This window comes from Emydura macquarii, unplaced genomic scaffold (genome assembly GCF_026122565.2).
Source record: "Emydura macquarii macquarii isolate MOO-44397 ecotype Brisbane River unplaced genomic scaffold, CSIRO-AGI_Emac_v2 contig_2897, whole genome shotgun sequence".
NCBI lineage: Eukaryota > Metazoa > Chordata > Testudines > Chelidae > Emydura > Emydura macquarii.
The window spans coordinates 28,031,903-28,176,081 of record NW_027133034.1 but is presented as its reverse complement, the minus strand read 5'-3'; the positions used below and the strand labels follow the sequence as shown (position 1 = coordinate 28,176,081).

Below are 144,179 nucleotides of genomic sequence, written 5' to 3'. Positions count from 1 at the left end.
TGGTGGTTTACCTTGGTCAGTAGGTCCTTGTCTCCCCCTCCCCTCCCCCCTCCAAAAAACCATTCCTACTGTTACCCCAGTACAGCTCTACTAACACAACAATACAGACAGGGCACGTGCCTCCACCAGCTTGTTCACCAATGTGTCTTCTAAGGCTGCGTCAAGCAGCCAGTCGACGCAAGTGCTCCCATCGCTGCTCTGACTGGTGGAGTTGTGCTGGTTGGGGGACACTGGGCAGAGCAGCAAGAGCGCACACAGCAATGGCAGCTGTAGTATATATTACAGAAGCAGCAAAATCAGGGAAAGGGATCCCTAGTTGTGGCCATTAACTTTCTCCTTCAGGGATTTTACCTTTTTATTATGACTTTCTATTAGTTCATTCTTGTGACTGTTCAGAGGATGTATGCTGTTTGAATATCACTGCAATATGTGTACATTGCATACTCGGTGTAATGAAAGTCTATCGCGGTGGGGGTCTTACATTAGAAGGCACAGCATTGGGCATACAGACTTGTTTAGTCTAGCCAGGGTGAGGGGGATACTCCCACATACAGAATACTTCACCATCTTTCAACACACAATTCCTCAGCTAATCTTGGCCACTGTATACTTGAATTTTGTCTACTCACAAATTAAATGGATTTTAGTTGAACTGGTACAAACATCACTGTTAGAACAAGGCGAATCCCTGGGTGAACATTCTTGGGATTGTACCAGTTTAACTAAATGGCTTTTATCATACATCTGAATGGAGTTAACACAAATGAAATATGTACTGGTGGTGCACCACAGTAATTAAATTGATTTAAGTTTAGTGTGTGTGTGTGTGTGTGTGTGTGTGTGGGGGGGGGGGGGGGGGGGGGGGGAGACACACCAGCTCCTACCAAAATAAGGAGTTAAACTTTAGTGTACAGAGCAGGCCCTAGCTTTATTCATATCTGTTCCTTCAGCTTATATCAATACGTGCAATACAGGTGGGTTGAAAATAGCCCTCTTGCACAAAGCTTGTGATGGGGAATTCACCCTTCATCCCATTGTCATTGCCCCACCCCAACTCAGGCTTGAATATCAGCTGCTGCCACCCTGAAATTCCCTCAAGGGGGTTTAGGACCACTGAGTCAATATACTTCCAGATCACACAGATTCCCTTTCTGGTCCATCCGCCCCATGTGCCACTATGCCTTCTTTTGGGCCCCCGACCCCTGTTGATACGGCCTTCCTCAACAGCCCTTCCCTAATGCTTCAGTGATGCAAAGGGTCTTGTGTGGACATTTCATCCTTGCCTTGCAGTTAAGGTCTTATTTTTGCAGCTAGCAAGCAAAGTCCTGAGAGAGTTGAAAGGCTAGCTACTCTCTGGCCTACTGCTTCTTGGTTTTGCTTTCTTTCCAGTTCACATATCATTCTTTCCAGAGCAAAGAAATTGAGGCTGCTTGTGCCACAAAACTGATATGCTCCAATGTACTTGGAAAATTAGGGTACTAGTCTAGGCCTGTCAAATCCAAAATGAATAGCGCAGCTGCAATTAACTGCAAATATCCACCTGTTAATCTCCTTTTTGGCAAGGGTCACTTGCTACTCAGCCATAATAGTAGCCATTGTACTCTCAGAACCAAGCAAGGGGAGAAAACTAGAGCAACTTTAGACTATTGAGTGACTTCCGCACCCTCTCTGGCTGCTGGATCATTACTGGCATTGCCTCAGAGTTGTTGTAGCTATAACTTTTGTAATGTCTGAGAGAACAGAAAACCCTGTTGGGATAGACATATCGAGCAGGCTGCTAACAACACTGCAGCCTCATTACTATGAGTGTGTATCATCAGGTTGGTTAATGCTTGAGAGGTGCGTTCGTCTTGTATATGCCCGTACATCATCAAAACAATCTTGAACTCTAGTGCTTAAGTGTTGCCGTTCTGCACGGCCCTGAAGGATAGGAATTGGTTACTAGCCCTTTAAATAGTTTGATTCTTCCTGTGGCCCTCACTCTGCTGTGTTTTAGATGCCATCAGAACCTTACCAGAGCAGCTGTGTATATGTAGGTAGGCCTTACATGTTGTATATTTGGACCCTCCTGTGTCCACGGGATGCCTTCATATTACCTGTCTTTTGTAAAGAGCAAAAGACACAAGACTGGCCCATCTGTGGGCCACACATGGTTGGGGAGATAGCCCTGTATGCTCTTCCTATGCCATGCTACACCTCCATGCCCCACACAAGGTTGGGGGGACAGCCCTATATGCTCTTCTCATGCCATGCTACAACTCCATGCCCCACACAAGGGCCAGGCAGAATCTTGCCATACAAACACATGAGAACCTGTAATATGTAGCAGTGAAATTCTTGACTAGTGTACTGTCATTCAGACCCGCAGTGAAGTTTCCGAGTGTGAATGCATTATTTCATCAGCACTATTTTCGAATTAATTGGTTCAATCACTAAGGATTATGTACTTATGAAAACATGGAATCAATTCCTCTGATGCAGACAATCTGTGTTATGCAGCTCCAACATTGTGTCAAATATACTGTAGCCATCATAGGCATGACTAAGTTCATATTACTTCAGAAGGAAGGAGAGTGCACCTTTTTATTATTTCACTTAGAATGTGGAGAAACATATTCTGAAGAGAAATTTCTGTGCCCACCTCAAATAGTCTTTGGCTATATCTCCTATTTGCTGCATTTCTTAGTATGGTCTGGGGCTTAAGGTTTGCTGGCACAGACAGGAAAAAGCATATTATTCTATTAGGTAAGAAGAACACAAATCAAAAAGTGATATTTTCCTAAAAGCAATTTCTCAGTTATTGCACATTGTTCTCTAAGTGTTTTCACAAGATAACTTTAAAATTTTTCTTCATGTTCCGGTTATGGAGAATGTGAGGGAATTTTCCAATGCATATTCTGAAATGTAGAGGCCAAGATTTTTTTTTTTTTAAATTCCCTATTTAGCACCTAAAAATAAGTGGCCTGATTTTCAGAAGTGCAGATAACCATCTCACTGTACATAATCTAATGTTCACTCAACATACAAAATGGTGTACTTTTCTTGGGAGTCACACTTGTGCATCACATTCACATTAATTGGTATTATGCACATGAATTGAAGGGTAGGATGGGGTGTCCAAACTTCTCAATGGGCCTGGGCAGTGAGGGGTTAATTCAGGGTGTATCAGTATCAGTGAGAGACAACTCAGGCCCCTTCATTTGTGCCTCTGTTATGAAGCCAGGAGAAGGGGTGTCCTTTGTTTTCTCCTGACCCTGGGACATCTTGGTCCCTGAGGGCGCATAGTAGCAGCCAGAGATCCGAGTTTTCAGGTTGCCTCAGCTATGCCTTTTTTCCTGGACCATGACAGCAGAGGCATTAGAGCCACCATTGCAGCTCTGTGGTCCCTGAGGATTCCCCTACACAAGGAGAATTCTTCAGCAACTTTCCCCTACAGCAAGAGAATCCTGCTGAGTTAAGCCAGGTTTAGATGTTTTGCATCTTAGGGCACCCTATGGCTCAGGTTAGGGCCTCACAGGCCCCCTGCCCACCTCCTCTTCTCCAGTGTGGATCTGCTTCTGAAGAGACATTGTTTGGCCTACATTATTCAAGCTTTATACAGTGAGTCCCGATGATAAAATAAATCCTTTAAGATGGTTAAATTCTCATTTAAAATGTACAAGTCGGTTTTAGTGCTTGTTTACTCAATAGCAAAAAGGCATCTTAGAGGACACAGAAGTTTATTGTACCTTTCAGAAACCAGACTGGAGAAGAACTGTGTGAATGAAAATAATACATCCCACAAAATGGTAGTTCCTCGGAGCTCAGCCTTGCACTTTTTTTAGAATTTGTTAATGCACAATCAGATTACAAAAGCTAAATTACAGCATTTCAGAAATTCATCAAAAGACTGTGAACCCAATTCTGATCTTGCACGGGTTTTGTCAGTCCCCTGAGTCACTTCTGAGTTACAATGGTGTGAGATCAAAATCACTATGGTTCAAACACCACTGTCTTTCGGACCTTTAACAAAAGATTACAGGGTCCAGGGACTCTTTCCAATATTAAATGTGAAATAGGGTAAAAACTCAGAATCACAGGAAATGAGGATCAAATAGATCCACTAAATCATCTAGCCCATCTCTCCTGCAAGTGTGAGCTCAAACACCATTTGCTGTTTGCCATAAACTGGGAATGGCTGACTGGATGGATCACTTGATATTTATCTGTTCTGTTCATTTCCTAAAGCACTTGGCATTGGCCACTGTTGGAAGACAGGATACTGGGCTAGATGGACCATTGGTCTGACCCAGTATGGCCATTCTTATGTTCTAATGCTTTGTCCAGTCTAGTTTTAAATGAGTGACTTGACAGCATCTCTATCACTACCCTTTGGAAGACTTTTCTGCAGCCTTTGCAAATAGAATATGTTTTACATTTGTATGTGAACAAATAAACCTTCTTGATTTTTGTGTATGTTTTCTGTGATTTGGACATTTTGTGCCAGACAGGTGCTGTAAATCCTGAAAGTACTTGGTGCCTGCATCTGAGAGTCTTGCCATGCACTGGTCTATAAGTATCTCTGAGGAGTATAGCTGTTTACAAAGTAATGGATAGCTAGGCAGCCTTTGAAGTAGCTTGGACCTACCCTGTGCGGTGTCTTATAAATGAGAACTGTTGCTGTTATTTAACATTTACATGGTTGTAGCACCTAACAGCCACGACAAAGGGTTCTCTGTTGTGCTAGGCACTGCACAAACATATTTTAAATGATGGTCCCTGCCCCAGATAACTTAGGATATTAAATTTAATCAAGAAAAAGTATGGGCAGTTAATGAAGCGCACGCTATTGGTGTGATTAGATTGCACGTGCTTTCATGATCTAGTATGGCAGTTTACATGAGCCGCTTCCTTGTTCATTGGCAGAGTGAGTTGTGGCAAATGTAATCAATGTGACTCTGTGTCCCTTATGGGTTCCAATAAAGAGAATTCTACTAGATTGCTAGGATTACTGCATTTCAATATGCAGATCACTATGTGGCTGTAGCTGGGGGGAAAACACTTTTCCCATCCTGTAAGAATTTTAAACTATTCACCATGGGAATGAAAAGTGGAAAGCTTAAATTGTTGTGAAACAAACTTTTTTGGATCGGATCAATCCAATGTTTTATTTCCATAATTTTCAAACATTGTCTTTACTTCACTTTACTTGTGTGTGTTTGTGTTTTGTTTTTTTTACTATAAATTAACTTAAATTTCAAAACAAAATAAAAACTTAAATAGAACCTTTTTCACTTAGACAATGTCAAAACGCCTGGTTGGGCCATTTCAAAACTTTTTTTTTGAAAATGTTTTGAAATAGGAATTTTATTGAAACCAATCCTTTTCTGCAAATAGTTTATCTCAGCAAATCAGCATTTTCCAGTGAAAAGTTTGGCTGAAAAATTCCCAACCAGGTCTACATGTATGCACCTACAACTTTTCTTTCTCACTCTGCTGATAGATGTGTAGTTTTAAATAGTAACAATTGTGCATAAGCACTTCCTGCTATGCTAGGCAAACATTCCAGAAACTAACAACCATTTCCTGCTACCATAGTAACTTGCACTTTAAGATAACTTACTGGTGTTTACTTACAACTGCAGTGGTCACACTGTTTGACCACCTTAAGAAAAAAAGCCCTATAGAAATCATACTCTGCAGTGTTGCAGACCTGCACATGCAACTGGGCGATTCAAGAGTTTGTCAGATTTGAAAAGAGAGCAAATGGAATATAAAGTGCTGAAAGGATACAAGTGGCTTGAGAGTGAGGGTAGATTTAGGTTTGTGCAGGATATGTACATGCCTGCTGAGATTCTCAATAGACTAGACTCTGCCTATGACTCACAAACTCCATTGTGTGAATTTACCTTCAAGCAAACAGTAGTAAGAGAACAGTGAAAAGCCAAAGTGACTCAAAAGGAAATGAACCCTCTTGGGTAAAGTCTGCTTTGCCAGCTTGCTAACAAACTCAGCTCTAGCACCAGTTGCACAGCTGTCAGCACAGTCACTGATGTGGCTAATTACATAACTGGTGGAAAGTAAATTCAGAATATAGCTAGTATAAACCCAGTGGCAATGCTGGAATTGCAGTCCTAAAACTTAACAAACTGCAGATCTGATTGGCCAATAATATTGTAGAAATGTGACAGAGTCATAGCAACAGCAAGATCCAGGGTCTAAACTGTTGTAATTCAAGAGAATTCAAAATTATTAATGTAATTGCACTTCTGTGTTGCATTTAAGTAGCGGGAATTTCACAGCTGTACTGGGAGGATGATGAAGGGGATGACTGTGTACCTTGTATTTGGGCTGCTCTCTTAAAGAGAATCCATTTGAGATATTCTCCCTTTGGATAAAACATCTGCTGTTTGGTGACATCTCTTCCTCTCAGATCAACAGTAGGAGAAGAGACAATGAGTCACAAGTCAAGAGAAGTTTGCATAGTAGCATGTACAGTGAGACAATTGTTCTCAGGCACCTCCGACTTTGGGGAGAAAAGACCAAATTACAGTCTATAGAAAAAGGGTCAAGGTGCCATGGCTCATGATGTAAGTTACAAGTTGATAAGGGAGTTTCAGTTGTCATTTATATGCTGAGGGGCCAAAAGAAGTAAATTGTAAGTTAATGGACAGGTGTGGAGAGTAGAGATATTCCTGTCTTTCATGCTATACCCCCCTCGGCTCCTTAGCATGTAACTGGCATCTGTTTTACATCACTTACTGACCCCAACCTAAATAACACTTCTATATTTGATCTACTGACTCTCTAGATCAGGGGTTTTTCAGCCTTTTTTAGAAACTGTGCCCCTACCTTTTCAAGGTGTCACCTGAAGTATCCCTTCATGGCTTTCATTCTACCTGATGTTACCACGGTTGCAATAAAAGGCATAATGACCTATAATTAACACATTTTTCTTCGTGTATTTAATACATAATTTACATCACAACAGAACTGACTATTACATTAGGACTGAATTCCAAATAGTAGTTCTTAAAGCTTTTATTTACAACTTGGGATGCACATATATTCTGCACTGTACTGGCTGGTTTCATAGTCTCTGATTAGTACTAAACTTGGACTACTCAATCTTACTTTAGGTAAGGAAGTCCAAGAGTAGAGCGAATCAGGGTCTGTGAAACCAGCTGTAAATGTTTATCACATTACTTTATGTCCACCTAAATTAAGAGTGCTCTTTAACAACATCAAAAACATTAACCATAAGATAATCACAGAATGCTTAAATCTGGTATATTTTGATATATTTAGTTAAAACTTACCATTTCAAGGCAGGTGAACATAATTGTTATTCCCATTCTCACTTGTTCATTACAGTGTTCTGCTTTTGCCGTAAATCCTTGGATTTTTTATCACAGAGATCTAGTACGTTTGTCTCAGGTCCCTGCATACTTGTGTCAAAGCTGTTTAGTTCATCAACTACATCTGCCAGGTATGCACGTTTTGCATTCCATTTGGGATCCATGAAATAATCAAGCAAATAAGAATTCTGGTCCAACAAAAATTGAGTTCTCAGCGCGTAAGTCAAACACTCTTCGCAACACAGATCCATGGGAAAGCCAGTGAACTTCAGAATGAAGAAGAAGCCTTCGATAGTCTGCACGCATTTCATTGCACAGAGCAGTAAAAATGCAGGAGTTCAGAGGTCTGGCCTTGATGAAATTCACACGTTTTACAGCAGAAAGTAAAATGTCATTCAAGTCTGGGCTCAGTTCTTTCGATGCCAATGCTTCTCTGTGTAAAATACGAGTTGAAACTGTGTTCAGTGCTACCTGCTTTAGTCTCGCTATCATACCACTCTTATTGCCAGTCATAGCCCCTGCTTCGTCTGTGCACATACTGATACAGCTGTCCCATGAAAGGCCTTTCAAAAGGCCTGGTTAAGTAAGTATTTCAAAAATATCTGCTCCTGTTGTTCGTTTTGGCAGTGTAAGACAACAACAAAAATCTTCAACCAACTTCTTTTCCCAAACATAACGAATAAATACTAACAACTGAGCTTGATTTCCCATGTCTGTGGATTCATCAACCTGGAGTGCATATGCAGAAACTGTCTTCAATCTCTCTATTACCTGCGTCTTTATGTCAAGTGCCATTTCAGAAATTCATCTAGAAACAGTGTTATCTGAAACCAGTATCTTTTGGACTTGACTTGCTAGCTCACTGCCAAACACTACTTTACAGCTGTCCACTGCAGCAGGGATAATCAAAGATTCACCGATCATATGTGCTTCCTTGCATTTGGCAGTCTGGTGCGATATCAGATACGAGGCCTTCAGAGCACTCTCACTAACTGTTAAGGTATGAGGTATGAGCTTCCTTTTGTCATTTGAAATTTGCAAGCCTCGGTCTCCAGCACCCAGTGGCCAAGCCTGCATTTGGGACCCCCAGGCCTCACGCGCTCCCTCCATGCAAGGCAGGAGAGGTCCCCGGCTCCCACAAGATGGTGCCCCCCCCAGCTGTCTGGGGGAGGTCTGTACCTGTGAAGGAGAGGGGTAACATGCTGCTTACCTCCTCCTGCGTGGGGTGGCAGAGCCTGACTCTGGCTAGGTTCTGTCACCCCTTCTGTACTTACCCACCACCCTCGCCCACCCCCCGGACTTACCTGCTGCTCGGCACGTGGCTCTCCCACTCCAGTCTCACAGCCCAGTGCCAGCTCGGACAGAGTAGCCTCAGCCCCCCGGCCTGGGGTGTGGGGGGGGGGGGGGGTGACTGGCCAGCCCTTCATGACGTGCAGCGGGGATGGTGGCGTACAGGAGGCTCCCAGCTGCAGCTACCTGCCTCCTGCCTAGTTCTTCCTTCCAGCCAGGAGGTGGGCTGCAGCTGCCCGATCCTGTTGTGTACCCTCTGGGGTATGTGTACCCCCTCCCCCCCAGTTGAAAACCTCTGATATAAATAATATATAAATAAATTACAAAATTGTTCAGCTAACCAGAACCAGTGGGTACTTGGTATGCTCTTAGCTGCTCAGGCTACTGTTTTAAGGCATCTAAGTGCCACTGGAGTACCCGAATGCAGAGTAGGGCACTCTGGTTTCAAGTAGGTGCCAGAGTTTGAGAATGGTGCTCGCTGCAGTATGTCTGCTCTGCTTTATCACGTCTATTGGCTAAATTCTGAGACTGGAGAAACAGAGCCATTGTGTGTGTGTTGGCATAGTATATTCATACCACAGGGACTGTTCCCTGCTAGCAGCCCCTAGGGCACAACCTACTAGAGCAGAGATGAGGCAAGGCCTTGCTCGCCTCTTCTGCATCAGCCAGTGGAGCCAGCCTGCTAGAAAAGGGAATGCATTGCTGCATCCTTCTAACTGTGGTGCAATGACATAGTCCTCTTGCTGGCCAGTGTCATGCATATCCCTATCACAGGGCACTATCTAACTACTGCTCTCTGGCTTTGAGTCTCAATGTTCCTTTTCTTGTGGTGAGTAGCTAGGAGTTTAGGGGAAGAGCCCTCCAAAAAAACTGTTCCACACAAAGTGGAGTGTAACACTTCAGTGTAACTTGTTGTGACACCAAACTTTGCTTCTCTTAGGCCCTGAGTCAGGAAGACCCTTAAGCATATCTAGTTTTAAGCATACAAATAGTTCTGTTGAATTCCATGGGATTATTACTCATGTTCTACTCTACAAGTACCTCTCTTCTCTGCCCCCATTAATCTCTGGTTTGTTTCTCCACACTGTCTTCCTTTCACTTCTATCACCTCTCCCTTTCCCCCAAAACCCTCTCACTGTTCTTCTCCATATCTCCTTTGTCCTTCTCCAAATTACCTAATTCCTCCCTGTACCCCCAGTGCCCCAAACCTTCTTACTCTTCCCCACTCTCTTCTCCCTGATCTAAGCATCATTCTATCTTACTTTCCACAAAACCCTCACTTTGTGCTTCCTCTCCCATCAAAATCCTTTCACTCCTCCCGGTCCCCCTTCTTTCTCTCAAAACATCCTAAAATCTTTCTTTTCCCAGTCTCTCCTTTCTGTCTATCTAGTCCCTCACTCCCCTAGAGCCTTCCAATAACTGCTTCACTCTCTCCTTCCTACTTCATCTTACCTACCTCTCTTCAAACACACACCCTTTTCCTCATTACCTTTTACCCTCTTCTTCAGTCCCCGCCCCCCAAAGTCTCTTTTCTCTCCCTTCCTCATTCCAAATTTCCATTCTCTCCTCCATCTCCCCAAGTTGAAACAGTACAGTAGCCTCCCTTGAAAAGATCATTTCAGTCCTACAGATAATTGCTGATTGTGGCAGTGTCCCTCATTTTAACTCTACTGAATATTTCTGAAATCTTTATTACATCTATAACTAGAATGAACTTGTTTTGGATCCCAATCTATATAGCTATTACTTGAACATGTAATTAGTGTTTATTTTTAACAAAATTATTGTCCGTAAACTGAGCTGAAGAGTTGATTGAAACAGTAGGAAAATTATTTTTTGTCAAACTCACCATGTTCCAAGGAAAAATGATCTTTTGACACAACGTTTCAACTTTCCAACTGGAAAACTGAAAAGTTTTATTTCCAATTGTCATTTTATATTGACTTTTGGAAACCAAAACATTTTGGTTTTCCATTTTCAATTTTGTTCTTTTCTCCCCTTTCCGCCCTTCTTTTCCAGTTGGAAAACATTTCTAAAGTTCTTTCTGAAGTTTTCACACACTATCACTTTCTCCAAAATGGAGCAAAAGCTGAAATAACCCTGCAAATTTAGTAAGGAAAGCGCCAAAAAAAAAACCAAAAAAAAAAAACCCCCAAAACTTTCATTTGTTTTTTTTTTTTAAATTGAAACATTTTATGGGGAAACAAAATTAAAATGTTACTAAATTTAGCTGATTGTTCTACTGAATAAGCTGATGAAAATAAAAAGCTATTTTAACCTAATTCCTATTGATTTCTTCTGTAATAAAACTCTATGATCTGAAGAGTAATGTTGTATTCACTTACCACCTTATTAATTGGCTCAAGCTATGCTCATGTTGCTTTTCTGTAGTGAATAACTTAACTTGAATTTCTTACCAAATGCAGTTTTGATTTAGTTGTTTAAATTTTTAATGCAAAATTAGTAACAAATTAGCATTTATGTAGTGCTTGTCCCCTCCTATATATAAAATGCTTTGATAAAAATGGTAAGTATGAGAGCTGCTAGGGAATTTTTTGACAACCATTTTTGTCAGAACTCTTTTTTTTTTTTTTTTTTTTCCAGAAATGTAGCAGATTTGATTAAATGTTGGTTGGGAAGGTTTCAGCTCAAAACAAAAGAGACCCCTAACAGGAATTGGCAGTAGCTTAGGGGTTAGGGCACTCACCTAAACTTGAGTCTCCCAACTCAGTATCTCTCAAGCCCAATTAATATTTAATTATTAATGCTAAGTGGAACAGCTCCAATGAGAGATTGGGCCCGACCTAATCATTGGGCCCTGGTCTACACTTACCGGGTGATTCGCCGGCAGTCGATGGGAGTTATGCAAGCCACACAGAGTAGCTTGCGTAACTCCCGTCGACTGCGACTTCTGCATGGCGTCTTCATTGCACTGTGCTGACAGGACCCACATTCCTGTCGATGCAGTACTACGCCACTTGCGGTGATGGTTTTATTGCAGCGACTGCTAGATCAACTGAGAGGGTCTTCACTGACCACTCAGTCAATCCAGACAGGTCGATCTGACGGCAGCAACTTTGCCACCATCAGTGTAGACGTACCCTGGGTTATGGCTATTCTGAGGTGGAGCCCCAAACTTCCTCATCAGTCCACTTGACCATAATGCCACTCTGAAACTGTTCAATAGAAAAGCTAGTAAGACAGACATGTATTACTCGTGTACTTCTGAGAACCTGTTTTATTGTATATTACTGTGTCAACACATGATGGATTGCACGCTTCATGGTTTTTCAATAATTTTCTCATCTAAAATACTTTCCTTAGAATGTCAGTGCTAATTACATTTTTTTCAGCAACAGCCAATAGGGCACTTAAATTTCTTTCTGAAATCTTACAAAATTGATGTTGGGATATTTTAAACATTGCAGTTCACCTTTAATGTTTCGGGGGTGGGGAGAGAACTACCTCCATCAAAAGCGAAGTGTGTGCAATTTGCCAAACCTTACTTCAAGTCTCTAATACAGTAAGATATTAAATAGCCATGTGTGTGAGAGAAAAACAGGCCTTTTATATATATATATGTATTGACATAAATAATAGGTGCTCTTGTGGGCACCTGTTCTATTGTCTTGCAGACTGGTTGAAAAATATAATCCACAGATGCTTCATTTTTATAACAAAGATTCTTGACATGATAGCCTTTAGTGCTGCTCTTACTATCAGGTGAGTCTTGCAGAGGCCACCCACACACACTAAATCAATCATCCTTTTAACATTTATGAAAAACCACCAAGCACTCCATGTAGTCCCTTTTTAAAATAGAATAGGACAACTTCATCCCAAACCCACTGCAGTCCATTGACTTCAACCCAGTTAGCTCTCTTGGGTGAATGTGGACCAATAACTGTATAGGTGTGTGTGGGTGGGTGAGTGGATGGAGTGGGGTGTTTTTTTATACAACGGCCAAAGACACTGAGCCAAATTAATCTTTGGCGTCATTCCAACAAAGGGGAACAACAAACTATACTGAATGGAATGACACCAGGGATGAATTTGGCTCAGTGACTAGAAAATATCAAGTGACAGATCCTCCACTTGTATAAGTAAGTGTAGCTCCATTTTTTTTTAAATTCATCTGTTCCTGAGTTCAGTGCTAAAATCATCTGAAGCTAATACACTTTATTTAGTATCTATAACTGAAAATTACTTTTCCCCCAACTGCTAGTAAAGAAGAAACTTTATATCAAGAATTGGATCCAGTGATTTTCATAAACCCAAGGAGAGTGGCACCTGAATTAGGAGCCCCAGTCATGGAAAGGACCCATTGTGCTAGGTGCTGTACAAAGACAGTACCTGTCCCAAAAAGCTTGCAATCTAAATAGAGTGGGGAAAGGGGTCTAACACACAAGCAGAGTGTCCAGTGTGATGACAGCAAATGGCATGTTAGTTCCATGTTTTTTGGGAGGGTTTTTAGTTAGGTGGGGATAAGCTGAAGGGAAGGGGGTAAGGGGACTAGGAAGCAGAAGAAGAGGAGTGACACTGAGGCAAAGAGACTGAGGGATGGGGAGTGTTGGAGCAAATAGCCAACCAGCACAGGGCAGAGAAAGTCCAGTCAAAACTTGAGAATGTTTTCTATTTTTATTCAGCAATATCTCTGTTCAGTAACTGTAATGACTTCTAGTGATGTGAAATAATCATACAGTGCTTGCTGTGCATGAGCCCATGTGATAAGTCTTTACAGATTATAGTTTCTAGTTTTTGTTAAAAATGACACCCAGAATCCCCTCACCCAATCTGTCACGAATCGTTCTCTTAAAGAAGTATAGTGCCACAATTATCCAAAGCATGGCACATACACCCTCTGTAATATGATACAGTAATATAATATAAACGAGGTTGAATGTTTCATTTCCAGTAATAGTCAATATGTGACCTAAAAGAGAATAGTATATTCTACTTCAGGTTAACCTAAAGGTTTGTTCAAGACTGTGAATGAAAACTAACATTTATGGTTTTTAAATCAATACAAATTTTGTTGCTCTGTCTACGCATTTGCCCGTGTAATGTACTAAGCTAAACAAGTGGTGCTGAGAAGCTTATATTAGGCATTTCCCATCTGTTATATTGTATAATAATAATCACTGTTTAGCAGACAACAGTTCTAATGGAATTGTCACATCTCTAGAAATTTTTTAAATAAGCTGTATTACTGCCACAAAAATCACTTAGACTGGTACAGAAAACAATGTAGTTCTCCCCTTATGGTAAGGAAACACAGACAACATAGTTACCCTTAGAGCTTGCATATTTATTGAGCAAATCCTACTAAAATAGCTAAAATACATTGGGTACTTGCAGTGCATTATTATAGATCACACTGTTACAAAAGCCTGCATTTCCAACAGTACAGAACTGCAACTATACATAAATGCCACAATTGCTGAGTACTGTTTCTTGCTCTATATACAGCACAATTGACGCATCTAATCTATCAGAAAAGAAAACTTACAAGAAAGAGGGTATGGGGGCTGGGGTGGGGAACCTAAGCAGTGTAGTCATGCATTGGTATTTAACAGTCAAAAGGTAAAACAGTTCAGAACAAGGCCTGCCCTGTAAAAGGAAGAGCTAAAAGACAGAGTTATATAAAAAAATTAAGGTGGGCTTTCAGACTGTGTCTAACACAACAACATTCCATGAGTAGATGGTACTGGGGTTTTTTCTTTTGTTTTTTCTTAATTCCCTGGGAGCAAGAACAAAAATGTAAAATCTACATTTTGAGGATACTGAAATACACTCTTTGCCTTTTATAAGAGTGCCTCCTTTTGAAGTTTTAGGGAAAACATCACTCTTTCATCCCTACCACATCATCTAGTTTATGAGGATTTTTAAAACTTGCCCCTTTTTTCAAAAAAGCCTTCTCTCTCCCTCTCTGCCCCCCTCAAAAAGCCAAGACTTCTAAAGACTATTGGAAAATTATTGCTCATCTTTCTGTGTGAGGTGGACAGGATACAGAAAGCAGATTTAAGTAAATTACACTTTTGTGATTGCTCCCACTATAGTTGCATGTTTGTGAGTGTACCCTGATCTGGAATCAGTCCCTCACTGTTACTCTATTAGTAGTTACTCACCCAACCACACTGAATAAGAAAGCCACACTGAAGACACAAGGAAACAAGTCAGTCCCATCTAAAGAACAACATTCAGGAAAACAAAGTACCAACACCTTCTCAGAACATGGAAATAAAAAATAACTCCATCAGAGCTACCTTTCCAAGGAGCATGTTTAAAGTCCAAAATAGCACCATTCATCAGTGTCTCAAATCCCGTGGCAGCATCTCAGTCACTTACCACAAGGAAACCATGAGTTTCATACTACTTCTATACATCAAAAGAGTACATGGATAAAATATAGAGATATACAGACAATTGATGAAAATAAACTACTAGGCTTGTTACATCTAAATGGGGAGGAAAGGGGGACTCTCAGCCTCTGCAAGAAGCAGTTAGGAAGGGCGGAAATGGAGAGGCAGCAGTTTACCGGTTGCATGTCAGCAGTGGAGTTTGAGTAGTGGAGACGTTGTGGCAGAACCAGGCCTGAAGGCCCACCTGTAATGTTGATAAACATGGATTCACAGTGTGAAATTCTGAGGGCTTTAACTTGAGTCAGAATGTTAAAAACTGTTTGTATGAAACATTTATCCACTGTAATTCTCTAAAGCAAGGCTCAGAGTCCCATAGTTTCTTCTTATATTTGATGATTTACACAGAAACAATTCCCGATATATGACACCATGACCTCATCAACACCCATATACCATATGTAATACAAATGGAGAAATTACGATTAAAAAGAGTAGAGGTAATTGATTTCAGTGAAATGATATCCATAGCCACTTGCTGGAGTCAGGAATGCAGCTTCAGCCTCATTGTTCTTTTTGCGATTAACTTCCTTTGGGATAGTAAGAGTTCCCTGCAAGGGAGGGGGGAAAAAGTTAACTGTGCTTCTACAAAAGCTGTTAAATGCATTTTCTCTCCTCCCTTCTTCCCCCATCTCCTTGGACTTTAATAGCCTTGTAAATGTGGTTTACATATTAAACAGTCTACTCGTACATAAATATCAGTTCCATAGAGGGAAAAAGATTGTTTAAACAACTCCAGAAGTCTTGAAGCTTCTGGTTGGAATTTTTGTGTCTTTGTTTTATTTTTAGCTGGGCCAGTGTGTCCTGCAGACTCATAAGACTAAGTTTACAAAAAACACCTCTCAAGGCCAGGTGGTGGAATTCAGTCCTTGGCCCACAGAGGTTGGAGACAATGCAGAATCAACCCAGACAAGGAGGAGCTTGGGGAGGGGTTGTGCATTAGGAGCCATAATCCTTCCTTCAGCTCCTCACAATGCCCAGGAAGTAGACACACTGAATATACTGTCCCTCAAAATGTGCAATATGCTCCCTGACCCCCAAAACACCCAGCTAATTCTGTGGGCCGATTGCACAGAGGGTCTGTCTCCTCCCTATCCATCTCTGCTCTCTCTGGGACAGTGTTTGGCTCTGGTGGCATACCTAAGGAGAACTCCCTTTGCTTTCCCAACTGCAGACTGCAAACCTGCCTTGTGCAGGTAGGTATAAGGAGATGGGAAGATGAGTCTGCACATGCACCTTTGCAAAAGCCAAGGGCAGTCTTGCCCTAAATCTCCATGTGTACATCTTGCACATGCTGTTTGGCACACAAACAGACATTTGCATAATTAAATATGGTTGCCAAATTGCTAATTACCTGATTTTTTTTTGCTCTCACACACACACCCAAATGCTGGCTGTGTGCACAAACAATGATGCATGTGAAACCTGTGGGCATAAATGTACAGACTGGATTGAGGCTACTGTGAAAATCTAACTCATAATGTTGACACCAAATCATATCTGGTAGACTGCTTCTTGACACCACTGGCAGATGCTTGTTGAAACCCATAAGGTGGGAGCACAGAAAATTAACATTAATGAGTTTGTCTACCAATTTTTTAACTCAAGACTCCATTTTAATGCTACATGTGGTTTGGTGAACAGAAAACAGGTCTGAATTATAAAAGATCACCTTGTTAGTGTAATGTACCTTTTAGCGCTTCGTACTCTTACCTTTTTAAATGGGTTATTTCTTTAAACAGCTGGGACTCACTAATGAATGCTTTCCCTGTAATACTTTACTGAAAAGAACATTTAGCCTTCTCTCACAGCCCCAGGGAATGGCAATGTACCATACTGACACTGAGTCCACACTACCACCATGGTGCAGTATTAGTGAACTATCTAGGCTGATTTTCATTATCCATATCCCAAATATTTAAACATCCCAATAATTAGGTCCCAAATCACTGAAGGATTTAAGCATGTGCTTAAAGTTAAGCAAGTATTTTGCTGAATAGTGATGGACTGCCAAAAGAGGCCTTAAAATGTAAATCCTGTAAAATTAGTAACATGACAGCTTTATTTTTGGGAAGAATGTTAATGATTGATATAAATGACTATTAAAAAAAAAACCAAAGCAAAACATACTTTTAAAGAGAACTGAAGTGAAAGGATGATTGAGCCATATCAATTAGAAGGACACTGATCAGTTTAAAAAAAAATAAAATTTAAAAAAAGCAAAAGATTACATTATTTCCTTGAAAGTTTAATTAAGAAATCTGAGTCCCTTTCTAATATACTGACTTCTCTCAGTTCACTCTTTTTGACAATAAAGTTGTAAACTCCAGAATTAAGACATAACTCCAGGAACTGAATATATACACACAAGTCTGATTTATCAAAAAATAAGAGGATTTTTTTTGGCTTCAAAGCCAGTAAAGCCATAATTTATACCAGGTTTTTCATATTAAATGTATCTAGCTGTGCTGAATTCAGTTACTCTGTGATGTTCTTACTGTCTCTGTCCAGAATGACCTAGCTATATGCTAAATTCTGCTTTCAGGTACATGCAGCTCCCATTGGCCTCTATGCATACATATCCAAGACCAGTATTCAGTCTTATAATCATAATCTTTGAAATCCTTACTCGGGCAAATATGGTTCTCTGTTCTATGGGGAGAACAACGGGAACTGGCTGTAGGAAATGCCATTATTTGAGAAATCCTTGCTCAGCAACAGCACCATCTGCATGCCATTGAGCTCATCTCCATGGGGTGGGGAGAGAAAAGGGGGATTGGGAAGTGGATATAACTTGGTGTAAGGGGGGGATTACACTGAGCAGAGACTTTTGTTAGGGCATGTGGTGGGAGTAGCAATGCAGTATGGGGGACTGGAGATACTCCTGTTTCCCCCCTCCCCAAGGAACAATCTCTGACCCAAGACTACCTGGGCTTGGTGGAGAAAGGAAAATTTTACCCTGACCTTCCTGAAACAGAAATGGGAATTTTGCCAGGGAGAGAACTTCAGAATTAAGCATAGCTTGTTGATTTCCAGTGACTACACAGGCATTCTGGTCCACTTAACAGAAACCCCAACTGCTCTAATGTTTCTGATTTTTTTGTTAACTAATTTGTTACTTATGTATCATCACAAGATATGGGAAGAAAACTAGAAACTTACACATGCAAACACACACACACAGAGACCAAAGATCTGGGCATGTTTCCAAAAGCTTTGTGCTGGGCAGTTCCTTTTCAGCTGTGAAAACAATCTCAGTCCTGAAATTCTGCCATATAATCATAAAATAGAAAACCCCATGTGAACCTTTCTGGGTCTGGAAATACATCTTCTCTACTTAATATGGCCCTGTATACTTGCTTGTGCTACGAGAAAGATAAGTCTTTTTATCTGTAATTATGAGTTCAAAAATCTGTTCACTTTATTATTATTTTTTCATTATTTCAAGCTTCTTGGGATTAGTAAAGAGTTCATATCATAAAGCTGTTAAATTGAAGATGACTGGGGAAAGGTGCTCAGTCCTTCACCACTTTTCTCTGACTAACTTTATAAATCTGATGCAAGAATTAAGATTCCAAACACACACTATTTCTGTTGAATCTCATAGGGTGCAGGAAGACAGGCTGTAAATATCAATATTTACTTTAGTTTTGAGACATTAGCAAAACAAACTTGGAGATAGTTCTAAATACTGATCCTCCCAAGCATACAAAAATATCTTTGAAGCTGTAGATAAAGCTAGTGCAAATGCACCCAAGTGGAAAAGCAGGAACACAATAGAGTTAAGCCGAAAATAAAATTTAATAGTTCTGGCTATCTCAAAAACCTTAAGCAATTTTGATAACTATTTTAGAGCTAGGCCAAATGTTTCCAGATTGCACACACTGAATAAGAACTCCAGTTATTCACAAGTGCAGGGGCAATGAAAGGATTGTTCTTTCATTTATTTAGTCATAGCTTCTACTTTATGCTGCAGGACCAACTTGTATAAATGTGAATGAAGGTTCAGGACAATAATGTTCACAACAAAGATTGCCAACTAGAACACTATGAGTACAATGTTGTGTGATCTGCAACTGCTTGCTATTAAGAGATATATGAAACTAGCAAATTCATTTAATAGAAAGACAAGGTAGGTGAGGTAATATCTTTTATAGGACAAACTTCTGTTGATGAGAGAGACAAGCTGTCAAGCTTAGAGAGATATTATTTCACCCACCTTGTGTCTCTAATATCCTGGGACCGGCTACAACACTGCATAAATTCATTTCATGTAAACATGGCTAAGCGATGAAAAAGTAGCCCTTCAGGTATCAATTCCACCTTAACCTAGCATTGCTATTGGCCTACTTGTTGAACCTTTGGCAGTATTTTGAGTGCCAATAAATGGTAATGTGTGCCAGCTCACTGCCCCATAAAAAGATGCAAACTCACACAAAGACAGTTTGCAAATCTCTTAAGTGGAAGGGAAGTCTAATGAATGTTATACTTTCCTTAAAGAAGCCTGGATATTGTGCTATTATCCAGATGGGACAGCAGAGTTTTGTTCACAGGAATTCTTAGTCTAGATAGTAATAGAAACATAATCTAAACAGTTTTCCATTTTTTCCTCTACTTTGCTTACTTGCCAACTTTGCTGCCAGATTTTGAGTCATTAGCAAACAAGGATATGGGAATGAAACAAATATGTTCTCTGGTTTTTGAATAACTGTTTCATTTTGCTACTCAAATTTCTTATCCAATTTTGGGTTTACCACACCGGTTAAAATAATTTAAATCCTGCCAGATATACCACTTTCTGTATTTGTGTTAACATACTTACCAATTCTCAAACACAACTGAAAATTTACCTTTAGTCAAACTGTACAACTTTCATTTAAGGCAAGTAAGACATGAATGCAAAACCTTGAGAGAAGGGGAAAGAAGTTTTTTCCTTTTTATTATAGTTTATAACCATTTCAGGTCACTGAATCTTTCTTTTAACAGGCTGCTATTCCAGTATTAACAACAAGCATTAAAAAAAAACCCTCATGAGACTTAAAAAACATGAAGCTTTAATAAATTTTCAATTATTTTTATTTGCCTTCTAATTTTCAGGCTTCTCTCTGCAACCATGAGGGTTAAAAACTTTTTTTTATTTTTAAATGAAAGCTGAGTTTCTCACGTATTACCTGACTCAAAGAGTTGGGGTTTTAAGAAAAACACCAAGTATCATGACTTACAATAAAACTGTAACAGTTGGCAAGAACTTAAGCAGAATTTCTCATCCTTTTATGAATCAGACCCCACACCTTCGCATTATTTTTTTTACATGGTGTCCCACCTCCTCCAATAGCAAGGCGGCCAAATTTGAGAGGTGTTGCGACCCTGTGGCACAGGTTGCAATGCCACTCACTCAAATTTGGCTTGGATGTTCTTCTGTCATGATGGAGGGTCAGTTGGGCCAAATCTAAGTGAGTGGCATTACAACCAGGCATTTGCCCTCCCCCTTGCAATTTTATTATAACTACTGAATTATCAGAATCCTAGAATTATTTTGCATGCTACCTCCTCCTCCCCCCAAGTTGAAAACCTCTGGCTTAAATAACCATAAAATAAACCTAATTAATTTCACAACCATTTATTTGTATAGAACTTGCAAGCTCAGTAAATTGTCTATCTTTATAAGAGAGAAAAATAGTTAAGGATGTTTATGGAAATAACCTTACCTTAGGAAATCCTCCATCCCCTTGGCTAGTTGGGAAGAGTTCCTGGCAGACCCAAATTGTTAACCTTGGCTGATACACCTGTAGGAACATAAATGCATACATTTTTTTTGTATTAAGGAGAGAAGTTCACCATGGCATCACATGGTATTCATGTGACAGATTTCATCAGTACAACTCTGAAATTGGACTTTTGGGAATCTTGCTCCAGATCTAGAGCCAAATTCTGTTCTCACAGTTACACCACCGTAAATCCAAGGAACTCCACTGGAATAAGTGTGAAAGCAGAATCTGCCCCTAGACTACCTTACAATATATTGTATGTATCAGTTTGTGTAGAAGGTGGTGTTCCATTAGTCACGCCAACAGTGTTCTTTTGTGTGGGGAGGGGAGAAACAGCGAGAGAAAGGAGACACCAAAGGACATGACAGCCATAACAGTAATATGGCTTTACTGGCATTTGGATAAAGCAACTGTGTCCATGAATTTCCTGCAAATGAAAAGCTATGGCATCTTTCATCACTTGCTGTCTGGAGCACCTCTCTTCCTCCTAGCCACATGGGCATGGGAAAGAAAGAAAAATTCCAGGGAGGAGCCAGCCCTGGGCTCCAGAGAGTCTCCAGCTGACAGGTGCAAACAGCAAGATGCAATCTCAGCAGCTATTGCTAATAATGTCAGACTACTTTTTACAGTTTTTACTCCTGTCCTGTCCTGTCCTGATTGGCCATTTGATAAACCCCTTTAGCCCCTTCTCAGTTGTCCACAAATATTACTGTAATGCATGTAAGAATAATCAGGATCACATCCTGATCTAAGTCACCTCTCAGGATTTATAGCGTGTTCTCCTGCTGAGCTCTCACCTTGTGGGAAAGTTCTATAGAATTTAAAAGAATGAAACTGTTAGGGTTCTGTAGTCAGTTATTAAATAAGATACAGGTTTTTAAAGAACTGATATCTCTTTGGTAATGCTTTAGGGACTATTCCAGAGAAGGTAAATAACTCTGCACAAAATTCTGTAAGACAGTTGGTGACTGAGGGGTAAAGAAAAACCACAGAAAGTTATCAGTTTCTCTTAAACTGTACAGCACTTCTCTATGTGATCCCAAAGGTGCCAATGTGTATCTGTGCCCCATATATACACCATCCCTACTTCTCTCTCACTTCACATGTTACGCCCTTTCACAAGGTCACTGGCAGAGGTCTGGCAGAGTGGTCTCCCCAGGACGTACTGAAGGAGAAGGAATTAGAATGACTAACTCCCATACTGCGCTCCTGCTCATTTTCTGATGTATGCATCAACATCTAGACTTTGGTCCTGTAACAGCCATAAATTATTCCAGAAAGACTATTTAAAGAAGATTATTTCTTGGTGACTGATGACAGGTCATGGAAATGCACCTTCAGTAATTCTTTGAAAAAGCACTGCTGATTGTGACTTACTGCTTTTAAGGCTACCTGACCAAGGAATGGGTAGAATTCAATGTCAGCAAGGGAAATTTTAGAGACTAAAGGAAGTCTGACTTAACAAGAGAACATACAATAAATTAGGGGATGGGGACTAAGGCTGATTTAGCTTACTTTCTCCTGTTAGTTACTTTTTCGTGTTACATTCTCCTACTGCTCCTTTGACATATAAATGACTCACTCAGCATACAGACTGTCAAATAATTTCAAAGATAACTATTTTATCACCTATGTGCATTTATACCCGTTTGGTAAAAAGAAAAAACAACACTCAAACTGTAACTTAACATCATCATGTAAGTCATAGGTGAATTTGGCCCTATTCACCCATTCAACATCATATGCATATTTAAACCAGAATAGTAGTATTTTGTGAGGTCACATATTTAAGATTATTACAGAAACAGTGGAATTAGATACACCTTAATGAAATTATCAAATAATTCTTTAAAAAAAAACTCCTATAGAAAATTCTGAACTTTTTTGCAAAGTGGGGGGAGAGGAGAGAGAAGGAAAGGTGTTTAGGCACAAATCCTAAAGCAGTTCCTGCTCTGATAAAACTCCCTCTGATTTCAGAGCAATACAATGTTGTTTACCGATTAAAGCATCAGACCAAGTTCTGAGATCTAGGTTCTAGTCTAAGATTTGGTTCACTGTATGGACATTGGGCACGTTACTTAATATCTCTATGCATCTGTAAAACGACAGTAATTAATGTACATCACACTGGTACTGTAATCGATTCATGTTCATGTTGGTGCTTTGAGATCTTCAGATAGGAGGCACCAGGTAAGCACCAACTGCTAGTATTATTATTTACTCTCACTGATTATTTTGTTTGACAACTGTGTAGTTTTTGGAGATCTGACAAAACTGTATTGATTTCAAAATACACATTATGACCTAAATTATTATGGCATCTTCCACTGAAAAATCTTAAAATGCTTTATAAACATTAGGGTGAAGACCTGTCCAGACACCCCTATGGAACTTGAGGTTTTGAGGGCCTTCGGCACAGCAGTGAATTTCACCTATTGGTGAATCAATCTCACAGCATCCCGGTGAAGCTAGGGTATATGGTACCTTACTATTTGTGACTGTCTCATGAGCTCATTCTTTATATGGGTTTTGAGTGTCAACCCCAAGACAAATGTATGCAGTGAGGAGTACAAAGGAGACAATCAGGGATGAGTTATCATTAAGCAGCCAAAATTGAAGAAAGAACTCTTAATCCCCAGTACTATGACATTGCAAAAGGAGAGGAAGATCCTAAGATTTGTTGTTGCTGTTGTCATTTTGCAAGCAGTTATTAAAGTGGAAAAAAAGTGGGAATCTCCTTTTAATTTTTTTGTATGACTTGATAGTTGTGTATGATATAATCCCCTGAAACATACCTTTATTACAGAAACATCCATAAAGACTCCACCAAAATCAGATTGGCAAACAGTATTGTCATAATACTCTTGGTAAGATATGTTGTATACAATACATCCCACTGCCTCCTTCGGTTTACCGCATGATAATCATTGTCAGGCCATGTCCTACATCTCTGTTCTGAGTCTATCCTTCTTTGCAGCAGTATATAATGAAGAGGACTGGTAACTAATAACAGAGCAATCTGGACCTGTTGGTAAACTGGGCACAAGGCAAATAATGTTTCTTAATATGGTTAAATGTATACATCTAGTAACTAAGAATGTAGGTCATATTTACAAGATGGGAGATTCTATCGTGGGAAGCAATGACTCTGAAAATGGTTTTGGGGTCATGGTGGATAATCATGATATTCCAGGACAACACTGTGGCCAACAGGGCTAATGCAATCCTGGAATACATATACAGAGGAATCTTGAGTAGGAGCTTAGAGGTTATTTTACCTCTGTGTTTGGCACCAGTGTGACCGCTGCTGAAATACTGTATCCAGTTCTGATGTCCACAATTCAAAAAGAATGTTGATAAATTGGAGAAGGTTCAGAGAAGAGCCAAGAGGATGACTAAAGAATTAGAAAACATGTCTTATGGTGATAGAGTCAAGGAATACAAGCTATTTAACTTAACACAGAGGGTTAACCAGAGAATTGACGATTACAGTCAATAAGTACCGCCTGGGGAACAAATATTTGATTTAGCAGAGAAAAGTACAGCACGATCCAATGGCTGGAAGTTGAAGCTTAACAAATTCAGACTGGAAATAAGGTTCAATTTTTATTTTTTTTAACAGAGAGGGTAATTAATCATTGGAACAATTTACCAAGGGTCATAGTAGATTCTCCATCATGGGCAATTTTTAAAATAATTGAATATTGTTTTAAAAGATCTGCTCTAGGAATTATTTTGGGGAAATTCTATAGTGTGTGTGTTGTACAGGAGATCTGACTAGCTGTTCACAATGGTCCCTTCTTGCCTTGGAATCTATGAATCTGTGTTCTTGCCTTCCAGCTTTATTAGCCAATTGCCACTTAACTTTTCAGTTTCCAAAAATGCCTTTCAACTTGGATTTGTTCTCCTACTTTTGGTTTTTTGTATTGTGTGTTCACAACATTGAGCATTCCAGTCTTTAATGTCCAACTTATAGTTTTAAATCCCATCTTTTTGATGAGTTCCCATATTCATTCCATATGTCACAGCTGGCAATACTCAGGCTGATTGCTTTTCAACATACTTGTCAGTTTCCCAAAGCAGTTTTTTGACTCTTCACTTTATTTTTCTGGTTGGCTGAAGAAGACATATTAGTTGTTGATTTCTTCCATTTCAGCGTTCTGTGCTTATGCAACACATGAAGATAAATAGCATAAAGTGGCTCATTTATTATAATCAGTATATTGCAGGTTCCTTCTGTCTTTATTAAAAAATCTGTGGATAGCCTCAACTATGCATCTGAAGATGCAAAGCAAAGGTGAGATAAGACAAGTTCAAATAGTTTGCCACACTATATTCAGCAATGAACAGCAGTGTCTTTCAATTCACAAAGAAAAACACACACTTTCTTTAAAAGTAAAATTTCATAATTTGCTTCTGCTGAAAGAATGATGTAACCAACAGCTTCCCCTAAAACAGTGCTTCTCATCTTTATTTAAGATTTAACATTATGTCATGTCCACCAAACATATGACACAGAAACTCACAGTAACGGTCTTGATCTAACCAGACAAGGCAGTTTGGAATTTTAAACAACCGTATGATGGAACAAAATAGAATACTGGGGAAAACTCCTCAGAGAGAGATTCTCATGCTTTGGTCTTCAGATAACTTGTTGATTGTCATCATAGAGCCACCAGTAACTGGTCAGTGGATGCTGGATCATCCTCATTTCCACCTGCTTCTGCAAACATCCAAGCTCTTCGCTACAGAGGAGACTGAAAGACTAGAACCATTGGCATAGTAAATGGCATAGAACCATTGGCATAGTAAATGAGTCTTTCAGGGATCACAGTCATAGAATCACAGAGGTTAAGGCCAAATGGGACCACCAGATCATCTAGGCTGACTTCCTGTTTTATCACAGACCACCACCATCACCCAGCCACCAGCATGCTAAATCCAACAACTGAACTATTACAACCTACAGAAAACTAAATTGTGATGTGCCACAGGCAGAGAACAGGAGGGACCGAGGTGTACTAATGACCAAGGCTTCTGCAGTGGCAAAGGATTAATTGAGATATACCCAGATAATCCTGGCAAATGATCCTCACTCCATGATGCAGAGGCAAACAAAAAAAAACCAAAGTCACTGCTACTCTGATTGGGGGAAAATTCCTTCCTGACACCTGATATGGCAATTCCTATGTTATTCTCAATGCTGGGTTCATGAACAAGTGTTGGGGGAGGTGGCAGGGGGGTCATGACAACCCTTTCTTTCCCATATTGAATGGGAAAGAAGTCATGGCTACAGCCCAATTAGACAGGAAAGCAGAGCCTGGTATGGAAAAGGTTGAGATCCATGACTCAAGACCAATTAAAATCCAGGGAAAACTGCATACCTTATATTTACTGTGCATTCAGAGATTAATAGGGTATTGTAAATACACAAGAGAACTTGCAGTCAGTATACACCCTCAGCTTAGTGTTTCAGGAACAGATATACAAAGATAAAAAAGAAAAAAAGAAATGTTCCAGCTCAGAGTAAAATAAAAGGTTTACAGCAGTCCAGCTGTTAACATGAAGCAAATACTGAAGATAAAGGCTTTCCACAGCAACCCTGGTCCACATTATAATATTTTCATTTCTTGGCACATGTTTTTGTGGTTATTGTGTGTGTGAAGGCTTGACTTGAGCAACAAGAAAAATCAGAGTTAAAAATGCCAGGATTACTGAAGAACAAGTTGGACAAAAGCTAAAGTTTCCTGCAAGTCTAATATAGTGTATAACCACAGTATGTTTTCCATATTCTATTTGACTTAAGACTGCAAGTTTCAGTGTTTAATAACTGATGGTAAAGACAACCATCTAGCAAACATGAGCCCCAAACCCCTAAGCCACATGAGTGGACCACTCCTAAACATTTTCCTGGGCATCTTAGTTAACTTCCTCATACTCCTAGATTTTATTGTTTTAAGCATAATCGTGTGAAACGCAAAGCAGCCCACCTAAAGTCTTGGTAAATCAGAAAAATGAAGCTATCGATCCAAGAACTTAAGTATAAAGTCAGTTGACCGAGTCAATACTCCATCTTGCCTGGAAGTTGGCCTCAGTTGTAATGGGGAGGTTATTATTAATTTAAAACACAGAAACTAAGTTTAAACCTACAACTTCAACTTTAAAAAAAAGCTTTCAAATTATTTTGCAATAAAAATCAGAACGAAGGCAATAATATCAGAACAAAGCAAGGGCTGAGAAGAGCTGAGCATCATTGCATAAACAGGGGTACAAAGTTATTTACTTCTACCCCTTTTCACAGCAGAGGGATTTAGCTAATAGTTCAAAGAAACGTTTTTCCTCATTCACATCAAGATATATGTAAACTGAGACTCCTCATAGGAATACGTATAACCAATGTGTCAGAACCCGAAAACTGTCACCACCTATCTCTTCACTCTAATGTATCTTTCCCCTTATATAACTCCCTCATCTTTATAAGCAACAACTACTGAGGACACTATGTTCTGCCTTCCTTCTATAACATTTGCAAGACATTTATAACAGAGCTGGAAGAGAGCTACATAATCAGCCACAAAGAAGTGATAAAGTGAAACAGTTGCTCCCCACTCCCGATTCCTATGGCCTGAGAGCAGCACTTTTCAAATGCTGCCCAGATCTTGCCTTCAGTCTAGATGTCTCTCACACACATATTGTACCCAGTTATCAGACAACTTCAGTACGCACATTCTTGTTAACCTGCTTATCTGGCTTTTTCCAGGCCTCTTAATAAAAAAGAAAGCATAAAAAGTTATTACTTTCTTTCTATCGTTCCCTGAACCATGGATGAAAAAATCCTAATCTCCTGGAAACACACAAAAGTTCACATACTACTGCGCAGTCTGGAATTCTTGGGTCCAAGCAGCAGTGCCAGATTTTTTTTTCCTCCCGTGATAAAGATCACCAACTGCTCTGAATACAAAGGACTCCAGCTTTTGATGAGTTGCAGGTCATTTCATAGTATTTCACCCAAGATGTGGGATAAAGGAGTGCTGAAAGAATCTACCACTGCTCCAGAAATCTTCATTCCATAGAGAAGCTCATCAACCCTAAAATTAACTCTTCTTTGAAGCACTGAAAACCTACCCACTACCTTGAAAGACTTGCTATGCAGGATAAGCATTTTTTTTATTAGACAGATAAGTATCACAACAGCAGGCAGAAAGGGTCATATGCTTCCCTCCACTGTGAGAGGAAAGAAGAGGAAAGTGGGCCTTCCACTCTTTAAAAGAAGAAAATAGCAACCTTCCACACAGAGAATAAACCTACTCCACCATCTTCCTTTGTGGCATATTTTCCCACTCTGCAGAAACCTGTGAAAAACCCACAATTGCAACTCTGTAAATTAAGGGCTCCACAGCTCTGTGGCACAGGTCTATTCCAAGATGGGTGGGTAGCAACTGTTCTCTATAGCATGGTCCTCTGGGAATCTAGCATGTAACCAGCCAGTGAAGGGCACAGAGGATAATACTGCACCTTGCATTGCTAACTTCCATGCCTGCATCCTCTTGGAGATTCTTTGTGTGGTTTGGGGTTTTTTGTCCAACGCATGCAGCGCTGACAAAAGAGTCAATGGCATCACGGCTCCTAAAAGGAAGTTGTGAATTTTTTTTTTTCCTTCTTCTGTCTCAGCTCCACTGAAGTTGTTTGACAGCTTCTCTTCCACAGTTAATGGTTGTTTTCTGATGCCCTTTCTTTCAGGAAAAAAATATTATAGGCACAGTAGCTTGCTTGGCAGGAACAGTGAGCAACGAGGATTTCCTAAGGAGATGCTTCCTACTATGCAGTGTCTGCGGTTTCTCAGTTTTCATTCAGCTGTGACAACTTTTCCCAATTCCAATTACATTGAGATATACTGTGCCATCCATTTTTAAGCTGAAATCCCCACTGACTTCAATGGAAAGTTCTGTTTAAAATCAATGGCCCATTATCAACATCCAGCTAGATCTTCTAAAAGAGACTCGTTACTATCTTGTAGCACTGCTATCTGAATGTGAGGTTAATCATTCTTTTTTAACTCATCCAAGGAAAAATCAGAAGGCATGTTTGTGTTCCCCTGAATCTTGAAAGCAATATGGAGTCTTGCCATTGACTTCAATGGAAGAAGAGCACAGTCAATGCTCAGAACTTTTGAAAATCCCACCTGTAGTATTCTGTATTTACTACAAAGATGGGCACCTTATAATGAATGCCCAATAAATTGCTAAACTGCTGCTTAACAGGATGTGGCTTCCTAAAGTTTAGCTGCATGTGAGTCTGCTGTCAATTCTTCTTCTAAATCTCCTGGAAAGGGAAACTCCAGTGTAACCTACGATATTCTGAAGTCTACATATCATTTCACAGAAGAGTAAATCACTGAAGATTGTGATGAAAGTGTCTTAAACACACTAAAAAAGAATAATTCACAAGCAAGTGGGAATCTGCCATTTTGACAGGCTGATGCAGAAATGGACTCAGGGAAGCAGCCCCTATATAAAACGATGAGAAATCAGAAATTTTCCAAGTTGTTGAAATTCTCCCCCATTGAGGAGCTCCTATCAGCAGAAGCTATGCACTGACCATACTCAGCTCAGCCTGCCCACATGTCCTCCTGAGCAATGCTGCTCTGGCCACATACAGAGCCCTTGGGCAGAAGAGATGTTGGGGCCACTTTGGCCCAGATCCTCAATGGCATTTAGGTGCCTGATTTCAATCCCCATTGAATATGGAATACGGAAGCTTTAAGAAGGTAGGAGATGTTGCCAAATAAGACTGATTTATAAGGGAGGGTTTATATTTGAAACATAAGGAAATCAATTCCAATGGGTTGCCACATGTCCTGGGGCAGGTGGAGGAGCAGATGACATCCTGCCCTCTGAAACTGACAAATTGAAAAAGTGGTGAAGAATTACAGCAAAAGAAATTAATGAATTGCCTTGCTAGTTCATTTCTCGAGCAGAGAGAGGAATGTGAGAAAGATGGTGAATGAAATGAAAAGCCTGTTTGTCTCATTTAGGCTTTTTCATCTTGTAACAGTTGGGAGTTTGAGTCTTCGGATGGGGAGGAATAAAGAACAGCCGTAGTATGATGGCAGATGAAATGCAGAGCCAGAGAAGCATAATGACATGTAATGGAAACCAAAGGGAAATCCATAAGGTGCAACAAGGCTTTATCAATGCACTCCCCCTCCCTGACCCTCCTTTATTCCAGAAATCACCAGCCACACAATGTGCTTTGATTACTACTATATGGTAGATAAACAGCCAAAAAACATTGGCATGATTTCAGTGAGGAAAACTACCACAGTATAGTTGCTTGTCCATCACACCTATCAATCACACATACATATACTAGATGTATGAAAGTAATTACATTGTAAATGATTATTTCACTAATACCTTAGAAAAGGTTAACTGGGAGGAATGGAAATGAAGTCTGTCTCCCCCTCTGCCTCCTTTTTCTTAGCAGGACAACATGATGTTTAAATGTAAGAAACTGCTTTGTGCAACTAACATTCATGTCACTTACTGAGCAGTAAAACAGCAGTCATTAGAAAGACCTGTCACATTATCAATACCACATCACTTTGAATGGTTGTAGTGTTTTAAGATGTGTTTTTGATACTCCCCAGCAGGAGGCTTGTACTGATGATGCAGAGTCGTGCAAAGGAGATCAGATCCACAATCTGTATATTTAGAAAATTAGAGACTTAAAGGTAGATTCTATTTTTTGTTATTATTTTGGTTACTTGCACATCTACTAAAACAACTGTTCCACTATATTTTAAATGCTTAATTGAATTTGCCTTACAACTAGCATGTTAAGTTGTCTTCCCCCAACATAAACATCTGAAGGAGAGAGATTGTGGAAACATATGCTCTCCTACAGGGATAAATCCTCCATATGCCATTGAAATACAGTGGAATTTTCTGGCACAGTGAGGTCAGTAATACTTAGTCCTGCCTTCAATGCAAAGGACTGGACTAAAAGACCCCTTGAGGTCCCTTCCAGGCCTATAATTCTATGAAGCAGATATAACAGGTCTGATTACTAAAAGTAGTGTCTAATTTTGCAGGTACAACCACTTGTGGGCTCAAATACAGAGGAGTAACTACCTGATTTGAAAGCACAGTCAGGTAGTTAGATGGCTAAACGTTAATATTAACACATGCAATTAAAGGCAACTTTAAAATTAGATGCAGGGCTGAGGCCCCTTACAAAATTGGACCAATATGTCCTCAGCATAGCTAGTGTCTGTGTAACTCAGTTGGCAGTACTCTTGCTTCAGGGCCATTTGAATTAGCCTGACACCTGAAATTTACATCCTTTTCCTCATTAAAAAAAGTAAAAATAAACAGAATCCATAATAATGGTCCAAATACAATTTACAGCAGGGTTACTGTAGTGTTTGGGACCATTATTGTAGCATACCATCTAAAAGCAAACAAACAAAAAAACCTACTTTCAAATGACTCATATATATTTATATATAAAATACATGTATTTATAAATAAAATACATGGAAAGGAAAGTTACCATAAAATGGTATTCCTCATCCAGGGGCAAGGTACAATTCTCTGAAGAATGCCTGACTTACCATATGTCTACACAGCAAAGGAAAACCCAAACCTGGCCCATGCCAGCCGACTCAGGACCTTCCCACTTTGCAGAGTCCTACAGCTTGGGATCCAGCCCAAGCCCGGAAGTCTACAGAGCAACAAAACAGCCCTGCAGCCTGAGCCCCACGAGATCAAGTTGGCTGGCACAGGCCAACCGTGGGTTTTTCTTTGCTGTGTAGACATACCCTTAGAGCTCAGGACAGAAAGTTGGATCCCACATGGGGCACACTCTCCTTCTGTCACTTCTATCTTTGGCAGATATTAAAGATCCAAAGGCACTTTTATAAAAGGGTAAGAAAACTCCAACTGTCCTGACCAGCCATTTCCTCTCTCAGTGAAACAGGTTGTAATATCTATGGCTTTGTGCAACATTATGATAAGTACTCAAAAGTTTGTCTTGTCACATTTGCCTGCAAAATCACTGCACTACCAATACCATTATTACTGTGTATATCACTTTCAGTTGCCCAAAGTAAATACATATAATGTTAAACTAAACTGTGGTCTTGTCATATATGCTGTAAATAACATAATACATAGTCTGAGTTCTAGTTAACCAGAAAGCGAAATATATCAATGAAAATAATTTGCCTGGCAAGCACTGTTTTTTGTGGTGGTGGTGGTGTTGTGGTTTTATTTAATTCCTAGTTGACAACCAGCGTGGATTGATTTAAATCAAGGCAATTTAAATCACCAAGAGAAAATTACTGATTTAAATCAAGTTTCCCACTGATACTTCTTCACGTATTTCTTAAACAATGGTGCAAATCTTATCACTAAAACATGCTAATTTACAACTCAATACAGCATTTTACAACTTCTAGTGTATTTTCTGTAATTTTTTAGATAACTTGATTTTTATTAATTTAGGAAATAGTACATAACACTCATTATCTGTGTCAAGTTGCAGATGCAACAATACATTAGGAATAGTAAGAACTAAATCACACACACAAACACAATAGCACTTATATTTTATTAAACTAAATCTTAAATGTTACATAAATGTTTCACATTTGCAATTGCAGCAGTCTCTTTTTTAATTTTCAAATTTTATTAACTCTGACAGGCACGTCATCACAACACAAAACGTACCTTGTCCTTAAAACTTCTACAACTAGCTTTCATCTTCCCCACTCCCACTGTCATTTTTATTCATAGACTAACAAATACAAGTTTTCCTGCTTTTTCAACTCCCAGTTGATTTCTTAGCTTTAAGTGAATAATACCAAACGATGAAAATATTCTCTCTGTGCCTGCAGAGGAAGCTATGAAAAGTTGGCTTGGCAACTGAAGGAACTCTGTTTCAAGGTGCCTGGCTAATGATTTCCACCAATTCACGGGAGTGACTTTGTTCAAATCATCATCAGTAAACATGTCCTGTTTAAATGGTTCTGCTCCAGCCCTGAAATTTATTATGACTGGCATAACTGAGGAGTGATTCTGAGGTGCCCGTGTCATGGCAGCAGCATCATCTTCAGAAGTTAGGCATCTACCTTTATATCTGGGGTCGAGAATGTTCGCAAGAAAATGAGATGGAGTTAGTGCTTGATCCATTCGCTTCTTTATTGCCTGCAGTTAAGCTTTCTGGTGAGGTATTTCTTTCTTCAATGTCTCTTGAAGTGCCTTCCAAATTTCGACAGCATCGGCAATGCAGCAACAATTTTTCTGAAGTTTAAGGCTATGGATATAGGCTTCAGTATACTGAGCATATCCTCTACATTCCTCTTTAATCCAATGTTAGATACTTTGGATGAGATACTTCCATCTATTTTATCACGGTTTTCTTCACCAAGTTTTATGAGAATAGGTCAGTTCTTAATAAATTGTTCAAAGCAATCAACCACAGAATTCCATCGAACATCTTGAGGGAGAATTAGTTTGGATCCTCCCGCGCTCTTCAGTGAAGCTGAAGCAAAATGGCTGTTATGGAAGTATTTTGCGACTTCAACATTTTATTTTATTCCTGGAGAAGTTGTACTTAAGTCTTCAGCTAAAAGATGCATTAAATGGGCACTGCAGCCATATGTTATTAAGGAGCATCCTTCCATTTCTTCTTCTAAGTATCTTCTCATCTTTGCCACATTTGCAGCATTGTCTGTGACAAAACTGTGCATGTGACAGTTGAATCTTTGTTCAGTTTGTTACAGCTTTCACTGCCACTTCTTTTAAATATTCTGTTGTGTGGGCATTTCCCGATGTATCTATTGTTTCTGAAAGATATGCAACCCCACCTTCTGTTGTCACACAGGCACATATTACTGGATTACTGTGTACATTGCTCCACCCATCAATGCTTAAACTGGCAAATTTCCCCCTCAGTATTTCTTGCACACTGTTCAAGTTCCTTCTCATACACTGTATCTAGCAACATTCCACCAATGTCTGCTCTACCAGGTGGAGTGTAGCCTGGCCATAAGGACTCAACCATGTCAATGAAGCATTTATTGTTAACAATGCGAAAAGAAGAATGTGTTGCATAATTGAACCGAGCAATCTTTTCATCTATGGTGTCTTACTGGTATTTGCTGGTCCTTACTACAAACCCATCCATGGTGGTGGTTTTACTGGATGATTGAAATCTTTTGCTTGCTACTGATACTTTGTTGTCTGAAATACATTTAGTGGCAGCACTGTTGTTAAAAATACCAACGGATGACTCTGAAGTTCTAGCAACATCCAACATAGCAAACAGCTTGGGAATTTACTTGTTAAATCACACTTATACTAAAAGGCATAAAGAGAGTCTTGAAGAATGATGCATTACGAAGTGAATTATTTAAGTTACTAAACAGTTGATCCACTGTTCTTCAGACATATCCACATCTTCATCTCCCAAAAAGCTGTTTTCATTATGATGTTTCATTCTTGCAGCTAGGTCCTGCATCTCCTTCTCGCACTACTTACACTTGACATGTTTTCCTTTTTTATCCAGGGAAGGAATTTCTTCAAAATATTCCCAGATAGGGTCTCTCTTACGCCTAGAAGCCATGACACCTTTTCTGTGGCAAAAGTGTGGGGGAATATAGGAAGCTGTGTGTGTACTGAATAATGTCTTCCCTTTTTTCTTTCCAGTCCACTCCACTGTTCCTTTCTACTCTGCCTCTGTCCTTTGTCTCTCTGTCTTTAAGACACTGTCTTAACTAACTCCTCTGTCTTGCTTGGCCCAGGTCCACCACCACAGAAGCACAGAACAACAATCCTATCCAGCCTGTGTCTTTCTTTGCACGTGACTTTAGTCTGCTGAGAAACAGAAACTGAAAGCCCAGAACTTTCAAGAAGCAAGAGCTGGTAGTTAGTCTGGACATTAATTCATTTTTATGAGACTAAGTAAGTGATAAGATTTAATTGTAACTGTTATTTTTTAAATGAGAGAGAAATTTAGTATTTTACTGATGATTTAAAATAAAAATAAAAAATCTGATTTAAATTAAAAAATCCAATTTTTTGGATTTTTTTTTTTAAATCATTGATTTTTTCCCACCCTGCAGACAATTTAAGTGTAAAAGAAATTGCCAACGTTATTTCACTTCCAAATTTTTGTAGGATTTCTTTCTGGTAACCACGCATTACACCCATCCACTACTCCTATACCGGAGAATTTATACCAGATACATTCAGATCAACATAAAGAAAAACTTAATCTCTGAGCAGCTGTCTGATGGCATAAAATAGGCAATACATGCTTTTGAACATTACAATATTAAGAATTCAATAATACTTTTTAGAGGAATAATGTACATATTAAGTAAAGATTTCTAATAATTTTAATACGAATATCCAAACATCATTATGCTGCTTGTTTTTAAAAATGTCCATAATGTATGCTACGTGAATATATAGGAATTAGTTTTGTTTTAAAAAATTACTCTAATTGTATCTATTTTCCGGTAAGAAAAAATGAATACATGGTTATATATTTTGAGATTTTAAAAAGTGTAGTGTTTAGAGACGGAAACAACAGTAGCCATCAAAGGAACTTCTACACAGGCACTCATTCAGTAATACTACAGTGAATTTGCCAATCTAGCAGCCTAAGCTGTATTTTCTGCCAGACTAAAATTATTTAATATCATTCCATTTTAAACATTTGAAGAGAACATTTTTGAACCTTTCCAACTTTTCTCCCCACCTGGTAAGGTTTAATGAGGTATCAGAGTGATGAATAAATCTTTGTTCAATACAACCTACATTTTCAAGTGTCTTTTTATTTCAATATTTTGTCCCAGTCTATGTTGTCTACCTCTGTGAATTATTTTTATGCAGTCCTTCTGGGGATAATTATAGTTCTCTCTCCCTCCCTCTAGTCACACTCACAAAATAGTCCAATCTTCGTCAGAGCTCAGTGTAGGACAGTGGAATTGAAATGGAAATAACTTTCTATTGATGGAATGTTTTTCTGAACCCTACTTTCTGATGGTGAAATATCATGACTGTTATATTACATACTGTGTATGAATTTTTAATTTTTCATTTTTAAACTTTTTTGAGCAAAGTCCACTAAAGAGCTGTCTGGAACAAAGAGGAAAAAGTATTTAAACTTCCACTTCAGTGTCCTCACTGTACAGCTTGGACACTCGTCAACTGAACTGTTCCATCCCTTAGTTTATTTTGTTTTTCTGAAGTAGTGAGCAGCTAAACTTGAAAAAGTTCTAGGCAGAGGAAATTTTTGTTCATTTCTGATTATTTGTTTGAATTGCAAAATAAGCCTTAAATCTCAAGTCTTCAGTAATCAAGTGCAGTACATGAAACCATAAAAAAGGTTTCCTGTGTACAATATATAAGCACATTTTAAAAAACACCCACCCACACACAGGCATGCTCTCATGCTGATAAAATTTCACAACTTATTGTTCTTTCTATCTCTATGTGCCACATTCTACACTTAGCTAAATCTGTGCAACACCACTGACTTCAGAATGTGATCCTACTTAGGGACTACTCTGACCTACCAGGCAGGAGACCTCAATTCTAGCTCCAGGCTCAGTACTCAACAAGTTATGAGCGCAAGCTCCTGGGGTTTGTCTGATGCTTAGGGTCCGCTTTATCATGCATGAAACCCTGGTTATACTTGGCCTGTGTGTGTCTGCTAATAACCTGAGTTCAGTGCCCAATTCTAGTCCCTCATTCTCTTTATATTCATCAGGATATGTCTGAAATATGTACCGAAGCCTCTCTACCAGACCAAGCATGACCAATGATTTTCACAGAATACAGTAAGACTGTCAATAGTTGTCCCAACTAAACTTAGATAAATACTGTATAATTTTAGCAATCATAAATTGTACTAACTATGTGCAGGGACTCATGAGGACCTGTTTTCAATAGGTTAAACCAGGATGAGGTTTTTAATATAAAATGTAAAGGTATCTCATACATTTCTTCATATTACTTGAATAGTGATATTATCCATTTCCTTTGGAGCTTCTAGATGGTCATTTCTTCCCCCTGCATTTAAATGCAGATTTGCTGTCTCCCTTTCTTGATGATGAGAACTGCCTTCCTCCCATGGATGGCATAGTATTAATCAGAGGGGGTTTTTACAACCCCCTCTGATAAATACTTACCTAAGTTTAGTTGTGACAACTATTGACAGTCTTACATATTCTGTGAAAATCATTGATCCTGGTTGGTCTGGCAGAGAGGCATCTGTACATATTTCAAACATATCCTGATGAATATAAAGAGAATGAGGGACTAGGATTGGGCACTGAACCCAAATATAACCAAGGTTTCATGCAGGATAAAGCTGGACCCTAAGCATCAGACAAGCCTCAGGAGCTAGCACTCATATCGTGCTGAGTCTGGGGCTGTCATGACTCATTTCAGTTTTCAATATTACACAAGCAAAATTCAAACATTCAATTATATAAAAACAACAATAATGCAGAGTTGTAGGCTTGAAGCATTAAGCTATCAGATTCATGCAGAGTTACGGACTACCAGTCCAGATCCATTTGGCCATGCAGCATTCTGAAGCAGAATACCAAATATGATGCAGTGGATAAACCGAGCCTATTTCTCAGTTTTGAATGGATGTATCCAAAGCTTGAAAAGATGTGTTCTATGTTTGCTGGACACTGATGCAATTGCTGTTCTATGAAGTCAGATGGAATATTAGCATACTTCAGATTCTTCAACCATGTTACAGGGGAAATTTTCTTCCATGTTAGCGAATGAAAACATTGATTTTGGATACAGAGCATCTTTTACTTTACATGCAAATAAATATGCAAGCTGGGATTTTTGCTGAGCAAGCATTGCCTTGTAATTTCTTCTTATTCGGTTGACAATTTCTTTCCTGCATATTTTGGATAAAGGAGGTTGGCCAACATACATGCAGAAGAAATTGCCTCATGAAATCTCTTTTGTACTTCTGCTTTGTATGGTGCAAGATCTTCATTTATCAGTAGATCCAACCACACTTCTCATGCAACAGCAATTGTTGATGTGTCCCTTTGCAATGTGTCAAATGCTACAGCAACTTGATTGATCAAGTTCTCTGCTTCCAGTAAATTCCTTGATGATTAATTATACTGATAACTCTATCTTCAAGTTCTGCCTCATGATCACTTGCAACCCTTAGATAATGAGGCCAGTTTTTAACATATGTTTCCAGGCATGTTATATGATTGTTCCATCATGTGTCACCATGGATTTGGGGTTTTACAGATCTTTGACATTCTTTTAACCAGGCTTTAGGCTGATGGGGATTATGAAAATATTTCTGTAAATCTACATGTTTCATCAAAGTCCTCTGGAATAAGGCCTTGTTCAAGTAGAGTTAGCCAAAGTGTTGTCATCTTGTTCCAAATCACTTTCCCAGACTTAGCATCTTTTTCTCATTGTCTTAAGGTAGGACTTAACAACACACAACACTACAGTTCATTTGCTAATGCTTTAACCTCTCTTTCTTTCTAGTGTAGCGCAGTACTTTCCAGTCATCAGTGGGTGATGCTTACAGTATCACAAGGGATACATAAACTACAGTTTTCCCTGTCTGCACATAGTTAACTATCACTGGGTCATTGTGCACATTATGCTAGCCATCTTGTATTAATATTGTTTTTCCATGTAATTTGTTGCATGTTTCCACCCACAAGCCCTCAGTAACTGCATCTAACATTTCACCTCCTTTCGATTGGATGCTTTGTAACCTGGCCTTTGGCAGCTGATTATTGCTTGAAAAGCTGGATGCTCAGTAACCGAAAAAAGGAATAAAACAGCTGTTAAAAAAAAAAAAAAAATGCAATTTTCAACTCTATCTTTGTTTCAATTCTGGAATTGTTTTTGTTACAAACATATCCATTTGTTGTGGAAAAATTTGATACTTCCTCCTCATTGTCTTTGGACAACCTTGATCTGGCTTTCTTTTGATGAAGTTGGCAATACAGTATTATCAGTACCTTCATCTTCCCAGTCTGATTTTGGATATTTTCATACAGTTAGCCAAAGTCAGTGGTTCTGGTGTCACTTTGTTCTTTCTTTTTGCAAAATGCAGTAATGTTTCCTCATACAGTCTGCCTTCCCACTCACTTATTCTTTGCAATTTCTGTATCTAAGACTCTTTGTCATCTTCACAATCTTTCTCAAAATACCCAGGAATTGAGGCAAGAAGTCTTCCGCCTTTGCTCATATTGAAATATACTGACCTGAGTCACTGAATTCAGTTGCATACCAGACAGCCAACCAGATCAAGAGACTGAGTAATGGACTGGACAGTTAACTTGGCAGATTACCTCAAACAGAAACATCTGAATCTGGGAATTCCCCTTCTTTGTTTACTAAACAAACATATAATTTTCACTGTTAAATGAAGAAGGGGAATTCCTTGATTCAGAAACTTCAATTTCTGTTTGAGATAGCCACGGCAATAGTATGCAGTTTTAGGGTGATGCTTTTCTGTTTTCTTTAGTTAAAATTAAACCAATCATATTACTGCAAAACTATTATCAAGTTGCAAGATATTCTTCTGTAATTTTCATTAATATAGTCTAATAATTTGTTTCCCCAATATCCCGGTTTAAACCAGAATTTAGCAGCACCTTGTCCTAAACTAGTTTTTTCCCCCAGGAAATTACCAACCCTGTTTCCTCCATTGTTTTTCTCTCCAATATGTCACCTTCACATTGTCCTTCATCCACATGAAGAGCGTAAGATGCTGAGAATCAGCTAGGAGCAGATGCTTCATCAGCAGTGAATCTAACACCTTTGCCCTGGGGTCCATCACTGCCACAATGCACCTAAATTAATTTTTAATACCAGGACAATTCACAAAGCTCTCAAATTTTTTTTTCCCCACATGGCAGCAAAGCCTGAAGTCAATGAAGTCACTGGTAATAAGATCTCTATGAATGCATCTCCTTGCTGAAGATACAGATGCTGCTGTAAGAGGTGGTAACTGATCTAATCCTCCCAAGAACACATTCCTGGAAATGCTCAGTTTCAACTGATCCCACTTTTTTTTGGAGGGGGGGTGGGGGGGAGGGTCTCATTCTGGGTTAATGTACCCATACTGCACTGTACTGAATCCCTGTGCCCCCGCAGCAGTATTGATTTAAAAGAATGCTAGGATACAGTGATAGGTCATGGTGAAATTAATGGCCTGTCCTGAAATTCAACATTTTTATAGTCTTAATTTTTCCCTCATGTAGATCAGATTTGAATTCTAAAGGATCTATTTGGTCACTGACACACAAATCATAACTCCCATTGAGGTTACTGGGAATTGATTACTCCTGTGAACCCACCCTGTAGCACCATATTTTGCAAGTTCTCTCTACAATGAACTCCTGTTTAAAGATGATTTGCAAAGGGGGGGAAATAGAAGGGCAGGCTTTGTGTCTTTTCTTGCTTCTTTGTGAGCTTTCTTGCTTCTTTGCAAAAGGCCTGCATAAAGTGCATAGTCTTTCCCCTCTTTCCCCTCCCCCAGACTGTTCACTTTTACCTTCAAAACAACAAGTCTTGTATTTTCTGGTTTTGCTGCATGTCTTCTTGGAGGACCCAGAAATGTGGACTGGGAGACTTCCTAGTCTTTAATTGAATGGTCAGGGCATTGAATCTTGGACAAACATCTTTTCTTCCAACTGTTGGGCATACGAGTTACATAGATTTTAACAAAAACAAATGAAAAACAAAAAAGGTTTTATAAAAAAACAGTTTGAATAAAAATCTCTTCCCTTTTCAGTTAGCAGTGAAACCTGATTATCTATGTTGTCCAGGAAAAAAGTACACCATGACCTGAAATTCTACTGTTAAAAGGAGTGGGAGGGGGGAAGGAAGAAGAAAAGCCCAACTCAGGCCTCTATATATCATAAAGTAGTTTTTTGTTGGTTTTTTTTTTTTTTTTTTTTTTGGGGGGGGGGGGGGGGAGTCCTTTTTTACTTCACAGTGAATAAAGTGAATTAAAGAAACAAAAGCTAAGGACTGATCCTTTAAACTTAGTTAGTTTCAAACTATGCCACGTGCATGAAGTGTCTCCAAAAATCCACAAGTTAAGATTAACGGAAGAAAACTATGTACATAGTTTTCTTTTTTTCAACCCTGTTTTAAACTATTATTGGTGTTAATATTACAGAATGTAGGGAAAGATTCCTTAACCTGGTACTAGCAAATCATAAGTGTAAATCCAGAAAAAGACACCTGTATTAAGCAGAGTAAATATTGAAAATTGAAACTCTAAGGGGTTTCAAATTATACACACTGTAAAACACATTTAATAGGGGGAAAAAAAAGTACATTCAGAAACTCCTAGAGAAGTGAACAGTCTTCAAGGGAGTTAGGCAAAGGATGAATTTATGCCACTTAACAAGCCTCTTCTAGCCACTATTTTAATTTTACTGTAGATTTAACCAAATAAATAATACATCTTCACTTTGGTAAAAGATTAAACGGTTAAAAGAAATGGGCCTAAAACTGTTCCCACTGAAGTCCAACACCAGAACTCTTATTGACTTCAGTAAAAGCAGGACTGAGCCTTTACTTCTGCAGCAATACCAAAGGTAGGTAAAAGTACTTAATAATTGCACAGAAGCAGCGTGTGCAGTCCAATATTCTATACTAAAACATGCAAAGAAATTATTATTTGTAACATTTAAACAGAAGGAATTGTCCTGCCTATTGGAACTGTAAAAAAGATTCTTGGAATAAATGACTATACTATGTCAATGGCAAATATGTCCATTTTAGTAATAAAAGACGTATGTCAGTGGTCTGATTTCATTAGTCAGTGGTATTGTGCCAAAAAAAGGGGGCGGGGAGGAGGAGGGCAGAAGAGTGGGGAAGGCAAATCCTGCCAAGATTTATACTCATGAAACCTTGCACAAGGTGCAAGCCAGGGTGGAATCTGGTCTCTCTCATGCTGAAATCTTGATGGAAAAAAAAAATCACAAAAATTTGTGGAACTTGGCTTATCACAAAAAGTTTTCCAAGACCAACCAACAGAAATTTCAATTTAGGTTGCACTACAGAGTTAACAATGGAAAAACTTTAGGGTAATTATGTTTGGGGTTTTTTTTCTGCATTTGGATAGTTCTCACTTATATTTTAGGTTTTGGCATGCATACTGGTTTGATTTATAGAACCATTTGCTGGCAAAATCAATGGCCACTTTTTGCCTAAATTAGGAAAATAGTGGTCAAATTCATATCACATATAACAGACTGCCTGCTATCTCAAGACTTATATTAATCTTTACAAAACATGAGCAGTTTGTCCTCCTTGGTGTTGGAAAAATGATGGTCTACATCCTATCAGAAACCCCACAACTGTGCAAATTGAAAGTGTTAATATGATTTCTATTCATAGTTTATTTTCCCTTTCATTTCCCTATCCCAAGCTATTAATTTTTATGAAGAGAAGTTGAATATTTCCATGAAAGTAGACTCCAGGAAAAATAGGTATTTGTATGACTTGTTTGAAGATACAAATGATGAAGTTTCAGGAGGCAACTATGGAAAGTGGCCTTTCATAATAGACTTCATATTTATTTAATTTAATTGCATCTGATTCATTTTTTCCTCCATGCAAACTTAAATCAAGACAGTTCCAAACAAAAGAATCAGACAAATATAATTTATCCTAATTAATTTAATTCTATCTTTAAGCAAATATTGTACTTGCATGCCTAACATTTCAGGCCAAATTCTGTGCTAATGTGCACCCTAAGTAATTCCACTTCAGAGACTGGGATTGCACCTGTGTAAATTAGCACAGAATTTTGCCCTGTGAGTATTAATGAACTCTTCTAAGTTAGAGAGTGTGAATGGGAGTGTGAGAGTCAGCAAGAGACCATTGATTTTTACCATACACACAAACCGACAAAAAATATTTCCATCAATAATAACTGAAGTTCACAGATAGGGAAAGTAAGAAAAATGGTGCTTGAGAACTTTCTTACACTTTGATGTAAGGCTATTTACTTTGTGTGTTTTGACATGGGCTGTTGACAGTTTGTGTTTTAACTACTACAAAGCATTAACTTTTTTAATCTCAATGTCATTAAATAATTGACAGACACCGCCCTACACACACAATTTTGCACAACTGTCAACATTTAAATTGATAATAAAAAAATACTTAAAAATTAACATCGATATTCTCTGCCATTTATACAAAAAATAAAAATAAAAACTGAATTCTACCAAGCCTATTTATGTAGCAGCCAAGGTGTATCAATTTTATATCAGTGCATGGATTCCCAACTTTTTCAAGTAACAGGCATCTTTTCAATAAAAAGTTTTACCGGGACAAGTAGTATACAATTTTACTCAGTTTGCTTTAACAGATCCTATAGTAGTAATAAAAAAACTAAAGACTCCTTTCCTCAGTATTTGTCCTACTGATTGTCTGAGGCCCATCACCTCCTAAGTTGGAAGCCCCTGTGTCAGAAGAGTCTATATTTATATATAGAAGTTACCATGTTTGACCTCTAAGATTAGTTACGTATCATATTTGATAGTATAAGGAATAGATAAATATAAAAATGTAGTGAAAACTACTAAAAGATGGAGATTTAAATGATTCAATTGTTGTAATGCTGCTCAACAACTACATTCAACATACAGGGTTATGAGTTCAGCTAGGCTGAGACTTACTTTTCCTTTTTGGGGAGCAATTTGTTCCCCAAAAGAGGTTTTCCTGTTGAAAATTTACCCATAAAAAGCAAATTTGTTTTTGCACTTTAGGTATTTGCTCTACAGAATAACACTGTTACATTTGCTATGTGCAATGAGCCAACTCTTTTTTTGTTGTCTTTTGTAATGGACCTGGTAGCATCCTACTTTGTCTGTGTATTCACATGGATGCAAGTTATGATTTTTTTTTATAATACAGTAAACATTTTCTCTTGTTCTGATTAAATAAACCTTATTGCATGAAGACAGATTTCAGGTTTTTGTTCAAAATGTCTTAAAAATGAAAGATCCAACTCACAAAGGCTTTTAGAGTGCATTAATCATTGTATGGCAAATCCCCAGACTCCCAAAGGATGTCTTTAAAGGTCATATTTCTGAATGTGTTGAGGGTGGGGGAAGGAAGTTAATTTTGATATTTGATAGCATGGGAAATCTTTGCTAAAACAACTAATTCTTACCATTTTTAGACTCTTAAGTCTTGGGACTGCAGTTTTTCTCCGATAACACAAAGAGAACAATCTACAAATGATCAAAAAAATCATATCACATAATTGTCACAAAATTCAAACAGTTTTGGCTCATTTGCTATTATGCAGGCTAAACATATGCTTCAGTGGCTAAGATCAAAAGACATACAAATTATTCTAACCAAAAGTGCATTTATATAGCATAGTTCTCTGCACTTCAGTGGTCTATAGGCTTAAATATAGGACAAAGGAGTCTCTGGCACCTGGATTTGCAAAGCCCTGTGCTATTCTTAGCACTCTGCACATCTTTGAAGTTTACCATACCTAATGGTTAACCCACTAGACAAGAGGACAAAAATAGATCATTCTATACTGAATGTAAAGGTTGGTCATTGTTCCCAGATTTACTACCAGCTATATTTTTTTTCAATCAAGACAGCAAAAATAAGTCACACTTTCATAAAATGTTATGGTCCAGAGGGGATATTTTTTAAAATAGCATTGCATTATGTAACCCCCTTTCTCTCTCTCAAGTATACACACACACACCTTTTCCCACCCCTAATTCTTAATAGGAAAATTCTGAGGAATATCTAGCATTATGCCACTTCATCTAAATGCTACATTTAATTACTACAATGCAATCCCCACTTTATTTACTATATACACAGCAGAGGTCTGTTCCTCTATCAAGTCTCATCAAGGATGGCAAAATTAGTATGTATGGAATTAAATTTCTTATACTAATATTGATTATACAGAGTGTATACATATAAGATTTAATTAGATATAACTCATTTACACAAATACATTTATACACACACAAATACTAGATACAAGACTGCAAGTTCATATGTAGATACACTAACTATATATGTATCTAGGTTGCAAATACATATATGTGTATATACACACGTTTGCTAAAAAGCAGATCACTAATTCTGCATAAAAATACACTTAAAGATTGGCTGGTATTTTTTTAATTGCTGCACATGCAAAAATGCAGAAGGTTGCTGCAAGAAGAATGCTTTCTAAAAATATACCCCGGCAGCCTGAGAGGAATCCACTGCCAGGGCGGCGAAAAGGGAGATTCGTTTTATAAGGGGGAGAAATCCCACCCAAGAGCTGTGCATGCATGCTAAGAAATCGAAGTGCTGTCGATTTAAAAATGCATTTTTGTGGTTATGATGTAAAAATGGGGGGGGGGGGGAGAGAACCACAGCCTCAGAAAAAACCCTGCATATTTTCCCCATTAGTGCATAAAAATCCCAAACTCAAAAATCCACCCTTAAAACAGGAAGAGTTAAGCAAATATCTATCCTGCATGTTTCTCCTCTTCTTTAAGAAAAGCCTATTTTGAAATGTGCAGCCGGGGGGGGAAGCAAGTGAATTTGCTGCAGCAGCGTCCAGCCAAGGGCAAAAAGAAATGAAAAGAAACAAAGAAAGAGGGGAGGGGATGCAGATCTCTCCGAGCTGTGGATTGGAATTCCATATACTTACAGACAAAAGCCCCTGCTCCCTGTCCTTTCTACATGATCTGAAACACAAATGTGGATTAAAAAGGGGGCAGCGTGCTCCAAAAGGGAATTTATAGTTGGGGGAGTGGGTAGGGGGTGTGGGGAAAAATGACTGCACCTCTTCCAAAGTGCAGCAGCCTTGGAGGAAGAGAAGCGGGGTGGGGGCGGCTGGGAGAAAGTCTCTCTCCCAGGCTGGGTTTTGGTTGCCTGTGCTAGTTCTATTGAACAATGAGCTAATTCTGATGGGGGCTGGCTGGCTGCCAGCTCTCCCCCTCCTCCCCTCGTTACACACACACACCCACCCTTCCCCCCACCCCTCCCCTGCGCTTTGCTGCTGCCGCTGCTGCTGCAGAGCCAGACTGCTTAGTCTGCAATAATCCCCAACTCAAAAAGCCCTCCCGCTGTCTAGCAGCCAGAGAAGCAGCCGACCAATCGCGGGGCGCGGTCTGCGGTCTGCTGAGCCGGGGGAGCGCTGGCAACCAGGCGCCAGGCTCGGCTCGGCTCGCCCCGCCTTCCTCCGGCGCGCTGCGGCTGGCGGCCCTGCGCGGCCCGGGCCTGAGGAGCGCCCGGCTGGGGCGCAGCGCGAGCCGCCATTGGCGCGCGCGACCGTCGCTCAGCCCGCCCCCCCCCATCGAACGGCGGCAGCGGCGGTTTATTCCAGACAAATAATCCGGAGCGGAGGGGGAGGGCGGGAGCCGCGCTGGTGGGGTGCCAGGCGGAGAGGCTGGCCAAGGCGCTGCACAGCCGCGGCGCCCTGCCAGGCCCAACGCGCGGGAGCGAGCGAGCGGCCCCGCGCTGTAATAATAAACCTGCAGCGGTAGCAGAGGGCATCTGAGGAGAAGAGGGAGGGAGCCGCCGCCGCCGCCGCCGCCTCGCCTCGCCTCTGCTCCGTGCCTGGCTGTGAGCGGGGAGAGAAAATGGTGCGCGGGGAGAGGAGGAGACACAGCTCAGGCAGGGACACGCACGCACCCACGTGCAGCAGCAGCGCCCCGCAGGCCGGGGAGCCCCAGGCAACGCTCCCAGCCCAGGGGGAAACACCAGGACAGACGGCACGCGCCCCCCGGGAGACGCAGCGTCAGCGGGCGCAGAGGCAGCGCGGTGCCGCACAGGGACAAAGACCCAGACTCGACACAGGAAGGGAGAGCAGGGGTGGGGCGAGCCCCGCTCCGCTCCTCTCTCAGGCAGGGCGAGCGGTGATCTGGCACGCTGACGGCTCGCCGGTGCTCAGAGGGGGAAGATGGGCGCGCCCCACTCCTATTTCAACCTGCTCTAATTGCTGGAGAGAGTGTTTCGGGGCCAGGACGCAAAGGACAGCCATCCCACAAACACAGTCACACAGGTAGCACAGCAACATCAGACACAGTGTCGTGACACACACACACTGCCCCACAGAGGAAGGACAGCTGCGCACGGAAATAACAGGCACAGAAACACAGTGACATACAAATACAGAGCACGGGCACAAACGCACCAGCGAGATGGCATTGTGGCACAAAGAAGAGGCATAGCACAGCGATGCAGCATGCTGACCTTTGTTCTGTATTTGTGCAGCACCTAGTGCGACGGTTGTCCTGATCCACGTTTAGGGCTCCAAGCCACTGCTGCTGTATAAATAATAATATTTTTTAAAAGTGGCAGAAATACACAGCAGCATGGCATACAGTGACACAAAGACAGCAGCGTGCCATGCAACATGGACACAAAAGACAGACGCGCACCACCCGGACACACACACAACACAAAAGCACAGACAAGGCACGTTGAAATACAGACATGGTTCACCCCCACACGCTGACACAGAGAGATGCATAGCACAATCATGGACAGACACACTACAACAGTATAAAGAAACAAATGCTACAGGTCTGATTCTCTATTGCCGTACAGCAGGTGTAGTCATTTACATTAGTGCAAAGTAGATGTAAATCAGAAAGTAGCATTCTCCACTTACTTTGAGTGAAGTAAATGACTACACATGGTGCAGGACAACAGATATTGGACACTCACTAGCTGGCACTTAGGCTCTGTCTATTCACAAAATGTACACCCGTTTAACTAAAATCACTTTTTTTCAAATCCAATTTACTTTAAATCAACATAAACTAAAGTATAAAATGATTTGTGTGTGTCCACACAGGGATTTGCATTGATTTAAGAAGCCAAGCAAAGCGAAGTTATACACTGAGTTTGATGGCATTTCTCTTGTCGTCTATTTCTGATCAACTGCAAAAATTCAGGGAATGTCTGGGCATCAGTGGGGTCAAACCTTATTGATTTTGGTGAAAACTGGAAGGGGAAAAACAGGAGCAATTTAGATCTGGTTTGCAAAGCCAACAGGTTGTCACCTTTGTCATTGTCTCTAGATCAAACAACCAGTTGGTTACAGCCACTAACACCTTCCAGCATAATAACATCCCCCATCTTGCTCTGCTCTTCCTCTCAATATGCTTTTAAAATGTTGAGGCCCTGAATGTTTTATCTCCTAAACAGAAAGGAAAGAAACAAGATGTGGGGGAGGCGAAGCAGAGGAAATGGAACCTGAGGGGGACACATAGAGCCCCCTGGCAAGTGGGGAAAGAATGGAGAATGATGGTAAGGGTGGAGGAGAACATGGGGGGACGGACGGACACGGAGCATCTGCTATATGGTGGAGGGAAATGGGAGGCACACAGAGCCCCTGTCATAGGAGTTAACATTTGAACGGGGGACACAGGGCCCCTGGCATGAGTGGGGGTTGCAGGCAGTCCCTGAAATAGCGGGAAATAGGAGGGTGGCACATAGGGATCTTGTAGCGGGAGGGGAAATGGCGTGTGCAATATACTCGGCCTACAGAAGCAACAAAGTGTGTGACCCTCTTGGTGCATCAATTTAAAAAACAACTTTTGTTAAACCTTTGCAACTTTTGTATATAGATTAGGAATGATATGTCCCTTGTTACTATAGTATTTGCACACACACACATACCATACACCCACAGCACACCAACAAAAATACGCCACACTTGTGCGAAGACACACACACACAGCACAGTGACAGATTTACTGTCCCCTTTGCAGATTCTTCTGCCTCTTATATAAAGAGAAATTACTTCAAAGCTGAAGGTGGATTTTTTTTCTTTTCCAACTACCAAAAGTAAATGCAGTGCTCTGTTTAAAAATTTTAATGGATTTTCATGGCAGTAAAGAGGATCAACTAGCTGTGTTACCAGAAACAATGTCATGTTATTACAACTAAAATGAAACTTGAACGAAGATTATCCCTTACTTAAGTGGCTTTGAGAAGACTCAAACTATAGTTCCATTTTTAAAATTTGTCTCCTGTCTTTAAAAACAATTTTAGCTCCAAATTAATGGAAAAATATTTTTGTCATTTATTTAAATTACTGAATAGAATGAGCAGTGCATAAATAATTCAGGGCACTGAGTTATCTGGCAGCTTTACTACTAAGATTCTTTTGTAGTTAAATAAAAAAAAATGATTTAACATTGGAATCCCAACAAATAATAGTATTGAATGTAACAAACTGCATGTCAAGTCACAGACTGTTCACAAACTAAGGAAACATAGGAAACTAAGCAAACTAAGAAACATAGGAATTCCCAGACCAGAGGGTCCATCTACTCCAGTATCCTGTCTCTAATAAAGGCTTACACTGGGTACTTAAAAGGAAGATGTAAAACCTATATATATAATTGTACAGTACTCTAAGAGGGCATTTTTTCCTGACCAGCTGGTAAACAGTTGAAGAGTGAGGCTTTGCAACACTTGTAATATTAACCTGACTAGTCTAAAGACAGATGCTATTGTTATTCAAATTTGGTTGTAAAGATTAAAACAATACTCAGATTTTGAATGCATTATGAGACAGACACTATGAATGTAAAATAAGGCCTCAGTCCTGCTCACATATGTCAGTGTAAAAACTTGCATTGATGTCAGTGGTGCAGGACTGGGCCTTACAGTTGTAAATTGTGCTGTAAAAATTGTGCCTTGGAGGTCACTGAGAAATTCAGATGTGCAAGTATAGGAGCCAATCTAGTTTCTACATAAATTTAGAGGGGAAGGGAATAAGGTGGGCTAAAGAGTGAATCATTAACTTTTCCACAGACACTAAGGGCCATATTTTTCACTAGCAAAAACAAATACAATTCCATCAGCTTCAGTTAAATGCACCTGCTAATACCATTCATGAGTTTGGCTCTGCAAGGGCATGGTTCAAGTCTCAAAATAGCATTTACAGGAAGGTTTTTTAAGGTGGCTATATTATGTTAATCAGAACAATAGTACTTTAAAAACATGCTTTTGGAGAGGAAGGGAGAGACTTAAATCCTGATCCTGCAAACACACACGTTTAACCTTAACCTTTGACTTCAGTATAACTGCTTACATGCCACAGTTAAGTACAAGCTTAAGGGTGAAATTCTGGCTCCATTGAAGTCAATGGGAGTTTTGCCACTGACTTCAGTAAAGCCACCATTTGATAATGTTTGCAGTATCAAGGCTTTATTTTGTATCTGAGACAAGTTCTGTAATAGAAGCATGAGGCATGCCGAATCAAGAACTGATTTTAACACAGCTATACTAAGGTGCCACATACAGGAAAGGGATGTGCATTTGCTGCAATCGGCCACTGATTGTCAGTGTGAAAGTATCAACAAGAATACTTTTGAACCAGACAAGGGACTCCTCCTCCACTGTCATATATTAAAAGTTGTCAGTACCATCTTAGCTAAAAAGTTGCTTCTATAGACCCAAGTTGTGGAAAGGCATGGTCCAAGACATACCAACAAAGTGCAGGACACCTGGATGTGGCACTGACTCAATTATAACCCTACTGTGGTGGATGATGATCATTATTAGCACTAGTGGACAGTGACAACGTGCCTGCACCCTCGAAGTAACAGCCAAAATGTTAGGATTTTATCTGTTCAAAATTTGCTTAATTTAGACATGTAACAGAGTGTATAAGTATTAATCGGGGATAATATAAATATTAATCGGGGTATAAATACAGAACAAACAATAATGCAGCCTTTGTGAACAGTTGTGTATGTACTTGGCTATAATAGGAAATAAAAAAATCCTGAAATTGTCAGCTGATTCCTGCTACCCTTCCGGAATATGATTTATTTCTGCCATTTGAAATGCAATTGGTATCAAACAATCTTTTTTCCTTTAAAATATCAGGAAAATATAACCGCACCTTTAAGTGAATTTGGAAAATGTATAGGTCAAGAATTTAACAACTGTCTTTCATGCATGTTCCCAAACTACACAGTAAACATAAGAATTGCTATAATGGATCAGACTGGTGGCTCATTTGGCTCAGTATCTTGTCACTTACAGTGGTCAGTACCAGCTGCTTCATAGGAAGGTACACAATAACCTTTTCCCAAGGAAAGTTTTATTCCTGGCCTCCCTATTAGTTGTAAATTGGCTTAAGCCTTAAAGCATTTATACCCTTCCTAAACTCTGGCTTGTTTGTTGTTTAAGTATTTATAACTCTGGATTTTCTGATTATCCATATAGATGGAAAATCCCTTTTTGAATCCTGATAAATTCTTGGCTGCAATGGTACTTTGTGGCAATGAGTGCCATAGGATAATCATACATTGTGTGATGAAGGTATTTTCTTTTATCCATTTTAAATTTGCCATTTTTCAGTTTCATTGAGTCTCCCCTGATCCTTGTATTATGAGACATGGTGAATAGAAGTTCCTGATCTACCTCTATACCATTCACTATTTTGTATATTTTTGTCATGTCCCCTCTTTTTTGTCTCCCGTGTAGGGTAAATAATCTCAATTTTTTCAATCTCATTGTAATTATTATTGTCACCCATTTTCTAATTCTGAAATATCTTTTTTCGATATTTGTAACCACAACTGTACACCGTAGACTAGAAAGATCAATTTCTACTGTTATTTTATTATTGTAACAACCTCTCTCTCTCATTTTCAATATATTAATAACAGATGAATGAGATAAATATATCAGAATTCCTTACCAGCCATCTGCCTAGTTGTTATCCATTGGTACTTTACTATAGGCATTGCCCCTGAGAGAGAGCCTTGAAGAGGGATTTGAAAATATGGTAAAGGAGTTGTTTTATGGACTAGTTCAGAGGGGGTGTTCTATGCATAAGGGATGACACTGAAAAAAGCATGAAGGGGGGAGAAGCAGGCAAATGGGTGAGGAAGGCTCACATCACTTGTGGAATAGAGAGGGCAGGTGACAAGATAGTAAGATTAGATAGTAGTAGCCCAGATAGATAGGGTGGGGCAAAGTTATATATGGCCTGCCTTAAAGATAAGGATAGGAGCTTTTTCTTGATGCAGTGGATGAGGGGGACTCAGAGAGTGGAGTGACATGATCAGAGTGACAGACCAGGAAGATGATTTTTAGCTGCAACAATTTCAATGGATTTGAGAGGGTCAAGGTGAATGTGAAGAATGCTAAAGGTTGCAGTAGTTCAAAAGGAAAGTGATAAGAGCCTAGACAAAGATTTTAGCTGTGTAGACCAAACAAAAAGGTCAACTCTTGAGAATGGTATGGAAGAAGTAGTGGCAGGATTTGGACATGGCCTGCATGTGTGGGTCTAGATTAGAGGGAGGACAAAATTGAAAATGATATCTGGCTTTAAGGTCTAAGCGACTGGCAAATAGTGGAGCTAGTGGAAAGGTGACAGCAAATGGGAAAAGAGGTGGGTTTGGAAGGCAAGATAAGGAGCCTGGTTTTGACCATGATAAGTTCATTTAATGGCATGCCTATGGCTGCAGTGATTGCACTCATGTACCTGTGACACCCACAGCTGTGGTGCCACCAACTTTCTGAGATTTTGAAAACCATCTTGACAGCCACTCAGCTGGCCCAAAGCAGCAGGAAACCCAGCTTAGATGCCTGTCTTGGGTTTCCCTTTGTGTAATGCTCGAGTGCTGAAGAGTCAGAGGAGCAGCTCTATGCCACTCCTTTCTTCTGGCCCCCAATGCAGGGGGCATTCCCAAGAAAAGGGGGCTGCTGAAGCCAGGTGCCTTTATGCTTCATTTATTCCCAGCATCCACACTGGAGTCATGTGCAGGCAAGTGTAAATTAGAGCAGGTTTCAGGCTAACTCTTATAATTAATGAGGCAAAGTTTCAATTGATTAAAGATTCACAAAACTCCAAATCTAATTTCAGCCTCACAGCTTCAGTTGTACTGGGAAAAGGTGTGCAAAGATTAACAGGAAAACTTCTATGAGCAAGCAATTCACAAAGAGGGCACACAGAGTTCAGAATCTGTTATCCTGGATTCAAAACTGCCACTGACTTCAGTAGCAGTTTTGGTTAATGCAGGATCAAGCCCTGAAATATGTAAATTGACAGCATTTTGATTATTCATCAGTATAAGAAAGCTCAGAACCCATTCTGACATTGACTTCAGTGTAAGTATGAGCAGACATAACTCATCTGTATTAAAAGTTACATTTTATAGCATACACATTTTATTTCTGGCATTCCTTGGTCATTTGTTGTTTGTTTCACACACAACAAATATTTATATCAGGGATTTAAACCTAGACAGATCAAAAGATATTCTCCTTACCAATTAACTCTGTTTTTAAAAAGCCTGGTTTTTACATTGTTACCAAGAGTTGCATAGCTAAACACTGAAAACTTGGCTTAGATTTGAACTTGTGCAGTGCTGTAAAATTGATAAGTGTCTTACTTGTACAATTTGCCAGAACATTCCAGGAATTATCTGCATGCTGAGGAAGTGGAATCTGTACAATTCAACATAAAAAGCTTGTATGTGCTCACTCTGAATCACCTGGATTGATCTGTCACTGAAGGAAAGAAGCATTGCTTTTTATCACGTGGTATGTTACAAATGCACCTTTAATTGACGCTATATAGCAGGGGTGGCCAAACTATGGCTTGCAAGCCACATGCAGCTCTTTTACAGTTAAATTGCGGCTCATGGAGTCCCCATGCCTCCCCCATTCTCCATCTACCAGACTAGAGTGGGGAGCTTGGCACTTCTGTCCTGTGGCAGGGTGGTGGGGCTAAAGGATTCTATCCAGTAGGGAGGGGAGGTCTCAGAGAGTTAGTAAGTTTGCCACCCCTGATATATAGAGTACATCACCAACAGGATTCTAGGTATTTAATTTAATCCAATAGTTACATTTCCCTCAATACCATGGTTCCAACTATTTCTTTCAAGAAAATGTTGATAAATAACTGTAATCGGGCGGTAGGTTCAAGGAACTTGCATAGGAATGCAGGACTTCTTTCTTGACTCATCCTAGACTCATGTGCTAGAATCTTGCACAAAGATGCTGAGTACTTAATGTGGACTTAGACTGACAGATGGATCTTGATAGCTCCAGTCAGGATAAAGAGGATTGGGAGTGTCCCTTTTGGGCAGAGGGAACTAGGGGTTGGGAGAAAAGAGAGCTTGCAGGGAAAATCCTAAAAATAGTTAAAATTATGGGGAGAAAATGTAAGATGAGATTTATGGGGTTTTGTTATTAAGTTACCAGTGAAGTAAAACCCCCAGGGAAAATATATGATGTGTATCGGTTTAGAGCAGGGTGAAATCTTTATTTGCTTACAATGACATTTTGTGAACTCAGTATTAGCATAGATATTGGTACATTTAAATTTTATTGTAGTTACATTTTTTATCAAAGAAGATGAGTTTGGGTCCAGTTCTACAACCTTTATTCATGCTGAGTAGCATTTACTCACACTAGTACTCAAAGGGCTGCTCAAAGCTGTTCCAGAACTGGACCTTCCTATTCAAGTCAATTCAATTTATTTAATGTGCTTCTTTAAAATACATGAGAAGTCATTTCATTACAATTGCAAACTACAGTTTTGCTCTGTAGCTGTGTTAAATTGTTCTTAACAACTTTGTCAGTTAGAACCTGCTGAATTAGTTTTGTTAACTCTTATACAAGGCAGACCCAAGCTAGTTTTAGCTATAAAGCTGTATTTAAGCTGATTTCAGCTTGTGTGATTCTGGCTATGCAAGAACAGAGAATGAATCGTTGCCAGTTCACCACTTCTGGACAAGCATGATTAGGAGACACTAGTTTGATCTGAATCAGTTCTGTCAGTTTGTTTTCAAATGTCTGAATTTTGAATTTTCCTTGCTACAGTGGAAGCAAATACATTCAGTTTAGGAAACTGAATTCTAGATTAAGTACAAAAGTCTTCAAGATCACATTGCCCATTGTGTTGACAGTTTCTCTGATCTGCACATACTATATTGTGACAACAGCATTTCTATTACATTAGAAAACAATTAAAATGTCCCCTACATTTCTGCTGCCATTTGTGGACAGCAGAGTCTGAAAACATGTAGTGGTGCATGGATGTGCAGTTTGTTAGAAATATGCATTGATGTTTTGGGAATATATACATGGAAAATATGAGTCAAAACACAGGAGCCTACTAAAATAATAGAGTGAGATTTCCACAGCCTGGAGCCAGTATTTCAGCTATCATTATAGGCAGTGAGCCCTCCCCCACACAAATGTTTTAAGCGTGGTGTAAAATAAATCTGTTGTTGTGAAAGCAGTGTATAGATATGAAGTTAATTCATATGTGGCTAATTGGCTGGCCTAAAAATGAAATTTTCTCTTTAGCGATAGTGAAAGTTGTGATTTGCTCATTGAAAAAACAGATGATCACACTTCAGGTGCACCATGATTCTGCTCCTCCTCTGCGTTTGATGTTGCACCAGTCTGCTTTTCCATCAAGAGTTTGATAGTTGTACAATTTTTAGTGTTTCAAGTGTCATGAGAGTAGTTCTGAGCCTAAATGAGCTGTAGTTTTATGCATAACTATAAAATGGGGAATAACTGGCTTGGTGACAGTACTGCTGAAAAGGATCTGGAGGTAACAGTGGATCACAAATTGCATATGTCACTAATGTGAAGCAGTTGCAAAAGAGGCTAACATCATTCTGGGGTGCATTAACAGGAGTGTCATATGTAAGATGCAGGAGGTAATTGTTCTGCTCTACTTGGCACTGGGAAGGCCTAAACTGGAATATTGTGTCCAGTTCTGGACACCACACTTTAGGAAAAATAAACTGGACATAGTCCAGAGCAGAGCAACAAAAATGTAAAGGTTTAGAAATACTGACCTATGAGAAAAGGTTAAAAAAACTGGGCCTATTTAGTCTTGAGAAAAGAAGATTGGGGTGGAGATGATAATCTTCAAATATGTTAAAGGGAGTTATAAAGAGAATTGGGATCAATTATTCTCCATGTCCACTGAAGATAGGACAAGAAGTAAGGGGTTTAATCTGTAGTAAGGGAGATTTATTTAGATATTAGGAAAAACTTTCTAAGTCTAAAGGTATTAAGTTCTGCAATAGGCTTCTGAGAGAAGTTGTAGAATTCCCATCACTGGAGGTTTTTTAAGAAAAATCTGGTCAAACATCTGTCGGTTGATTTAGGTTCACTTGGTTGTGCCTCAGTGCAGGGGGTTGGATATGATGACATTTTGATGTCTCTTTTAACCCTATATTTATATGATTCTATGGACAAGGACCCTGATTCTGTTCCTATTGAAGCCATTGCCAAGACTCACATTCAATTCACAAGGGTCAGGCTCAAGTCTAGTATCAGTCATCTAATGATTTCCTCTGTTTTGTGCATGTATTCAGAGTGTCTATAGAATCTTTTCCTTGAACTTCCAGGAATCACCACAATTTTTTATGAGAGAGAGACAAGGTGGGTGAGGTAATATCTTTTACTGGAATAACATCTGTTGGTGAGAGAGACAAGCTGTCCCAGGACAGAACTATCCAGAAATAGTGGAAGTTTGTTCACAGTAGAAGGCCCAAGTCACTGGAACTCATATCTGACAACTGGCCAGCACTCTAGCTTGGTGTCCTTCAGAACATGGTGTGAAGCACATCTACTTAATTAAGCATTTTGTTGACCTGGCAGGGATAAGAAGTGTGTTTGCTGGTCGCTATAACATGAGCTTAATTCATAGCACTGAAATTGGCTCATTTTGGCTATCCAATTGGGTAGTTTATTTATTTGCTTGATTTTATGAAGCCATAAGGCATCAGGGCATTGGAAAAAACTGAGTATGGATAAATGACATAAGTATTGTCAGAGCCATAACTTCCTTGCAGTGGTGGGAGGGATTCTCTTGCTGCTGTCACCTGGTAAATAAAAAAGATATTTTGACAAGCAGTATTACAGCATTTTATTCATTTTACAATTCAGAGCTTCATCATATTGTGACAATGGAAGAATGTGTGAACTTTATGCTTCTGAAGCATTTAAAAGTTTATTATTTTATTGGCTCAACTTTAGTATATTCCAATATCTACTGTTGTCACAGCTTTGAGTTCAACAAAAAATTCAGAGTAAATATTTTATGGGCTAGATGAGCAGTTCTCAAATTGTGGATTGGGACCCCAAAGTGGGTCACAACCCTGTTTTAATGGGGTCGGTAGGGCTGGCATTGGGCTTTAGCTTCAGCCCCAGACCCCAGCAAGTCCGAGTCCCACCACTCAAGGCTGAAGCTGAAGCCTGTGGGCTTCAGCCTGGGGCAGTGGTGCTCAGGTTACATCCCCCCTTCCAGGGGCCATGTAATAATTTATGTTGTCAGAAGGGGGGTCGCGGTGCAGTGAAGTTTGAGAACTGCTGGGCTAGATAGAGGATAGACTCTGGGCAAAAAGGAAGCAAGTACTTTTTGGAGTCCTCCCCCTCCCCTAGTGCAGGCTCATAATCACAGTCATTGCCCTCTTGTGAATGCAAGGGCTGCTTCTGACTAGAGCAGCTAGTACTAGCCAGCCCCAAAATGGACACGGAGGAGGAGGCGGCAAAACATATCCAGAGATGGGGGTCTATGGATCAGTTAGGCACTGAGAAAAAAAGCCCATTGGTGTGACTGAAATGAGTAATTTCTAATGGGATGCCTCACCTGCAGTTTGAGCACAGAACTGAGAGCAAGGCTCAGTAAGGAGAGACTCTGCAACAGCCTAATGGAGTGTGGTGCAGAATCCTGGCATTTTGGTTCCAGTGTGAACAGACACCCAGAGCTTGCCTGCATGTGCGATCTATAATTTCTGAAAAGGCAAAATGCTATTTGGGGAAGAGGTAGCTGGAAACATGCCAAGAGTAAGCCCAGTTTATCTGTATATTCCTTGTTTTTAATGCTATGATGTTTATCAAGACATTAATAAAAAGAATGATTATTTCTGTACTTCCTCTCCTGACTGTCAACAACTGAGTAGAGATAGTTAAGGAGTTGTGATGAAGGATACAAGAGAGAGTGGAGGAAGTGTAGATCCTGTAAAAATGGAGAGGGAGAGAAAGAGAGAGTCTTAATTCTGAGGCATCCATTATTATTTATACTGGCTTGATACCAAAAATAAAATGGATACTTTTGCAGTGGATCTCTCTTTATTTTTCTCTCTCTCTTTGAGTCATGCAGTACAGCAATAAGCAAAAATAAGGGGAAAAGCCTGTGCAGAATGGAATTGTGAAACCAAGAGACAGGCAGCGGTGAACTAAAGGTGAGGCACTCCCAAATATTCTCCAGAGTAGAATGGGAGACAATATGTTGAATATTGAATTTTGCAAAAAGACAGTGTAAAAGTAGAGAGACAAGGTGGGTAAGAATATCTTTCATTGGACCAACTTCTGTTGGTGAGAGAGAGACAAGGTTTCAGTTCCACAGAACTCTTTTTCAGATAATAATAAAAGATATTACCTCACCCACCTTGTCTCTCTTGTGTCCTGGGACCAACACGGCTACAACACTGCAAACAAAAGTGTAAAAGTAGGTAAGGGACTTGGTTGCAAATGAGTTATCCACAGTTACGAGGCATGCAGCGTAGTCACCACCAGAAGTATTAGATGACATAAAGCTACAACACATTTTTGTGGGTGTCCATCTCTGCTAACTTTATGTTTTCCTAAGGTGATATGCTGTTTCTTTTCCCTTTCTGTGAAAACCAAACAATGCTACCTGAAGCAGCCTAGTAGAGCTACCAGTAAAAGAAGGCACCCATGCACCCTTACTTTTATGCTAGAGCTTGACCCTAACCCATAGGCCACCTGGGAAGGTGCAACCTTAGATAAAACATCAGCGTTGATTGCTTTCCTCTAAATAAAGTTTACTGAAATTTAGTTTAATGAGCACAGCTGTTAAAAAGCAACTGCTAACAATGCACAAGAGTGGCACATCAGAACTAAAGAATCAAAACAGGAGAAAATCAGCAGTCACAAATTGTGGTCTGCCTGCTCAAGATGTGAGACTGCTAATTTGAGAACATTTTGATACTGAATATTCGAGAGAGCAATTATTTTCTATTTATGACTGAAAGATAAATAATCTTTCTACATCAGTGGAACCTTCAAAATATAGCCTCATAAAATGTGAAGTTCACGTTAATGCAAAATCTACATGAATACGGCTTAGACCAGGGAGAGATTCACTTACCAGTGATCTTTGAAAGGGAGATGTTTTTTCTCTTCATGAGCCAATTACTGGTGTTTTATGGTGTAATCATAAAAGAAAGTAGTTGTACAAGAACTAGGCTATGCAGAAACCTCTACAGTCTTATTAGGCAAGAGCAACCAAAATTTAAGCTGCAATTTTCATTATGTCTCTGTCAACAGGGCACTCAATACAATATTGAAAGATCAAACAATAATGATGTCGCATCTGAACGCTTTAAAGCCAAAGGGGAGGATAACTTAAATGACTTTACAAATGGTACAAAAGATAAGTTAAATACATTTTAAACAATCCAAATGTTCTTCAAATATTCCTTTATCAAAATGCTTTTGAATTTATTAACATGCAAGGGAAAGGGGGAAATGCATAATTTACTAGCAAGCTATGAGCATATGGGGAATTCTTAAAATAGGTCATAGATTGAGTCCATACAACTGATATTGCTTTACAAGGAAAGCAAGTTGGACTAGGTAGACTTGAAAATATCTCCAAAAATCATTCAGTGACATATGGGGCCTTGAAAGTGAGCATTTGGTGAGTAGTGAAAATACATTGCTCAGGAACCCCTATCCTGTTTATTTTTGGTGATAATTTAGGGTTAGGCAGCCATTCTACAGGGGACTTACTAGAAATATTGGCAATAGTACTATGCAGATTTTGCAGTATTAAGAGAGTTGATTTTCTTGCTGAGAAGATACATGCTTCAGCTTACTCTCTAGTAACAAATATAATATATAATGATGTCCTGGTTTATATAACAACTCCATATATTGTGGAGTTATTATATATACCAGGCCATTTAGAATCCAGTAGGACTTATTCCAACCATTTAGTTAATAAATTATATAGTAAAATACGAAGGGGAGCATACCTTGATTTAATGAGTGCGAAGAGTTAAAATATGACAGTAACATAGCTGGGTGATACTGTTTATGTTGAGACCTCTCTGTAAATATCTGCCACTAAGGCATGGTCCACACTAGAAAGTTTTACCAGCATAGCTATGTTGATTGGTTATGAAACATCACACACCCGACCCACCTAGCTATGCCAGCAAAAGCCCTAGTGCAGTCGCAGTTATACTTGCAAAAAAGCCCTTTTGCCAATATAGCTTACGTTGTTCTGTTCAGAGAACTGGTATAAACTACGCTAGCAAAAAAGTTCTTTTGCCAGGATGAGCTGCATCTCCACTAAGGGGGTTGCCGGATAGCTCTGCCAGCAAACCCTTTTAAGTGTAGACAAAGACTAAGTTACTTTTGGCCTGGCACAAAAGTTAACATGAATAGTCAGCGGGGATGGAGTGATCTATAATGCTGTGTATACCTCAACAATATCCAACCATTAAAGCTATTCCCAGATTTTTTTTTGAAACCTCAAAGTTTCACATGAAGGGAAAATTGCTTCCTGGCCAGCTCTAATAAACTGTGAAATTAAAGCCCTACAATTTTAAAAGGTAGAAGTCAAAGCAGCATAGAATAATATAAAGTTACTCATTCTTTTACACTGTAAAAGTAAAAACAACTCTATCAAATCTGTTGATTCCTTTTTGCACTAAATGGTGATTTTTTAGTACACCTTTTTGGAGCTGTAATCTTACAATGCAAAAAATGCAGACTGTTTTACTATGAAATATTAAAGTAAAATATTAAATATTAAATCTTTTACTGTCTATACTGTTTTGTATTAATGATTCTACTGGTAATGGTCAACACTGGGCTGGGGAAAAGTTGCCATTTCTCTTACTGTAAATTCACTCTGACATCTCTAACATTGCAAAGAATATTTGGTTTTTAGCTGCAAGACCATATTTGTTCATCACCATGGCAACTGCTGCCCCAGCCCTCCTAGTAGGGTACTTGTCTAGACAGAAACAAATGTATCTGCACTTACTTTTATATATGACTGGTTTTAACAGACAGGTGTGTGTAAGCTGGGATTAAAGCAAGGAAATGCTTCCAGGACAGGAAGATCGTGTACATGAAAGAGCATTTATGAGCTCCTCATGGTTTATCCCACAGAGTATCTAAATCAATCAAAATCAAGTCTTATTGTTGATTTCCAATTTTAAAAATTTGTTTACCATACAGGATCTGCAGTATCTGAAATATATGAAAGAATTTTGTACTAATTCAGAACTTTATGACCTGCCTTGAATAAGGCGCACAACATAGTTAGCAGTCCCAGGGGCAGAGCAAGGAACAAAGTGTGACTCTCAGAAACACAATTCCCCTTGCTTGGAGGGGTTAGGGTGGCAGTAATCTGTTGCTGGCCAAGCAGGGCCAACTATAAGGCCAGCAGCAGATTACTGTGACGCTCAATGATCACTTGGCACATAAGGCGCTTGAAAAATACTGTTTTATTCTGTGCCGGGTTCCAACTGGCTGTGCAGAGCAACAAGAGTTTCACAGAGCTTGTCCAGCCTTTCTTTCAGGGAAGCTCAGCCCTTAAAGGCACCGTCCCCAGTAAAGCAATTACATCCCTCTCTGTACTGGTTCAGGTCTGCTGGCAAGCACATTGGGAGAGTAGAGTGAAGGCTCAGCTCATTACCCACCCTTGCTGACACACTCCCTACCCTTCTTCAGGGGGCAACAGCAAGAATTGCAGTCCGCGGGTGCCTATTCTTTCCTGCACGGTGACCAGTGAAGCCATAGTCTGTGCAGATGAGCAAGAGGGACTCGTTCCCCTGTGTGGGTGCGAGAGACTCTTGTCCTAAATATGTAGTTAGTACTGTTACTGTACATGTCCTTTCATAATGAGCACACCGAACATCAGAAGTATGGGGATGCAGGCTTAATAGTAAAATCATAACTGGACATAATAGTAATTACCACAAGCAGTAGTACTCACAGCAGATTAAGCATATGTCCAGGAGGAAGTGTTTGTAGGATTAGACCGTCAATTTTTAATTAGCTCCTGCTTATGTGTTTTAAAGTGTCCTAATTAAAGGTCAGAGACAGCAGAACACAACTTATATATTAGACCATTGCACAGATCATGTGCAGTAGCCACCATTCCTGAGTCAGTATTTGCAGCACATACCTCACAATGCAATCTCAGATACCTCAGCTTCTCTCTTTATTCAAAATAGGAAATAGCTGTAGTAAGGGTATGGTATACATTGGTAAATGTTGACTTTTTATTGGAGACCACACCCTTTTATATATAAATAGGGGCTAGATACAGTTTAGGGCCTATGCCAGCTGGCAGAGGCACCCAGAAGTAGAAAATCTGGGGATAGGAATTGCAGCAGTCCATCTTGCTGTGATGAAGTGTACAAAACCCCACACGGGGCAGGAAGGGGTTAAGGAGCTACTGTAGGCTCAAGTAGCCCTGCAGCTCATGGGAGGCCTGGAAGAAGGGTCTGAAAACAGAGTAGCTCAGTCTGCAGCACCCTGGCGCCCCACCAACTCACCTGACTGTTGTCTGGCTGAGTTTCTTGAAAGGAAGGTGGACCAGACCCTGAATGGCTGCTTTAGCTGAGGTTAGTCTTGCTTTGAGCAGGGGGTGGACTAGATGACCTCCTGAGGTCCCTTCCAACTCTAATATTCTATGATTCTACACGTTTATGACTGATGATAAACCTGTGATAGTTTTTGGGGTACCCAGGACTGTGAGTCACCTTGTTACTCCCTGCCTCCAGCATGAGGGAGTCTTGCTTGTGCCTAGCTGAGTGCATAGCTCCATAACATCTCCAGCCTGAGAGCCACTCAAGCACTCTCCTCTGGGCTCTGACAGTCCTTATTTTGCCTTGCAGGTCAGCAATGGGTGCACCCCAGTCCCTGAGTACCTTTGAAGCATTCCGCTGTGATATCCAACCCCTGTCACTGGGTGCTCACAGAAATACCAGGACTCCTGTCCTTACGCACCAGTTTGCAAGACTCAGTTCAGAACCAGCACGTTGCTTAATAACCCAGTACTTTGATACTTTCATAGTTAGAAGAAGAAGTTTATCATCAAAGATTCTAGAGACAGTGAGTAAGGATATTGGAAACAAAACTTTACATATAAAACAAAATAATGACACACTTTCTAGAGACTACATTTAACTAACAGATTAACCTCCTAATTAAAGAAATTTATGTCACCCAAATCTCTTGCAGCTTTTCAACCAACCTTGGTTGAAATCCCATTTTCATGAAAGAAATGAGAGTAAAGCTATGGTGGACAGTGGATGCACTTCTTCAGAACAGGATCTAGGGCAGCGGTTCTCAAACTGTGGATCATGACTCTGTTTTAAATGGGTCGCCAGGTCTGGTGTTAGACTTGCTGTGGCCCGGGGCTAGTGCCAAAGCCCGAGTCCCATCACCTGAAGCTGAAGCCTGAGGGCTTCAGCCCCAGGCTGTGGGGTTCAGGCTTTGGCTTCAGCCCTGTGTGGTGGGGCTCAGGTTACAGCCTCCCCACCGAGGGCGGCTAGGCTCAGGGGGAGTGGGGCTCGAGTTTTGGCTTTGGCTCCCCCACCCAGGGTGGTGAGGCTCAGGTTACAGCCACCCTTCCCAGAGTCATGTAATAATTTTTGTTGTCAGAAGGGGGTCGCAGTGCAGTGACGTTTGAGAATTGCTGGTCTAGGGCCTGCTGTTGAGCCTATGTTAGCGACTGAAGCTAGACCCCTCCAATGGAAACACCCAGCTGCACTCCCCAAGGATTGAATCCTCCTGCAGATGCAGTTTGTATCGGGAAAACAGATCAGACTACAAGGGCCAACTTTTCAGAAAGTAGAGGCTTAATTCCACATAAAAGTACACCTTCATGATTGCCTATCCAGTTACTCATTCAGGGTGACCTTCATGGCTCACTTGTAACAGCCTCTTATGAGTAATGTAGCAATCTCAAACTCATGCTAATAAAATATGTATCCCTTAGCACACCAGCATGTGTTCTGTATTTGGTACATGCCAGATCCCCAACTTGACTTGTGTGGAGCTATGCCAACTGACAGCAGCTGAGGATCTGCCCTTTTGCATTTATAAATCAGCATAGTTCATATTTAACTGTCTGAGCATTTCATACCACTGGAGTTTTTGTAATGTACACTTCATTGTGCCATACATATAGTGGAATTGTTTTTGAGGAGGATTCATTATAATATTGTTCAAAAATATTACTCTACATTTTATTTTGCTAAGTCTACTATTTTGAAAAATAAGTGAGAATGTATTTACTGTACACATTTTTATGGTTATATTTTATGGCTATATTTTACTTTAGAGTAATAAATCTTACCATTATCAATACTGATGCACATAATTACTCCTGCACTGTAGCAGTTTTTCTTGCCCACAAGCTCTTGTGGGCAGGATGTCTCTCTCAGCACTATTCCTGCATGGTAGCAGCACACGTGCACTGCGCTCGTCAGCCTATGCATCAGACTAGCTTAGGCATTAATCATGAATCTATCATTTGTTTGTCATACAGTATCAATACATCTAGTATGTTTAGCTGACATTTCAGCAGAATGTCATCCAAATGTCAGAGCCTTTAAATAATAAGAAGGTTTACCAGATACAAATCATTCTAGCTCAGCCATTGTAACCACTCTTACGTGTCTGGAAATGACTGAATTTCTCTGAACCCTAAGAGATAACCTGTTGATATTACTGTACTTTGAAGGTGTAGTTAAATCAGTGACAGGGCCAGTGAGAGCAGTAGCATAAAACATACATGTTGCTAAGCATCCATGTGCAGTGTCCTATCAACATTCTAGCAGTTCCCACAGGGAATTGGCACAAAACCTTGTGTGTAAATATTTTTGTGTTGCCTCTGTTTAAACAGTCTTGGGAGAATGAAACAGTTTTGGGAGAAGACACGTGCCTGTAGCATTATATGTAACAGCTTATTATTCTCTGCCAATCAATGCCATCTGATGTAGTGTACAAGGAATTTTATATGGGCGAGTGTGACACATAAGGGTTCATTCATACTAGTAAGGGGCTCTGTCACTGCATGCTCTGTAACCCCAAGCCTTAATATTATGCTGCTGTGGCTCAGAGCTCTGGCACCAGTAGCCGGCCTACAAGCATGAAGGTTTCACCCTGGCTTCCACAAGCCTACTTACTTCTTGACCCCCGTCAGGCCTTCTAGTCCTGAGTCTCCCTGAATCCATCTACCCTGAGTTCTTACTTACCAGACACTTGGACTTTTCCCCAAAGGCGTGAAACCTGCCCCCAGTGATCTGTTCACTTTGGCACACACACTCCACACAATTTTCACAACAGAGACCTGCTTGGAATAAAATAAACAAAAGGTTTATTTAATGGGGGGGAAAAAAATCACAGATTCAAAGATGAAATAGCGAGGAAAAGCAAATGCATACAAGTTACACAGAAAATAAACATAAAGATGCAACTTCACACTTCTGTATTAGACTAATTCTCTTTTCAAATATAAGTTACCTATTGCCTCTGAAGAGTTTCCTCGTAGGCCCTCTGTCATAAAAGGAATCTAGTGTTTCACAGACAGCACCCCACCTAAATGCTGGCCCTCAGTTCCTGGATGAACTTTACTTTGAAGCCCCTACTCTTTTAAAAAGTTGCAGGTTTTTTTCTCTCTCAGTCTCAGAGGATGGTGATTCATGGTGGGGGAAATTCCCTCCTTTTTAGTTTTTCAAGACTGGGGTTTTCTTTTGAGTTTCAAGTTGATTCAGTGTTTTTCCATTAACTCTAATGGTCCACTATAGTCTTTTCCTGGCCCGACAATGGATGAGTACCTGAAGTTAGATTAGTGTAAACAATTGGTTTGTAAGGTGTACTTGAAATTGTAGTACTGGTATACTGTTCTGTATACGTAAATACATATGTATACATACTGTGGTTATAAACCTATCTCATTACGATCATCAAGCTCAGAGCATTACAAACGTCCATAAAATACTTTACTTGACATATTTTTATACACAACAACATTGTATACAATCAGTTGATTCAATTGGTTATTCTTTAGTGCTCAGACACCATCCCCTTGTGGTGTCTGGATCCTGATCGTCACACTTTCAGGTAAGTGGTAGTATTGTCCTTTCACATAGTGCAGCTTTGTTTATCAGAGGATATAATTCAGTAATAGATTGTAATATTTCCATGAACAAGAGCCTATGTTTAATACCCTACACCTCCAGCAATTCTTGAGATAGGATGATCAATATATTTTTCATACAATAAGAAAATAAAGCTGAATTGTCCCATTCAGATTAAACATTATCTCTAGAATGTTAATAATATGTAATAGTGAGCTGGATCCATGAAAAAGATGAATATATCTTTTTAATTTTAAATGAATAAATGTCTTTCCTATTTGCTATAAATTGAAAGGAATGGTGTTAGTGATAGATAATCATAGCTATCTACAATGAGCCACAGTGTTCCCTCCAGTGTAATGTAAACGTTTTTACACATTCTTTAAATATCAAGGGTTTTAAATATACTGAAAAGGAATAATCATCAAGAACCAGAATTGAAGATCTTGATAGTTTGATTACATTAGGTAGGGCACGTCTACACTGCAGTCATGTGGTGTGATTGCTGTTTGTGTAAAGATACATGAGCTAGCTTTAATCTAGCTAGCTTGGGTACTGGGGCAGTGAAGCGGCAGCACCACTAGATTCAACGTGGGCTAGCCCAGCGAGTAATTACCCAGGGAGGCTCACAAGGAATCTGCTGAGGCTTCACTGCCTCGGTACCAAATCTAGCCAAATAAAGCTGGCTTAGGTTTGTCTATACAAACAGCAGTCGCACCCTTTGATTGCAGTGTAGACCTACGCTAGGATTGACAGGATTTTCCATTTTATTAGAAGCCCTGGAAACTAGAACGTTTCAAAATTGTAATGCAGATTCTATAATTTAGTTTTTAACTGTGTTTGCTTCTTTGATATCTGTTAAAACTGTCAAATTAACCAACTTTTTCAAACTAGAATTTACCTGACAAGTTTGAAACGGTCTTAAAATCCACGTTTTTCCTATAAAAAAGGTTATGATTTTCGAGCACAGCTCTTCAAACTCTTACTCACATCAGCAGTCCTTACTCAAGGGAATAGTTTGCTGTCTTCAGTAGGACTAGGTTTGCGAGTAAGGTTTTGAAAACATAGGCAACATCAAATTGTCAAGATGCAGCTCCTTGTTTGCTTGTCAACTGTTCTTCTTTAATGTTGTATATGTACTACTTTTTAGTTTGTGGTACATTTATTACTTCTTTTATCCTCCTGGGATGTTCCATTAAAATGACAGCCCCACAGAAGAGAACAGCCTCATGCATAGAGGGGCAATACTGTTAAAGGGACAGGTATGCTAAACCTTGTACTGAATTCCTTTTGTGATGATATATATATATATCATCTTATGTGGTAAATATTTATTTAGCTATTTTAGGGTCCAATCCTGATTCCATGGAGGGTAATGGGAGTTGACTTCAATTGCAGCAGGTTTTATAACTAACTATCTCAATGGTGTTTTTATTTAAGCTCACTGTTATTCACACTGAGAAACAGGAAATGAAGTTCAGCATTTAGCCAGAAGGCCTTGTCACAAGGCAGGGCTTCTCCCCAGCTTGCTAAGAACTCCCTGCCATGGCCAGTCTTTAGGCAGTTTTATTGTCCACATTGAAACAAGTAAACAAACAGTTCCTCAGCTCACCTCTCACAGCTCAAGCTTTCCCTGCCTCCTCTCCCAGGAGACTCTGCCTCCTGCTCCTGCTCCTTAGCTCTCTCTCTCTCTAGTTTTTTTCCCTCTGGGTCTCTCTCTGACCCTTTATAGCACCAGGTGCAGCCCCCTTAATTAGCCCAATTGGAAGCAACTGTTCTGGCACAGGGGCACTGGACCTACATTAGTTGGAAGGGCAAGCCACCTTGTAACATTTCACAAGCAGGTTTTTTCCTGACCTGTAAGGCCCCAGCTGGACTGCTCACACCCCTAAACAAAACATAAAAAGCTCCATATAATCTCATACACATCATTATTCCCCACAGTTCTTAAAGCCAGTTTTACAATCCATGCCCTTCCCCGGGCACCATCCACATAATCTCATCTCCTCCTTCAACCTTTACCAGCCTGGCTTTCAGTCTGTAGTTGGTTCAGCTCTCCGTTTCAGCAGGAGAATTTCTAAAAGCATCTCATCTCTCCCCTGGAGCTGCTTTTGCATGTCCTCGATCTGTGTTTCAGATCCCACTCTCTCTTCCTCCAGGAGCTCAGTCTGGACCTTCAGCTCTTCCTTTTCTTCTAACAACTCCACTGGCCTTGCTGCCTGCCCTCTTCAAGTGCAGCAAGGTCCCCCCAGTGCATTTCTGCCAATGAAAGCTGTCCTCTCACATCCTCTCCTCACTGCTGCTGTATTTGTGGCTTTAGCAGCTATAAATGGTGCTGCCATCACTGCAGCATGCACTTTTTCTGCAACCTCCATACTTGTACTGTTTTCATATACTGCTCCTCTGAGGTTCTCTGGGTCCCTGCTTCACACTGATCAGCCTGAAACCCTGTCTGGGTCCTCACTATAAAATGTTTCACATCTGCCATGAGCTTCTGCTCCTTTTACCCTTCTCTGCCTTGGCGCCTCCATCTGAGAGATTACTTCCCTGCTCTGCAAGGCTCTCACACCCTCCAACAGACACCATTTTTTCCTAGTTCCTTCTTCAAGTGGCCATACTGCCTGATGTGTCCCATTTTCCCATACCTCAAACATTCAGGGCATCACCTACCGCTCCTGGTCTGAACCTCCTAGTAATCACATTGCCAGCTGGGGCACCCAAATCTTAAGACTTCCAGGTTTCTGACAGTCTGCATTCTTAGAGGGGCAATACCTTCTAATGTGCCTCATCCCCCATGACAAAAATATACAGTCCCTGAGAACTCCCCTACCCTTGCCCCTTCTTGAGCTGTAATGATAGGCAGGGTTCCACCCAGAGTCTCCCCCATTTCTTTTGTGCTCAATGCAGCTGATCCAGTCTTATAAGCACACTTTACATGGGGCAAATGCTTCCTATATGCCCAAATCTTCTACTGGCAAAACATTCCCTCATGCCTTTTGGTCCTTGAACCTTCTTTCCTGCTTTATACCTGTGCCCATTGATCCTTTCCCTCTGCAGGAGGTTCTGCTGCTGCTCCTCTAGCATGGTAGCAGTTCCCATAAATTCAGTTCTACCTCCTGCTGCTTCTTGTCTGGCTGCCTGCGGAAAAAGGATCAGGAACTCCTGCAGTTGCTGCCGTTCCACCATGCACCAACTTGGGACCTTCCGTCCACAAAGCAGGCTTCCTCATACTTCAGCTCCATCAATTCCCGGACACCCAAACTACCATCCCCTTAATTAGTCCAATTTAATAAGACCTTTTCTGATACAGGGGAGCTGGGCCTACTTCACTCTATCCTCTGACAGGCCCATATCAAATTTCAGCATACTATTTGAATATAATTGTTTATGGAGAATAGCTGGCTCATGCGGTGATGAGTTAGGAACTTTTTCTTCTAGATCACTGGTTAAGGTTGGCTCTGGTTAGTAGTGACCAAAAATCATTACCAGCTGAGGACTGCTTTGTGATTTTAGTAAATGAATTGGTTGTACCCATTCTGTTCCTACTGGATAGTGCTCACACCCAAACCCACGGTCACACTTCGTAGTCTCATGGAGACGAGAAGTCGTTCCCCACGATTGAAGCACCGTATCAGTACAGTGTACAAAACCTTGCACAGCTGCTGCTGCTACCTGTGCAGTAATTGTTCTTTGAATAAATAAAAGAGAAAATCCAACACAGGGCCAAATCCTGAAGTATTTACTCAGGTGAAAATCTCATTAAAGCCAATGGCAGTAAGTAACAGACTGAGTAAGGACTTCAGGTTTTGGTCTTTCCTTCCTTCCTCTGTATAAGAAATATATGTAAGTGTTTTCCCACCTATGAATGTAGGCCACAAGTGGGAGACTGTTGATTGGCATTCAGTAACAGACGTATTACCCCTATTGGCCAGGTGAATATATATGCTGATGTCTAGCCCAATTTTCAGTGACCAAGATACATTGCATTATTACCTGCTTTCTGTGTATGCACTTTCACACCTTCACTGTGACTAAATCTGAAAACGCAGTTCTCCATTGGAAGTGTGAACTGTGAATCAGCAAATGTTACACATGTGCCTGCTGAAGGAGTAAAACACTAATTGGGGCCTCTGGGTGCTACCGGAATATAAATAATTACTAACTCAGCATGTTGCCACAAGGGCAATTTCTGATGTAAAGAATAGAGCTGCAAATCTCCCAGAGTGTCCTCAATTAGGGTCAAGTTCTGATTCCAGTTACACACAGGTAACTTTCGTTGAAGACAATGGGTATTCTGCAAGTGTAAATGAAGGCAGAAAAAGTTTTAGCTAGTTACTCAGTTATTGCTGTCACCTCTAGTTAGTTGTAGGTTTCTACTGTGAGCCTGATCTTCAGCAAATTGTATGAGAACATGTATACCTTTCATAGGCCTGGAAAATCAGCCACTTTTCTATTGTCACCTATCTGTGCTCAGTGCATCAGCTCCCAGAGTCTGACAAAAAACATGTTCAAATTGCCATGGATACTGTGGGTTTGACTCTCTTGAACTGAATGAACAATGTTTAGTTTATATCTTTTGTCAAACCTTTTACCAGCCTAATTATATAGAATAAAATACACAAAACTGCAAAAACTCCCAGACAGAAGTAAATATTCCCCTGTAGGCCCAAGGCAGCATAAGCCACCTGCATTCTTATATCTGCTGGGGTATCCATTGCCAGTACAGCCCACAAAATAGGCAGGATTAAGTTGGCTATTGTTCATTCACTGTCTTAGCCAAGCAGCTTGTGAGAAGATGCTCCCACAGCAGAATCCTTGGGCTGAATGTCCCTTCTGACGTACTGCCTGTGATGGCAGATCACACTCACAGGGTTGAATGTGGTTTATAATTCCATTTTGACTTCACTAGCAACATTAACAAGCCACGCAAGCATGCCATAATGACAGTTCTATGACAGCCTTATTATTCAATGTAGTTTGGTGTACATTATTCCTCAATTTATATATACTAGGGAAACAAAATCATACTGCAATTCAGGATCTGGTTATTTATCTCAGTCTGACATAGAAGCATTAGGGCTATATGTAGACAGCTTATTCTATACTGGTCTTAATACAGGAAAATCAATGTATTTTTTATACTACAGTTCTATCACACTGTATTTCAAGCCCTATATAATTGTTCGAGTTTGCCCAGGCAGTTTCAGGGCAGGTAGTCTGGTTCTTCAGCATCTTCTCTTGAAAAAAATGAAAAATGCTATTGAAACCTGAGGATGGGTGGAGTGAAAACCAAGGCCTGATCTACACTAGAAATGTACATCTGGATAGCTACATCTCTACACCCGAGAGACGTAACTATACTGACGTAATCCCCAGTGTAGACAGGGCTAGAATTCTTCTGTCAACCTAGCTACTGCCTCTCAGGGAGGTGGATTAGCTACCCCGATGTGAGAAGGACTCCCAGCAGCATAGATAGTGTCTACACTGATGCGCTACAGCAGCACAACTGCGGCTATGCTGTTGTAGCATTGTAAGTGTAAACATACCCTGAGTAAAGACCTCAGGACGTGGCTGTATCTTGATACAGCTTTTTAGAAATGAAACCTTAAGCTTTCCCTGTTTTCCTTAGTCTCCTCAGGGCTCAGTTGGGATGAGCACCCTCAACTCTCATTGTCTTCAGTGTGAACTGATGGTGCTCGTCCCCTCTCAGGAGGCTTGTAAGACTGAGCCCTTAGTTCTAAGCAGCCACTGAAGAAGTAGGCGTGAAGATGATGTTAAAATCTTTTATAATGAATATTGAAAGCAAGGGTGATGAAAGAACATATATGAGGAGTATATGGGATAGTCAGTAGAGAGATACAGACCAGCAACTAACTAACATGAAATTGGCTTTGTCTTTAATATAAAAATATTTTTTACTCTTCACTCTTTGTGGCTGGTGAAGGGAAAGGGGGAAGATTTTGATATCTTGGCTAAAGTCATACTGTCCAATCCCCCTCAACAAAGGCAGCACAGGAAAATGTACATCAAAATTCAGACAGATTTATCATCTCAGTAACATCTAAAAACACAGACGGAAATACTGCTTTTAAGAAAAGAGAGCTGTCTCTTTGCTCCATCAGCAGAACTGGTCATAGACCCAACCTACAGGATTTCAGTATTCCAGATGAGATTTAACACCCGTTTCAGGAACCAGGTTCAGATTTATGTTATAAATAGTGAGAAAAGAACCCCATACTCCAGTTTGCCTTAGAGGCAATGCTAGGAATTCAAATAAACTTTGCTTCCATTTTTAGTTGTGCTTCACTCATATAGGGTGAAATTTATTCATGGGTGGAGGGCCCATGCAAAGACCTCTGCTTCTTTGAATCCCCACACAATTTCTGCTGGGTGATGGACTGGGGAAGAAGTTGATATGGATCCAGCAGCCCAGGGAGCCTTATGAAAGAGGTATAAAAGAGCAGTGGCCACTACTCACCCCCAGCATGGAGTAATGGCAGCTACAGAGCACTGTAACCCCCTTGTCTAGCCCCAGGTCTGGGAGTGGATTTCGTCTTTCTGAACCCCCACGAGGGACAGCCACCTGCAGCCTGGTCACTTTGGCTTTGAGTTGCCTTCCACATATTTCATGTAGATGGCCAATTTTAAAACAGTCCCCTCTATACATGATCTACTTAATAGGCTAGGGGAATTCAGCCATCCTAGCCAAAATTGTCTTTGCCCATGAGAAGAGGCATAGTGGCAGTGAAACCAGAGCATATTTGTCATTGCACTGTTTGTCTATTTGTTAATGAGGTTTGTTTGTATGACTTATGGCTAAATGTGGCTGAGATCAAACAAATATGAGGGCCACAAACCTGCTTATATATTTACTGGTGGATAATGGAGGAGTTCATAGATTTTAAGGCCAGAAGGGACCATCATGATCATCTAGTCTGACCTCTTGCACATCACAGGCCACAGAACCTCATCCACCCACGCCTGTAACAGACCCATAACCTCTGGCTGAGTTACTGCAGTCCTCAAATCATGATTTAAAGGCTTCAAATTACAAAGAATCCACCATTTACATGAGTTTAAACCTGCAAGTGACTCATGCCGCATACTGCAGAGGAAGGTGAAAAACCCCCAGGGTCTCTGTTGTAAAATTTGGGTTTCCTTTGGAATGCTGCACCTGGTCATTCAAACCTTCTTTAATCTTACCACTGGTAGCGTGCCTCATTTCTTGCTCACATACTGAACATTTATCATCTGATAGACAGTAAACCTCTGGAAAGGGCACATAACGAATCTTCCTGATACATGGTGGGCAGCAACAGTGAGTGAAACAAAAGAACGCAGCACTGTTTTGCATACAGTTGCACCTTAATTAGTCAAATAAAATTGGCAATTGGATGCACAATTCACAATCATGCACAATTATATTTTTAACCAATAAAAGTTATTGCCAAAGTGAGAGCGAAGATAAGTGGGAGGGTCTGCAAGTGAGGCCATCATTTTAAGCAAGTGATCCTATTTTCAAAATAGAGTGATAATTAATTCCTAAACTTAATTGATGAATTTGCACATGCTAAGAAATTGGGATTTTAACCATGCACATTTGGTGGATAAATCCTTACACTTATTTTAAGAAGTGCAACTGCAGTTCCCCATTCAAATGAAACTTATTCTAAGCTTTGCAAAAGCAGTGTTGCTCACCCGAAGCCGTAGTTGTGCATTAACTCACTCATCAGAAACGTACCCTTGGATATCTAGTAAATACAGGGTCAGATTCTCCGCAGCATCCAGCTTCCACAGGACTTGGCAGGAAGGGATGGCTGTCAGATCAAGGCTCCTTGATTCTCTCTCCAGCCTTGGATCCAGGCTCTGTTTAGGCCTTAGGAGCCATATACCAGCTAGCGTTTGCCAGAGCACATCTCACACTGGCCACTCCTCCTCCCTGCCTCCTGCATTAGAGGTTACAGGGATGGAGGCACAGGAAATGGCTCTGCTAGCTCTGTACCTGTGGTGGACTCTCCCCTGCCAAAGGTATTCCCATCCATACTGGGGAGTAATGGTAGGTTTCCACTGCCCATCTGCTGCCTGAGTAGTGCAAAAGGAGCAGAGCAGGATTACAAATTTGGCCCATGAACATAAAAGGATTATTGTACCTCCTTATAATATAGTGGTGTATGCAAAGCACTAATGCAGCCTCTTCTGTAGGAACACCTTCTAGAGACTGCCAGGTCCCTATGACTCTCCCCAATGTAGGCTTGCCCTCTTATGGGAACTTTTCCCATCAAGCCTTTCTGGAGCTTTAAATTTGTCAGAGATAAGCGGCGTAAGAACGAAAGTGGCTATTTTGCAACTGGCTGATGATTGCTGCATTTCTTTCTTGGAGGTGGTAGGTATTCTCAACTCCTGTTATGATTTCCCCTAGTTTTCCCTGAAGTTTCAGCATGTTCTCACACTCCCCCTTGTGCTATTTGTATCCACCCTGTGTCTCTACCTCTTCTCTTTCCGCCTTGGGTTATTTCCTCATTCAGCTATGCTGTTTTATGTTTTAACTTAGTAAGCAGCGATTTCTAGTGCTTGTTTTGCTACTCTTACTTCACTTCTGATGTAGAAAATGGAGAAAATTCCCCAGTCAGGCGGCTTGTATAAATAATACTACCTAATCTGTAAGTAGTTGCTGCTAGTTTTGATTTCAGTTCAGTCTACTGTAAGACTTCTTTCATTTGAAAATAAGTCTGACAGTTTTTTGGCCTCATTTGAAATTGGAGGCACTATAGTAATGTAGGTCTGTTAAGTTGGCATTCCCAGTTTAGCTGCTCACACCATGAGACTGGGAATATTTATACAGTTATATTTAGTGTCAGAATGTGCATATCTAAATGCTGAAGCCATAGTTGACAGTACCAATATAGCAGTCAATGCCATTACTGATTTCTCAGGAGTAGCTAGAGATCTACTAAACTGTTCCCCTTTCACCCTATATGTATGTTATAACAATCCAAATTCACTTTCATCCAAATGATCAAAGCTCCGGCTCAGCAAAATACTTAACTGTTAGCATGTGAGCGGGTCTACTCATGGGTTTAACAACTTGAATGCTTTGCTTAATCAGGGTTTTAAATGTCTTGTATCAGTTGAACACATGCATATACCTTTCCAGTTTCTTCTTATTGTTGTGGATGAGAGAGCGGCAGTAGAAAGTAAGCAGGATGGCAGATTTGAGATGGATTGAGAGGTCTTCTATTCTTACTAGCAGAATGTCTTCTTCATAAGCTGCCTATTGAGTATCACACTGAATTACCTGTTTCTGTTCATATTTGAAATTCTTTATTACTTGCTTGCTGTATTCCAGATCAATAATAAATAGTTCAGTTCTGTTCTTTATCTAATGGAAAGTTTTCCCTTGTGCAGTCTTTGTCCTGAGAAGACTATGTGCAGTTTTGTTATCTTTTCCAGAATATTTTTATTAACTTCTGAACTAAAATTAGGTTTCATATTAATTACATGCGGGGCCAGAAAGAGTGATCCTACAACTAGTGGCACTACTGTCTGTGCTAGGATGTGGAGACTAAAGACAGGCCCAGACTAAAACTGGACTGGGATCTGATCTTTGCAGTTAGCCTCATCTCTTACTGAAATGCTTGGTGACCTAAGAATATAACTTAAATATACATCAGTCAAAACAAAAGCTAAAATAGATTATAAAATTATGCCTGCACCTCCTCCTCCTCCCAACCAGGTTTATAGAGTGTCTCACGATATCCCAAAAATGGAGGGAACTCCAGCAACAGGGACTTTGCTATTGAATTTTAAGTGGAAAGGACTCAGATACAACGGTATAACACCCTGAAATGGATAGCTATTATGTAATCTAACGTGAAGTGGAGCCTTTTATTGGAGAGCTTCACCGCAATTGTCATAACTGGGTAGGTCCAGACTGTAGACATTTGTGCATGTGTTGAACTTTAAGCCATTGAACAGCAGCATTAAGATCTTAGTCACTACTGTCAGCTAGAGTCTGCTTCCTTACAAGGCCAAAGGTCCCATCCCATATGAGAAAAGCACATTTGCACAAGTAAAATTGCCTTCTGACAGTTTTACACTATTTACTATTTTTTTAACAAGGAATTGCACTGCACATTTGTCTGTTGGTGTTTTACCAATACTTGCAGCAAACAAGAGGCTCAGTGGGGTGCTCAGAGGTATTTGCCCCCCAGGCTCTACTTCCATTATTGTACATAACTTCCCTGAAATGGTGGTGCACCACAATAGGGCATGTGGCTTTCAGAGACCAAGCCTGTGAATCTGTTTCCAGATGCCCATTTATGCAGCTCACTGTACATAGTACCATATAGGTCTGGCCCAGGGAATGCACAGCTAATTATTTTGTTGAAATACTCCAGCAAGTGTTATTTTTTACAGATCATAAAAAGTAACTAAAGAGAGGGGGCAAATGGTCTGTAAAATGTATTGCCAATTTGTGCTCTTATCTGCAATACTGACATAGTACTGCCTGATCCAGTATTTAGTGGAAAACAATTTCCCTGGAAAAGATTTTATACTGCTATGGATTTAATGCCAGAAGTGGGTGTCAGCTAAGGCAACAGGACCTTGAATCCAGCACTGCTATCACTAATTTTATTGGAGAGTGCCCCATTTGGCTTCACATTTATGAAACACTGCAGAGCTGCCAATTCTTCCCTGCAGGGAGATTCAGTCCTCCTTCTCCTTATATATTTGTATAACTCACTTCCAGGATAATAGATTTAAATTTAAAAAAAAATATACGATCAACGCCACACAATTTACCATCCATCGGAAACTCTCTTACCATTCTCTCCCTGGGAGCTAATTTTAGAACCCTGAATAAAAGAAGCTGGCACGGAGATCTTCTGTGGAGGAGTTCTGGTTCCTTTTATTATTATTGGAAATATAGCTGAGACAAGGAGGTTCCATCTGGAGTGTATTTTTGCCAGCCTTCTATCACATGCTGACACACACAATAGCTGATGCATCCACATTCTTATTTAAAGCATTGATACTACTTTCATTTTGCCTCTACTAAATTGCTGCCCCAGAAAAATCCCGAATGGGTAGTAATTTACCTTTCACAGGACAGCTGCTCATGACATCAACTTGTGCTTTCATGACCTCATGAGAACCTGTTTTTTCTTCTTGTTTTAAGAGCTTCTTTATCTTTAAGAGTCTCAACAGTTGTGGTGAAGATAGGAAAACTCATAATTGGATTTCACAAAATAAAGAACAGTCCTGTCTGACTCAGGCCAGCTCAGAAAGCCTGACTGATCAGAAGCAATGCCAATTGGAATAGGAGTGCTTTCGGTTCACTATCTTCATTAGTCCTATTTCAGCAGTTTGTCTAATTATGTCATGAAGAATGCATTGGGAAGGGGGACTACATATCTTAATTGGGTAGAAAATGTCTCATTTGGGTTAGTAGTTCAAATTCAGCCCAGGTCAATAGCGACCAAAAGTTGTTACCATCTGAGAACTACTCAGGAGAGGTAAGTAAATGGACTTTGATGGTCTCAGTCTTTGTCCCAGTGGATCAGATTGCAGAACTGGGGCCTAAGTATACTATTTTTAAAAAATGTGACTTTACTGATAGGAAAAGTTTGCTTGATTAACAGACTTGCAAACCAAAGTGCTCCATTTAAGCCCTCAGAAGGATTTTATATAGTGCTCATACCCAGTGGCAGAAATATTGTCAGCAACTTCCCCGCCAGTCTGCCTGAACTCTAACTTGGAATGACCATTCCCATGTGTAAGAGGACAGTTCAGTCTTCACGCATCTTCAGTCCTTTGCCTCTTCTGTTACATTGTCAACAAGACAGTCAATCATTGGCAGCTGTGATGTGGATACTTGTCCAGAGGGAATCTGAGTCTCCAGCTGGATGCAAGTAGATTACATTTCAGAATCAGGGTGTGAAAAAGCACTTTTCATTCTGTTATATGATGTGGATGATTCAGTTCAGGGAATTTGCTTTGCTGTTAGAAAAGTCATGAGCTGAGTCCTGCCCAAATACAGATGCCCAAGAGCATAGCGGCTGCAAATAATGAATCACAGCTCATTTCCACCCCAACACCAATATATGACTTTTTGCTTTAATCACATTTGCTATGCAAAAGTTCAGGGACAAAGTTGGGAAACAAACAAAGAAACTGCAAGGGGGAAGCATACAGAGAAAAAGCACTTTCTGTGTATATACTCTTAGTCCAGCAAATCAAAGGCGATTATGTAAAACAGAATTGGCATCTGAGTCAGTGCAGCTGCTTAGCAGGAAAAAAGCAGATATACAGAGTGTAAGTACAGACATATAATTTCTATGCTTTCATCTCTGAGATTACCCTGTGCATTTTCGCATTAATATATTTCGCATATAATATATTAATAATATTGTGTATTATTACTGAAAGTACCATGAAGATTCCCCTGAGATGATTAAAGAGATAGGAAGTTGTTAGTAAAAGCTAATGGTTCAAATTGGGTCAAATCAGAGCTAGACATTTATAAAGGGGCCATTTTAAATATGTAAAACGAACCATAAGTTCATGCTTTTACAAAGAGCTCTGTTAGCAGGACACTAATGTGGTCATGGAGGAGATTGAGGCTCCTGTATTTCCTCCTTGGGTGAGGTGTAGAGAACGTAAACCATAAAAGGGAGTGGGAAAGATGCAAAAGCAGCGTGAGTGGGGCAAGTGTGGCAGGCTTCCTCAACCCAGGAATATTTGGAATTCCACACTCTTTTGGAAGCCAACATTACTCAGTTAGATCCCTAGGTTCTGGGCCATCAGAAGTGGTAGCACTGGGGAACAGCTGGTTTAAATGCCAGGCTTTTCTCAGAGACTGGCAGAAGTACTGTGAGCAAAACCAGCTCAGTTAATGTAGCTAAAAGTATAAGTGTATATCCCCTCTCTGTTAAAGGGGAGTACATTACGAAGGGTTACCTTGGCCAATGGCAATGCTGCTTCTCAGGAAGCTGTGCTGCTAGATGGGAGAGTTGGCCTAGAAGAGGACCATAGAAGGGCACCTGCACCTCTACTAGTTTGGAGCTTCCATGCCATGTGTTTCTCCTGGGCTCCAGGGTTTAGAGACCATGAACTCTGCCTCCCACGGCTGGACCCTCCCTTTAGGGCAGCATTCACTGACAATGCCACAGGTGAACCTCAGCTGCCAGGGTGCTTCCCAGTGCAGGGAGACCGACACATGTTAGCTCTGATTGAGCTAGCATGCTAAAAATAGCCGCATAGCCAGGAGTAACCCACCAGACCCCTTAGCTCTGTACTCAGGTGGCTAGCCCAAGCCGCTGCCCATGCTACTCCCACTCAAAGATATTTTTTAGCATTCTAGCTCAAGCAGAATTAGTAGGTGTCTGTCTACCTGAGCAGGGAAGCACACTCCCAGCTGCAGTGTAGACATACCCATAGAGTCCCCAGGGCCCTCTGTCCTCTGCCTGTGGGTTTTACCATGGGATGTTCCCAAAATTAGCTGTAAAAAGTAGGGCTGTCAATTAATAGCAGTTAACTCAGGTGATTTAATTTGTTTTGAGTTAACTTGATTAAAAAAAGTTAATCGCACTGTTCAACAATGATAGAATACCCATTTACATTTATTATAAATGTTTTTGACATTTTCAGATATATTGATTTCAGTTACAACACAGAATACAAAGTGTACAGTGCTCACTTTATATTATTTTTTATTACGAATATTTGCACTATAAAAAGATAAACAAAAGAAATAGTATTTTTCAATTCATCTCATACAAGTACGATGTACTTTGTATTGTGTTGTAATTGAAATCAATATTTTTGAAAATGTAGAAAATAGCCACAAATATTTAAATAAATGGTATTCGATTATTGTTTAACAGTGCAATTAATCACAATTAATGTTTTTAATTATTTGTTAGCCTTAATAAAAAGACATCCAATTAAATCAATGGTTGGATTGCTCACGGTTTTTTCATTGCTGCAACACATTAAATAAACCACATTAAAAAGATATGTTTAGAGAATATAAAGCTTGCACTGTTCATCACACCACAGCTAGGAATTGCCAAAGTTAAGGTTACATGCACAGCCTTAACTCTGCCCCCTGTGTGCATGCATTACAATGCATCTTTTACTGCATGTGCATACTGCTGCTCCTACCATAATTCGTTCCCAGTAAAAACTGACATTTTAACCCACAGAAATGTAAGCTTTGAAACTCCAAAATAAAACAGCCTAGAAATGAAGTACAGTAAACACTCACTTCTAGGTCATTGCCACCATTTCCTCATTCCAAATGTGGAATGGCTTAATTGTAGAGCGTATCTCAGTTCTTGGCTCAATTCCTTACTGTATGTTATTATACAAACTGAAGATAAGAAACTGTTTACGTGTGAATGTAATGACCTCCACAAACTAGTCAGGCTTGGTCCTGGAGGGTGCTGCTGAGGAACTTTTGCAGGATTGGACCTTTGAATCTGAGGTCTTGTCTAGACAAACGATTAGTGCGTGGCAAGGTGGGGTGTAAATCTACCTTGCACTAGCCTACCACCCACTAACTGTCCATGTGGATCCTGTGGCCATGCACTTTGATCATTTTCAGTGCAACTCAGCAGGCTCCCGACAGACAGCTGGTGCACAGCAGGCTAACACGAGGTAGCATGACACCCCAGCTTGCCACGCATTAGCTGTTGGTCTAGACAAACCCTTACACTGCAGTTTTCAGTGAGGGGAAAAAACTTTCTCAAACTGCAGTTAAAGTTGCACATAAACATTCATGAAATTAAAACATTTTCAGACCCCTGTATTAATAGAGCGTGAACGAGAGGAAATATGGAATTAAATTTCAGAAACCACATTAACGCTCTCCCTGTTTCTCCAGACACCATCAGCCTATGTAGCAGAAGGCCTTATTTTCTCACCCACCCTACTGTTCCTAGTATGTATTTCCAACATGGGCCATACACTCTCACAACTAACTTCCCCCCCATGCCCCAGCAGATCCAACTGCAGATTGTATTCCAGTTCACCTGCCTGGTATGGCACTTGGTCAGGGCTGGGATGGGATAGGGCTGTCATTCATGTCTTCACCGCATGGCTAATTCAGGCTTTAACACAGACCCTCCCAGCATCCACACAGAAAACCCTCTGACCTGGGTTTGGAGGTGGGTTAACCCTGAACTTGTTTACCTCACTGAGGGTGTGGGTTCCAGCCTGGGTTCTGCTTTAACTCTGGCTGGAACCAGCCCACTTTGCAGTGAGGATACTGGTAAAGTCACTTGTGTGCTGATAGTCCTCCAATGCTCTTCCCATAATTTCCCCTGAAGGACAGACAGATTCTCTTGCCATTGACTACAACTGACATGGAAAGAACCCTGGAGCATTGGAGGACAAAGAACACGGATATGCCACCAGACACACACAGGCGAGTGGAGAAACAGTGAGGAGACAATAATGTGGTTAGGGTTTTTCAGTGGGGCCTAGGCTAGGCTAACTTGGGTGCTCAGATCTGGGTGCTAGTTACCTACACTAGCTGTGCAGTGAAGACATACCCATTGAAGGACACATGGGAGGAGAGTCAAAGTTTTGTTTAGCATGAAGGAGTCATTCTTCCTTTGCAGACAATGTTTGCCCTTCTCTGGGGAGAAGCTTTGGGAGTGGCTCTTCATCAGAGACAAACAATAAGCAGATGTTTCTATGCCTTAAGCAGGAGCTGGCTCTTTTGGTGCCTGTTGTAACTTGTGTGAGATCTCTAGCAGAGGTTATCATCTTACTAAGACACCTGGTGGAGAATGTAATTTGCAAGAAGCATCCATCAGTTTATTGGCAGAACTTGCAGCATCTGTAAGGACTTGGAGGGAACTATAAAATCAGTCAGCTGCTTGTAAAATCTATTAGTCCTGAAAGGAATGGCTCGTGAAAGTTACTATCTCCACTAGTTTGCTGGTAGAACTTGCAAACGCTGTATGTCAAATCCTGAAATCTTTACCCAGACAAACTCCCACTGAGGGGATGGAAGCTTGCCCAATTAAGGACTGAATAAAGTCTTTCATGGTTAACCCTGTGAGCCCTAAAATAAAGGACTAACTGCCATTATAGCTTTTTGTTGGGCCTCACAAGATCTGTGAACCTGGTGAAGGAGACTCATGGATGCATCTATACAGGAGCCAGTCTTGGAGCCTGAGTCAACGGACTTGGGCTCATGCTATGGCACTAAAAATAGATGCGTAGGCATTGCAGCTTCGGCTAGAGCTTGCAACCTAGAGCCCAACCTCCTCCGTAGGCTTCAGAGCCCAAGCTCCAGCCTGATCCGCAGTATCTACATAGCTAGTTGTAGCCCAAAATCTCGCGAGCCTGAGTCTGTCGACACAGGCTCTGAGACTTTCTGCAATGGGCTGCGGTTCACTGTGTAGGAATACCCATAGAGGTTACAAATTGTACCAGGTTGCCTGCAGAGCTTCTGTGATCCCTGAAAAGAACGGCTTGTGCTGTTTTGGTTTCTTTTTTTTAATTGATTAGCTCTCTAGAGGAGCGTGTAAAACTCCATAAAACCTGAAGTGAAATAAGGAGTACATATTGTTTTAAGCCTGAAGTAAATTTATCAAACTATATTTTAATAGGAGTCCCAATTCCTTGTCCTCTAAACAGATTTTTATAAGGGATTCCAGCAGCCACAATGTAGATATGAGTCTGTCAGACTTCCATTAGGCACCCCATCATTTAAGAATTTATATTAATAAAGCTGTGGGACCAAACTGATGTCTGTATCTGCATACCTACGATTTATGTGCCATTATTTTGCACTTTGGGTGTGGCATGTATATCATTGTATCTACTTCAATCATTTTAAAATAAGTCATTTAAAATTGCTTGTTTTTAACATTTGAAACTGTCTATACATGTTAATATCATGTATAGGCTACATAAAAAAAGAAAACCACAGGCTAGATTTTGATAGATTTCCTGACAGTGAGTATACCATACTCAAGTGTGTCTACTCTTGGAGTAAGATACCATTACTTATGTTGAATAAAATCTGGCCCAAAGCTATCATAATTCTGAATCAATGCTGCATATATTAAGGACACTGCACAAAAACAAGTTGAATTGTGTTGGACTGAAGCACTAGAAGGCCTTGAGAGTGTCCTAACATGGATTTTGCTAATTCTGTAAGTTACCATTATCATCACTTACAAAAGAGTTACGCAGATTGTGTGTTCCCTCTGTTGGAGACACACCACTGTATGTTGTTATTATGTCTAATGCCATCATTTGCTCAGGGCAGAGTCAGACAAAATTATAAAAGTTGGCTGAGTTTAACCTAATGCACTCCAATGACATATGTGAGAGCCAAAAGGAGAAAGTGATTAAAGAAAGCATATTTACATGGGTTGGACTTCATTTTAAATGGCTTTGAAAGAACTCAATCACCATTTTATCTTAGTAAGAGGTGTCTTGGTCAGATTCCAATTCAGTTAATTGCATGGAATCCAATTCTACCTACTAAGGCTCAGATACCACAGAGATGCTCAAATATCATGGTAATGGGCATAGTATAAAGACCTGCATAGAATTACCGCACTGTCTGTTGAACCCAGTAAGTGTAGAATTAAGCCCATTTGATCTATTTAAATTTTTCATGCACTTGAAGAAATCTGGCTAATTCTTAAACTAATCTAGTGCTGCTGGTGGTAGGGTAGTGCTGCTGTGTGCTGTGTCTAAAAAAGTAGCCCCAGCCTTCTCTTTCAGAGGTTTAGAGGACTGCCTTTTACTGGTGGATGAAGTGATCCTGTAAGTATGAGAGTGACCAAGTTTCAAAAATAGGTGTCTAAAGTTAGAGTATAAATCCACATGCAGCCACCTAAATAAGTGACGTGATTTTCAAATAAGCTGAGCACCCCGAAGTGCCCACTGAGATTTATAAGAGTTATTGAGTACTTGGCACTTTTGAAAATCAAGTCCCTTATTTATATATATGTCCATACACACACATGTATGTTCATGTTCCTATTCTCTGTTCTCCCCTTCTCCCTAGGAAAGCAACGAGCCAAAGAGTGTTTCCAGGGCCAGGATACTGAGGGTCCAGTAAAGGCCTGCATGCTGAGGGTCCAGTTCCATGAATTCCCTTCATGGCTCATTTACTGATTTATTAATCTTATGTTTGTGAGAAGATTTAAAATAACAAAAAGCCCTGCCAAAGTTGTTTGATTTTCTTTCAAATAAGGAACTGTGCCAGCAACGTAATTGCTCTCACAAGCTTTTCTGTAGCCAAAATAGATGTATTTTATTAGCACAGGACTTATCAACAGATGTCCAGTAATACCATCCACTATATCAGTCATCATGTTCGTACTTTCTCCAAAAGGCCATAGGTTTGGGCATATTTTTTTTTAATGGCCAGCAACTCCTGCAAAGTTGAAACTATTGCTTAGCTAGTTCCAGAGGTAATTTGAATATTAGCCACATAATGAGTAGTAAATGAGTTCAGGTAAAAAACATAATGAGTTTGGGAAAAAACTGTAATTGGTCAGTAAATGGGGACTTTACTTCAGAAACAATCTCTATTAAGTTCTCCTACACATGCATGGAAAGACTTCTGCCACAGGTCAACGAACAGTTGTAAGCTCCATAATTGTGACATTTTCTTTGTAATGACCTTTTTTCTACTATTGGCAAAAATCATTTTTCATCCTTAGAAATAACATCTGTTTTGTGATCTACATTGTCTGCATGCCTTTGCAGAAGACTAGTTCTATATATGTGTGTACTCCCCCAGTTCACATATTCGTCTCTTTTTCCCAGGGATTTTGCATATAGTACATGTCATGTTAGCTCCATCTGCACTGATATGCAGCCAAGAGTAGTCACAGAGCCAGTGAGCTTGCAAAGTTTTCTTGGAAGCTGGTTTAATAATGGGAATTTCTGGCCCAGAAGTGGAGGAGTCAAGGGTGACATGACAAGTATGTCTACAATTGCTGTTTGAATTTCCTCACTTCCAATTCCTTCCAAGACCCTCTACAGGGCAGCTTCCACCCCTTGCATTCCACTGAAAACACTCTCCCCAACATCTCTAAGGACCTCTTCCTAGACAAAACTCAGAACCAGTACTCCATCCTCATCTCCTTGACCTGTCAGCCACTTTCAGCTCCATCAACCACCCTCTTCTTCTTAACATCTTGTCCTCCCTTGAGTTCTGTGACTCTGTCCTCTCCTGATTTTCCTCCTTCTTCTCTAATGGTTCCTTCAGTGTGTCCTTCAGAGAATTCTTCTCATCTCCCCCATCCAACTTTCTGTGGGGCATGATGCTTCTCGGGACACTGAGGATTGCAAGTCACTTTGTTGCCACCTGCTTCCAGCATGAGAGAGTCTTGCCTGTGCTAGCTGGTGTTAGCTCCCTAACACAACCAACTTGTTGGCCACTCAAGTACTCTCCTCTCAGCTATACCAGCTCTGCCTTTGCCCTGCAGGTTGACATTAGGTGCACCCCAGCTCCTGAGTCCCTTCAAAGTGTACCCCTGTGGAGTTCAGCCCCTGATCACTGGATTCCCACAGAACCCCAAAGCCTCGGTTCACAAAGGAACAGTGTACCCCATTTTACCAGTTGTATCTTAGCTCACCACTCCTGTATCACACACAGCACTTGAGTTCAATTATAATAGAACAAAAGGCACTTTATTTAAGATAGAATAGAGATTCAAATAGAAACAAGTGTAAGTGATGGAAACAAATGGTTGCATACAAATCAAAACCATAAAACATGAGCTAGGGCCTACACTTATTAATCGTTACCTTTCCTATCTCAAAGTAGATTCCCACTGCAGAGTTCAGTCCTTTGCAGTGCTTGCTAGCTCTAAGGAGCTGGTCTTTCATGACACAACCCTCCTCATCAAGGTACCTCCGCAGTGAATGGATCCAGAGTGTCCTTGTCTACCCTGTGACATACTGAATCAGTCTTTTGTCTCTATTCCCAAACAGGGTGATCCTTTGCTGTCATATTGTTCCTTTTCACTTCCAAGTGGTTTCAATGCTTATAGTTTGTCTTTGGTGGTTTTCCATTGACTTTTCTGGGTTGGTGCAAAGGAGAACAGTTGAGCAACACATTACATAATTAGCTAGCCAGGAAGCGATAACAACTCCCTCCTGCTTCAATGGGCTATCACAGAGACCTATTATTCCCTGATGATTCATTTTCACTCCAAACCCTTAAGGGCATTTTCAATCTAGTGGCCTAATGCCTTAAATATTACCCAAACAAACATCTTGCAATGATTGAGTATCAATAAGTTACAAGCTTTCAGTAGAGACCTCACATGCTACCCTTTGTGGATAAATACCATGACAGTGGTGTATTAGGTGTACTGAGTTTGTCAGGTCTGAGACGGGAGTTGCTTGTAAAGAGCAGTGAATTCTTTGCCAGTTGCCTGTGTCACAGGGAGTTCTACAAGACTCTATCCTCGGTTCCCTACTCTTCTCCCTTTACTTCTTATGTCTGGATAATCTTTTCCATAAACACAAATTCAACTGCTATCCCTATGTGCTGATTACTCACAGATATACCTCTCTCCTGAAGACTTGTCGTCTTTTGTCCAAACTAAACTCTTGGCTTCTTTCTGAGCTCTCCTTGGGTGTATCCAGCCTTCAGCTTAAGTTCAATATGGCTAAAACAGAGCTCTTAATCTTTCCCCCCAAGTCCTCTTCCCCACCTCCTTTCTTGAGCACTGGGTATCACTACCTTCCTGCCTGTCAATCAGGCCCATAATCTGGGGGTCATCTTTGACTCAGATCCCTCTCTTTAGGTCCTCACAGCCAGTTTATATTTAAATCTTGCTTATTCTTTCGGTATAACATCTCTTAAGATATGGCCTTTTCTCTCCATCCTCGCAGATAAAACTCTCATCCAGGCTGGTGTGAGCTCATGTCTTGATTTACTGCAACATCTCTGTCTCTGGCCTTGCCAAATGTAATCTTGAGTCCCCTTTCTCTATTGCATCAAACATAAGCTACCTGTCTTCACTTTCAAGGCCTTTCATGTCCTATCCCAACCCTACCTATCATCACTCATACATTAGTGTTGAGTTCTTCTAATTGGTCCATTATGCCAACTTCCAGTGCCCACTTGTTAAAATTTCAAACAAGCTCCTTTGTACTTTCTCCCGTGCTGCCCTGCATGGAGCTCCCCATAACTATCTGCAAAACGTATGCATTATCCTGCTTCAAAACCCACTTTATAACTCTCCTCTGCCATGATGCCTACAAAAACATTCACAATGGCTAGGCAACTGGTGTGTGAGATCACTGTCTAACATGCTGACCAATATTGTCTCATTGTTTCCTTGCACTCTCCTGTCGGTCAGTCTGTATCCATCTGTTGCCTCCTGTCTTATAGTATATATCTTTGGGGCAGAGACCATCTTTTTGTTTCCATCTTTGTATAACACCTAGCACAGTGGTTTTCATTTGCAGATCCCTAAAAAATTTTGAATGGAGGTGTGGACCTCTTTGGAAATCTTAGACATAGTCTATAGACCCCCAGTGGTCCACAGACCACAGTTTGAAAGCCACGGGCCTAGAACAATGGGGTCTTGGTTCTTGACTTGGCCTCTGAGGTGCTATGGTAATACAAATAACTAATAATAATCCTCAACATGTATACTACAGTTAGTAATAAGACCCTGAACTGGTGATTCATTCCTGTCCCCTCTTCTAGTCTATGGCAGTAAACCCTTGTTAGGCCACAGAAGGACAACTTTTCTTATTTTGCTTTTGTCAAGAAGGACTTCTGTAAGGAGAGATGCCATGTTACTGAATTATTACTGACTGCTCCATAACAGAGTACACAGAATGGATAATAATGTACAGCATTCAGAAAGGTTGTAGGATACTGGTAGACTTTTTTTCCCTACGCAGATAATTTTCACAGATTTTGTGTGACGGAAACTACCCTCCTTTTAAAGCTGGAAATAAGCATGTCTTTTTTAATACCTCATTCCTGAGGGATTTTGGCAACCCTTTTCTCTGAGCAAATTAAGACTTCTTTTAATGTGCCAAGCCTTCAGTTTTATTGTATCAGCACAAGCTTGAGGGATTTTATTTTTCATATTCTTTGTGAACAAAATGAATTAATTTCCTGTCCTCAAACTTGACTTTATTTTTAACTGTGTGAATAAATTCAATCTGCCTGGTCCTGGGTTGTGTGTGTTTTATTTTAGCAAAATCAATTTGTTTTGTCTCTCTTGCTCAGGGGAGAAAGGTGTTAAATCACTTAATTTGGAGGCCGTTCTGCTACAAGCTCTAACTTTTGTGCCCCCTCTGCCCCCAAAATTTCTGTCTGCCATCCTCACTACACAAAGAGCTGTGCCTGAGAAGAGGGGGAACAGTGTCTATTTCAGCCAATCCTTTTCCTTTCCTGGCCACCATTATACTGGTATATGTATTACATCCACAGCAGTGGTTTGATGTTAATTCATTTAATGGTGGGCGAGGAGTGGAAATGATTGGCTGTACTAGCCTCCAGTAACTCTAGTATCACTGTTAATATTACTAGTGCTAATACAGTGGCTGTACAAGCTTCGCTCATGGAAGAAAAGGACATGATCATGTGACCTTTCATTCATGATATGATCCAGCTCTTTGGCATGAGCCCCATTCCTGGGTCATGTTACAAGTTCCAAGGCTCGATCTTTACTATTGCTTATAAGAAGCCCTCCTTATTAACAATTCTTGGCTACATATTCAGAAATTACCCAACCTAACTTTTCAAATCGACAGGCCTGGATAACTTTACCCAAGAGTCGTAAAGGTATTAGCTGAAGAGCTCTACAAAATACTTAATGTTTTAATTTTAACAAATCTGGGGAAACTGGGAGAATTCCCAAGGATTTGGAGGACTGCCAGAATAGTTTCAGAATTTTAAAAGTGTAAAAGGGATGACCTTGCAAACTATAAACCTGACGTCAATCCTGGGTAGAATAGTGGAACGTTTAATCTGGGATTTAATCCACAAAGAGTTAGAGGCTAAAAATATAATTAATTCCAACCATGGAAGATGGGTCTTGTCAAACTATCCTGTTGTCTTTTTTTTGACAAGATTACAGATCTGGTTGAGAAAGGCAACTGTTTTAATATCACAAACTTGGATTTCTCCAAGGCATTTGACTAAGTACCACATGACATTTTTAATTTAAAAACTTTCATTTGATGAACTAATAGAGCAAGCATTAGATTAATTCAAAACTGACTTGCTGACAGATCTTACAATGTTTGTTACAAGTGGGGTATACCAGTGAACAGGACCATTTCTAGTGGTATCCCCTCCAGGACTGGTTCTTGGTCCAATGCTATTTAATATTTTATTAACAATCTAATGATGGTATAAAATCTTTGCTGGTATAGTTTGCAGATGACACAGAGATTGGTGGGCTAGTAAATAATGAGGAGAACAGGTTACTGTTACAGAGGGATCAGGAGCATGAGGTTAAATTGTCACAATCCAACAAAAGGTGTTTTAATACAGCCAAACGCACGGCAATGCACCTGAGAACCAAGAATGCTGGATATACACAGGATGGGAAATTCTGTTTTGTAATGCAGTGACTCAGGGCAGAACTTAAGAATCATCATAGAAAACTACCTCATTGTGAGCTCTGAGTGCAATGCTGTGGCAAAAGGGGCTAATGAGATTGTTGGATGTATAAAAAGATGAATATCAAGTAGAAGTAGGGAAGTAATCTTACATCTGTATATAGCATTGGTAAGTCTACTGTTAGAACACGATGCCCGGTTCTGATGCCTGCACTTCAAGAAGAATGTGGAAATACTGGAGCGAGTTCAAAGGAAGGCCGCAAAAGTGATCCAGGGGACGGAACACAAGCCTTATGATGTGAGTCTTAAGGAGCTTATCAAAGAGAAGGTTAAGAGGTAACTTGATCTATCTGTATATAAATACTTACACCTGGAAAAGACATGACGAAGGGTGATGGGGGGGCCTTCAATCTTGCTGACAAAAGCATAGCAAGGTCCAATGACTGGAAGTTGAAAGTAGAAAAATTAAACCTTGAAATAAGATTCAGTTTCCTAACTATGTGGGTAATTAAGCATTGGAACAGTTTACTAGGGAAGTGGTGGACTCACCGTTCCTCAGAGTATTTAAAACAAGATTAGATATCTTTCTAAATGATATGTTTTAATTCAGCTACCGGGTGAAATTCTGCGGCCTATTTCTTCAGGGGCTGGATAGTCTGGATGGTCATGACTGAGTGGTCATGGTGGTCCCTGCTGGCCTTGGAGTTTCTGAATATATGCTCCTTCTGTTCATTCTCTTCCTTCATGGGCCATGGGGAGAACAGGATTGCTGCCTTTGCCCTCAATATGATCATAACTCATGCAATTTTGCATTATGAGAATGAGTATAGTCAAATCTCATGCTTCAGGGTTTCAATTACTTGCCCACAGATGCCGGGAAGGAATTTTTTTCCCCAATGCACAATTAGCCAGAGGTATTCTGGCAGGTATTTTTCATCTTCTTCTGAAGCATCAAGGATTGGCCACAGCTGGAGATGGGACACATCAGATGGGATATACTAGTGGGCTGAGGTAATTCAGAGAATCCTCTTTCTTTGAGGCTTGACTGCTGGTCCAAGTCATACTGATGACTAGATTTGGTGTTGGGAAAGAATATTGCCCAAGTCATTTTGTCAGGAACCTTGGGTGTGTATCACAATCCTCTGCAGCGTACAGGGTGGATCACCTGCAAGGATCATCTGGGCATTTCTCATTTAATAAATTCCCTGCCATTGCAGAGGATGCCGGCATTAATGGCACCTCAATCTCTCCTGTTCTCTGCCTTTGGCACACAGCAGTTTCAGACCTCAACAAATGAAATGTTTAGTCTAACTGAAATTATTGGGCTCTGTATAGAAATATCTAGGTGAAACATTGTCTGAGTTTAGCATTGACCCTGACATGAAGCGAGGCTGCATCTTAGCACTTACCAGCTTTGGCATTTTCTCTATTCTTCTTAAGTACTCTTTTGGAAACGATCAATCTGGCGTACTAATTGAATCGAGGATGGACAGCAGCTTGTTTAACATCAGACAATTTCAGAGTAAAAGACATGTCACCCAGCTCTCTATTTGTAATCTGTTCTTCGCAGATGACACTGCATTCATCTCTAATTCACCTGGTGAATTGTAGAGCATGATGAATAAGTTCTCTAATGCATGTATCAAGTTCGGTATGGTAATCAGTATTAAGAAAACAGTTGTCATGTCACAGGGCACCAACATCCCACCTAAAGTCTATTTCAGTAATGAAACTCTGGACAACATGGATCACTTCTGTCTTGGCTCAGTTTTAAGAAGGTCACTTAGCCTTGATGTGAGAATTGGCAAAGCTTTGTCACCTTTGGCAAACTTACCTCACGTGTCTGGAACAACAAGCTGCCAGCTCTGAATGACAAAGGTGTCCATCTATCAGGCTTGTGTTCTCAGTACCTTCCTTTACACCTGTGAAAGCTGGGTCACATATTCCAAGCAGGAGCGGAAATTGAACAGCATCCACCTTCACCGTCTCAAAAAAATCCTTGGAGTCACTTGGGATCAATGGATCACTAACAACAAGATCCTTGAGAGAACCTGGCCTACAGTCTATGCAGACTATGCTGGATGCTCGCAGACTTCACTGGCTGGGATGTGTGGAGCACATGCCTCAAGATCATCTGCTGAAGGTTGTCCCCTATGGCCAATTCAAGAACTACCCACGACGCAGAGGAAGACCAAAGCTCTGATACAGTGACAAGGTCAAGCAGGGTCTCAAGAAATTCAGCATTCCCACTGACAACTGGGAAAGCCCTGCCCACAAACGCTCAGTCTGGAGAAGCCGGGCTAAGGCTAGTGCAGTCATTACAGAGAGTCATCACACTGAGACCCATAGGCCAGAAAGCAGAGTGTGCTCCAACTTCCATCTGGCGAGTGAACCTGTAGGAAGGTCTGCCGCTCACCCATTGGGCTCTTCTCCCACACTATTGACAAGCACCATTGTCTGACTGATTTTGTCATGTTTCTTTTCATCTGTCAAGATGTTGGATGGACATACAGGTGATATGTAATGATCTGTGATAAAGAAGAGGTCAGATGAGCTGATCCTAATGGTATTATGGCCCTAAACTCTATGAAACTATTTCAACAATTACTGTGAACTCTCATATGGGTTTCCTTTTGATGTACAAACATATAGTAAGGAGTGGCTTGACAACAGACCCCTCCAAATTCTGTAAACTGGTGACAATGCTTACCTGCTTTACCACTGGTGTTGGGAAACTTAATTACAATTAGCTGATGTTTGTAATTTGCTTTATTGTTCTCAGATGAAAAATGCTACAGAAAAGCAGTGTTATTAATTAAGCAAATATGACTTGAAAATGCAAATGGAGCAGATACATTGAGTAAGTAGGTGTCATTATTTTGAATTCTATTATCCCCCTAATGCCAAATATATCCTGATTATTCCAATCTACCCTGATTACTTAGATGGTGCCTCTAATTCTCTATTCACCACCTTGATAATTTATCACATATCTATGTTACAATAAAAGTGACATGTTTTCTGTAGGCTCTTTATAAATAGAGCTCAGACCCTTTACTTCTACTTTCATTTCAGAAGAGCTAATGCTAAATTGTCTTCATTTAATTAGTGTGGCCATTGTAAATATCAGAGAGAGTTAATGTGTGGGAATTAATTTGTTGCTGCCTTTAACGAGTGGTGATGGTGACAAATTGTTCCTCCAACAGAAAACATTAATATTAGTCAATCTGAAGAATTGAGCAACACTGAGTCAGGAAGAACCTAGGCACAATTAATTCCTGATTTAGCTGCTTTAGCTGAAAAGAGCTCAGAATAGACTCTAAAATAATCAATATAATTAGTCACAAAACTTCAAGGCTGTCAGGAGTACACAACTATTAGCCTAATGTTATGGGCCAAATTGTGCTTTTTTTCCTCTCTTGACCACTGGGAAGGGAGGGATGCTACAAATGCCATGCAATGATACTATAAGGTCATCCGTCTGTGTATGCCAGGTTCACAAACACTGCCTCAGGCAGTGCTAGGGAGATGGAACTGGTTAACAATCCTTTAATCTGCTGGTGAAATATGTAATATCTGCTCCTCTCACACCAACCATTGCCCAGAGTGAGGGCCACTTCTTCACCCCACCTGGAGACACCTCCTTGGGAATTATGAAACACTACTGAGCACAGCAGCTGGATCAGAGAGCATTAGTGTGAACATTCTCCATGGGTCTTGGACAGGTGTGTGAAGCTGGCAATTCTGTGCTCTTCTCCTGGGCGTGCCCATGAACCACAAGGCAGAAGTTAGTCCTAAGGAGTACCAAGTAGCTCTGTGTTTGGATCCTGCATTTGGTCTCTCACTTTTAAACCAGTGTGGGCCGGGCACCTACCGAAGTGGCACTCTCAGCTCCCACACTAGGCTTATGTCATTCTGCAGCAACTCTTGTTGAGCATTTAGAAGTGTCAGAAGCACAGCTCGGAAAGGAGTACAGTTCTCCACTGGAGATGGTGCTAGATTAGAGCCTAAACACCCCCCCCTGCTTAGGCCACAGACTTCATGACCAGCCCTTTCATATCATCACCAGGCAGAGGAGTGATGTTGAATCACAAGGAGCAACAGATGGCAGTTTTGTTAGGCTGAGGAAAATCCCTATATCAACATTCTCTAAAATACAGATCTAAACTCTTCATAAAACCATGAAGGACAGACCAGTATGATTTTTTTAAATAAACCGTGTGAGTGTGAGGCAGCTGCCATATAGTCATTCAAAACCCAGCATTGTTAATCATTAACAGAGATCAAAAGGTTAGCAAGTGGGGGAGAGAAGAGCAGAGCTCAACACAGAAATAGCACCTGCTTCCAAGAATCACCTAATGACCGCATCTTAGAAACCAGTGACCAGCTGTCCAAATCCATTAAGGCACTTACTATATGTAGGTATAGCAGGCCCGTCGTTTTGTGTTAGTGAGAAAACAGGAGAACAAGAACCCCAATGCACAGGAAAAATACATACAATTACAGAAGTTTCATGCACACCATTCTAGTTCATGATCTGTCAGCATTTCTATTTTAACTCCTGTTTCCAAGTCATTATCAACCAATCCAAAATTTGCTCTGAGTTAAATCTTATCATACAGTCCTGGCCAAGAGCAAGCAAGCAAGCAAGCAATCTTTCTTTCTTTCCTTCCAAACGTTCAAAAAGAATTATGATGAGCATTTTAAAGTTTCAATAGTGCAAATCCCACAGGAATTAGTGAAGTGCTACCCAACTTCACATGGATGTTTTGAGGATTAACTAAAAGACAGTGTGTGCTGCAGTTTGAAGATGTAAAGGTCTATAGAATTACTAAGTATGAGTATTTTGTAGGTGATCCAATTAAAAATAAATAAAAGGGTTCAGTTTAACAGACAAGGTATGCTGTTTAGTCAATACATTCCCTGTTTGAACAGGGTAATAGTGGATAGAGCAGAAACCAAAAAGGTCACAAACAAGAACAAGAAGAATGTTGGGCTTGATGGTTTTCTCATGTTCCTAAAAGGACATAGACCAACTTCATCTCTGACATAACTCTACTGAAGTCTCTGGAAGTCCACCAGGAATGAGTTTGCCATTGTGCTGTTAGTTTGGTCAGATAAACTGTTGCAGATGCAGGCATCTCATGGGAATTTTGGAAGTACTGGCACTTGAAAAGAGGTCAGTGACTTCTGTTACATAACTTTTAAACTAGTTAGAAGTACAATTTCCAGTTTGATGCTCTAGGAATCAATTTTTAAACCAAGATGGGAAGTGTTTCTAAAAAATATGCTCTAGGAACTATTTTGGGCAAGTTCTATGGCCTGTGTTATACAAGACTAAATGATCATAATGGTCCCATCTGGCCTTGGAATCCATCAGTAAAACACAACTTGTTTAATGTTATCAGGAATGAGTGGTAATTCCTCTCCATTCTCTAATGAAAATTTGACCCTTACAGAGGGACAGGATATCCGGGGGGATTGCTAATGAGCCATTTTTCTCAAGGTCTAAATCTGGCCCAGATTGTTAGTGATTGAAAGTTGTTAACATCTACTCACTCTTTGGCAGCCAGCATGAAAGAAGTTGGAGATCTCACTCCAGCTCCCAGTGGGCATATGTCCAAATCACAGTCAGCACTGCCTGTCCATCTCAACAAACAGACCAAGAAGCTGGTATTCAGACCCAAAGCTGTAAAAAGTGTGTAACCCCGAGTACATGGCATAAAGAACCAAGATTGTCAGTGCTGAGTAGCCATTGGGTCTGAACATTCAGATCCACAAAGAGATGCATGCATGGCTCTGTGGAGGGCACTGCTCCTCTGGGTGTTTCCTTGCTCAGTGTAAATTTACAGATATCCCACAAGAGAGGTTATACAGAGGCAATGAATCTCAAAGAACAACCGTAGCTGGTACATACCCTTCCTGTGGTCCTTCCAAAACTACAGTGAGACACATTGACGGGAGGTCAAGGCTGTATCAGGATGCTGCTGCTCACCCAGGAAACAGTCTCATATAGATTCAGATTTAATACTGTGTGCATGACCGGTCTTCCATTAAAATCAATGGAATTTTGCCATTGATTTCATTGAGAGCAGGATGGGGCCCTATCCAATGTATTGCAGCCAGTTCCTACTGACGACGCACCACAGAATGCTCTGCAACTCAGCTGCAGAAGGCTCCAAAGTAGCAGAGCCAAGAGGTGGCATTTTGGGGCATATTTTACAAATCTGAAGTGACGCTTTTAAAGTTCAGGTGTGTGGAAGAATGAGAAGGGAGGCAGAGCATGTAATTTATTTATCTCTAGCAAAGACGCTAGCTGACAAGCTTGAGGAATCAGAAATACAGCTGAAGTTGCACCTCATTTTTAGCCTGTGATCTGGGGACTTTTGAACTAATAAAAAGGAAACAGGCCATAATAACAACAGGAAGGAATCACAGTAAATGACCCTGATAACAAATAGTAGGAACACTTTTGACAAAATTTCAAGTATGCTGTTTCATCAACGCTGAAATGTTTCACAGAGACTTATTAGTTTCGACAAGGTTTTGTGAGACAGAGATGCTGTCATACTCCATGGCCTGATGGTCATAGCGCTGGCCTGGGATGTGAAAGACAAGTTCAAGTCCCCACGAGTGCTGGAACAATTTTTAGAGTGCAGGTGCCGAAGTCCATTGAACCAAACTGTAAATTCTCTACAGAATGGAAACACTTCAAGCCGGGGGATGCGATAGCACCCCCATCACCTTGCAAGTCCCTGAGCTGGGAGGCAACCAGCAGACTAGGGACTTAAACCTGGATCACTTACTTTCCAACCTACTGCTGTCATCACCAGATTACATACACACCACTTTACTGCCTACTTCAGAAACCTCAGGTTGATCCAAAACCTGACATTTCAACACTATTCCTTCTTTGTGGACACAGCTGAAAGGTTTTATTTTCATTCCAAGGTGAAACAAAACCAAATTTCAAAACCTCAAAAGTGGAATTGTCACCCTCCAGTCAGCTCAAACTCTGGCGCTTCAATCACGCAGGCCTCAGAATTGAAACTGCTCACAAAAAGATGTAAGAGAGAAGCCAGCCATGGTGCTGAGTCTACTTTGCTCTTTCACAGGTAAAATGGCCTTTCCAAAAGTGCAGCACTGACCTTTTGTTTGTCCTACAGTTAATCCCAGCTATGAGATACACAGTGTGTGAACTGAGGGCTTGTCTACACTCATAGCACTGCACTTGTGCAGCTGTGTCACTGTAGCCCTTAGTGAAGATGCTACCTATGCTGATGAGAGAGCTTCTCCCATCAGCGTAGGTACTCCACCTCCCTGAGTAGCGAGGTTGATGGGAAAACCCTTCCCACTGACATAGTGTTGTTTATACCAGAGGTTTGGTCAGTATAACTGTCGCTTTTCTGAGCAATGTAGTTATACTGACGTAAGTTGGTAGTGTAGACCAAGCCTTAGATGGATCTGATAAGAATGTTAGCAATATTGGACCAAATGCATCCCTGGCTTAATGTTTCTCAGAGCTTCAAAACAGTCACTGCTGAATAAAATGTTGAGTTACACTAAGGATTAATTTAAATCATTGTATTAGTATCTGATCTTGGTGCTAAGTGGAAGCAGTCTCTATATCATCTCTTGGTCCTCTTCATATATGGCTTTTAACACCATAGTTTCTGAGCTCTTCCCTTGTAAAAGGTAACAATGAAAGTTACAAAAATCAACTTCTTGTAAAACTGGGATAGGCAGTAGATTTTTTTTATCATGTGTGTTTAAATGTCTGAGTTGACTATGAGTGTCTTTCCACGAAGAGCTATTGTTGAAAAGCTAAGATGAATCAATAGGTTTTGCATTTAGTTCTGAATGCTGTGAAGTCCATGGGCATTCTTATCTCCTCTTCTTGTTGCCTAACCAGCTTCCCCCGAGTGCCTTTGTATAGACATAGATTAGGGTTAGTGTGACGTGGTGTATCTACGCCGCACTGGCTCAGATAGGGTTAACTGCACTCTGGGCTGAAGAGACCCCACCCCTTTGCCCTTGCTGGGCATGCTCTGTCTGGAGACAAAGTACAAAAAGAAGCAATTCAGCTCAGTCTGGGATGACTAGAGAGGACAGCAGATGTGTGTTGCAAGCTCCTAACAGAGTGTGGTTGGAGCCACAGGCTGCAGAAGCCAACCATGTTGAGGCCCCTGCAGACTATCAGTTGACCACTGGAGCTGGCAGAGGAGAGACTGGTGATGACAGGAGATTACCGCCATGAGATTAAGGGTAGGAAGTGACCCAGGCATCGGGACTGTGATAGTGAGAGACCAGCCTGACAAAAGACTTATTGGTTCCTCAGGGCCCTGGGTTGGTACCTGGTAGAGTAGGGTGGGCCTGGATCCTTCTACCCCACACTGTGCCTGCTATGGTGTACAGTCAAGGCCCCAGGGAGCAGGCTTTACTGCTGAAGAGCAGCCATATTGACTCTGACCACTAGGCTGCACTGTCCTGAATGGGAGGGCAGCCACTGTGAGTCTTGCCACTTGAACTGTAGCTCCAAATCTCCGCCTCCCAGCTCAACACCCCACAATGGGGTGTATCTACCGCATGACAATTGGGGACTGGACAGAACTTGTGGGACAGCCTATCTGAAGATTGAGAGTGGGGGAATACTGCCCATTGGATCTTAGAAAGGAAGGACCTGAACCATTTAGGGTGCTTTTGTTCACCCCTGGAGAGATCCATTTCAAAATTCTTTGAGGGGATAAAGCCTGCCCTCTGACTCTTTCTGCTGTGGTGACAGGGGACTTCCTGATTGTTTTTGTTCTCTGAAAGTAAAAGGCTAAGGCTCTCCAAACATCGAGGGAATGGAGCCTTCTTTCTTCTGGGGATGTGTGAGGTTCTGGGAAAGAACTCGGTAAGGGGATAGACTGGGTTCAGGTGAAATTTTGAGATTACTTTGGGGGTGAATTAGGGTAAATGTAATGAAGCCTTGTCCTTATGAAATATAGTGTAAGGAGGATCCTCATCAACGCCTCAAGCTCCCCAACCCTCCTGGCTGAATGCAACCTGCATGGGTACAAGAGACAAGAAGCTAATGGTTCAAAATGAGACTTAGTGAGTTACTGGGCGAAAAAAGTTCAAGTCCCATTGAGGAGTAGATTTTTTTTTTAAATAAGTGGGAATGTTCTGATCAGGCTTTTCCAGAATCTGCTGTCAGATGGTATGCAAAGATTGAGTAGCCCTGTGAAGGCAGATGGTATGCACTGATTGCTGCCAAGTGGATCCAGAGACAACACGTAACTATTGATAGTGGCAGCACACAATTTAAAGGTTCTGGAGATATGCAGTGGGGTTCAGGATAGAGCATATAAACCCTGGCAGAAATCTGGGGGGGGAGTCATGTGACCCTGCATGCCCCCACCCTGCATTGCCTCTGAATGGACCCATAAGGCACTGATGGACAAACCTGCTGTCTTCAAGGAAAAAATATAGTCCAGAATGAGAGGAATATCTGTAGCTTCTGGAGAAATACACCTTTGATACTCATGTTAGAGAAACACTTCCCCTTAACTAGGTAACGTTTCCTAGTGGAATCCTTCCTACTATTAGAAAGGATGTTCTGTACAGCTTCAGAACATGATTGCTCTATGGATGCTGCATGGCTCTGAGATGGCCATGGGTTGGGATGTGTGACCTTGCCATTTCCCCTGAGTCAGGAGATTGGGAAATGTAGGAATAATGATCAGTGCCTGAGATGACATGCATAGTAGGTTTTGGAACCAAAATGGTCTGGGTCAACTGGGGGCAATAAGAATGATTCATGCCCTGTCCTGCCAAATCTTGCATAAAACTTGAGGCAGGAGTGACAGTGGAGGGAAGGCACAGTTCACATGATCTGATCACGGAAGGAGTAGAGTGTCACCTTTTGAGTGGTGACCCAGGTCTCCTCTGGAACAGCACATGTTGCACTTTCTGTTTGTTTGGGAGGCAAACAGGTCCATGGTGAGAGTCCTCCATAGAGTGAAAATATTGTTTATTACAGAGTCATGAAGCTCCCACCCGTGATCGACCATAAAGTGTCTGCTCAGAGAGTCCATTAGCACATTCCGGTTTCTTGGGAGGTAGATTGCCAACAGGGTAATCTGACTGCTGATACACCAGTTCCACAGACTGACCACTTCTTCACATAGGGGAGTGGATCTCACTCCTCCCTGTTTGATGACGTAAAAGACAGTTGTGATGTTGTCTGGCATTATGAGGGCATGGTGACCTTGAATGAACAGGAGAATGAAGGTTTTGCAAACCCTTCAAACTGCATGCAGCTCAAGAACATTGATGTGCATCCTGGACTCTGGAGATGTCCAGGTGTCTTGTGCTGTATGGTAGTCCATATGAGTTCCCAGCCCAGCAGGGATGCATCAGTAATTATTGTCCTGTCTCGTGCAGAGGAAGGGAACATTAGATGCAAATCTAATGGGGATTCTTCCACCATGATAAGGATGATACGCTTTGATGGAAACAGTCATTATGGTGCTCATGGACTGTCAGTTTGGCAAGTACACAATTTGAAACCACAACTCTTGTATGAAACAAAGGTGGAGTCTTGCAAAAGGTGTGACATAAGTGCATGAGGACATAAGGCTTAGGAGAGAGAGACAGTTCTTGACAGGCACTCCGGGGTTGATTATGATCTGGTCTATGATGACATTCATAGCCTGAAACCTATCTCTTGACAAGTAAGCCCTTGCCATGATGGAATTTAAGAGTACTCCGATGAAGTCCAAAGTCTGTGTACAAGTGAGAGTGAATTTTTCAATATTTACTCTGACCCTCAGAGAGGAGAGAAGTTATAGTATTTCGAAGTTGACACCAATGCCTCTTAGTGTGACTTAGTGACAAGGAGCCAATCATTGACGGTAAGGGAAGACAGCAAAACCACAGCATCTGATATAGGCTTCTGTGACAGAGAAAAGTTTGGTAAGACCCTGAGGACATCAATAATGCCACAAGGCAGTATTCTGTACTGAAAGCGCTTGGAGCAGACTATGAATTTGAGACGGTGTCAGTGAGCGGAATGGACAGTCTAAGTGAAAGTAGGCATCTTTCATGTCAAGAATTGTAAACCACATACCTTTTCCCAAGGATGGAATTATAGAACCCAATGGGATGATGCAAAATGAGTTTGCGAATAAAGCTGGTGAGATGAGGGGAGGTCGAGAACAGGTCTCCAGCGGCCTCTCTTTTTAGGGACTAAGAACTATGTCAAGTAAAAATCCCTCCCTCGGTACTGAAGAGGAACCCACTCTGTGTCTCCCCTCAAACAAGAAGTGGAATCTCTCTTTTAGAGAATGTTCTCATGAGAGTGGCACCCAAGAGAAGGTGGGAAAGGGAGGGGGTGCGGACGCAGACTCTTTAGTATAGCTGGAATGGATGATGCTGAGCACCCATTTGTCCATTGTTATTGCACACTAGGTGTTGAAATAAAGTGCTAGATGACCTTCAAAGAGTGAGTGGGAGTCAGGAGGTGTTGGACTCAGTGGTTTGCAGTTCTCTAGCTCCCATCAAAAATAACATTTAGCCGAGGGATGGGACTGGAATGAGGAAACTGCTGCAGAACATGTAGGGTCTTTTGAGCTCTCTGCCTCTTAAGGGTAGCTTATAAGGTCTCCAGTGGAAAAACTGTTGAGCCGACAGTCTAGGCTTGTATTGTTGCTAGTGGAATTTTCTCTTCGGGGCAGGTGTATATATTCCTAGGGAGCAGACGGTGGCCCAGGAGTCCTTTAACTGGACTCCTCCATCTTCTGATTAAACAGATGAGTCTCATCAAAGGGAAGGTACTCAGTGGTACTCTGGACCTCCCTGGAAAACCCCTAAGCATGGATCCATGGCTCCCTGAGCATCACAATGGCAGTAGCCATTGTCCTGGAAGATGTATCAGCCACATCTACTGCTGATCGGAGATCAGTGCTGGTGACCATTTTGCCTTTCTCTGTAAGAGTGGGAAATGAGCTCTGTCCAGTTGTGGAAGATTGTCAGTAAAGTCCATGAATTTTGAATAGTTCAGGAAGTTGTACTTAGCCAATTACCAAGTACTAATAGCTATTCTGAACGGGAGGCTATAAGGAAAAAAGACATTCCTTCCCATAATGAGAGACACTTGCCTGCTTTATTAGACAGGGTGGATTGGGGGTGTTGCTGCCTTGATCTCTGTGGCAGCTTGGAACACTAAAGAATTAGGACCCGGATGAGAGAACAGAAATTCTGTCCCTTTGGCTGGGACATAATATCATTTCTCTACCCTGTTAGGGGTAGGGACACAGGTAGCTGGGGTATGCCAGATCACTCTAGCTGGCTCCAGGAGGGCTTTATTAACTGGAAGAGCTATTCTACTGGAGCCAGAGGACTGAAGGATGTCCAGGAGCTTGTGTTGAAGATCTAAAACCTCCTCAAGAGGAATCTGCAGCTCCTCTGAAATTCTGCAAGGGAGTTCTTGGAATTGCTTATAGTCATGAGGGGGGATGAAGACATCAGAGTCTCTACTTCATTTAGAGATGAAGGTGGCAATCTTGTTGGGCTGCATCCAGTGCAAAGTCCTCCTCAATAAGATCCAGAGGTAGCTCCAGTTGTTCCCTCAAAGGGAAGGGAAGGGGCAACTTCCTAACAGACCGGCCCAACTCTGTAGGATAGTACTGGTTCCATGGCCCTCAGTTTGGCCAACTGAATGGGTTAAATGGGGGTCATGGTTGTCCCCAAGGTATGGAGTACCAATGGTCCTGAAGAGGATGAGATGGAGGTTGGCCCCAAGCTGGCCCAGGTCTTCTGACCAGGAAGGTGTGTCTTGGAGGAAGGGGTCATAATGGTTCATTAGGCAGTTCAGAATCTCCCAATGAGGAGAGAACCAATTCCAGTTCCAATGGCGGTACTGGTGGTGCTGCAGGAGGGAAATCGCAGCCCAAAAATGGAAAGGGAGACTGTCTCCCCTGATGGAGTAATAATTTCCCACAAAAAGGAGGGACCTGAAGGAGTGGAGACTCTGGGTCTGGGAGACCAAAGATGTCCTCAAGGGGAGCATAGATCTTGGCTGTTCCCAGAGTGAGAGGGGTTCTGTCTGCCCAAACCTCCAGAGTCGTAATAGAACCAGTCTGTGCCACAGCCATTGAAGATAAAGATGGAACTGTGGGTAACCAATGCTCTCCACAATTGGACTTTGTTAGTGCTGCCTTAGGAAGTACCAGAGGCACCTATGCTTCCGGATCGCAATCTGATGCCGATGGAGCCCTACACTTGTAGTATTTCTCATTATGTCTCTGAGACTTCGGATATACTAAGCTCTCTTGGGCTGAGCTAATGCTCAGTTTAGGCAAGGCTGGATCCAACTTCTTCAAAATGGGTTTGGAGGAAGAATTAGCTTCATGTTTATGAGAATGCTCCCTGCTCTCCTCTCAAGACCTTGCCAAGGGATCTATGGGCATAGACTCCTTCACTCCCAATTTGGACCTCATGGCAGGAGATGCACGCCTTGCTGAGTCAGGCTGATGTCCAAGGGGAGGCTCCCCTGGCCTGGGTCTGAGTGTGGCCTCATGGCTTTTCCATTAGGTGTGTTCTAAGGCAAAGTTCTTGTCCTTTCCAGGTATGACTGGAGAACGAACAGCAGATATTGCACCTGGCTACAATGTGGGCTTCCCCAAGGCAGTACAAGCAGCGCTGGTAGTTGTCACTGACCGAGAAGGATCGTGAGCAGGAGGCACAAGATTTGAAGTCTGGAGTCCTGGGCATATTCATAAATAATGAAGAAAGCCAAAGCTTCAGACACCGGAGGTTCTGACCCAGACCATGTGGTGGTGAGGAGGAACCAGAGAGGCGATCAGTCCACCCCGTCCTTTAGTTTTGCAATTGTAGGCATGAGGTCAGTCAGGGAGTATTCTCTCTCTCATAAGCTATGCAGAAAACACTCACAACAGATAAGTGGCACTTCAGAACAACATTCACAATACTAGAAGTTACCAGTTTTTGTGGCAATGGTCCAGAATACTGGAACTGAATTTGGCTTCTGCTGCTGCTCTGTCACTGCATAATAGTTTCAGATCTGACACACTGCAGGTGGCTTTTCATCAAAAGCAGTCAATAAAGACAGAAGGGTAGGTGAGACCTGGAGTGCTGAGTGATGGTGGTTGGAGAGCTAGCCAATTGTTGGTCAGGGATAATGATTGGAAAGGCACCTTGCTTGAGCAAAGCCAGGCCACTTGGTTTCAGGTGGAAATTTTGTAAATTTAAACTTTAAGCTCTTCAGGACAGGAACTTCTCTTATTTGTTCTATAAAGTACTTACTACTTTTTAGGTGCTATGAAAATAATAATAAAAGTAATGGTAGGGCTGCACTGAGCTTGTATAGGGCCTGGAGCAAGATATAGAAGCGCACCCCTCTGTAAAGCCGCAGAGGTCTAGAACCCAGGCCTGTAAAGCTACTAGGTAGCTGGCTGCTCTAGGCTGCTGTAACCACCTTGCACTCCACATCCCATGACCCACTGTGGACACAGAGCATGGGATGTTCCACCTCAGGGGGTTGACAGACAGCAGCCCCATGGCTCCTGGTTGGTTCCTTGCCCTACATAAACCCAAGGGGCGATCCAGGAAGCGTTTAGGCAACAGTGTGGATCCTCTGTAGCTGCCATGATTATTCCTTGCTCTTGAATTCCTGGCTTGACCTCAGCTTGGATTTTGCCTCCTGACTCAGCCCCTAAAACTTGACTCAGACGCTGATTCTAGGTATTGACGCTGGCTTGCACCTGACTATGAACTCTTCTTCTACTCTCAGCCTCAGGTTTGCCTTCTACTCTGACCCTTGGCCCTGACTGCCATTGCTGGGATCCTGACTCCCTCCCCTCAATCCACGAGGCATCTCCCTTAAGAGACTATTCTATAGCTTAATAAACCTCACTCTGCAGGACATTTTCCTGATGAGTGGCCTAACTTGTTCCTGTCTTAATGTCATCTAGTTACCACACACCCGTTTGTACCAGCTAAATAATACATCTCTTTCTGTGATGTTCACAATCGTCAAACATGTGTAGGCTGTCACAATTTCATCCCTTAGTAATCCCCTAGGCAAGCTATATATAGTTACCTTTTTAGAACTTTTCTTGGTAAACATCATTGGGAAGGTGGGGATGAATAAACTGCATCATCTGGCTTCTTAAATCTCTCACAATCAAACTTGGAGCTGGGAAATGGTGTGGGGTGTTCCAGTGCCTAATAGATGACCTCTGCATGGTCACAAACAGAGGAGAAACTTCACTGCTTATAATGTTGACCCATAATATGAGCAGCTTTCAACACAGTTGATCATAAAATGCTGCTGTTGGCATACAAGATCTCGCAGAAGTTGGTGCCAGCACAAGGCTGGCTTTGATCATTCCTCTCAGAAAGAGCCAGGGAGATTTGGCAGGCAGTTGTTCCTCATCCCCAGGAGCTCCTAGGTGAAGTCCCATAGGGTTCAGTCCTGTCCCCTTTCCTTTTATATTTACATATTACAGATGGGAGTTTTGGAAAGGTTGCGAGACACCAGAGACTCCAGCGCCCTCAACATACTGACACCCAACATTGTATCTCCTTCTTAGCAGATACAGTCAGCATCATCACCCAGATGACTACAAATGAGAAGCACCTAGATTTAAAGCAAACGGCTCAAGATTACTCCAAGTAAAAGAGATTTGATCCTGGCAGAAGGAGTTCAAGGAGCTATCCAGGACATTGAACTCAACCTTTATGGAGGGTGTGTGCCTTCTGGTTGGCAAGGTAGTGCACAGTCTCAAGGTCTCATTAGGCTCATCGCTGCTCCTAAACATACAGATAGCAACAGTGGGAAGAAATGTTTTCTTCCATCTTTAGGCACAAGAGACAGTATCATCTCTTGAATCAAGAGGAACTTGCCCCTGGGTCTCTCCTCTTCTGGTTAGATTACTGCAACTCACTGACCTAGGGCTAACGGCGAACACTATATTGAAACTCCAAATTGTACAATATGCACGAGACTGTCTTTTAAGGACATACAAGGACAAATCTCGCCACTGACTTCCCTTCTAAATTCATAGATACCGTTCAAGGTCCAGGTCATAATCTTGAAGACCTTTAATAAGTTGGGGCATCTGCTGAATGGGAATGTTGTTGCTGACTAAACCTGAGTGAAAATCTTATGAGCAAAGGACAGTCTCAATAGAGGTCTATTGACTGTGAAAGACCTTCCTAGAAGAGATGAGAATGAGCCCTAGCTTGGCATATTCAGAGCACAACAAAAAATAACCTTTTGGCAACAACCCAACCAATTTCTCTTGGATGGATTATGATGGAAGAATGGAGAGGAGGTGTGTGTAGGGGGAAATCTCTGAAGAAATAGTAACTGAGTCATCCATAGAGCGGGGGAGAACAGAGTCCTTTACAGACAAATCCAATATAAATAAATCCGTCTTATATGGGGGAGTTTGCATTACCATTGCTCATGCAGTCTCTAGCACTGTAAACCCAGCACCTGTCATGAGGAATAAGTTCACTTTAAGAAGTAGTCTCATGTACTGTGCTCTGACTCATCTCGTGGATCTGAGTCCAATCTAGTGTCTTTCCAGTATGGGAAAATCTGAATTTAGTCAACTCTACGAACCATTCCCAACCTTCCTCATTCACTGTAGAGGAAAAAGCACCTAATCTCAGTGCCAAGGACTTGAGCTTTTCCAGGTAAGAGTTGAGGTAAAGGATGGAAGGTTGATTTTCATGTAGCACCTGGCTGTAGAGACGATTTAGGTAATATAGAAAAATGGCAAAAGAAAAGAGAGCCCTAACAAGAAAGCTGAAGTAATGGTAAATTATTTAGAAAAAAAATTGCTTTTGTGCACTAGTAACAGTTTCCCATAGCAACCTATTTCCACAGCAAGCAGTGTGTTCCTGGCAGACGGATGCCATTTTCTATCACTTCCGTGCTATACCATAAATGTTCCCATTCTGCATAATGATATAAAACAAGCACCAAATTATAAGTGAAGTAACAAAAAGCATTTTCTTATCATGAGTTAGTACAAACAGCATACAGGATAGCCACTGCCCATACATACTATGACACAATACAAGGTTTTGTCTTTAATTTTTTTCTACAATTTTAATATTTTTATTATAGACAAGCTAAACAGATTGAACTTCCTTTGAGGCTGGTAATGGAAAGGGTGGCTATTTTCATTAATTTTCCCAGAGAAGAATTTCACAAGAGGGGAGGGAGAAAAGTGCCTCTAATAATCCTTTAGGAACTCAGGTTAGAGAGCACCACGTTCTCAATCTGCAAAGAGAGAGTGAAAAGCTCCCTTAATGACTGGTTACTGCAATGACATTGGGCTGACTGAAATTTCATGACAAGTTATATTAGTAATACTCCACGACTGAATCTTGTTTTAAGGTATATCCTCTCGGGCCATCTTTCGGAGACATGGTACCTGGAAGAGAATCTTTGCATTCAAGGCAGCGCCATCCAGACAGGAATGCATTTGAAACACAGACTTGGCTCATAGTGAAAGCCTTGTTTCATTCCAAGACAAGACAAGAGCATTGTACTGGAGGATTGCACCAGAGTGAAGCTTTAGAAGGTCCCTTAGCACTCGAGGCTCCATATGGAGAAATGTTCAATGGACACATAACCATGGTACCTGGGAGAGCATTCAATGACATCTACTGAATGGATTTGTTTATACCTATGGAATTTAATTTTGTAGTCTTTAATATTGGAATTGTGACTCCAGCTTGCCGAAAATTAAGAATTTCCATGCTCGAGTCACACCTCATGCCATTGTGGGCCACATGCAAAACTGTGTTATATAAATGCTAATGACCTTAAAGAGGTGTATTTGCCCAGGATGACCATGCCACCTTTACTCAGTAGTTAGAGCTACCCAGATAAGGAAATGTTTCCTGTCTCAGGAAGTTTACTAAACATATGCTTAGTCATTGCATCAAAAGAATCTGAATTCCCCAACCAAGACCAGCTCTGGTTTACTTGGGGCTTGGCAATGGATATCCCTTAAAGTGAAAAATAGTCCCCAGTTGCTCCCAAGCCTATTCAGCATGGGAAACCTTGTCAAAACAGGTATCAGTTACCATCTTGACTGAATTTATTTCCTGAAACTAATTTGATTTCCACACTCCAAAATGTTAATTGTTTAAAGTTAAGGTTGATTAAGTGCAACACCAATCTCCACAAACGTGAAAAACAAGGAAATCTCCAGTTAAGGAATCCATCCTTAACCTACACGTTAACCACTACTACACTACTACTACTACACTACTTGGCTCTTGTTAAAATTTTCAAAAGTGCCTAAGTCCATCACTTAGACTCCTAAATGTTTAGGTGTTTTTGAAAATGTGAATTAGGCTCCTGTAACCTGGGGGTTACAACGGACAGGAAGCTGGATATGACTCAACAGTGTGCCCTTATTGCCAAGAAGACTAATGGCACATTGGGCTGCATTAGTAAGAGCATTGCCAGCAGATCAAGGGAAGTGGTGATTCCCCTCTATTCGGCACTGGAGAGGCCACATTTGGAGTATTGTGTCCAGTTTTGAGCCCCCCCACTACAAAAAGAATGTGGACAAATTGGAAAGAGTCCAGCGGAGGGCAACAAAAATGGTTAGGGGGCTGGAGCACATGACTTATGAGGAGAGGCTGAGGGAACGAGGCTTGTTTAGTCTTCAGAAAAGAAGAATGAAGGGGATTTGATAGCAGCCTTTAACTACCTGAAAGGAGGTTCCAGGGAGGATGAAGCTAGGCTGTTCTCAGACCTAGGAGCAATGGTCTCAAGTTGCAGTAGGGGAGGTCTAGGTTGGATATTATGAAAAACGTTTTCACCGGGAGGGTGGAGAAGCACTGCAATGGGTTACCTAGGGAAGTGGTGGAATCTCCATCTTTAGAGGTTTTTAAGGTGCAGCTTGACAAAGCCCTAGCTGGGATGATTTAGTTGGGGTTGGTCCTGCTTTGAACAGGAGGTTGGACTAGATGACCTCCTAAGGTCCCTTCCAGCCCTAATCTTCTATGATTAAGTCATTTAAGAATTTTTTTGAAAATTTTACCCTCTGTGTCTTCAGCTCAAAATTCCTTACACTACCATCTCTCCCTGGAGGGGAGGCTCAGGACATGCCCAAGAGAAAGGGGCAGATATGAAGATAATAATAATGGAAGAGCACAATAATGGAAGAGTACAAGTTGGAGCATGGATAATGTAACATAGCTGATGCCATGGCCTCCCCCTACCCATTTTCTTCCCTGTCCTCCATATCTGTAACTCTTCACTGACACACATGCTTGTCTGGTCACCCCAGTGGCTTTCTTACAACTGGCTGCCCCTCACTCCTCAACTGAAGTCCCTCTCTGAAGCTCCTCCTGTCACACCTTGCTCTTCACATTGCTGCAGCCTGCTATGCAGATGAGCCAACACAGCAGCACTGAAGCCCATTTTTTCTCTTGGCACCAAAACAGGCCTCCTTCCCTGCTGGCCAGCCTGCTTCTCTGGCTCTAGCATGTTCTCTGTCTTGAGCACAGCTGTAGTTAGGAAGGTGGGTAGTCAGTGACAGAGAACAAAAGTAGTTAATGGAGCTGAGGGCTTCCAGTGGCAAATCGTGGTGGAACCTATCTATATTTTTAGTGAAAAATCTTATAAATCCTCTGAATGGCAGCATCATTTTTTAAGGGATTTGTAGTACTCAAAGAGGAGCTAGGCTACTTTCTTGGCAAGGATGAGATTTGTATGTGTGGTGGTTTTCTCTAGGTAGTGTTCTATAAAAAGATGACAGCCCTTGCAAAATTTCTGAAAAGCATGATTATCTGAAAACTGTTATACGTTTTTTTAAGTATTCATCTCCATGTCCAAAATATTCTTGTATCTTTACAGGCCCAAAGAGTAGTTGCCACTTTTTGATTTTTGTAAAGGAAATATCTGTTTTAGCTACCACTGTCTTTAAGGTCATCCAAGGCAAAAACCTGACCTAATCTAAGTCTGTGCCCTTGATGTGCCTCTTGGATAAGTGCTGGAAATCTTGGAGCCATGTTGTCTCCATATGCTGGAAAAAAGAAAGAGTGGAGTTATGCACACAATGATCACAAAAGCAGGTTTGTAAACCACACTATTCTCTTCCTCTTTTCCTAGAAAATACTCAGAACTAGAGCTGGTCATTTTTCCTTTGAAATTTTCCAGCAAATTGTTTTGATCAAAAAGCAAATCATTTTCTTTGACATTTTCTGGTTTTTTTCAATCTAAAAAAACCTGTTTTTGTTTTTTCTGTTTTCAATAAAATCTTGTTGACTTTCAATATTACATTGTTTTTCAGAAACCAAACATTTTCACTGCAAATGGTTTTTGAAAAAACAAGGTTACTTACCAGTAACTGATGTTCTTTGAGATGTGTTGCTCATGTCAATTCCATTATAGGTGAGTGCACGCCACCGTGCAAGGTTCCTGGAACTTTTTTCCCCTTAGCAGACCCCATAGGGCCGGTTCCGGTGCCCCCAGGAGTCCCACGTGCATGCCACAGTATATGAGGTGCTGCCGGCCCTACGCCCCCTCAGTCCCTTCTTTCTGCCAACTTCGGCAGCGGGAACGGGGGGTGGGTTGTGGAATGGACATGAGCAACACATCTCAAAGAACATCAGTTACAGGAAAGTAACCTTGTTTTCTTCTTTGGGTGATTGCTCATGTCCATTCCATTATAGGTGCCTAACAAGCAATACCTTGGACGTGGGTAGGAGTTACCGGTGAGCTGCCGTCAGCACCGCTCTGCTGAATCCCACGTCCTCTGTCTCCTGCTGGGCAATGGTGCTTGAGCTCTGGTTGTGCGCTGTGATGGTTCCCGGAAGGGACACCCTCACCTGCAGGTTGCAGAACTTGATGCCTGATGTAACCCGCGAGGAGATGCCATCTCCTCTCCGCCTCCGAACCATGAGGTTTGGGGAAAACACAGGGAGAAATTTATTTCGGTTACAATGAAATTGGGAAACCACCTTGGGCAGGAAGGCTGGATGCAGCCTCAACTGTACCTTATCCTTATAGAATACTGTGTAAGGGGGCTCTGCAGTCAAGGCCCTAAGCTCAGAGACTCTCCTAGTGGCCACCAGGAAGGCTACCTTTCCTGAAGGCATAACCAGGGGGCTTGAAGCCATGGGTTCAAAGGGGGGCCCCCCGTGCATCTCAAGAGGACCCGGTTGAGACCTCAGGGGGGCTCCGGGTCACAGACCTGTGCCGGAGCGAACGGAACCTCAGACACTTCGTGTTCCAGGCCAACGTGAATAGGTCCAGTTGGGGAACGCTCCTATTCTGGAAGAACATCACTACCACCTCCCGGTGCAATGGCCAGTCATGGCGGGGTAGGAATGACTTGCTGAGGCTATCTGCCTCGTTGTTCCCCAGTCCCGGGAGTCCTTGCAGAGGGCCGAGGGGCACCCTCCTCCCTGCCTGTCTATGTAAACCATCATTGCGGTGTTGCCCGTCAGCATTTGCCCCAATCTGGCTGTTGGGAATCGGAGGGACACCTCATACGCTAGACGAATGGCCCTCAGCTCCTTCATGTTGCTGTGCAGGAGCTTCTCCTCCCCCAACCAGAGCCCCTGATTGCCTGAGTCGGCACTGATGCAGGCTCCCCATCCTACAGCGGAAGCATCAGAATTTAAGGTGACCAACTGGACCAGTTCCTTGAACGGAACACCTTTCATCATTGCCAGGGGAGTCTGCAGTGGGTAGGCCAAGAGGCAGGGCTAAACTATTTAACTGTTGTCCGACCCCCTGGGAGACCCCTGTTGGGGGGGGCTGAGGATGATCTAGGGGGTTGATTCCTACTTCTGAACCTCCTATTCCTGTCCCTATTTCTATAGGGTTGAAACAGCCTAGATGGAGGCCTTGGCTGCTGCTGCGCCTGGGGCCATGCCTGCTTCCTGGAATCCTGAGGTGTGTACAGGCCCAGGGAGCGAAGCGTGGCCCTGGAGTCCTTCAGACCGTGCAGCTTTGCATCGGTCTGGTCAGAGAATCGGGCTGACCCATTGAAGGGGTGGTCCTGAATTGATTACTACACCTCCTGGGACAGGCCCGAGGATTGCAGCCACGAACACCTTCTCATGGCAATGGCAGAGGCTATGGCCCTACCAGCCAAGTCAGCAGCGTCACTGGTTGTCCGGAGCGCTGCCCTAGCCATCGTGATTCCCTCATCCAGGATGGTGGTGAGGACTGCGCCTGATCCTGGGACAGGGCCTCAGCAAACCGCCTGAGGGAGTCCCACAAATTAAAATTGTATCTACCCAGGAGGACCTGATGATTGACAATCCTGAACTGCAGGGCTGCCGTTGAATACATTTTTCTCCCAAACAAATCCAGCTTCTTGCTGTCTTTGTTCCGGGGAGTGGAATCTGGTTGACCTTGCCTGTCCCTCTGGTTGGCTGCGTCTACCACCAGGGTTCCCGGCGCCGGGTGAGTAAACAAACCCTTTGGACAGGACATAATACTTTTTCTCGGCCACCTTTGACAGGGGGGTGACCGAGGAAGGGGTTTGCCACAGGGCCTTTACAATTTTGGGGACCCTGTCGTGGACTGGTAAGGCCACCCTTGCTGGGGCAGCCGTCGCCAGCACATTGAAGAGGATATCAATTGGCCTCCTCTAACTCCTTCACCTCCAGCCCCAAGTTAGAGGTCACCCTCTTGATGAGCTCCTGGTGTTCCCTGAAATCCTCCAATGGCACCATATGGTCCTGGGAGACTGCCTCGTCCGGTGAGGATGAAGAGCACTGCCGAGGCATGTCCTGTGGGTGTTCCCTCACCTGACGAAGGGATACATCTGTAGAAGGTCCCACCAGGGGGTCCAACTCCTTGTCCAAGGAGTGGTGTGCATGGGCTTTCTCCTAAGCCGGAGGCACGGACCGAAGCCCCGCTGACAGGATGGATTGTGGCCCCTGTCCCATCTGGATGCCCCATGGGGCCCAATAAGGCCATTGCTGCAGCCATTGACCCGGGGCCAACCTAGGGTTGACCACACCGCCGGCTGTGGCGCCTTGTGGGGGCGCTGGCTGTTCCGATGACTGTCGCCCCTGTGGGACCCTGAGCCACTAGACCTGCGGTGCCATGCACGGCCTCGGTCCCGGGCACCACCCGGTGCCAGGGACCATTCTCTCAACACCTCCAAGCTAGAGGACGATGAGGACCGCCTCCGTCGCCACGAACAGTGCCGGCGAGTAGAGGTGTGCTCCGGGGAACTCGAGGTACCGGAGCGCCATCTCGGCACCAAGGACTTAACGGAGCCACTTACCCTTCAGTGACTGAGACCAGCGCCGCTCCGAACTCCGCAGTGCCGAACTTGGCTCCAGTGACCAGGTTCCGTGTCGGGGACTGTGCAGTGCGGGGTCTTCACTTGGCGACCGGGTTCCATGCCGCCTCAGTGTGGGGCAGCACCTTGGTGCTGAATCCTCCGACGGTGACCGGGTCCTGCACTGCCTCGGTGTGGGCAAACTCGGTGCCGTGGATGCGGAGCCGGAGCTTTCTGAGTGTTGCCTGGCGGACCTCGAACGGTGCTGGCTCTTGGTCTGCGCTGCCTCCGGTGCCGGGGACTGATGTTGGCGCCGAGAGGGAGACTCTGCATCCCGAGTCGAAGCAGGCCGGCTCGACGATGTCGACCTGGAGCAACTGCTGGGGGAGCGTCCTCACTCTACTCCTGGTGGCCGTCTGGCGGGCGATCTTCCTCCCCATACCGGGGATCTCCACTGCCCTTTGGGGGGACCCAACGTGGGCTTGCCCCGGGGACACCGGCCCCTTCTCCATTGGCGGGGGGGGGGGCGGGGAGCGGGGGGACACGGAGGTGGTGTGGGCAAGGCCAACAAGGCTCTTGCCACCTGAAATGCCTCCGGTGTCGACGGCGTTGGCAGGGGCACTTCCAGGAGTCGGTGGAGGCTCCCTGTTAGGAGATTCAGGCATCAGAGAAGACTCAATGGGCCCTGGCTGGTTTATCTCCACACTCGACCCTGCCCGTACCAACTGCGCAGGGGAGTGTCTGCTCTCTGCGTGCTGCCTCTTCCTCTTTGGCACCGGGGATGTTGCTCGGTGCCGAGTCGATCCCGGTGCCGGTGGTGCGCTCTGCACCGAGGTGACGCTTGGTGCCGTGGTGCAGGACGGTTCGGACGCTGGGCGAAGCGCTGCCTCCATGAGCAGGGCTTTTAACAGGATCTCTTGGTCCTTCTGGGTCCGTGGTTTAAAAGCCCTGGAGATCTTACATTTATCCTTCCTGTGCTCTTCCCCCAGGCACTTAAGGCACCGAGCATGGGGGTCGCTGAGCAGGAAAGCCTTCCTGCAGGAGGCACACAGCTTAAACCCAGGCAACCGGGGCATGGCCCGGCCACCCTAAGTCCCTCAGGGACTCCCTATCTAACTACACTTAACAACTACTTAAAACTAACTAAAGTACTTTGAATAACAAAGAGTTCAAACAAGGGGAATGGCACTTGCAGAGAGTAAGACTAATTCCAGCAACTGTCACGGGCAGAAAGAAGGTACTGAGGGGACGTAGGGCCGGCAGTGCCTCATATACCACAGCATGTGCACGGGACTCCAGGGGGCACCAGAGCTGGCCCTACAGGGTCTGCTAAGGGGAAAAAAGTTCTGGGAACCATGCACAGTGGCGTGCACTCACCTATAATGGAATGGACATGAGCAATCACTCAAAGAAGAACTGAAAATGTTTCTGTTTAAAAAAAAAATGACAGGAAATTTAGAGAAAAAATTGAGGTTTAGGGTAGGTTGGTTGTTTGATTGGTTTGTTTGTTTATTTGAAGGTTTTTTTTTGACCAGTTGGATTTGGAAATGGGTTTGCACAGCTGGCGCAGAGTAGACCCTTAATGAGCAACATTACAGAAGAAAATTACCTTCTTTTCCCACCTGAGTAGTTCCCAGCATGCTTTAGGTCTCAAAAGAACATGAGAAACCACAATTATTTTAGACACAAACATGTATCTAGTCCACATCGAAGCTGATAGGTACATTGTTGACAATGGAAGTGTTGAATATTGAAACTGAAGTAATAGAAAACCTTAATGCATATAAAGAAATTAAACTCCATCTATTGCTAGATTCATATAGCTCATTTTGAGATTCTATCACATACTTAACTGCCTGTGTTTCACATTTGAGATTGAGCAACTTGATATTATATTCACAGTTTTACATCTGTTTTATGGAGCAGAATGAAAAGGAATCATTAAAGTGCTGCCCAGTTAGTTTCCACCAGTAAATTTGTCAATTTATCAGTTCTAGTTTCTCAGCGTAAATTCATAATATTCTACTTCCTTTGTGCAGAAGGAAAGAATAAAGGAGCCCATCCGCCCACTGTGTAGACTAGCTTGGTGATTTTTTTTTCAAATCCCTTGGACCTGACTTGGCATTGGTTAATGAATCCGTTTATCACATTTCATCATTCGGAGAAAAATTTCCTGCAGATGTCAGGCCATGCAGAGATCATATTTTAGTTTAGTCCAGTCAAGTTAGTACTTTTCTTAATATGCAACCCAGCCCAAAACCTTTCCATCACTCTACTGCCCATACACCCTTAGCAGCTGCCTGGCTGATACAAATAGTTAAAAAGCGAGATTATAACTTGGGTTACATGCCTGGACAGGAAAGTAAGAACCACGCTTCAAGTCCTGAATGATCCACCTGGATGCTGGGCCTGGGCTGGTACCTGGCTGCAAATGAACACTGCACACCCACGACTTCTCTTCCTCCCCAAAAGCAAGTGGGTGGGGAGTGGAGGAAACCTTGGCTCCATCTCTCCAACAAACTGGGCTCAGTGTAGCTGAGCAGGCGCGAGGCGTGTCTTATTTTGCTATTGATACAGACCAACAGCAAATTACTACCCCACTGCACAAAGAGATTGTGCCTCAAAGAGAGTGACAGAGCTTCCCGGGGCGATGCAGCCAACCTGTCGCTTCTTGCTCTGGAACAGTGTAGCTCAAAGAAATTGGCTATACGAAAGTGAGTATGTGCATAGTTGCAGCTGCCCAGCTTTTTAAATCATGCTACAGCCATCCTGTATAGTTGTATTCATAAAATAGTTACCAAGCTGTTCAGTTTTCACATATGATTACAGCTAGCAAAGGGCAAGCCACTGTGGAGATAGGCTATTACTGACGTGGCTCACAGAACCAGACAGGTGGATTCATCTGTAGGTACTGCAGGGAACTATGTTATTTTAGAGTTTAGTCTTGCCCTCCTTCCATGGTGTAGGAGGGCCCTACATGCATTGGTACCAGTGCAGTTCTGCTGCACAAAGAGGGTGGCAGGATTTGTCGGCACCTCCTGCTCCACTCCTTAAGGGCTTCCTATGTGTTGTTTTCCAGCAGGTATGGCTACAGGTGGACCAACTGTTGTAGGCATCCACTGTCTATTGCCCCTGCATTCACGTGATGTTGCGAGTTTAAGAGCCCCAGGATAGCAGCAGTGACAGCAGAGATATGCTGCTGCTTTTCCACAGCCTAGGCGGGAGGCTGGATCCCAGCATACCCAACCCAACCACTCCCGTGAGCAGAAGTGAGAGCTGAGAACATAAATGAACACAAAAAGGGTCTATTCTGAATATACCTGTTAGTGAGCCTCTATTTTCTGAAGTTCTGTGATCCTTCTAAGGCCAGAGCACTCATTGCTAATTGTCATTGCTGCCTGTGAATTATCCATCAGCTGAAAGACTGCCAGCCTTATGAGCCAGTGAAAAGGTGACTTCTGAAGTGAATTATCTCCAGAGCTTTACAAAAGCTGGTGTAGATCCCGTGCTTTGAATGGTGAGTGTCTGAAAACAAAGTGCTTGTTAGCGAGATGAGTGTTTTCAGAGTTGTTAATCTGTTGAACAGCAGGGTTGGTTTTTGGAAGCACAGAGGAGGACTGGGAGAGCAGCTGGAGTGGGTGTGAATAAATGAAAATGAGCAGGTGACTGAAAGGGAAAGACTAGCACATACACTGTAGGATAAACTGAAGTTTCCACTCTCAACTCCAGTGCCTGTGAACACCCCTGATTTCTGTGAGAGGGAAAACACAAAGGCAGTGCGTGTGGGAGGCCAGCACGAGGCCCTTAGCACTATAGGGACACAACACGAATTGGCTAAGGGCAGGGCCACTGAGGGACGTTTACACAATTCCAGCGGCCTCAATACCCTGAGCAACTGGTGCAGAGGGGGCAGGACCCTCATCCAAGATATAGGCTGCAAAACCAGCCACAGAGGAGCTGCACAGCAGCCCTACTCCCTAGCCCAGGGTGCTGTGTGATGGGCTTCACCACTTCAACCAGCCACTCTACAGTCTACTCATGTAGACCCCAAATCCTCAGGCTGGAAGTGGGTGGAGATGGGAAAGACCCACCCCCTTTATCCACAGACCAAATGAGCAAAGGAGATTATTTTCGGATTCCTCTCTCTCGGTATTATAGGACCTTCCTAGGACTTTGTGTTATTTTGACAAGGGTGCCTCCCCCAGGGATCTGAATAAGATGAGCAAACATTTGTCTGCAGCCATGTCCGGTGGCTGCTTAGTCCTAGTTTATTATTCTGGGTTTTGTTTTTGCTGGCTCAGTGCTGCAGGCAAAAAGTAAAAATGCATGTACAAGCCTGTTTGGCCCCCAGTACTGTGCAGTTTTGTGTTATTCTTTTATTAGCACTCTCTAAGATGACTTATGTCTAAAAGACTAGGAGGTGGGAGAGCTGAACAAGATACAATTGTCAGGGCTCCAGGAGCCTAGTGAGCAGGGGAGCAGAAAAGCAACAAACAGATGCATTCCTGACTGCAGAAGAAGCCTGGAGCATGCTTAGGAGAGCACCATCATTAAGGCTGAACAGATGACATTTGTACTAATAAAAAAAAATGCAAGAGACAACTTGGCAGAAGACTGCTCTAAGAGCTGAAGGAAAAAATCTTCTGGAAATGGAGAAGGGGAAGGGAGCTAAAGAATATACAGAAATGGCCTCATGCTACTATTCCACCCTATCCAGACCACAGCAATTGATTTTTGTTTGGGGCGGGAGGTGCAAAATAACTGCAATGGTTGTGGTCTTGGCCTCTCCTGGCACAGCTGGTTTGCCAGGAATATGGTGCTCCTCAGCTTATCACCTGCAGCACATGTTCCTTGTAGTATCTTCAGGTTGATCCTTCTCAACATTCTGCAGATATCTTGCACTAACATCCCAAGGATTTTCATCCAGTCTGAACAAGGGATCATGGTTTTAAAGTGAATGAAATAGCCATTTAATCTCTTCATCAATGCCCTCAAGTTATCCAAAGTGGTCGGTGTCAGTCAAGAATATTTGTGGTAGGGATTCTTCTCAACAGAAGCACTGACATTAGGAAAATGGGCTGAAGTTACTATCTTCAAGGTGCTCTCCAAGCAGATTGAATGTACGATCCTGAGTCAGTCATATCAGTCATTGATTACAAAAGTTGACCTTGTGCTCAAAAAGACAGTATTAATAATGGTCTAGGGAGAATTTAGATCATACACAAAAAATGCAACTTGTGTAGGCAGCTATCATTAACTAGCTCTGAATAGATTTGTGCATGGTCTTTTAAGACTGTTTTGAATTCAGTGTCATTGAACTCAATAACTTTTCCTTTACTTAGCCACCTTTCATCATTATGCTGCTGTGCCTCAGTTTCCTGCATAATTAGTTTTTAAAAGCTTGTGGTAAATTTCATCCATTAATTATCTTCACCAACAGTCTCATTACTTCATTAAATTCACCATTTTAAAATTTTTTACAGTATCTCATGATGAACGATGCAGAGATATTGAATGATAGGATGAGAAATGTATCCCTTATCGCATAAGTCTTTAACAATTCCTCTTTCTTTTAGACCACTCTGGCTACGGCTCCATCAGTTGTGCTATTAACAAAAAGTCAAATTGTGAAGTCCTTCCTTGCTTTTTCATTCAGTTCTTACTCAAGGAAAACTCCCAATGACAATAATAGAAGCTTTGTCTGAGTAAAGATTGAGTGAGGACTTAAGGAATTGGTCCAAGGTTTGTCCATGGAATATTCTTATATGAAAAAGTTCCAGATGTTAGCCAAGATATTTTCTACCCCCCACTCTCCTCCTTTTATGGCCATGAAAGCAGACATGTTTGGACAGAGTTTTAAAAAAGGAAACTAATCCATATGCATGATTACCATGGTTCCATACTCAAAATGTGTATTTTCACAATCGTTTAGGGAGAGAATTTCTAAAGCTGCTACGGGATATAGGAACAAAAGTACCAATGAAAGTCAATGAGAATTGTGCTCCTAATACGTTTAGGCTCTTCTTAAGATCTTCCCCCTTACACTGCTATCCTGCAAATATTTGTGCACCAGTTTAACTTTGAACATGAGTAGCCCGTCAAGACTACTCAAGTGAATAAAGTTAAGTAGATATGCAAGAGTGTGCCTTAGACACAAAACTGCCAATATATATGTGCAAGTATGTCATTTATACCTGTAATCATGTTAACTATGCACCTATGCATACACAGACACATGTGTGTTTGCACACATAAGCAGGTTTACTCTGTAAAAATCTTTGGCTCAGAATCTCTTCTGTGGGGATTATAAACTGGTAGTGACGCAGATTGTTACACTCATACATGGTCGATCCTCCTTGGATTAAAATTGCAAAACGGTGAACATAATAAAATGCTTAAACTGTTGGCAATAATAATTAACGTAATCCATGCAAAATTCCGGAAAATTATTCCCAGATCAAAGTATTATTTTTTATTTGAAGTGGCACCAAACGATATCTGCATGTTTGTTTCAGCATATGTTTATGAATCCTCAGTTTCCACAATGAATTATTTTTGACCACCAAGTGTCAAAGCAAGCTCACTGATGTGGTGTTAGATGAACTTCTGAAGTTTGCAGTATCAAATATTATACCAGAATATGTAAAGAGATGACACACAAGTTCCTGTTAGACTTACCAAAAGTTCTGTGTGTCTTTTTTTCTTTGGGGAATTCCTGGCAAAACTGCTACTTATTTGTGATTCTGAGTGCTTAGTCATGTATGCATGTGTAATTATAACAACATGTGGTTATGACTTCATAAAATGGCATTTGCATTGATATTACTAGTTAAGAAAATCAAGCCCACAATTAGGATAAAAATAGATTTTAATTACAAATGAAGGTTATATAAGTGTAAGTGCAGATAGAATAATTAGAACCTTTTTAGTGAAATCTTGAATGCTTATTCATGAAGCCATAAAGAGTTACCAACATCTGGTATGATGAGACAATAAAATATTCTTTTCATTTATTAAGTACCCTGCTAATATGAACAAAGGACTTTTGAAGTGAACCAAACATGGATGAATTTCAGTTTTCATTGCTGAAAATTATACTAAACTCTTGCTACTCATGTATGAATGTTAAGTAATTTGTCAATAAACAAGTGCTACCATGGCAACTGGATTAATTTATAGATTCTTTTTAACATGTTGCCCTACTGATATTATGGTGAAAATATGACATCTTGCTGAAAGGCAAGATGTATGGGGATTAATCCTTCATTTACAGTGGTCAGAATGCCCTTCAGAAGTGGTCTAATCTTTTTCATCTCTAATTTCTTTACTTTTATTACAATAAGCATTTGAAGACATATCGGAGTTTCTTTTGCACATCTCAGCTCATGACTTCTCTACCAAGATGTCAGCTTTCTTTATTGAAAAATAGCTTAAAAATGTGCTCAAGTTTATAAAAAAAAATCCAGTTATTGTAATGCTTTCATGACAAGGCAAAATCCTATTCTTGCATCCCAATGCATGCCAAATTAATTTAATAAGTGGCTAACTGCTGCTAACACAAGGAAATCCCACTCACCAGAAAAATATAAAGGACCAGATACATCTCTGATGTGTAATTCCTTTTAAATTAGAGGAGTTACAGTAGGGAAGAATTTGCCTCAAAAGCTTTTATTTATCTACTCCAGGTGAAGGAGAGAAGAAACATCGTGAAATACACTCTGACAATATTTGAAAAACAAATTTATGTCTAATAAAAACAGTCTTGCCATCTCACTGCTCTTCGTGTAAGAATTAAACACTAAAAAGTCTAGCATGACAACCTGCTTACAGTAATAGATCCCAACCATGAGGCCTCTGAGAACTCCTAACTCACAGGGTGCAGGTTCAGATTGACACAGACCCCATTTAGACTGGATTTGAAACTGTTACTAAATACATTTCAATGATAGTTTATATTATTACGGCTCAGAACTGGAGCTGAGTGAATAACTTATTTTTTGTTTTGGTGGCTGAACCAAAAAATCTGGGGGGGAAATAATCAATTGGTTTTGAACTGAAACTGATCTTTTTCTTTCACTAAAATGAAAATCAAACATTTCTGAAATTTTTCACTTTTTTTTCAGTAGAAACTATTATCTGAATTCTACCAGAATTCACTAACATAGTTTTGGTGCACCAAAAAATGTATTTTTTTTGGCAAATGTATTATCTACACAAAATTTGGTAGAGAGGCAGACCCTGAAGAGAACTGATGCAGCAGGCATTTTTTTCCCCCTAAATGTTGGATTTAGGGCTCTTTTTAGCCGTTATTCATACCTTAAAGTTTTGCACTGTGCACACAAACCTCATTGATGGAGGCTCTTCCAACTCAACCAACCACTACACTAGACATCCATAATTGTTTCAGCAAGAGCTTGAATACTAAATATTGCAATACTTTGTTGCCAAAACTGATAACATTTTTCCAAAAATATTTTTAATATGACCACCACTGGTATATTTTTATTTTTGTCCTTTCTCCGCACCTCCTTTTTCACCTCCACATTGATTTATTTATATTTGAAGTTGATCTTTTAATGTTTAAAATATTTTACACAGTTTTATTCTGATGTTCAATGCCATGGTGGTTTCAGTGGGAGGAGACAGTGCTTTATAAATACAGCTGTTAGTTTAAAACCAGTTCATGCTAACTCAGTTTAAATATAACTTAGGAGGGCAGCATGAATGAGGACATGAGTTTAGAAATTATTTTGTTCCTACTCAGTTTCTAGCATAGTACATGATTTGTAAACCGATTTTAAACATAGCAGAGCCCCCTCTGTAGTGGCTGGTTACACTGTTTTTAAATAGATCTATTCAGAACCAGTTTTAAATCATAGTTAAAATTCAGTGCAGATAAAATAGTTTTAGTCCCAGCATTAGAAAGGGCCATGGAGAATTTGTGAGCATAAGAGAGCTTTCTTAAATCTTCTAGAGTGCACTATAATGAGAGAGGTGAATGTTTTGTTTGTTTTACAGTGTTAAAGACTCAGGTGTCATTTCCTTATGTGCAGAGGATTGGTATCTGGGTTTGGGGTGCCATTTTAAAAGCTCAAACTAGAGAGAAAAATCCAAAAGCTTTTTGACTCTCAAGCTCTACTGACTGAAAATGTGTCATGGACTGCAAGTTTGGAATGAAGGTCTCAATCCCAGAGAAGCCATAAAAGCAACACAGGAAGAAGAATGCAGACTGACACAGTAAGAGGCTAGAATTTGTCTGATGTGTCAAAACTTTGTCTCTGAGAAGAAACAATATCTTGAGTTTGAACTTTGGAGCTTCTATGTGCAGCAATTATTTCTTTTGGTATTGACCTACATTGACTGAGCAGAAGAAGGTCTGAAAAGTTTTACAAGAAGAACAAGAAAATTCTGTGAAGGCAACTGAAGTGTCCACATTTTTGATTTACCTATTCTGGACAATTTAGATTAATACTTAGTGCCACCTTTATTTTTGTGTTACCTAAAAACTGATTGACAGTGGAAGGTGCCCTTTTTCCATGGTCATTTTTCAGAGTAAAACAGCACTTTAAATCTACATTGTATGTAAGATTTCAGTCGTCCACCAAACAACAGTAATACATTGGAAAATAAGTATCCGTTTTAACTGAGTTTAAAATTTTATTGTGCAAATTACCTGATCTCCCTACGCAAATGCCCCCATTCATTTTAATATCTGAGCATCTCCGAAATATTTTACAATATAAATTACAACAACCACCTCTCTTTTTCTTCACTGTCTGTATGAGAAATAGCTTGATTAGTTCATGATTTGTAACATTTTCATCTTATTTTATTTGAGTTTGTGAGTGAGTAGGTGGGCATGGTTGTGTGTCTGAAGAACTTTTTGAAGGAAAGTGAAATCATTTAGATGTGGTCAATTTTGCCTCAGGAGTGAGTTCTATAATCCAGGGTCAGCTCTTATGAAATTTCTGTCTCCCTCACTCATCAGTCTTCCCTTACTAGTCAGTAGTTTACTGATCTGGTGACATATAGCTATTTTGGGAACTTCCTGTCAAAGGCCATCTCTGAGGTAGCTAGGACCAATCCCGTAGAGCAACTGGAATCGGTCTACTGAACAAAGATTATTTTCAAGAGATAGCCGATGCAGAGAGCGGAGAATCAGGATGATGTGTTCACAGTGACCTGTGCTGTTAAGGAGATAGTTGGTACAAAATGCAGCAGCTAATGCTTTATCGACATGTGTAACTTCATTCCTAGACATAATGGGCCTGATTCTCTTCTCTCTTCCAGTTTTACACTTGTGTAACTCTGTGGATTTTAATAGCGTTTACTACTTATTTATACTGGTGTGAGAGGAGAATCAGGACTGATGAATTGCCAGAACAAGTACTTAGAGGTGACAAATGTATGGACCCTGGGGCCAGAGCTGTACACGAGAGGACACATTTTCTGGCCAGTTGCAGATGGAAGCAGGTTTTTTTTTTTTGCTATTGTGGCTATTTAAGGATGGAATAACACTGAAGATTCCAAAAGAACTGCAAGGCTGTGAATCAACTTCACAAAGTGAGGGCGGATGCTCTTAATAATGAGAGATGTAATAGAAGAAACAGATTCTTCAAAGCATGTTTCTCTTCCTATCATCACCACCTCCGTCTTGCCTGAGTTTAGCTGTACAGCTGCGCTCTTCATCCAGGCCCTGATTTCAGTGAGAGATGGCGCTGGTGATATCTGATGTAAAGAGATATAGAACTGGGTGTGATGTGTACTGCTGTCACTTCACTTTACCAGCTGTCCCAACTGTTTTATAGAGTTGTAGAAATGTGTGGGTGAGAAGACTAAATATGGTAAGACTCTAGAGTTAAGGGATTTAGAGGCAGAGACAAAGTTTCCATAATGACCTTCTGCTCTTGACCCGGTGTGAGAGAAAGGACTTAAGCCATTTCAGGACATTTTCATTCACCCCTGCAGCCTCTTGGTGGGAAAGGAATATGTGGTGATCAGCAACCTCACAGGGCCCAGACCTGTCCAGCAGGATGAGTATGGATATACTTCCTTTATATGTGAATGAGAGGCAATCATCCAGAAGAACAACATGTGCTCTTGCTCTCTCTATCTTGGTCTTGCCTGAACTCTGACTGTCAAGAGTCCTGGATAAGGGTAGTTGAAAGGTGATGATAGATGCTGTTTATTGCTACTTTTTTATTAGCTTGCTTAGGCAAGGAAGGTTAGTCACTGAGCAGGATTTTGTGATATCAGTATCATCGAGCAATAGTGGTTTCTACGGTATTTGTTGCACTATTGCTAATGGTAGGGTAGGTGGTAGATTCCCTAATCAAAGGAGGTTTTGGCACCTTCTGTTAGTAAGTGTCTCAGGTGTTTTTTGCACTGTGTTACCATCCAGAAGGGTAAAAGTCAAAGTTGCAGGTGGTGTCCCTAAGTGCCAAAGTGCTCCATGACTGCTTCTGTTTCAATGGGACAAATTTTTAGAAGAAGGCTATTATATTTCTGGACTTACTGTTGGCTTGTGATCCTGGCCAGCCCACATGCAAGTGATACTCTCTTTGAATTAAAACAAGTTCCTCTCAGAGGAAGCTGTTCTGTACTGGGACTGAAATGAGGCAGTTTGGGTTTACAAAGCAATTCAGAGTCCCAAAAAGTTTGATGGCATATTAGTTTGTTGCCTCCATGGCAGAGTAGATGTATGATCTATTTGCCTTCTTCGGAGCAATGTCATACATTTTGTAGAGATCCCTTGTGTTTGAGTCCATCTGAATTGGACTATGTTTCTGCCATCTACACCCAAGTTTTCATCTCTCCTGCTCCTTCTGTCAGGGGTCATCTGAGAACGCAGGTGATCCAAGTAGGGATGGGGTGGGAGAGGACTTTCCAGTACCATTGTGTCTTAGCCATAGCCTGGGATTGTACTTCCTGGGCCTCTGGTTGGGGTAGAGTTTTCTATAAAAATTACATATTTCATATAATCCCAATTTTTTATAAAATCCCAAAAGTTCTAGGGCCATAATTGCATTATTCCATGGAAATTTTAATAAAACTTGCATTCAAACTGCTAAATATTTCACTGCTTTGAGTCAATATAATTTTCATTCAGACTTTATCAAAACATTTATGCTTAAAAAGCCTCAATCTAAATTCTCATGTATTATAGATACTATGTGCAGTTCATTTTTGGTTGAAGCAAGACAATTATTTATTTGTATATTTCACTGGTAACTGATTCTTACCAGATAGAAAAATAGTTTCATTCTACATTTTTGATTTTGCTAGTTTTTGAAGGTTCCTATAGGTCAAAATGCTGGACTGATCCAAATGCCAGTCAAGTGGGATAGATGACATACAGAACCACGTACAACACTTCATACAAGAAAGCTAAAATTGAAAATTGGAATGGTAACTACAGAACCTAGCATGGAAAAGTTCTCTCTTCCAGACCTATACAGATGAGTGATTTTCAGTGATTTTCATGACCATAATTTCCCCTGCTAATCATGTGGAACATCAGAGAGAAAATGCAAATGACCATGGACTCAGACAGAACCATTTGTGTCTGCTTCTTCTCACACTAATAAATAATCCTCTTTACCACCCAAACTCTTTGCTTTGATGTTCCTATGTCACACATTCTATTCTTCCCTGCACAGAATTCTGTGTGGCAGAAGGGTGAAGTATATCTTGTTAAAAGAGATCAGAATAAACTATTAGAAATTTCCGCTGAGTAGTTTGGGTTGGGGTAGAAAATGCCCTCCCGTCAACCTTTAACTAACGGTGAACTGCTAGCTTAAGTGTCTCCATTGATTGCAACTAAGATGGCCCCACATGGGAGAGAGGGAGTCTATTAGGAAGTCAGGTTGCAAAAAATATTTTAAATTGTATCAGGATGCTAAAGTGGAAACCGGAGCAAACTATGACACAGTGGTGTCATGTGTTTTCTGCATGTAGCACCACTTAATAAGATCACCAGCTTGCATTTTCAAAAAGTCATGTAGTTCCCACTGAAGTAGTCTAATTATGAAATGTCAAAGGTATGGGTAATATTAGCAACGTTTGCATCCAGACTAAGAGTTTTCTATTTTGCCAAACACAGATTTAAACAAGCAGTCCTGGCCATTGGCACTAGCTGAGCATCCAGAATTGGCCAAGTCTTCAACAGCCTCCCAGTTGCACAGTGGAATAATAAGCGTGCACTCTCTCTCAGTAAAGGGAAATTGCATAATCTCTGTCATTTTTCCGGTTACTTCCACCACACCTATGAATACTACCCCAATCTTGCCCCATGCTGAGCTTCATCTCATCAACACATAATCTGAGCCAGTCACTAAGTCACTTAACTGCACCAGCAAGTTCAGGTAAGAGGAAGACGGAGATGGGTGTCATTTGAGGACTGAAGATACCATAAGCTAGAGACAGTCAATTATTTTTTGTCAAGGTCCACATTTCTTAGTCAAGGTCCAGACTCCAGAGAAATATTTTTCACACCACAAGTGCCCTTGTTCAACAAACTTGTACAATGCTGTGTATTAGTAATATACTCAATTGCTTATATATTTACTGCTTTAAATGAAAAATAAAATCAAACCACTGCATAACCTAAAAATAATCTCCAAAAAGATGATAGCTCAAATTAAGCAAATAAGGAATTAAGAAGAACCAGTCTATCATTAATTCACAGTACAATGTATTGGAGATTGAATTGTGAGAGAATGAGATGCTAAAAATAATTTTAAAACAACAATAATGATCATTTCAGAGGGGGAGCCATATTAGTCTGTTTTTAGCAAAACAATGAGAGTTCTGTGGCACCTTAAAGACTAACACATTTATTTGGGCATAAGCTTTCGTGGGCAGAAACCCACTTTGTCAGTTTCATGCATCTGATGAAAAGAGTTTCTGTCCATGAAAGCTTATGCCCAAATAAATTGGTTAATAATGATAATAAGTACATAAAAAAGATTTCATGGTCTAGTCAAAAGCATCTGGGGTCTGGATTTGACCTGCGGTCCACCTATTGACTACCCTTGCCATAAGCCCTACCCCAAGATTAACCCTCTCAGTGGCCTCAAATACCTTACATGCTGAACAGGAGGGGTACAAATAAAGACCCTAGGGTACCCAGCAGGAGAAAGCCCTTAGGGCAGATCAGCCATTAACCATTACTACTTCTAGAACCTCTCAAACAGAAATGACAGTACCACTCAAGAGTGACTTTATAGTCCTGCTAGGGTCTATATCATTATGTTAAAAGCTCATTATAAAGCTCCAAAAGGCCACTGATAAAATAGTCTTGTTAAGCTCTGGCTGAGATCCCCACAGTGGATGCTCACCAGGACCTGTATTGGACCCAACCCTTTGGGTCCCATGGGCTTTCAAGCTTACTGAGTCTGAATAGAGTTTAGACACGGTCTCTACATCTGGCATTTCATGTGTACCCCACAGTTCAGCTGCCCTAGGCCCTAGACCAATATTGACCTGCCAAGTCTGTCCACTAGCTTATGCACACCCTCCACAGAGCTCAACCCTCTGGTTCTCTGGATTACTGTTTAACCTTTTGGGGAGTTTTAACAGTTAAAACAAGGGGGACACAGACTTTAGAACAGCTCTTCTGAACCACACACTCTTGCAGACAGAGCACAAGAGATATACAGATATATGGAAAACAACAAACACCTGCATGCAAGATGCTGCCTCGGTTTCCTCACCCCCTCCTGACAGTCCTCTGGGTCTTAGTCAGTGAATGTCCAGCATTCTCCTGCGCAGTCTTGGTGTGACAGGGCTGGAAGGTAGCAGGTGAACCAGCATTCTGATCACGTAGGCATCAGGCAGCTTCCTTGGAGAAGGCTGATTAGGCTTGATGTGCCAATTAGTCTACCATGTGAGGGGTATAAGGACACAGTTGGAGAGGGAGTAACCAGGCCTAGCTGAGCCCACAGTGTGGAGATAGCTCAAGGAAGGAAGACTTCTGTTTTTTCCCCATACAGCCAGAAAAGGTTAAAGATAGAGAAGCACTGCTACACAGGACAGTCCTGGTGTTGGTGATGCAGTGTAAATAAATCATGTAACGTTGCCACTCAGTGGATAGTGTCTGGGAGGTTCCGGGGCATCTGAGCACAGGGACAGAGTGTGCCTTATTACTCTTGTCTTCTGGCTCAGGATTTTCCTCCGACTGGAAAAAGTCTCCTTTTTATAAAGTTCCAGTTGCCTCTGTCAGGTCACCCCTGTGTGGCTTTCAGTCCCCCATCAGGTGATTTGTTACGAAGGCTATGTCGACATTGCAAAGTAAAGTTGACTTAAGTTACATCGAAGTACAGCCACTGCTGTAATTAAACTGCTGTTGCACGTCAACACTATGCTCTTTGTGGCGGCGGAGCACATTCACAGCAGCAGCTCTTGTGTTGACACTGAGAGCAGTGCACCCTGAGTAGCTATCCCACTGTGCAGCTGGCCACAGGGTGTTTTGGGAAGGGTTTGCAATGCCTCGTGGGGGCAGGTTCAGTGTCACATGATGTAGGTTTCTCTGTCCCATCATTCCATGGGCATCCTACTAGATTTCCAGATGCTTTTCACTGCTTTGAGAATCTGCAAGCCAGCCATCTGTGTCGGAAAGCATGGCTCCTGCACTGCTCTTCAGTATGGTGCTGTGGAGGCCGGATACCAGTGCAATACTGAGAGCCCACTGAGGACCTCTGTGCATCAGGGAAGCATTGAAAAACCATTTTTGTAATGAGACATAAGAGTAATGGGCATCACTTATCTGTGCTCTGCTGTGCCTTCCCATCCCATCCCCCTTACTCCCCGCAGCACTGTCCCTGCACCTCCCCTTCCCCCACCACTCATTCCCATGCTTGTAATAAATAAAGAGTAATGAATTTCAAGGTAGTAACATTTTATTGCTCATCCTTAACAGTGGAAAGGAAAATAATGTAACAGTTGGCAAGCAGTCTCATGGGACTGTGAGGGGACACAGAACCATGGCTGTTTGCACAAACAGCAGAGACCCCACATTCCCAGTTCTTACAGAGACCGCCACCTCTTCCTGCTCTCTTCAACCAGTGTTGAGTGGAGCACATACTGCACCCTGCTCAACCTCCTTCTAGAACGGTTGGGGACAGTGGCTTGGAAAGAGTGCTCTTGTTGCAGATAGTTTTGCAGAGGCTGCAGAGGGAGTCTATCCTGCCGCTGCTCTTCCTGAAGCTCTACCAGGTGCCTCAACATGTCAGATTGATCCCTCATTATACTCAGCATCTCGTCCTGCGTTGCACACTCATGCTTCTGGGCTGCTTTCATATTCTCCATGTCCATGTTCCGTTTTTCAGACAATGAAATCCTCCAGGCTCTTAGCTCTGTATCAGCAGCTGCAGAGGCATTCGTTATCTCATTGAACACGTCTTCCTAGTCCTTTTTTCCCACCTTCTAATCTGCAACAGTCGCTCAGCAGGAGTGGAAGCTGCGCTGAAGGCCACAATGCCCACTATAAAGCAAGGAAACTACAAGGTACCCATTGTTAGCTTGTCCCATGGATGAAAAGTAATGTTGCAATGTAAAAAGAACTCCCCTTTATATTCCAAAGTAAACACTAGCTCCACATACCAATCTCAATCTATTGCATGGGTCAGCGTGGCGTCCCAGCCATGGTGAGTAAGGAGCTGGTACATCCATTTTAGGGAAATCTCCATAAAACAGTGCATGACACATAAGTCCACACTTCCCCAAGCAACAGGATTGTTTGACTCTTGATTATCCTCCCAGAAATTTGTCTTGTAAGAGGCAGTCTAAAAGGTATGGGGGAAGCATCTCGGGAGAAAATATATGGGCACCCGTTCCTGGATCCGTAAGACCCACAACAATCACAGGTCGAGGAACCTGAGGAAGGGGGACCCAAGAAACTGTCCGCAGTAGGGGAATAACACACAGTGTATTTTGGGCAGGTATTGTAAACTTGAGCCATCTTCCCTAGGTGACCATGTGTGATATCAGTCTCCTGAGGGTAACACAAGTGGAAAGGGAGGATTTGCTGCAAGCATCTGGGTACAGGCCTGGTCCTTATGCTGTGTTCTGCAATGATGCTGCCACATTTAATAACAGAGTGGTGGGGAAAAGTGTCCTATCATGGTGGAAGAAATAAGGCTGCCCTCCCCAGAAACCTTCTAAAAAGGATTGCAGAGTACCTACATGAAAGTTTCCTGGAGATATCCATGCAGGATTCTTGGGCCATCCCTGTGCACATAAATAGTCTTTTCCAGGAGGAACCCTTTGCCTACATGGACCAACAACAAGGAAGGCCATCCCCATCACCCCCCAGTTTTTTTTCCTCACTTTAACCGGAACCTGGCCTGGGGATGTAACCCCAGAAATGCAATTTACAGTACATTCTCACTAGCTGTGCCTTCCACAGCATCTCATTCAGTCACACTTTCCTGCATCCAGCTGGGCTGCTCCAGGATATCAAAGAGCTCCTAGCTTTTAGGGGAAATGGATACCCTACTTGCCTGCCCCCATTCTCATCATCCTCCTCTTCCTCATCCACAGACTCGTCGTCATTCATCCTAGACTGTGTTTCTCCCGAAGTATCTATGCTGCATCAGGGGACTGTGGTGGAGTCACTGCTGAGAATCGCATGCAGCTCCTCGTAAAAGCTGCATGTCTTGGTGACGACCCAGAACGATCGCTTGCCTCCCTTGTTTTCTGATATGCCTACCTCAGATTTTTTTTTTTTTAACACGGCACTTCTGCATGGCCCTCTTGTGCCCCTTCTCCAGCATGCCCCGTGATATCTTTTCATAGATTTCAAGATTTCTTTTGCTGGATCAGAGCTGAGCCAGAACAGACTCTTCGCCCCAGAGACGGATGAGATCCAAGACCTCATATCGACTTCAGGCTGGAGCACGTTTGGATCATGCAGTTGCCATGATCATTTCTGCTGGCAAGCTCGCTCCATGCTGACCAAACAGGAAAGGGGAATTCAAAATTTCCTAGAGCTGAGGGGAGGGGCTGTTTCCTGTGTACGTGGCCGCAGTGCAGTAGAGTGCAAATGTCTACAGCAGTCAGAACGGAGCATTGTGGGATACCTCCCGGAGGCCAATGATGTCGATTTATGCTATGCTCCACCTACACTGCTGCTCGTTCGACCCATCTAATTAGACTCCACCTCTCGTGGAGGTGGTTTTATTAAGTCGAAGTTTCCGCCAATTTAGATCCGTGGAACATACCTGCCAGTGGAGATGCATACATTATGTGGTCGACGGAAGCCGCATTCCATTGACCTAACTTTGCAGTGTAGACCAGGCCTTGGACTCAGCCCACCTGAAGTTCAGATCTAGGAAAACTGGGCTGCAGCCAGCTCGTTGTTCCATTTGAATGGAAAACTATTCAGATTGATAGCTCTCAATCACTCTCCATTATTAGTCCTCTACTATGTGCAAGGATTTCCCCTGGCACCTTCTGTGTGGTTTAGCTCACGATGGAGGCTACAATGCCAAAGTGCAGGCACAGTACAATTTTACAATCAAAATGGCATTCACAAAACCAAATGAGTCTTGCAGATTGCTCAAGACATATACACACCAACGGTAATCACAGGTCTGTTAACCAGTACTATTTCCCTTTAAAGCAAACTAGATTTGTCTCTTGCCATTTGCTTCTGCCCTGAACCATGTGTCCTGCACCCAATGGAAGGATGTACACTGATACCAAATTAAACGAAGTAATGGTCAGTCCATGACAACTATATATTCTTTTGCCAAATCTCATTACATCGGGGCATGTCGCTTATTATTATTGTTCTTATTTAATACCGTTGGATTCCTAAGCCTCCAATCAGGATTGGGGCTGTAGTGTGCTTGGTGCTGTACAGATGCAGGGAACAGTCCCTGTCCTGAGGAGGTACAGTTTAGTGTAGACAAGACACAGGTGGGGACCAGTCAGTGGAGGGAGGATGAATGTTGAGGATAGGAGCAGGCAGTTGCAGAGACACGTAGCATACAGTTAGGGCCAGAGCGTGGCTTTCGTGCTCCGTGTCAGAGCCCAGGAGGAGCACCAGCAAGTTTGACTCAGGACCTACAAAATCTTCTGGGGTTTGTGTGCACACAGGGTTGAATAATCTACATTCATTTGGATGCAGCAGATTACTCCTCTTGGTGCACTGGTCCCAGATCACTCGTCAATGCCCATTTTACAGCATCTTGTTCACTGAGGCAAGCAAAAGCAAGCAGTGGAAGCATCCCCAGAAGGCAGGGCCTGCCATGCTGCACTAAAGGGGAGGAGCGTTCTTGTTCAGACCTCCATTGTAGCTCACAATTTGGCTCTGAGCCCCTTATAAATCAGTGTTTTATTTATGTATTCATCTATATCCTGCCAGATTCATTCAGTGAATGACTGTATGTGATACCAATGTAATTAATTGTCATTTAAATAATAGGGGGAAAGAAATGCAAAAGAGTACATGACCATTTAATAAGGTTTTAGTTAAATATATTTTTGAAAGTTTGCCCTATTGTGTCAGTGATTCGTTACACAATGGCTTTCTTGCATTAAAAATTTACACAATTTCTTACAAGCACTATTCATCAGTATGTTTTTAAAAGGATTCAAGGTACTCTCTACTGGCTCGATTGTGATTCAAGGCTAAAGAATGTGTAGCTTTTTTTTAAATGCATTGTTTATATTTGATTTATATGATGCAATCCCAACTAACTGAATGACAGTTTATAATAATGCTTGACACATTAAACCATGAAGCACAGATGATTAAACACAGTACTTCCTGCAAAGGAGGGAATCTTGTAAAGATTCATTTAAAAGATTCCAAATCTTAAGATTATTTTCAGAAAGTGCCATAATAAATCTTTTCTTGAGAAGTAAATTGCTTGAACGGGGAATACAGTAACCTGTAGCAGCTACCTTATACTTGGACTAGAGATGTAGCAACATTTGTTCATTGAAATGATGATTTTCCTGTCAATTAAAAGATTCAAGGTGATTCAATCTTTAGGATAGAGTCATCCACTAATGGACTCTTTCAATAATGCCAACTGTACAAAAATGACACACCATGAATAAAATCAGTCAGATGAGAGTTCATTAACTAATCCAAAAATATCAGGCATATTGCTCTACATCCCGTTTCTAAAGAGGTATCTCCAATTAAACAATAAGGGGTTTCTTTATGATATCTTTATGACAGCAACAGTTAACCAGAGTGATTTCAATGCTCAGGTCATAATTACAGAAGACAAATTATCTAGTGGCAGCAAACAGACCAATAAACTGATTGCATTGTATAAAGCTTTATGACCAGAACTGTAATGTTCAGATCAGCGTAAGAAAGTCCAGTAATGTGATTCTTAGTGTTACTCTTGAAATCTGGCAACACTTTTTACCCTCTACTGAAAAATTTCAAAGAACTCAGACACCAACCTACACAATTGGCTAGACAAAACAGAAATCTGTGCCACACTGAATAACCCTGCATTGGCACAGGGATAGACAAGATGACCTAAGCAGCCTCTTCTATTTGCAAGTACTGTGAATTTAAAAACATTTCAGTTCAGTGACAATAAAATATCAGGCGCACATCATTCAACTCCTTTCTTTCTAAATATAATTGCACTGTAGGATGTAAGATCCTGTGGTTGAGATACTCCATAAACCTAATCATAGGTCCTGGTTCTGTCACCTTTGTCATGCGGCGTAGTGCCACAGATAGCCCCCTCAAGAGCCAATTTGTCTCTCCTTCAGGAAAAAAAAATTAAGGAAGGTGGGGGAAGGAAATGTAGAATGCCAAATTGTGTGACTTCTCACCAACGGGAAGGGTGGCTAAGAATTAATGGAGGCACAGAAGGCACAGGAAGATTTGGCCTTGACAGCACCTGGAGCTCATGGATCCACAGGAAATCCTGATCCCAACTCTGAGAACTTGGGATATTCACACTCAGTGCTGGGTCAGAACCCTTATTCTGCAACCCTGGGCCTCCTCCCCCTGTAGTAGCTCTATTGGTACAGAGGCAACTATGCATCACCTCTCCACTTCCAAGGGGGAGGAAGCTGTAGACTGTGACTTAATAATGCAAGAAGCAGATTTAATTTACAATTCAACTGTGCACATGAGTTACACTCCTAAGTATTGCTCCTTTACTGCACACCCACTGTCTGCACAACTGCAGGTATTGTCTCGCAAATGTGCAGGGTAGCACAAAAGAGCTGTCTGTAGCTGCATTATGATGGGGAAACATACTGCCCAGTGGAAGGGAATATGATAAGTGATGTGCCTTTCCTTGTCTGGAACATGCAAATCCTGCATTTATTGCAGTCAAACAGGGTTTTCACATTTGACAGCACTGGGAACCAAAGTAGGCTCAAAGCAGAAGACTGTAAGAGAATTAATTTAGAGGCTTTTAAGTTTGTGTTGGTTGATGGACTGATTGCATTTTAACAAAAAGTATTTGTGGTAGATACTATTCTAAGGTGTTTACTAGTTCTTAAAATTGTTCAGGTTTTAAATACACCAAAAAGACAGATTCCCACTAGTTAACAGGAAGGAAATTCTAATAGACACCTTTATCGGATCTGAAAAGTGATCTTATTTCATGACTTGGTTCAAAATTACACTCTAGCACTGGTGAGGCCAGCTCTTCAGGCGGTATACATTGAAATTAATGGAGCTAAACTGATTTATACCAGCTCAGGAGCTGGCCCTTTGATTTTGCCCAGAATCAGGCACATATTTATGTTGCAACAGCAGTGTTTCTGGGAGCCTGGTTTCTGGTCAGCCCTATGTGCAGCCCCCCACCAACCCACTGCACAGATTCTAGCTGCCAAATGCTGGAATTAATTTGTGAGGGATGGCAGTGCAAATGGGTGTCATTCTGTATTCTTAAAACACAGTGAGATGAGTCTTCCAAAAATCTGACCCTTACTGGTGTACTTAAAAGGTAGCAGATTTCTCTTGAAAAATCTTGCCCTAATTGTTGGTGCTTGATGCTTGAAAATCTGTCCCATGAACCTCTAGTTCTTCAGCAGTCAACATGCTAGCAGTTGATAATAATCAGACATTGCTGAAGTTCAAAAATCATTCCAACTCTAGGGGACAGATCCTCAGTTGTTGTAAGGTTGTATAGCAGTGGATCTATACTGATTGATATGTGCCAAGACTTTGGCCCTGTGTCCCCACAAATGAAATACTGAATCAGTAGCCAGTATGGCATTTAAACGTGATCACAAACTCACTTTTAATTTTCAAATGGTTGCCACTAAACAGGCTGCTCAGGGTTAGTTGACTTGAATTTTACACTTGAAGCAGGTTTCCAACCGTTTTGTTATGTGAGAGGAATACAACATATCTTTCACAACATCACAGCATTTACTCTTTGGACACAGAATCAACGTATTAAGAATTTACAAGTAAATCCACTGACGAGTTTGAGTAATAATTAGTTTAAAAAGGGTCCTTTAAGAAATTTAGCACCTGATGTCAGGCCATTATTTCTTCCAAATGATTTCAGTAACAAAACACGGACTCTTCAAACCACCCATATAGTTAAGTCACTGAAATTTTGTTCATAGGCTACCCTCAATGAAATTTTTGACAACAAGGAAAAAAATAAAAAACCTAATATCCTGACAAATTTAGTTTAATTTAATTTAGAACTACAAATACTATTATGCACTGATTAATCATAATTGTACATTTATTGCATAGTGTCACTACAAGGCAGAGTTAAGGTTGTTTGGGTGCCTTACCTATGCATTTCCATATTTAACATATTTGGATTTATTTTAAGTTGAATGTTAACTTTGAATTTTCTGGGTTTGTAGTAATTATTTTTTTAATAATTACCACCCCTATGTCCCATATTGCTTTTATTCTCAAGATACTAATATGTATTCTAAACCCTGACTCCAGTTTAATAAAGTTTGTCTCTGGAATTTTTATAATAAATAAATATTTTGTATACTGTCAAATGTAAACCCAAATGCTTTATGCTTATACAGAAAAGATTGGCGCGGCTATTCATCCTATCTGTCTTATAATTCACAATCCAGTGGATAGTCAATAAAATTGAAAGGCAGCAAATTTACAACAGATAAAAAGGAAATGTCTTCACACATTGCAGAACTAGACTGTGGAACTCATTGGTAGAAGACAACAACAAAGCTAAGATGTTAGCATGATTTAAAAATGACCATGTTAATGTGGATAGACTGTCCATACTAAGAACTGTAAAGATTAAAAAAATAAATGAGCGTCTAAGAAGAACTTCTCCCTTTGGAAAAGTTATCCCATAACTGCCTGTTGCAGGGTTTCAGGCACCTTCCTCTGAAGCAACTGATATAGCCCCTGTCAGAGACCCTGATGCAGAAAAGCACTTCAGCAAGTGCACTAAAGCAGTGGTTCCCATTCCCAACCTTTTTGAGTGAAAGCCCAACTAGCTAACACTAAGTAAAATACATGACACCCCACGCCACCTCCCAACCATGCCATAAACACATATAAATGATAATAATAATAATAATAATACCATTACATTACATAAACAACAATAATAAATTACTCTTACCTGAGTAAGTAGCTAAGCCTTCCCTGGTGCAGCTGCCACCGCACGCCCTGTGTGGCCCTGGCTCTTTCTGTCCCTCCTGGACTGAGGGTAATGGAGGCGGTGGGTGCTGGCAGACTGGCCCGGGCTGCTCCAGGCCCCCACCGGCACAGGGCTGCTTTGCTCTGGCCGGGCACTCAACTGGCTTGGGGCTGGGAAGGGGCTGCTCCTCCGCTCTGGCCGGCGTGGGGCTTGAGGCTGCTGAGCCCAGCCAACATGGGCTCAATATTGCTGAAGCCTCATGGATCCCTTGTAATCTTTGGCACCCCCCCTAAAGGGGGTCCTGCACCCCGGGTTGGGAACCATTGCATTAAAACACATACCTAATAGGGATGCTTTCCTGAATTAGGGCCAGAGATAGGATACTGCTCTCAATAGACTATTGGTCTGATCCACTAGTACAGTTCCTATGCCACTGCATTGTTATGTTGGTAGGCATTAATAAGAGCCATCACTCACAGGCTTGGTCAAAGTTGATGAGTGCTCTAAGCAGCTTTCATTCAGGCTAAATGAGAAAGCAATTAAATGTCTCTTTTGTTTAGGTATAGCTGAACCAACAGAAGACACTGCTCAGAACGTATGCCGGCAAGGCCTGAGCTCAAGCTAAGCCATGTGACCAGAGGGTTTTCCCTAGAGACTGACTGCACACCACCTGTGCTGGGACTTTGATTGGTTACAGCTGTGTGTATGTGAAAGGAACCAGAAAGTCAAGCATAAGTCAGCTGATGGGGCAAGAAAAAGTGGTGTGTGGCCTAGGAAGAAGCCATGTGATAGAGGTTTTTTGGGCATAGTACTTACTGAAAAGACAGACTTGGATTGCTGAACAGGGAAACTGCCTCCTGTTTGTTCTTGTGTTGGGGGATACATCTACATTGTAGCTACGAGATGCAGTTTGCTAGATGTACACACACTAGCTCTGCTCAAGCTAGCATACTAAAAATAGCAGTGTGGCTGTGGCAACATGGGTGGTGGCTTGAGCTAGATGCGTGATTACGTACCTAGATGATTAAGTAGTATTGATCTGAGTCAGTGCTATTTTTAGCACACTAGCTCCATCAAAGCTAGTGTGGGTACATATAGGGTTACTATATTTCAGGTTTCCAAAAAGAGGAGACTGGCAGGGAAAGGAAAGCTGGGGTGAGAGAGGGAAAGTGAGGGTACCTACAGCAGGGGTACTCACTGGAGATGGGGGGCAGTGATGTTCCCTGTCATCGTGATAGGGCAGCTGGCGCAAGCCCAGGACCCAGAGTCAGCTGTCAGTCAGCACTTCTCTGAGGGACTCCCCTCTCAGGGCTGGGAACTGGGGCTGCAGTCCAATGGAGCACTCAGTTGTGGATGCACAAGAGGGAACAATCAGGAAGCGGACCAATCAGGACTTTTTCTGAGCTGCAATCTCTGCTCTACAAAAAACCCGGACTTTGGCTCTTTATTCCACCCAGAGGGAGAGTGGACAACTAAAAAAAAAAGTCATGTCCAGGAAAATCCAGACATGTGGTTAACCCTTCCAGCTACAGGATAGATATGCCCTTTGTGTAACTCTTTGTAAATAAATAGAATTGCACAAAAGAATGTTCCTGACTTCGATCATCGATGCCTCCTCTTAACAGAAACAGTTCAGCAAACTCCCACATACTGGCTAAAAGGGGCATCAGTATCCTAGCTTTAGCCAGGGAACTGATCAAAACATAGCTTAATCCACGTAAGCACTTTTCATTGCTACCACCACAATGGGTGTAAGTAGTATAAAGTTTCATAAATGTAACATTCATCCTTTCTTGTAGACAAATGTGTTAAGTTCATTTTAGCAACTCTCATTTTTAGAAGTGGTGGTTGCTCTTAGGTATGCTGACTTTCAGCAGTGTTTTAAAATGAAAAAACAGAGCTAGCTGGTCCTAAATAGATTTTGCAGGAGGCAAAACCAGAATCCATATGTGCTTTTGGAGGGTTGTTTTTGTTTTCCTTTAGAAAACAAAAATTCTGCTCTCAAAACTTCCAGAATAAACTCAGAAAAATAAGGTACTAATGTTTATGATTAATGCTTAAAACTGCAAGCAAGGAACTTCATTTTGTGACAGGCATTTACTCAATTACCACTTTAATCACCACTCCATTCTAGTACCAGGCACTGGCATCTGAATTCCTCCTATTGACTTATTTGACCTGAAAAGAGTAGGAACTTTGTTGGAAAGCTCAGCACATTTTTATCTAGGCCCACAGAAGATATTGGGTGTGATGGTATTGGGGGGGGGGTTAGATTTGATTATGATAAATGATGAGGAGCAGTCCATTTGTAAAGGAAATGCGCTGTGTGTCACTATTCATGGAAATAGTCTTAAGTAATTTAGATTAATGTTTTCCAAACTTTGGAAAGCTGAGCCCCACTGAAGGGGAAATGGAAGCCAATCATACACCTTCCCTACAATCCCACTTTGTGTTGGCAAAAGGCCTTCTCATTTTCCTGTGTGGATATTCCAGCCTTTCCTCCATGGCCTATTAGATTTGTTAGTTGTAAGTAACTCTCCTGTTGTAAACCAAGTGCAAAAATCACCTCAGATTTTCTCCCTTCTCCAGTTCCAGCCCCTCTGCAGTTGCAATTTACAAATATGCAAAGAGACTTCTTGACAAAAGCACAGAACCACTGGCAAAAGTTTACAACATCCTATTAATCCAAGTATGTATTTCCCCTGGGAGAATGGGTTTTGAAATCACATTATTTGCTGTCTGCAAATGTCATTCATGTTCTTAGAAAATTTCAGTTTCCTGGAAGGAACTACTAAGAATAAATCATATATTAAGTGTAGCCCCTCCCATAAGGTATGACTCAAACCTCCTCCCCGGTGCTTGCTCCTTGGAGTAGGTCCTGGGTATTTTTTGTTCAGCCTGGTGCCAAAGTGGCTTCTCACTGTGTCTGGGACACAAGGAATGCTGTCCTTGGAAAATGAATAATGTTACCACTGCTGGCAAGAAGCATAAAACCCAGTACATAAGAATTTACTTCAGCACTCTAGCAAAGAAAGAACACTCCCAAAAATAATAAAACGGGGGGATTTTACTGGGAGCAGGAAAATAGGATCTGGGGAAGGAAAGGATTATGATTAACTAATAAAAAACATTAATAAACCAACCAATTCTCCATTGTCCAACATTCCCAACTCTTCCAGGCAAGTGGTACGCTGAGGATGAGTTGAGAGAGGAGGGCTGCAGTGCTATGAATGTTTGCTGGCTTAAATGAATGAACAAGCAAACAAACCGAAAAGAGCCTTCTTACAATGTCTTTGTCCCTAGGTGAGCCAGGATCCTCTCCCAGCTCTGCGGTCCTGTGGAAGTCTTGGCTGGCTCTCATTATCTGGCACTGGGTCTGAACTCTGCCATTCTGGAAACTGGTCACTTATCTCTGCAGGGCTGGAACCACCTGACCCATGCACTAGATCCCACAGAAGTTCAAAGACTCCCTCTGGGGGGATGGATGAGTTAATCAGAGACTCTCTGAGCTGTTCTGCTTCTCTCCAAAACTCAAATCTGAAACTGAAGCTAAACCTAGTCTCTTTGGGTTCCCAGAGCTCAGGCTCCAGCCCAAGCTCAAACAGCTACACCACAATTAAACAGACCCTTAACCCAAGCCCAAGTCAGCTAACATGGACAGTTGTGTGGTTTTCAACAGTGTAGACGTACCCTCAATCTCTGAGTCAGGCTGTCCTCCCTCACAGAGGGGCTGAGCAGCCCTGGCTCCCCCAGCAAACTACTTTGAATGTAACTGAATTAGGACACTGACTAAGACCCGTGAAACTATTGTTTCTCCCTTCAGTCTCCCACACAGAGTAACCAGCAATACACTAAGTTAAATGTAAATGTCATGTTATTAGCTATGCTGCTGCATTTTTTAACTTTACAAATTTTGTTTTTAAATGTTACATTTACATAACAACAAACATGTGTTCATGGTTATATTCACCCTGTGAGATGAGTATTTCTGTTGGCACAGATAGGTTCAGCAACCTCTAGGAAACTAAAAATTGCTGCCAGGTTGTGATACATACTCCCTCTGCTAACCAGAGTTTAGTGCACTGGAGTTTAGTGAAGAGTGCTAGGGTGTTCTACAGATGCTGGAGTGGCTAATGGGGGCTCTGAAATGAAATGTAAAGCTAAACTTTCCCTATGGCTATGCCTGTGCATCACCATTTACCCATCATTTTTGTAGGTTCCACGTGACAGTCATTTATTCATTTATTTCTGTAAAGAAATATTGTTCTAATACAATCCCATGCTATTAAGCAACAAGGAACAATGCTTTAATTCTCTCTGTTCACCACAGAACCTGGTGAAATAATTATTAATTATACCTAGCTCTTATAGCACTTTTCATTAATAGATCTCAAAGTGCTTTACAGAGGAGTTCAGTATCATTATTTGACAGCAGCTGTTATGCAGAGAGAAAGAGAAAGCTGTTATGCTCCCTTTTGGTTATAACAAGAATGATCCTTCATTGTGAAGGAGTTTTTCTTTCTGCAAGAAAACTAAAATTGAACTTTAAAATATACTTAATGGTATATGGACATATTGTTTTAAGCTCCCACAGCAGACTCTGCAAAAGGATGGCAGAGAGCCTAGGACACTCAGAAGCCAACCATTTGTTTCTGATGCTTTCCTTACAGGAAATGGGTTTGGGGTTATAGAGCAAATGAGAGAAGCACACACAAATGCAACACATCCTGGAGGTCTGGACAGAAATGAAACCCCAATTCTATGTAATGCCAGGTGCATTATGTACAGTAGTTCTGTCCATCTCCTCCTTCCCAGCAGTCTACTCCCTGTGGCAGGCAGCGCCATATAGGAGAGGGATTCTTCCAACTACATAATTCCACCCTCTCCTGGGGGCAGCACTACCAACTTCCACCAAGTTCTGTGAGAATCATGCTACACAAAGCAGGTGATCCCTGGACCTGCCCTCATGTCTGCCCTGACATACTCCTGGGACCCATACAGCATGGAACTAGAGGGAGCATAAAGACCCATAACAAATGGATGCTAAACCAGAAACTTCCCTAGAGTGCCATGTCAGTTTAAAATAATAATTTAGCCTGTCACTTTAAAATAGGTCACGTAACTGATGGAGCTATTAACCTATATTTGTGCTACAGAAATGTTCATTAGACATCACTAGAGAATGATATGAGATGCTTCCTGATTTAAATATTTATTACTTAAAATGAAGATACAAAACTATATACTACTCTGGAGATGGTAAGAGCTAAGCTGCATTCTGCTGAACTGCAGCTACATAGTCAACTTACTAGCAAAAACCTATAAAAAGTTTTTTAAAAAGGAATGGGCAGATATGCAACTGCATCATGGAAACAATTAGATTAAACCATAATAAACTGAGTAGACATTAGTCATTAAAATAAGTTATCACTATTTTATGTAGAGATGATAATCCTTAAATAGCTATGGTTCAAGCTACTGTCCCATTTTAAGCCTGATTTTGGCACACACACATCTACCAAGTTTCAGTGAAACAGAAACCATCTGTCTGAAATTTCAAGTATGTGTGGCATGGTTCAAGGCTAGCTGAACCTCTGACCCGTCTCCATCTCTTTGAACGTCCCCCCCCCGGGGGTAGGCCCTGCACTTTCAGAGTTGCTGGTGTGGGATCCCCTAGTTCACCAACTCTTTAGATTGAGTCCCTGGGCTACAGTACCTTGTGTACAAACTGTGATAACTCAGCAAGCCCAATTGAACCCAGAAACCTGCATGTAGGGTCAACACCTCTGAGTACAAAAAAACAGGCTACCTGGGATGACCCTGAAACCACAATAGTAGATAGCTGTTAGTATGTACTGAGCACCCTTAAACATATCTGAGGACAGCTACCTCAAAAAATGGTGATCCTGAGAAAACCTGGTGGCAATCCTATTTACACATCTTTTCTTTGGGAGTTATGGCCAGCGGTGAATACAGTGACCCAAACCAGCCTTTTCAAAACAAAGTATTGTTTAATCCCAACAGTAGAAATATAGCATAACAAAGAAAGATGGGTTTTTAATACAAAATAACACATTTTTCTTACCTACAGCCTAGGTAGACCTAGTTCAATCCCAGTCATCCCACCTTTGAGGACTAGGATTCAGTCTCCTCTCCAAGACTCCCCATCTCTCTTCCCTGTTCTTTGGAGCCCATTTTATTTATCAGTCCCAAATTTTTTTGTTCCCCATCTGGATTTCCCTTTCCCCTATGCTGGGTCAGAGTGTTGAACCCAGCTTGGTTAAAAGTGAAACTTCACAGTGAATAATACCTGCATTGTCCATTAAGTATCAGTGAACGGAGCTATCAGTAATGATTGTCCACTTTCCTGCCCACATGCAGTCAGCTCCTGCAGGAATTAATCTCTTTGTAATCATATAGCAAGCAACACAATAGTAAAATCAAAAAGATAGAGGGGACATATAACTTTCATAAAATATTACAGGCTGCTCTCATGCCTTTCACAATGAGATCTTAATCTGGGGGTAGGTTTTTTCTGGAAAGTTGGACAAATTGGATAATATAGTTGAAAGATATGATGGGTCACCTGAAATGAGACAAAGTCTACTAAAGGTAATTTGACTCTGAGTCCAAGCCCTCTGTGTTCAATAAGACTTTCACTGGGCTTTAAAACAAGCCCTTTATTTGTTGAGGAGCTAAGAACAAGAATACTCCTGGTATAGTCACTTATAGTAAACGTTCAGTTCAGTAAGGGTTAACATTCTCAGAAAACCTCAAGATCCTAGATTTTAACAAAACAATTTATATTCCTTTATATTTAAATAAAGACAAATACTCTATTTCCAAACAATTAAAATATATAGATACTATTTTTCTGGGATTTTTTTAAAAAACAGAGTGTTTTGTACTTGTGCTGTGTTAGTTAACAAACAAATGAGAGAGAAAAGGTAGGTTGGGTAATATCTTTTGTTGGACCAATTCTGTTGGTGGAAGGAACAAGTTTCACAGAGTGCTTTCACAGGTCTGGAGAAAGTAACCGGAGTGTATAAGATAAATACAAGATGAACAGATTAAGTGTAAGGGGTTTACGCATGCTGTAAAAGACCACTTACAATGAAGTGGGCAATTAAGGGTGACCAGGCAGTAAGATGTGTTACAACTTGATTTAAAGAGCTGTAAAACCAGCGTCTTTATTAAGTCTATGGTTTTTTAGTTCTAGCAGCGTTAAGAATTTAAGTTCCTAGCCTCGTCTTTTGAAGGTGTTGTGTAGGTTTCATTTGAGGTTGAGGACTGAGAGGTGAGGGTTGGAGTGATTGCTTTGTGAAAAGTGTTCATTCACAGGTGATAGGGGTTTTTTATCTCATCACTTTTCTGTTTGAGTGTCTGGTTTTACCTGTATAGTTGTTAATAGGACATTTGATATATTGGATGAGGTGCACCAAGTGTTGCAATAGGTATGTGTAGGACCCACAGATCTTGAAATGTGTATGGGTGAAATTAGACAATCACTACCCACTCAAATGAAATCACACAGAAAAATGATAAAAGACAAAAACCCCACATCACCTGGGGCAAACATTTTTCACAGAGTGATCACTCCATATCTGAACTCTTTGGCCTCAAAGAAACCTGCACAACACCTTCAAAATGCAAGCCTGGGAATTT

At 41.5% G+C, this 144,179-nt stretch overlaps 1 protein-coding gene and 1 long non-coding RNA gene across 3 annotated transcripts; both read right to left on the bottom strand.

Moving 5' to 3' along the window:
* Positions 1-13,914: 13,914 nt before the first annotated feature.
* On the bottom strand, positions 13,915-46,439 carry NREP (neuronal regeneration related protein). The gene is made up of 5 exons (XM_067568699.1): positions 46,379-46,439; positions 45,553-45,589; positions 44,044-44,104; positions 20,755-20,832; positions 13,915-15,597 (listed from the first exon to the last, which is right to left on the bottom strand). Exons 1-5 carry the CDS (start codon positions 46,398-46,400, stop codon positions 15,472-15,474), a joined length of 324 nt encoding a protein of 107 aa, XP_067424800.1. The 5' UTR covers positions 46,401-46,439; the 3' UTR covers positions 13,915-15,471.
* Positions 46,440-56,611: 10,172 nt separating this feature from the next.
* On the bottom strand, positions 56,612-139,750 carry LOC137167107 (uncharacterized). 2 transcript variants are annotated; one of them, XR_010923998.1, is made up of 3 exons: positions 139,658-139,750; positions 65,168-65,265; positions 56,612-56,737 (listed from the first exon to the last, which is right to left on the bottom strand). It is a non-coding gene; the product is annotated as an uncharacterized lncRNA (long non-coding RNA). The 2 variants fall into 2 exon arrangements; XR_010923997.1 differs by lacking the exon at positions 139,658-139,750 and adding an exon at positions 67,665-67,742.
* Positions 139,751-144,179: the final 4,429 nt, after the last annotated feature.

Excerpts from the sequence above, each read along its gene's own strand:
- NREP (XM_067568699.1), bottom strand. The coding sequence starts at position 46,400 with ATGCCCTCTGCTACCGCTGCAG. Across the intron at positions 45,590-46,378 it reads GCCCTCTGCTACCGCTGCAG|ATCATGTAGAAAGGACAGGG; the intron begins GTTTATTATTAC and ends TTTGTGTTTCAG. Across the intron at positions 15,598-20,754 it reads GGGATGGAGGATTTCCTAAG|GGAACTCTTACTATCCCAAA; the intron begins GTAAGGTTATTT and ends CCTCCCTTGCAG.